A 121,896-nucleotide genomic window follows, 5' to 3' on the forward strand; every position below is an offset into this window, starting at 1 on the left:
AAGTCTAATCAAAAACTGAGCTACCCAATGAAGAAGTGACACCTAAATTATTTCCCTTTCCAACCCAATAACTGACCCCTAAAGACCAGCAATGCGGATTTTCTACCCAATTACATGATACTACTCAAGAAGAAAGAGGAAGGAGAAGAAAGGAACTTAAGACAACACTCCATGTCTTCTATCTTGAACTTATCTATAACATATTAAAAATCTTAAAACTTAAGTTTCTCACCCATGTGACACACTACACCACTCTCTACAATCTCTTTCACACTTTTGTGGTTTCTAGTTTACCTTGAGGCTTTGGAAGTTTTCTCCATGAATGAGGGTCAAAGTCAGTGCTCCCTTGGGGGTCAGGACAGCTCAGAGCAGACAGAGAAATATTCCTGGTGCCCTTGGTTTTCCACAACTGCCAGAGCAGGCTGCAGGAGTGAGGATTCCTAGTCCAGATCCCCAAATGCTTGCCTGGAGAAGGGAGCATCCCCTCCATCCTCCTGCTGAGCCCCAGCTCCCAGGGCTTCGCAGCCAGAGCTGTGGGGCTGCAGGACGGGGAGCGCTGGGACACGCCAGCGCTGCTCCCCCGGCAGCAAAGGCAGGGCCTGTTCCCATCGCTCACCAAGCCTGGGAAGCTCCACAGCCAAAAAACCTCCCCCAGCTGACCTAGGGCTGCTCTCAAGGTGCGGGAGGCAGAGGGGGAATGCAGCCTGCCCGGGCTCAGAGCACACGGATGGAATTTGGTGATGGATTCACACTTTTACACCAGAGGTGCTGCTGCTTTGGTCCCATGCTGTCCAAGTGCTCAGTGCTCGATCAGGGCAGTGTTTTTAAACAAAGCTTTTTGCTTTCCTCAGAAGATCCTTGCTTTTAGCAGTTCCTGCTCACCAATTAGCATCAATTTCTTCTACACAGGGGAAAGTAATTTTTTAAAGCTAGAAAATGGTGGTTTTTTTAATGTTTTAAACACAAATGTCTTCCTTTGTGGTTGTGAAATGTCTTTTTGTTTTTAAGTCTATCTTGACAACTTAGTAACCAAACCCATCCCTGTACAAGCAAAGGTGTCACCTCCTGTTTGACCTTGAGCTGGAATTTGCCTTTTGGTCAGCAAGCTGAAAAGCTCTCACTCCACTTCCTACCCTTCTGCTTCCCAACAAATCCTGGAGAGCCCCCATTGCTGCTGCTGCTGCTGCAGCCAGGCCTCCCTGGAAAAGCCAGGGATAAGTTTGGAATATTTCCTGGGACCTCAGCCTGTTCCAGAGCGGGTTCTCTGCCTGTGCCCGCTCTCCAGGGGCTCTGCTCCCTCTGCAATCCCAGTGCCATCCACGCTCCCCTGCCCTGGGCACGGAACGGGGTGAGAGTGGCTGCGCAGGCACCCTCGGCTTGGGGACAGAGCTGCCACACACCCGCAGCTCTGCAGGGCTGCCACCAGACCCCCTTTCCCAAACCCAGCTCCGATTTCTCCCGTCAGTTCCCAAAGGACCCCAAGCCTCCCGTCCCTCGCCGCCGTGCTCATCCCCGAGCCCCGGAGCCAGGCAGCGCCAAAGCCCCGAGCTCCAGCCCCAGGCTGGAATTCCAGAGGCGCTGGATCGCTGCCGCCGCCTGCACCAGCGCGTCCCGGCCGGGTTTGCTCGGCTGGGACACAGGGACAGCCCCGGGGACAGACACACTGACCTGCTCCCAGCTCCGCTTCCCTCCCGGAGAGCTGCTGCATGGAATTCCAGCCTCTCCAAGCCCCGCGGGAACGCTGCGCTGCCGGGATGGAGCCGCCAGGGCTGCGGACGTGTTTGCGAGCGTGCCCAGCGCTGCCACACCCTCACGCCAGAGAAGGAATTCCTTCCAAGAGCTCCTTATCATCCTGGGAACCTCCGCTTCCCAGCAGAGGTCAATGAGTTACCCAGGGCTGGGCTATAAACACGAGACTGCCGGCTCCCGGAATTCCCAGGCGCCTCCTTCACAGAATCACAGAACCACAGAGTCACAGAACCACAGAGTCACAGAACCACAGAATCACAGAACCACAGAGTCACAGAATCACAGAACCACAGAGTCACAGAATCACAGAACCACAGAATCACAGAACCACAGAATCACAGAACCACAGAATCACAGAATCACAGAGTCACTGAATAATGAGGTTGGAAGACTCCTCTAAGACCATCAAGTCCAACCCGTGCCCTAACACCTCAACTAGACTACAGCACCAAGTGCCATGTCCAGGTTTTAAACACATCCAGAGATGGTGATTCCACCACCTCCCTGGGAAGACAATTCCAGTACTTAATTATTCTTTTGGTGAATTTTTTTTTTCCTAATATCCAACCTGCACCTTCCCTGACGTAGCTTGAGGCTGTGTCCTCTTGTTCTGTCAGTGCTGCCCAGTGGAAGAGACCGACCCCACCTGTCTACAGCCTCCCTTCAGGAAGTTGTAGAGAGCAATAAGGTCACCTCTGAGCCTCCTGTTCTCCAGGCTAAACAACCCCACTTCGCCCAGCTCCGCAGGAAACAATTCCAGGGAGGTTCTCCATGGGCACCGTGTGCCCGTCCCAAGCGCGGGGCTCTCCCGTTCCAGGCAGGACCAGCCTCTCCCAGCCTCACCTGTGTCCTGCTCGCAGTCCTTGGGGCTGGTGGACCTTCCATCCTCACCCTGCGACAGCAGAATCCCGGGAGAGGCATTCCCTCCGGGAATTCCAGCTCCGACCCCCCTTCTTCCCTGGCAAAATGCAAATACAGGCACAGAGAACAAGAGATCTGTGGACCCAGCAGTATTTTTGCATCCTGACTAAAGTCCATGGCAGAGGGAATCACAGGGAGGTTTTTCCTCTTGGAAACGATGAACCAGTTAACATCAAGCTTTCCCGATATTTCTGTTTCCCTCTGAAGTCAGCCATTCCTTGGCAGGTTCAAAAACGAAGCCTCATGGCTTTTCAGCTTGTTATTTCACACTGAACCTGAAAGCAAAGGAAGTCAGCCCAGACTCAGCTTTGCTGGAGGAAAAAGCAAACAAAAAAGATGAAAGGTTTCGTTTGAGGCCAAAAAACCTCTTGGTTCATGGTTTGATCTTCTGGTATGGGTGGGGGCACCCACTTTGGTGTGAGATGGAGCAGAGCTTTCCTTCCCTCCCTCTGAAATCCCAGTGGGGGAGGGCTGGGATGCTGGCAGGAGCACAGGGGACAATTCCTCGGGGACATTTCCTCATTCCAGAGCTCTGCTTTTGCTGTCACCCTGTGCAAATGGGCAAAGAGCAGCGATAAGCACCTGTCCCCTCCAGGTTTTCCAGGAATCCAGGACCCCTCGGGTTGCTCACCTGGAGAACCTGCCTCATGCACCTCCATCCCCAAGGCTGGGTGACCTTGGGACAGCATTTCCCCAGGTTTTTTGGCAGCTGGGGCACTGGGGAAGGGGGGCTTCATGCATGGCTGAGGACACACGGAAATCTCAAGGTTTTCCCAGCCAAACTGGCGTGGCCAGTCTCTAAGTGCAGCCAGGCTGGCTTGGCTTTAAGATCTTTCTCCTCATTGATGGCCGTCCCTCAGGAGTTTTCTTCCACCTCCAAGCCCTTTCCGACTTTTCTCAACACAAGGCAATCCAAAGCTGCTGCTGCTGCACTGGGAATTCTGCTCCATCCCACAGCTAAAGGGTTAAGAGGGCTCTGGGGCTGAACTGAGCTGAACTCAGCGCTTCGTGTTCAGAAATGCTGAGTCCTGCTCCTCTTGCATTGTTTTCAGCCAGGGGAGGAAATGAACCCTCTTGGAAAACTGCAAAACTAGAAAACTGGAAATCTGGAAAACTGGAAAACTGGAAAATTTGAAAACTGCAAAACTAGAAAACTGGAAAACTGGAAATCTGGAAATCTGGAAATTTGGAAATCTGGAAAACTAGAAAACTTGAAAACTGGCAAACTGGCAAACTGGCTCTGTGTGTGTGTTGGATGGATCCGTGTGGGTCTGGAGCCTTTGCCACACCAGGAGCTGTGGCTTGAGGTCTCCTCCCTGGCACTGGGATGTGAATCCCAGGAATCCTCCCTGCTCCTGCCTTTCACCATCACTGCAGGGATGCATCAGTGTCCTCAGCCAGGGCAGCCTCCAGACTGTCCCCAGACAGTGCCAGGGAAGTGAAGCCATGGATAAGGCATGGGAAGGAGGAAGGGAGGAGCAGAGGCAGGGTGCTGGCACTGCCCAGGCTCCCCAGGGAATGGGCCACGGCCCCGAGGCTGCCAGAGCTCCAGGAGGGCTTGGACAACGCTCCAGGGATGGCCAGGGTGGGATTTGGGGGCTGTGCAGGGTGAGGAGTTGCACTGATGATCCTACAGGTCCTGCCAGCTCAGGATATTCCCATATCCGTGCATTTCAAGGTGTGAGGTGCGTTCACCCTGCCCAGGAAGGGCAGAGCTGCTGGCACCAGGAGCATCATCCCCGAGGAGCTTGTCCTGAACTTTGCAATAGGAATATCTGTCCCTGCCCTCCCCCCTGTGCCCAGAGTCCCCTCAGGGACATCGTGCCGTGCTTTGGGCTCGGTGTGGCCTCCTGCAGCCCTCGGGAGAGCCCATGGACTGACCAGCCCAGCAGCGCTCGCTGCAGCCGGGCCCTCCCCGCTGGGTGCTAATTGTCAGAGCCATTAGATGGCAGCAGGAACCGCTCCAGTGCATCCCAACACCGGCAAAACGGGATTGCAGCCCTGCTGTCCCCAGCCCCGCGGTCCCCAGCCCCGAGCACCAGCAGCTCCACGGGCTGGCAAAAAGCGCCAAGCCCTGTGGGGGCTGCGGCATTGGGATCGCCAGGAAAAACGAGGCAAAGCTCTAAAATAGGGGAGCAGCATCCTGAGCAGCAGCAAGGACACAAGAGCTGGGTCTGGAGGACATCTCCAGCAAAAAAAAAAAAAAAAAAAAAAACCAAAAAAAAACCCAAAAAAAAAAAAAAAAAAAAACCACTCTAAAACCCTCTGGAGCCCTTCTCCCCGGGATTTTGGGAGCTCACAGCTGGCTGTGACTCAGTGGTCAGCGAGGCCACACGCGGTTCCAGCTGGGGTTTTATGGTGCCTGAGTTAAAGACACACCAGGCCAGGTAATGCTCTGGCAAATCCTGATGGGAATGTCCAGCTGAGGTTTAATCCAGGTGCTGCTTTGGATGGAGCTGACTGAAAATCAGGAGGAAAAGCTGCTCCAAATATCAAAGCTCTCCTCCTCCGAGAGGCTTCCAAAGGAAATACGTTTCACCTCTAGAAAATGAGACTTCCAAAATATTTAATGTTCAATTTCCCTTCCTGTCTCTCATTTTCTGTATTATCTTCTGCTTTTACCCTGGTGTTATTTTGCCACTGGAACAGAAATAAACAGGACAAGGAGAAGGAAAGATGACGAAATGAATTTAAATTAACCACCCCATATAATTCCCACAGCTCAAGCTCCAGCTTAACCATCCAGTGAGGGGATCATATTTAAAGAAATCTTTGGATAAAATGGAAAAAAATCAATATTTTTAGACTTCCCTCTGGAAGAAAAAGAGAAAATCTAATTAAGAAATTAATTGCTTATGCTGAACTAGGGTTGTTTTTTTTTTTTTTTTTTTGAAGTGCTTAATGATCCAAGCTTCTTGTAAAGGTGTTGGTCTCGATGCCATTTCCTTTTAGAAAGCAACAAAGCAGCTCAGCGAGGCTCAGCACCTTGTTTTGATATTTCCAGGCTGGAACATTTTGATTTTTCAACTTCCAAAGCTTTGCTGCTTTAATTTTTTGTCCATAAAGCCAAGGCTGAAATCAGAATGAAAGCTTTCAGTTTAAGCTAATTAATCCAAACACTTTGAATCAAAGCCTGGGATGTTTGCACAGTGGTGTTCTCTGGGAATTTATTTTCAGGATCTGCATCCCATTTTTAGACTGAGGAACAAAAAAAAAAAAAAAAGAGTGAGATTTCCTAGAAAAGAGATAACCTGCTGCTTACCTGGGGCGAGCCATTCTGCAGCTTAGAAGTGGAGAAAGAAATTAGCTCTCCTTAATTACAGCATTTGGCATCCTCCTGAGCATCTGGAGACCTGGCCTGAGCTCCAGTCCCTGGAGGTGCCCAAATTCCCCCAGAATCACCCTGATTCCTGCTTTTCCCATGGAAAAATTCGAGGAAGAAAAGGAAAATCGCCTTATTGTGACAACCCCACTGCAGCAATAAGAAAGCAGCCACACTTCCCGAGGTGAATCGCTCCTTCTGAGCAGGGGTGCTCCCTGAGGAGCTCTGGGAAGGCGGGAGGAATTCCAGGCAAATTCCAGGAGTGCAGAGATCCCAGAGCTGGGCTTCCCACAGGTGCTTCATGCTGGGCAAGGCTGTCCACGAGCATCTCGTGATCCCAGCCCAAGGGGAGGAATTCCTTCTTCGAGCAGCGAGGGCTGCTCCAGGACAACTTGGAAGAGAAAGCTAAAATGAACCCCGACTTCCCCTGCCCTTCAGTGGGGTGAAATCACTGGGAAAACTTGGCAGGGACCTCAGGCTGCAGCTGGAATTGAGCTCCCTGTGCCAGGCAGGAGCTGCCAGCTGGGCTCAGCAGGGTGGCTGTGCCTAAAAAGGGTCCCTGTGTGTCACATGCAGGGTGTGACACAGAAATGAAGCAGCCTCAGCTCGGGCATTAAGCCCTGACAGAGCCTGGGAGCCCCAGCCCTGCTGTGTGACACCACAACTGCTCCTCGACTTTTCCAGAGGGCTCCAGGGTGAAAGATTTGCAGGTTTTAGGAAAAGCACTGACTTTCAATGCCCTTAAACCTTTTGCCATCACTCCTCCATCAGTCCAGGTCAGGCAGCACCTCTCCTCTCCTGGTGTCCGCGTCTTTTGGGAGGAAATGTGGACATTCCTGGTGTGCAGAGCTTCTGCAGGACTTGCTTTGACTCACCTGCTGTTGGTTTGGGAATGTTTGCTGCATTTGACCCAAAGGCAGCCTTGGTGAGGATAAGAAGGAAGGAGGATGCAGGAGGATGGAGCCAAAGGATGGAGCCATCCCTTCGTGGCTTTGCAGGATGGCTGCAGGTACACAAGGGCTGTGGTGCATCAGCTTTCCCTGGAGCACATCCAGATCCCACCCATCCTCCACTGCCTGGGTGCTCTTTTCACTGCCTCTCTCTGCACAGCGCTAAAATTAATGCCTGAAAATGAGAGTTTGCTTGAAAATAATCTATCATTTGATTATCACTTTAATGCAGGCAGCCCGGGGAACATCTGCCTCTGCCAGGCCGTGTCTCCTCCTGCTGATGTGGGGAATTGCTGGGAAGAGCTGCTGGGGAAACTGGAAGAAAGCCAAACCACTGGCAAATGCCTTGGTGGTGGCTGGGAGGAGGAAGAGGAGGAGGATGAGAGGGGACCTTGGCTGGATGAGGCACCAGGGCCCTACTGCCCAGTTCACTGCCTCTGCTCCCCGTTGCTCTGCGGTCCAGGGACTCACAAATTAAATAATCACATGGAAAATAATTCTGCCATCACTAGGAGTGCCTGGCTTTGCACTGTGAGAGTGGGCAGCAGCAGCTGACCACTCCTGACCAGATCCCACCTCCCAGGGGAACCAGGGACAAGAGAAAAATGGATGGGAACTGCCCAGCGAGGCAGAATTTCCTCCATCCCATGACACAGCCCATGTGCCCTGGTAGAATGGGGTCTCCAGCCCCCTTAGGCTCCTCTGCTGCCTTTTGGGAACATCACAGCCCCGGACTTAGAGGCTTTTTTTGGAAAATGTCACCAGCTTGTGATGAGTCAGCCGTGCCTCTCTGCAGCCTGCCCACTGCTCCGTGCGAGGCGTGGGGCTGTCCCCACGGGCATCTCCCTGCTGCTCTTCGCGCTCGGATCTTCCCTGAGGCAGGAGAGCAGCGCTGGCAGCACTCGGGCAGGAGCTGAGCCGGGGGCTGGGGCTGCCAGGGCCGTGCTTGGCCAGCTGGAGCCGCAGGGACAGACGGACACATTGGTGCTGCAGCTGCCATCCCCGGCCGAGGCATTTCCAGCCCGCCGGGGGTTCTCAGAGCCCGGCAGCAAAGGCTGTGCACCCGAATGACTCCCAGTGGAAGGGAAGCGGCTGGGAAAGCACGGGGAGAGCGCTGGAAGCTGGTCCTGCGAGCACGGATGTGTGGGCGGTGTCCAGGTGTGCTGCGAGGGATGCGCTGGCTCCGAATAAACCACAAACGCCAGAGCCGAGGCTGCTGATGGAGCGTCCCCGCTGTGCCTCGAGGTCAGGGTGTTTCTGTGATCGTTTTACTCTCCTGACTGTCTCTCCCAGCTCTGGGACCTGCTAACCGATATTCCCCAGCAGTGAGGAGGGATCCCCTTCCCTGGGGGCTGCCTCTCCAGCCCTGGGGACCAAAATCCCTTCCCAGGGACAGCAGCCGAGCACAGCCTCACATGGAAACACAGCAGAGACACATGGAGAGGTACTGAGCCTGATTTCTCAGAATTCCTGGTGCAGGTGTGGCACAAGATGTGTTTGAGCCCAGCTGCCGGTGATTCCACGTGCAACCAGAAACTTCCAGCTCTCCAGCTTGGATCAGGCACCAGGGAAAGAAGGAACACAGTGATTGAGCAGGTGGGGAAGTTTGGTTCAGGTGATTCTCAGCATCTTGCAAGGGCATGGAGGAGGGATAAAAATCCCAGTGTCCAGGGAAGGAAAATTAAATTAAATTAGCACCTTTTCCTCCTCTGTCCTCTTATGCCCATCACTCCTGTGTCCCTTCTCACTGGAGGATGCAGGGTTCCCCTTCCTCTATACAGCCTGAGCTCTGTGGGACCCGCAGGTGATGAATGGAGCAGGAGCCTTGTGGGAAAACCACATCCAGTAATTGCTGTGAAAATTCATGTTGCAGCGCACAGACACAAAGGGATGAAAGGAGGCTGCCTTAAGATCCTGACATTTCCTTCTTTCTGACTTCTCGTCTCAGGCATCCCGAACATCCTCTCACGGCAGCTTTCGCAGGCAGTTCCCTCAGACAAAGGAAAGGAAATGGGATTTCCAAAACGTCCTGGGATGGCGTTTGGAGGGGTTGAGGGGGCTCGGAGCAGCGCCCAGGAGCTGCTGGCTGAGCTGGGGAGGTGACGAGGGTCAGAGCTCCTTGCTGTCACCTCCCCAGCATCAAAACTCACAGATCCCCACTGCAGGGGGCACCTGGCACCCTGCCCACCTGGCAGTGCCCATTCCCCTTCCCCACAGAGCACCTCTGGCACTGCCCAGCTGGGGAGGGGATGGAAGGGCACAGGTTCTGCACTGGTGCCCCCTGAGCTCCACTAGAACACCCCATCCTCCTGTGCAGCCCTCTGCAACCCCAGCCTGTCTGAGCTGGAGAGTTCAAGTGGTTCTAAAGGCAGCAAGTTAACAAGATTTGGAAACCAGGTCAGCGGAAGAAGCTCAATTAGCTGCTGAACCATGGGGACCAGCTCACGTCGCGGCTGCTTTATTGACTCCTCAGATGGGTGTCACTGACACCACACACGTCAGTCTGGCTGGGACAGGGACCTTCCCTGAGGAGGGGACACCTGGACACTCATCAGGCACAGGAAACTTTACAGAAGGCCAAACTCAGTGCAGCCTGAGCCATCCCACCGTGCTGCGTCATAGAATCACCACAGAATTATGGAATGGCCTGGGCTGGAAGGGATCTTAAAGATCATCCGTGGGCAGGGACACCTTCCATTAGCTCAGGTGGCTCAGAGCTCCATCCAGCCTAGCCTTGGACACTTCCAGGGATGGGGCAGCCACAGCTTCTCCGGGCAACCTATGCCAGGGCCTCCCCACCTTCACAGGGAGGAATTTCTTCCCAATATCTAATCTAAACCTCCTCTAAAGCCACTCCCTCTTGTCCTGTCACTACATGCTCCTGCAAACAGCATCTCTCAATCCTTCTTTTATCAGCAGCTCTGCACCCCCAGCCCTGCAGGAACCCCCAGGCTCCCACTCCCACTGCTCATCCTGCTCTTCCCTGACACCTCAGGGGAGGGGACAGCCGAAGGGGACAGGCAGCAGGGCTTGCAGAGAGCTGGCAGCACCAGCACGGCTCACGCGACCTGCTACCTGTCTTGTCACGTCACCACCGACATCTGCTGCAAATAAAGCAGCGAGAGCAAGGCAAAGCCAAAGGGCCTCTCCGAGCAGCTCTCCAGCCCCAGCAGCGCGGGAGACGCGGCGCCTGTCACGCTGCATGAGAAACCTCTTTCATTAGTGGCAGGGCTGCAGCTCAGATCCTGGAATCGCAGCAGAATCACAGCCCGGGATCGCAGCTCAGCCTCCTGGGGGCTGCGCAGGCAGGCGGGCACAGCCCCGGCTCTGCGGGCACCGGGGAGCTGCCTGGGCATGGCTTTGTTCTGATAGAGGGCGTTTCAGCCACAAAACAAGGAGCTCAGGGCTTTGAAGCCCTTGCAGGGATCCTGAGGTGCTGCCAGCAGGGAAGGCTGCTCTGATCCCGAGGGAAGCGCCCCTTTTTGTCCCGCGGCCGCGCAGACACCCTCAGCTCCCTTCCCGATCCTGGCATGGGACAGACACCCAGGCTGCCAGGAGAGCCGGGGGAGCCTGCCTGGACAGCTGCAGGAGGCAATCTTGGCACTGGAGGAAATCCAGTTTACTGCATAAACTGCAGCCCTCTGCCCTGGGACAGCATTTCTCGGATGCTCAGCTGGAGAGCAAACAGTGCAGGGCAGGCAGCGGTGGCACCCAGGGCTGGGCAGAAGCCCTGTGGCAAAAAGGGCTCTGAACCAGGGGGTTCAGAGCGGCAGGCAAGGCTGAGGGAGGGCAGTGGGCAGGGCAAGGGGCTGAAAACAGGGCAGCTGGAAGGGCAGGGTGGGGCAGTGGGCAGGGCTGGGCTGTGGGCAGAACTGCAGCCAGGGCAGGGCAGGGCAGGGCAGTGGGCAGAAGAGGGCAGCGGGCAGAGCAGGGCAGGGCAGGGCACTGCCAAGGCTGAGCATCCTTCAGGTGCCGCCGGCTCCGCGCAGGGATCCGTGTCCGCCCCGCCCGGCCCCGCCCGTGTCTCCCGGGCCGGTCGGTGCCCGCGGGCGGTGCCGCCGGGCCGGGGCGGTGCCGGGGCGGTGCCGGGGCGGTGCCGGGGCGGTCCCGGTGCTGCGCGGCCCCGCCGCCGCTCCCAGCCGCTATAAGCGGGCGGCCGCGGCCGCGCTCCGCAGTGCATGGCCGAGCTCCGGCCGGCCCCCGCCGCTCGCCGGGACCCTCCCCCGGGCCGGTCCCGGCCGCCCCCCGCATCCCCTCCCATCCCCTCCCCGCCAGCCGTGACCTTGGCATCCGCCGGCCGCGGGGACAGCCCTGGGGACAGCCGCCGTGGGATGCGTTAGGCGGCGGATCGCACGGGAATATTCTCCTGGGAAAAGGAGAGCGGCAGCCTCCTCCCGCGGCCGGGGAGCGGCAGGAGAAGCGGATTTAAAGAGCATCTTTGCCCCTTTGTTGGATGAGAAGGACGGGGAAGGAGCGGCAGGATGAGCACTAGCAGTGAGTACGGCGTCCTCTCGCCTTGGCTGAGGGAATGGGGCTGATACCGCACCGAGCTGGCTGGGAGGAATTGGAAAGAGAATGTCATAACAGCGCTGACAAGCCTGGTGGGATGAATTTTGGGTTATTCTCCTGCCTGCTTTTTGCTTGCCTGCTTACTGACAGGCTCTGGCTCGGCTGTGTTTGATGTGGGCTGAGCCGTGGTGCTTATCTCCACGGAGTACTTTTCTTGGCTTGGATTTCTGGGGTTTTTGGAGGGCAGAGCATCGACTGAAATGTCGATACGCAACATGGTGAGAGGCAGCCAGGAGCGCTCTGACAGGCACAGCCTCACTTGCTGCTGCCTCTGCCTGGGAAGAAATGGATGTGAGGGGAGGAGGAGAAGGGCGAGGAGAGACCCAGAAACCTGAGCAAAGCACAGGTGCAATCCTGGAAAAAAAAAAAAAAAAAACCCACACCTTCTGCAGCTGGGGATGTGGGTGTTCCTATTGTGCGTGTGAGACAGGGACAGAGGCACTCATGCGCTGTGGATGAATTTCTAAAGAAGCAGAGCTCAGAAATGTGCTGCATAAGATGAGAACTGGCACCAGGCTGCTCACTTTGGATTCTGTGCCCTTGCTGGAAAGTCTGGGAAGATTGATCAGGGTTGAGCAAGTCACAATCAATTTCTCTCTCCTACCTGACGTGCTGTGTGACAGCTGTGCCCATGTCGCTGGCATGGCTTTGATCCCTGTCTTTAGAAGCAGCAAGTCCCTGGTAAAGGAGTTGAATGCCACCTGAAGGGCTTCCTCCTGGGCTGACCTCTCCAGGGAAGCCCCCCTGCCCGTCCCGTGGGTCCTGGAGCTGTGTGAGGAGCGGAGCCCTCCCCCATGCACAAAGCAGCAGGGCAGCAACTTCTCCATTGCACCGGCGTGCTGAGGTTTCTCAATCCGAGGGCTTGGGGTGGTTCCCGAGCAAAACACCGTGAAAAATGCCTTGGCACGCTGCGAGGCAACAGAACAGGTGATTCCAGCTCTGTTGGGCTGTGTCAGAGGCGAGGAAACTTTCCAGGTGCCCTCTGCCCAAGCCACACCTGGGACAGGAGCAAGCCCCCTCCCGGGGCAGCGGGGCTGGCGCTGCCTAGGTAGGAAACAATAGGGACTGATTCTTTCCGAGCCTGCAGGATGCCTGATAACAAAGGGTCCTCCCTCTGCTCCTCTGGGGAGCAGCTCAGGTCTGATGCAGAGCCCTGGTGGGATCAGTGGCCACCGTGGTCAGGTGGGACTGCTAAGCTTCCTCTAAGCCAATTTTGGCAAACGCCTGTTGGTTCCTTTTGGGATTCCTTCCCAGCTCTTAATAGCTGGCTGGGCTGCTGCTGGAGATAAGGGCTGTTTATGGCAGTGGTGTGTTCCAACTATCTGATTGTGCTGCAAAACTCCTTCAGCTGCGGCCTCCCACGCCCAGCGAGGTGCCAGGGAGCCAAGCCCTGCTGCCTGCCCCCTGCTCTGCCCAGCGAGGTGCCAGGGAGCCAAGCCCTGCTGCCTGCCCCCTGCTCTGCCCAGCGAGGTGCCGGGGAGCCAAGCCCTGCTGCCTGCCCCCTGCTCTGCCCAGCGAGGTGCCAGGGAGCCAAGCCCTGCTGCCTGCCCCCTGCTCTGCCCAGCGAGGTGCCAGGGAGCCAAGCCCTGCTGCCTGCCCCCTGCTCTGCCCAGCGAGGTGCCGGGGAGCCAAGCCCTGCTGCCTGCCCCCTGCTCTGCCCAGCGAGGTGCCAGGGAGCCAAGCCCTGCTGCCTGCCCCCTGCTCTGCCCAGCAAGGTGCCAGGGAGCCAAGCCCTGCTGCCTGCCCCCTGCTCTGCCCTGCCTCATGGGGGATGCCACTGGGCACAGCGAGGAGTCCTTGGGAGCTGCCTCTCCTTCTGCCACCACGTGGCCCTGGGCACATCACTCAGCAGTGCCAGCAGCTGCTGAGCCCTTTTGGGGGGCTTTGCAGTCTTTGCCTAAATTGTCATTACCCCATTTTATGTAGCCACGTGTTTTAGTCAAGGCTTGGCAGCTCTGTGACACCTCCTGGTCGCTCAGGGTGCTGGGGGTTGGTGATTTATGAGTCACTGCAGGTCCCTTTGGGACCACCCCAGGGCTGTGCAAACCCTGCTGGGGGCTGGCTCTGCCCTCTTGGGCTCCCAGTTGTTCTCCCAGCAGCTGGAGTGCTCCGAGCAGGGCTTGGATGCCCAAATGGAGCTTCACTTCTGTCCCAGCACAGCTCCGTGAGCCAGGCCAGGCTGCGGGGCCACCTCGGCCAGCAGCACGTTCTGGGACTGCTGTGAGTGCTGCCAAAAGCTGCCTCACCCAGCTCTGGGCACCCCTCCCCAGCCTGTAGCCCTCCAATCCATCCATGAGGCACAAAAAACCAAATCCTGGCAGCCTTGTGCCAGTGCCATCTCTGTTTCACCCTCCATGATGCCCCTGGTACTGACTTACCATGGCTTTTTTACCCCTCTGCTGGTGGCCAGTGGCTCACTGGAGTTTGGTGCCACTTGCCAGAGGCTTCCCAGCAAGGGCAGGTCTGCTGCTTTGATTTTTTTTTTTTTTTTTTTGGGCTGTTTTTCCCTCAGGACAAGGGCTGAAGAAGCCAGATTGTGCACAAATTTATGCTGCCCAGGTGTGCCTGCAGGGCTAAAATTTGGGGGCTGGCAAACCAAGGAGCTGCACAGCTGAGGACAGAATGGCACCATCTGATCTGTGAATTCCCACCACTGCTTCCCATTTCGCTGGGTGCATTTTGTTAACGCTTCTCCCCTGCCTGAAGCTGATGTGAGGCAGGAAACCTGTGGCTGTGGGCCACGGCTGGCCCCGAGCCATGCTGGTGAGCAAATCTGGAGGCCTCCAGGAGCTCTGGGCAGGATTTGCTGGGTTTATCTCTGGAGATGCTCCATGCACAGCACTCAGAGCCTTGCTGAGGGGACAGGGGGCTGCTTTTCACCCTGCATTTGAAGACCCCCATGCCATCATCTGTCCCATGATGGAGGCAAAGCCAGATGGAAATTGTGTATTTGGTGTGAAGAGATAAAACCACTTGATCTCGGGTATAAATTCCTGTCCTGAGGCTGCAGAGCAGCTCAGGTGGCCCTGAGGGTGGAAGAGTGGGACGGTGGCCTCTGCTGCTGGGATTGCAGGCGTGCAGCGAGGGTTTGGAGGGCACGGTGGTGGTGTTTACATTCGTTAGGCTATCAGTGCCTCTCACTAATTGGTTACAAATGGACTCCTACCTTAGCAAATAGGTCTGTGGTGCTGCTTGGCATTTCCGTGGGAGCTGGAGCTTGTAGGAGAAACCCTTGGCCAAGAGAACATCCCTTAAAATCAGCCCCTGGAATCTCCTCTGCCTGCAGCCAGCATCTCCCTGGGAATCTGGGCAGGGAGCTTGACGTGACTGACACTGTGTTTGTGCGGAAAGGGTTAAAGCTGTCACTGCCCCGAGGATTTCAGCCTCTGAAATGAGTGGGAAGAATCCCTTCTGCTGCTCTGGAGGCAGCCAGCAGGTCTGGGTGCTGCAGGTCCACGGAGTGCTGTCTGTGAGTCACCCCGTGGGATTTGCACATCATCCCTTCTGGCCCAGCTGCTCTGGGGTGGGAGAGGGGCTGCTGCCAGTCTGGGCACTGCTCTTGGCACGAGCAAGGTGCCCCTGCTCATTCTGGGTCTCACCAGGGACGCCCCAGCTCGTGGGGAGGTGAAACCCTGGTGAGCTCCTGGGTGGGCAGGATCTGGATCAGCGTGGCACTGGGTGATCGGGGCTGGCTCACAAACCTGGCATCTTCCAGATTCCCTCCTGTCTCCAACGTGCACCTGGGAAAAACGAGGCCAGAATCTGATGGCAAGGCAGCTCAGGGTGGGCTGAGCCATTCATCCCCATCCTCGGAGCAGCTGGGAGCCTGTCGGAGCACGGAGAGCTCCCAAAGTAGGTTTGGTATGCCAAGTGGAAAGTTTCACCCCTATCCCTGCCACCTCTCAAATTCCTGCCCCTGCTCTGAGAAGGAGCTGGGAGGAAAGGCTGGACAGTGAAGCATTTGGGAAGGGAGGCTTCCTGACAGATCCTGATGAATGCAGCATGTTTGCCTGGTTATTTTTGTCTTCCCTAAATCATGCTTGCTCTGAGATCGTGATCCTCTAAGCGTAATTACCCGTAATCTCCAGGCACATGTGGTTACAAGGTGTTTACCAGCAAACTCCATTAAGGCCCTGTGTAATTAAAGAGGAATCCCGTGGTGCTGCACATCACTGGGAGCTCCAGCTCTGCTCCTCGGGCAGGTGATTCACCAGGTGTCCCCACTCCGTGGGGCAGCAGGGAGGGTTCTGCTGCCTTCAGAAATGCAGGGAACCCGGAGGGATCAGCCTGTTGATGTCATGAGCTGCGTGTTTTCCAGAATTTGGGCACCAAGGGGAACTCCCAACCACTCTGCCTGCATTTTAGTCCTCTCAATGCCCTGACAAACAACCAGATACAAATCATTCCCTGTTTTCCTGGGCAGCCTAGCAGAGGGACAATCGCCCATTACATTTGCTTTGCTGCCAGAGAATTCCAGTCCCAGGCAGCAGCTCTGTCCCTGGGCTGGTGGATGGGCTCTGTCCTCTCATCCAGGCTCTTTCAAACCCTCTTTCCTGGCAGCTGGTGCTTGGAAGAGCAGGAGCCACAGAAAGTGGCCCTGCAGGCCCGTGGAGTGCGTGCTGTGAGGTCAATTGAAGCGATTGAGTTCTTCCATGGGCCTAGCGTGCTCTTCTAAAACAAATAGCACATTTTCTAATCATCAGCTGAGGCTGCTTTAGCAGGATAACAGCGTTTGGGATGCCAGCAGGCTGGGCTGATGACAGGAGTCCATGTGCTGCTGCATTTGCTGGGAAGGAGGGAAGAAAAACCCACCCAGTTCCTGCCAGACCCTGCAGTCCTGTCGTGATGGGGCCATCACGAAGTGCTTGGAACACCTCATTCGGTATTTTTAGATCTTAAATACATCAGTGCCTGAGTTGTGAGCACTGCAGAACCTCCAGAAAGCATCTGGGGGTGGAGTGGTCATGGCAGGAACTGGGGTGAGGGATGATGGAGAGTTCTGCAGGATGAAAGCGAGTGTGGAGGGAACGGCCAGGTGCCTCAGGGCCAGGGGTTGTGGTTGTGGGCAAGGCTGGCAGGGGGACTGGAAGCCTGGAGCGGAGATTTGGGCTGTGGGCAAGGCTGGCATGGGAACTGGAAGCCTGGAGCGGGGATTTGGGTTGTGCCAAGTCCTCCTGTGCCCAGCACCCCTGGAGTCAGGGGGCTCAGCACATCCCTGGGGGAAGCAGACCAGCTGGAAGGCACTGCCCCACAGCCCCCATGGGCACTCCTGGCTCTCAGGAAAAGGCTGGTTGAGGTTTACCAGGCCCAAAGAGATCTCTTCCAGGAGCAAACTCGGCTGCACAGGTCCCATTTATTTGCTGGTGGCTCAGGTATTTGATAGGCCCCAGTTTCTGGGTGCATTTTTCAGCTCAGGTGGAGTTTTCTGAATGCTTTATCAGTATCAGCTATAAGCCCTGGCCTGGGAATTGATGAGCTTTCTCCACTGCCTGGGGCGGAGAGCAGAAAGAAAAAGGAGCTGCTGCTGTGGTTTCCTTAGCCAGCCCATCTGACCTTCCTTTCTTCTTACCCTTGCTGGCCTGGCAAGGGCTGCAGAGCCCCAAGGATCATTTGTTTTTCTGTTCATGGACATCTTACCCCACTTCCATTTTGAATCAGCTTCTTTCTGAGCCTTGGAAAAGGCTTGGAACTGGGGAAGTCCTTGTGGGAAGGTTTCTCTGAGGAGCACAGCAGTGCAAGAGGGGTGCAGGTGCTGGAGGTTTGAAGCCATCCTGTTGGCTTCTGTTTTTTCTTGGCAACAAGTGACACATTTGGAGAGCTGGGGGGCAGGAAGAGCTTTGCTGGTGCCAATGCAAGCCTCAAAAACCCTTCCCCAACCCAGCCCGAGTTTGAGTTCCAGGGTTTGACCTGTCCTCAGAGCAGGGAGTTACGTGACTGTTTCCCAGAAGTGCAGCCAGGCTGCAGGATCAGACAAGCCAAATGTAGAGCAGGGCTCGCTGAGAGCTCCCAGATCCACGTGCCTGGCCCTGTGGAACAGCCCCCCTCAGAAACACCTCGCTTGTGAAAGCACCTTGCCTGCCCTTCCCAACATCCCAGCTGTACTGCCAGCCCTGGGGATCATGGAATTTTCATGGAATTCCAGGGCTGAAAGGGACCTCCACGTTCTTGTACCACCCCTGCCACGGCAGGGACACCTTCCACAGAGCAGGGTGCTCCAAGCCCTGCCCAACCTGGCCTTGGACACTTCCAGGGATTGCTCTTGCTGGAGAATGGGAGCTATTTTTGCATCCTCTTGGGGACTGGGTGGGTCTTTGCCTGGCTCAGAGGCGCTTGCTGGGACATGTGGGGATCTCCCAGTGCCAGCTGCTCCCAGCCTGGACTCCAGTGCAGGCACAGAGGGTCCCAGCAGGGTGGATGGCCCAGGGTGGCTTTGCTTCACCCCCTGGCCAAAGGCTTCAAAGCTTTTTGGGAGCAGGGGGATCAAAGCTGAGTGTGAAACCCCTTTCTGAGGCACAGCAGGAGCTGCAGCCCCTCCAGGGCCCAGAGCTGCCAAGAGAAGGGGGTTCCTCACCCAGGCTGGCCTGGCAGCTGCTCTGCCCTGCCCCTCTCCTCTCCACTGAATCCTCCAGGGCTCTTCCTAAAAGAAGGAATGAAATCCCCTTGGGCTGGGCCTGGGGCAGTGAGGGGCTCTCTCCGACCGGTGTGCCCACGCCTGGCTGGCACTGGGGTCCCTGTGCCCACGCCTGGCTGGCACTGGGGTCCCTGTGCCCACGCCTGGCTGGCACTGGGGTCCCTGTGCCCACGCCTGGCTGGCAGTGAGGTCACTGTGCCCACGCCTGGCTGGCACTGGGGTCACTGTGCCCACGCCTGGCTGGCACTGGGGTCCCTGTGCCCACGCCTGGCTGGCACTGGGGTCCCTGTGCCCACGCCTGGCTGGCACTGGGGTCCCTGTGCCCACGCCTGGCTGGCAGTGAGGTCACTGTGCCCACACCTGGCTGGCACTGGGGTCACTGTGCCAACACCTGGCTGGCACTGGGGTCCCTGTGCCAACACCTGGCTGGCACTGTGGCTAGTGAGGTGTGGGCATCCTTCCCCCGTGGCACAGATGTGCCAGCTTGCTTTTGGCTCATGCCAGGCTGTGGGTGGCATGGATGGGGTGTCTTTGGGGTTTGTGGGCAGACTTTGGGGCAGAAGGGGATGGCAGCTATTCCACAGGGAATAAGCAGATTGAGGAGGGCACGGAGGGGCTTGCTGGGTGGATGCAGTGCCTGTGGGCACCAGGGAGACCTTGGTCCTTCTGTGTGTCCAGGCTGTGCCTTTGGAGGCAGTTTGGCTGGAGTTTCCCCCACCTTTTGGCCATGAACCAAGAAGCTGAGCAGCTTCCATGTGTGTGGGCACACAGGGAGAACGCAGCCCTCCTCAGCAAGGAGGCCATCCTTCCTCTGGTGGCAGCTGCTGAGGCACGAAGCTGGATGGTGCCAGCTTGGAGCCTTTGATCAGGGAGCAAAACCATCCCTTCATCCACCCCCAGGTGCCACTTGAGAGAACGTGCACTGGTGTCCCACCAGGAGAGGAGTGGGCTGGATCTGATCCTTCCCCTCTGGAAAAGGAGGTGCCTGGATGAGCTGGCCAGGGAGAGCTGAGGGGTTGAGTGTGGATGTTCTCCCCTCCCCTGCTTTTGGAAAAAAAAAATAAAGAAGTCACTGCCTGTGTGGTGAGTTATGTGGTGATGACTCCTCCTGATGGGCTACATATAAAATCCCTTGCCTCCCTGAGGATGCTCCCCGTTGAAAGCTTTTATGGCATCTTAAAAATAGCCACAGAGGGGGAGAGAATGAGAAGATGGATAGGTAGGTGGATCCCTAATAAGGAGAGAAGAGGAAACAGCTCGAGAGGGGAATGGAAAGACTCTGGTGCACGGCATGTGAGTGGCTGCTGAGGGAGGGGATGGTGTGGCCAGGCTGAGCCGCGTGCCCAGGGCGGGCAGGGAACCTTATAAAAATCTCCCTGCCTGGGAGCTCTGTGCCCTGCACGTGCTGGGGACAGGGCTGGGGTGAGCAGCAGCTCGGGCTGTGTCTCCTGCAGGCTCTCGCCGCATTCTACAAGTAGCTGTTAAAAATAATCCGTGGCTTGGGCAGCTGCAGCTGCTGCTCCTGCGTGATTCCCCAAACTGCTCATCCCTGCTCCTGCCCTGCCTGCAGGCCGGAGCTGAGGGCTGAGGTCGCTCCTGGGTCTCCCTGAGGTGCTGGGCACACCTGGGCTGTGCTGTAGGAAAGGTGCTGGGAGCTGCCTCTGGCCTGGCTTTGTGCTCCTGGCAGTTTGTAGCACCCAGGGTGAGACCTGGGGGTGGTGGCACTGGGAGGGGGCTCAGTGAGGAGGGCACAAGCCCCCCCAGGGGCTGGCAGGAGTGCCCTGCAGGGGGACAGTCCTGCTCAGCACAGCGTCTCCCTGCAGGGGAGGTGGCTCCGGGCCCTTTGCTGAGCTTGTGGCAGCTCTCCCCAGCACTCAGGGAGGATTTTCCAGAGTGTCTCCAAGAAATGCTAATTGCCTTGGCTTCTCTTGGTACAGCACAGCCACTGGGCACAAAGGGCTCTTAGTCAGCTGAGAGATCTGCCAGATCCTTCCTCTGGATCCCCTGGAGAGCTGCTGGAGTCTGCTGTGGCCACTGCTGATCTCCACATCCCATCTTGTCCCCAGGCTGGCCGGACCTGTGGGCCCAAATCCGGTGGCACAAGGCACTGTGAGCTCTCTCTGGGATGTGAAACCCCCCAAACTCAGCCCCCGGCAGGCACAGCGTGGTCAGATGCTCCCCTTGTGCTGTAGGAAGGGTGGCTGGAGGGATGACAAGAGTTTCCCATCCTGGGAATGTGGCAGGAGCCATCAGCTGAACCCCTGGGGTGCCACTGCCCAGCCCAGCTCTGCCCCTGGCAGGAAAGGCCCTGCCTTTGGTGCAAGCAGCTGGGAAACACTCCTTGCTTTGCCCCTGCTCCTACTGCATGGAAAAAATGCTGCTAACAAGGCTCCTCTGTCACACCCGCCAGCCTGTCACATCCAGGCCATCTCCCTCTTGCTTTCTTGGCTTTTTTATCTTTTTTTTTTTTTTTTTCCTCCTTCAGCTAGACACGAAGCCAGGGAAGCAGAGGCTGTGGAGGGTTAGCAGTGCCCAACTCCGGGGAATAGTGAAGCTGGAGAGATCCTGCCTGGTCCTTGTGGGTGGCTCTGAGCCAGCAGCACCATCCTGGCTGGAGAGTGTCCATCCCCTTCCCCTGGAGTGCTGCATCCTGCTCTGGGCTCCCAGCACAGGAAAGCCTGGGAGACCTGGGATTGTCCAGCCAGAAGAGAAGCTTTGGGATCACCCACTTGTGGTCTTCCAGTGCCTGAAGGGAGCCCGCAAGGGATGTGGAGAGAGACAATGTACAGGGGATGGAGTGTCAGGATACAGGGCAGGGCTTCACACTGCCAGGGAGTGAGGTTAGATGGGATATTGGGATGAAATTCCTTCCCTGGGAGGGTGGGCAGGCCCTGGCACAGGGTGCCCAGAGAAGCTGTGGCTGCTCCTGGATCCCTGGAAGTGCCCAAGGCCAGGTTGGACAAGGCTGAGAGCCACCTGGGACAGTGAAAGTTGTCCCTGCCCGTGGCTGGGGGTGGAATGAGATGAGTTTAAAGCTCCCATCCAACCCAAGCCATTCCCTGGTCCCTGCTCCCACCTTGCCTGCCCTTGGCTGGGAGCATCCCGTGGGCATCCAGAGGGAGGGCTGGCCAGGAGGGGACACGACAGCAGCCCCAGCCCTCTCTGCCTGCTTGGCTGCTCAGGTGGCAGCAAGGCTCCAGTTTGGGACTCAATTCTGTTCCCTGGCAGGCAAGTTTTGGCTCACTTAACCAAAAGCACAACAAAGCCCACGCTCATTTTTCCCCGCTGAAAGGGGACTTGTTCCCTGAAAGTGCCAGCTCTGCCGGGCCCATTGATTGCCTGTTAATTGTCGCTAATGAGGAGCTGGGCGAAGTGGCATCCAGAGGCTCCTGGGGACAGACTGTCGCTTCGGCTTGGGAGGGACATCTCAGCGGGGAAGGCAGCCGTGCCCTTGGCGTGGGTGAGCTGAGCTGCATGAATGGGTTTGTTAACGAGGAATGCTCCAGTTCCTGTGCCCGCAGCTCGGAGGGCAGCGCCGTGCCCTGACTCGGGTTAAGAGGATCTCTGGTGCTTCCCTGTCCACAGACGGATTTATTTCCACGTGGAGAGGTGGGATGGAGAGGGCTAAGCCCACCCTGCCAGGATGGAGTGATGCCTGCAGTTTGAGCTTTCACGTTTTCCAGACTCTGTACTGCACTGGTACAGAACTCTGAACTCCATGTAAAGTGTCAGCAGCTCTCCTCACAGCTCGAGCACACAGAACAATCCTTCTCCAGCCCAGAACCAAGGACACCGCTGCAGCTTCACCCCAAAAAGTGCAAACAACAGGGGATGGAGGAGAGCAGCCTGGGAGGATGGGGCTGCATCACCTGGAGCTGGAACTGGACCATGAACCCCAACATGGAAAGGGACCCAAACTCATAAAAGTGTCAAAACTCGTGACCAGGAGTCCATCTGGGGTGGAGCCACGGCTGGGCTCTTGTACCGCCTAAGGTGTATCCTGTGCAGGCCTTGTCATAAATCCCTACTTTATTCCTTTAACAGTCCAGCCTCCATTCTAGGTGGCCTCTGAAGGCATCAGAAGGACTCAATCTGTGGCCCATGAGCAGCAGGAGCCGTGCCAGGGCTTGGCCCCTCGCCTCCAGCCTGCCAGTGGAAGGCTGTTGTTTCCCCAGCCCCGATGAAAGGCACCAAAGGCTTTCAGCAGGAGCCAGCCGTGCCTGCCTGCCCGGAGCTCCCCCTCCTTTGGAATTCTAAACGGGAGAGCCAAGGAGAGCACGAGTATGGGAGGGAGGAGTGGAGGGAGCTGGGGGTGTTCAGCCTGGAGAAAGGAGACTCAGAGGTGACCTCATCACTCTACAACCCCCTGAAAGGTGGCTGTGCTCAGGTGGGGTTGGGCTCTTTCTCCAGGCAGCACTGACAGAACCAGAGGACACAGCCTCAAGCTGCACCAAGGGAAATATAGGTTGGATGTTAGGAGAAAGTTCTTTACAGAAAGAGTGATAAAGTTCTGGAATGGCTGCCCGGGGAGGTGGTGGAGTCACCATCCCTGGATGTGTTTAACAAAGCCTGGATGTGGCACCGGGTGCCGGGGTTGAGTTGAGGTGGTGGGGCTGGGTTGGACTCGATGATCTTGAAGGTCTCTTCCAACTCAGTGACTCTGTGAATTCTGTGATTGTGTGTGATTCTGTGAATTCCATCTGTGCCAAGCCCCTCGTGTGCCCAGGGGGGTTCACTGTTCGAGGTGTGCCTGTCCTGCCACATCCCTGCCATCTCCAGCCAGGTGTGGCCCTGCCCTGGTGGCACCTCTTGCTGGGCAGCCCCAGATTCCCCAGCTGAGGCTCAGGATGGGGCTGGGGGGTGTGAAGCCCCCTTGGGAGTGTCACACTGGTGCAGAGGTGTGGTTTTACTTGTGGAGATTCCTCACCCACTGCAGCAGCTTCCTGGGTGCCTATCCCCTGCTCCAGCAGCTCCTTGGCACCTGTGCCACTCCCCTCAGTGGTTCCTGTTATCTCCTCTCTGCTAAAATGGCTGAGCTGCTTCACCAGTCCCTTTCCTGGGTGTTTTCTCAGTTTTCCTCCCATTCCTGCCAGGCTTTCATGTGCCTGTGACCTCCTCCAGCTCTCTGGGTACCCATTCTTGTCCTCACAGCAAGAGGCTGTGCCTGTGATTCCTGCTCAGCTACAGCCAGGGCTGCTCTGCAGAGGGGCTCTTCCCTCGATTTGTTATTTCATTAGGATAAACAGCCAAGTGGGATGTTATTTTCCATTCCTGCTGAGAGGGGTTGGAGCTGCTGCTTTCTGACCCAAAGCCTGACATCTGGTTTTGGATTCTCTGCCTTTGAAGTGGGGAGGAGAAGCGAGAGTGGAGAGTGTGGATGTGTTCCTGCTGCACAAGGGATTGGTGGTTGCACCTCTGCCCCCTGCTCTGGGGTTCAGGGGAGCCCTAAGCCATGCATGAATTATCCTGTACTTTGTTTTCCCCTGCTTCCAGGCTCCATTCACAACCAGCCACTGCTGTGGATTTGGGACTGGTTATTGTTCATGGTCTGACCCCTAAAATACCTTTTAGGGGGCTCAGGCAGCCCTGCTCCACTTGGGAAGCAGCAGGACAAAGAGCTGGCACAGAAATGTGCCTGGGCCCAAAACTGGGGCAGGGTGGGAGAGCCCTGAGCTGCTGTGATGTGTGTGCTGTGCCCCAAAACCTGAGCCAGCCCATCTGTGCTGGGGAAGGGGAAGGTGCTGAATCACCTGGCCCACCCCTCCCTCCATCCCCCAAGAGTCTCTGAGAGCTGCCTCAGGGCTCCTCTGGGGTCTGGCAGCTGTCACCTCCTGCACCACAGTGGGACGTTCACACTGGCAGGGCCAGGCCATGTCCTGGAGGGATCCTCTGCTGGGACAGTGGAAGGAGGCAGAAAATGTCTCAGTGGTGCACTCAGAGGGTGGCTGTGCTGAAGGTCATCCCAAGGGGAGCAGCCTCCATCCTCTGCCAGAGCTGTTTTCCCTTCCCGTGGATCCCTCCTGCCCCAGCCTTTGCTCCATGGCTGTTTGCCTTTCCTGTTTTTTTTTTTTTTTCCTTCCACCCTTTTCCCACCTTGCTTTTCTCTTCCCTTCTCCTGTTTCTCTCCTGGCAGCTTTGTTCTCCTGGCTGTGTACTGGGGTTGCCATGGTGACTGCCAGAGCATCTCTGCATCCCTCAGCAGTGGTCCTGTGCCTGCCCTGGCCATGGGAGAAGCAGGGCAGTCTCCTGCCCCTTCCAGGGATGGGATTCCCTGGGGACATCCCTGTGGCACATCCTGGCATCGGGGGAGAGGAGGAGACAGCGTGGGGTGGCCCGAGCAGCTCAGGATAGGGCTGGGGTGCAGGGCTGGCTGCATGGCACAGCTTCATTGCTGCCAGAAACATGCCAATAAAACCTTCAATAAACATTTTTTTAATGAGCAAACACTAGCTGAGGAAAATGGGAGCTGCTGCAGCACAGGGAGTCCCTGTGGGTGTGGAGGCAGAGCTGCTTGTGGCCTTCTGGTGGCGATTTGCAGATGACAATATCTCCTTGGAGTGTGTGTCAGAATTGCTGGATACCCCTTTCAGGAGATAATTAGGTTGATGTGTTATTAGCTGATTACTGGGGAAACATACATTTACTGAGGATTTATTCTGCAACCAGCATTAATCTCCTGTATAGCTGCTAAACCTCCATAAATAATCTGATTTTGATAATCAATTGCTACTGCAAGTTCCCCTATAAATCTCAATTAAATGCACATTTAACTCGCATCAAGTTGCCAAATTTGCTTGTGCATGTGTGCCCTGCTGCTTGCCTGGGGCAGATGTCTGGAGATGTGCAAGCTCCAGTGTTCTGGTTTGAAAAGCAAAACCAGTGAGAGACTCCAAGTCAGAAATACAGTTTGTTAGGAAAAGGGAAAAGAAACAAAATCCATGCAATAATAGAAAAGAAAAACCACTGACAGAGTCAGAATACCCTGATACCCTTTTGGTCAGGGTGTTGGTAGCAGTCCAAATTGGAGTGGCTGCAGCCCTGGAGTGGTTCTGGCGGATGTGGTTCTGTCAGAGCAGTGATCCTGTAGAAAGGTGGAGTCTTCCTCTGAAGGTCCAGTGGAAAACCCCAGCTGTTCCTCCTGGGAACCAGTGGAAAGTCTGCCTCTGTTGTCCCCAAAACCCAGATTATGTCCGGGTAGAAATGCTTGGCTCCTCCCTCTGGGCGGAGCATCTCACAATGGGCTGTTCTAGTTCTTATCAGTGACACTCAATGGCCCATTATCAGCAGATGTCTCCCCTGAGAGGAGATTGGTTGTGGAAGAGAGGGGTTTGCCAAGGCAGAGCACCCCAGGAACAGCCCAGCTCCTCCCCCGGGGTCCCACATGGGGAATCCAGCCCATCCCAGCTTCCTGCTGCTGCTCCCGCTCTGCTGGCCCAGCCTTGTCCTGCTGCTGGGCTTGGGGTGAGGGCAGCAGCAGGAGACTCTGCCCCTGGGGCATCCCGGGCAGGGGGACACCATCGCCAAAATCCACGTGGGGGCTTTCAGCAGCACTTGTCTGGGGTGAAACTGAGGTGGGCTCGGGCTGGGTGCAGTCCTGGCCACCCTTGGGCCACTGTGGTGGCTTGTGCAGGTGGAGGGCTCAGAGGGTGGGGACACCCTGCAGGGAGGAGGTGACCAGCAGGACAAGGTACCACCAGCTTTCTTTGCAGGTGGAAGGAGATTCCAGCCATTAACTGGGCTCTGTTTGCTGTTGGGGCAATTTTTTTTTTAATTTTTATTTATTTTATGACTTTTATTTAATTTATTACTTTTATTTATTTCTTTATTTTCTTTTTATTCTATTTACTTTATAACTTTTATTTCATTTTTTATTTAACTTATTACTTTTATTTAATTATTTTATTTATTTTATTATTATTTTATTTATTTTATTATTACTTTATTTATTTTATTACTTTTATTTTATTTATTACTTTTATTTATTTATTTTATTTATTTTATTTTATTCATTTTATTACTTATTTATTTTATCTCCTCGTTTTTGCACCTAGTGACCACTGCAGCCTGCTGTGTCCCTGGCACTGCTGAGTGCATCCTTGCCTGGCATTTCCTCCCTCTGAACCCACCTTCCTTCCACCTCTGCCAGGTGAGGTGGTGGCTCAGAGAGGCCACAGGTGCTGTCACTTGTCACCAGCCTGGCATGGCCTTGCCCAGGTCCTGCTGCACCCTCTGGGTCCCCTCCTGCAGTGCCAGGGGGCCGTGTGGACTCCGCAGAGCTCTGCCCTGTGGGGTTTTACCCCAGCACTTGTCGGAGTCCAGCACATCCCTCTGGCTGCCCTGGCTGTCTCCAGACCTTGGCATGAAGTCAAAAACACCTGTGGCTTCGATTTTAGCCCGTGGAAAAAGCTGCCAACTTCGTGTGAGGAATTACAAGCCACAAGGGTTTGAGTAGTGTGATATTTGAACTAACACAGGGTGGAAAAGTAGAATTTTGGGATTTTTAGAATGGGGTTCAAGGGGGTACAAGATGGAGGGATTTGGGCGTGTCCTAGCCTTCTTTTCCTTCTTGTCCTCCATGTCTTGGTGTGATGGTGACACTTTTCTATTGGTTTAGGATAGGGACACACTGTCCAATATAGATGTTGGATATTGGAGCATTGTTATAAACAGACTGTACGTAACTTTCGATATAAAAGGTAAACACCGCCCGAGAGGGCACGCCACACTGCTGTGGCTTCTGTACTAGGCGGACCTCGGCAGGTCAGAGAGAAAATGTTATAGACAAGGAGAAATAAACAACCTTGAAAGCACAATCGGACGCATTCCAGACCTCTCCTTCGGCTGCTGGGCCAGGGGAACAAGGACTGTCACACGGCTGGGGTCTCACCAGCTGACCCTGGCAAGCACTAAGGATAGGGTCGGAAAGGTGGAACCAGGCAGCGCTGGGCTGGGAATGTGGCGTTTTCCAGGATCCTGAGGGTCAGAGAGCCTCTCCTTGTGCTGGCCTGCCCTGCTCGTGGTGCCTGAAACACCCCAGGAGGAGTGCCCACCCCTGGAGTGCCCGAGGGAGGCCTGGAGGTGGCACTTGGTGTCCTGGGCTGGGCACAAGGTGGCCATCGGGCACAGCTGGGCCTCGATGGCCTTGGAGGGCTTTTCCAACCCAAACGGTTCTCTGTGGCCATGGGGCTGTGCCTGGCACGTCCCTGTGCCCCCACCCACTGCACCCACCTCTGCCACCCCTCTGCGAGGCCAGGTGTCTCACATGAACCCCCTGGGGCATGGGGACAATCTTTTTAGGGCCACTTAGAGGCCTTTAACAGCATTAGGGAGGCGATCAGGGTAGATGAAGAAGCAGTAAACTCCCTCCCTCCATGCAGGGCCCCTGGAGGCTCTGCTCAGCTCCCCTCTGAGGGCTTGGCACTGGTTTTGGGGTTTCTCTGTGTTAGGGGACTGCAGGAATGGATTTCATCTCTTCCCCCATGAGGGCTCTGCACCGCTTTTGGAGTTGCTCTGTGTTAGGGGACTGCAGGAGTGGATTTCATCTCTTCCCACCCCATAATTTGCAGGGAGTTTGGCCCAGGAGGGCTCCAAGGGGATGTGGCAGTGCCCTCCCTGCTGCAGCCCTGGATCTGACAGAGCTCCCAGTTGTTCCAGCAAGCACCTTCCAGGCTCGAAGAGCACTTGGAGGAATTTGGAGCCAGCCAGGGAAGTTCCTGCTGGAGTTTTGCCCCCAGCCCTGAGCTGTAACTCATCCCCTGGAATGGGACTGGCTGGGGGCTGCTGCTCTCATGCTGGTGGCATTGAGAGGGCTCTGTAACAAATATCCCTGCCCTGCAGCCTATTTCTGGGGACATTGTCCCCTCGGTGACGCCAGGGTTTGCTTTGCCAGCTGTCGCCCCCAGCCCAAATTCCCATTTTGTTGCATTAATATCCATACAGTGCCTCTGGATGGGGATTTGATTTCAGCTGGCTCTCAGGAGTAGAAAGAGTTAAAAATAGCAAATCCACCACCCCTCATTCCCTGGCTATGACGCAGTCTCCCAGGTTGGAGTTACAATGCCGACAGGAATAGGGTTTAAAATAAAACAAGGGAGTGCTCTGCACTCCGCAGAACGGGAGAAAGCAGCTCCAGCCTGGAGAAAAGACCTGGAGGAGCCTCTGGTTTTATAAAACAGGCAAGAGTTTTTCTCCCTGGCAGATAAATGATGCTGGGCACACACAGGGAGATTAGTGGGGGAATTCAGGAGGGTCTCATCCCCCCAGGGGAAACCAGGGAGGAACGAGCTCAGTGCACTCTGCTGTGGAGCTGCACCTCGCCAAGGCTCAGCTGGACACGGAACCCAGCCAGCAGGGCAGGGATGTGCTGGATTCAGGCTCCTCGGAAGCTGCGGGGTGCAGGCAGGGACAGAGCAGGCGGATCCTCTCCCAAAAGTGCTCCCAGACTCTGGAAGCAACAGTCTGCTGCAAGGTGGCGAGGTGCCAGCCTGGCTCTGCCTCATCCCACGAGGCTGCTGCTCTGATCTGGCAGAGAAAATCCCAAATCCCCACATTTCTCCCTTTCTCAGACGCTGCCCTAGTTTAAAAATGTCAGCTCCTGGCTTTTCTTTTGTGAGATTTTAAATATAGCACCCTTTATGTCTCTGATGGATGCGCCATATGTTTGGGAAACGGCCCCGAAATCCACCGGGCTGGTGGGTGGAGGTGAAAGGGAAAGAGCATTTCCACACGGGAAGCTGCAAACACAAAACACAGCAGCAGCAAACAGCAAATCCCTGCTGCAGCAGCCAGGAATAATCTCCTTTCTGTCCTGCCTGTCTCCGGGTGTTCATGTGAGCAGCAATGAATGTTTCCATTGTGTCACCTCCTGTCCTGGCCACCCTGGCACTGCCTCCACGGTGCCCAGCAGGAGATGCCACCATCTGACAGCTCCTGTGCCTTTCCCTTCCTCAGAAAGCCCCTTTGCTGCTTTCTCTTTGGGGTTTTTAGGGGGGTTTTCAGCTGGGATGGGTCCCTGGTGCTCCAGCTGGCCCAGACTGCTGCGGGCCTGGCTGGGGGTGGTGTGGGTGGCTTTGGCAGCCAGGGGACAGTCCCCCCGGGCTCCCTGCACTCCCACACAGCAAGGACTGTGTCCCAGCACTAAACACAGCCTCTGTTCAACAGGAAATCTGGCCTCAGCAAAGTGATGAGCTCAGGCTTTTCAGCTTTTGGCCAGGACCTCAAGTTTAGATTCTTGTACTTCGCACATCCCTCAGCTTTAGGACCCAAGTGTAGCCCCTTGCGTGGACCCCCCAAAACCTGTCCAGCCCAGCTGGAGCTGAAAATAGCATCCTGTGGGCTGGGGCTGGGTCCAAGCTTCAAGCAAGGCCACCCCTCCTGCTCTGGCTGGCTGAGCTGGCTGGGGCTGCCCCCCTTGTCACGCCTCAGGAACCAAATCCAGGGGAGGAGATGGACCTTGGCCAGTGCCTGGCTGCCAAGGGGCTGTGTCCCTCGAGACCACCCTGCCAGGGGAGCAGGATGGAGGCTGGGGTGGCCCAAAGCTCCTGCAGGCAGTGACAGCTCAGGTTTGGCCCCACACTTGGAGGGTGGGATGCAGTGGGGGATGTCACAGCATCCCTGCGTGGTTTGGGTTGGAAGGGACGTTAAAAATCACCTTGTTCCACCCCCTGCCATGGACAGGGACACCTTCCCCTAACCCGGGTTGCTCCAAATCCCATCCCCCCCGGCCATGGGATGAGCACAGTGGAGGAGGGGATGTGGGGAAGCCTTTCAGGTGTTCCTGCTCTGCAGCACTCGGGATCTGGGGCTGGGACCGTCCCCTGCAGGTGGCAGCTCCAGCAGGGCACAGGGAAGCTGCTCCCAAGGGCTTGGCTGGACACTGGCTGCGGTGTGGTGTCCTCCAGCGTGGCCACAGCTGGTCCTGCTGCCCCTGGGGTCCACAGAGGGCCACCAAGCACAGCCACGTGTCACCGTGACTGCTCAGATGGGTTTGTGCTCCCCCAGATCCCTGTCCCGGGGTGCTGTGTCCCTGTTCCAGCCCAGCCCTGCTCTGTGCCTGGGCCCGTCACCCCCTCACGCCCCTCACTCCTGCCCTGTCTGTTTGCATCCACAGCAGCTCAGGCCAGAGTTTCTAAGCTGTACCAGATGTGAGGAGGAAATCCCATCTTCAGCCTCCTCAGCTGCCTCCAGTGAACCTTCCTGCAGCCCCAAACGCTGCTGCTGGGGTGAGCTGCACATCTGCCAGGGCTGCAGGAGCTGCTGCAGCACAGCAGGCAGCGGAGCAGGCAGGAGATGTGTGGGAGGTGAGGGGCAGGAAGGTGTTTGTGCTCCTGCCGTGCCCCTGGCCACCTTGGTGCTGGCTTTGTGTGTGACACGGTTGGGTTTGTGCCACACCTGGTGTCACCCGTCCCCACTGGGGCATCACTGGACTCCTCCTTGAGCCTGACCTCGTGTCCGAGCAGGGTTTCAGCTCAGGGCTGGGCCCAGCTGAAGTCCTCACAGGGGTTTCAAGAGGAGGGGATTGCAGAGGTGCAGCGTCCGTGCTCCTGCCCGGGACAGAGGCACAGGGAGCTGCTCACAGCTCTTCGGGGGACCCACCCCAGCACAGGACCTGCCACCAGCCCTGTGGCACCTGGGGACAGCTGTGCTGTCACTCCCAGTTTCAGTTTGGGGGTCCCAGTCACTCCCAGTTTCAGATCCCGGTCAGTCCCAGTTTGAGATCCCGGTCAGTCCCAGTTTGGTATCCCGGTCAGTCCCAGTTTGGGATCCAGGTCAGTCCCAGTTTGGGGTCTCAGTCAGTCGCAGTTTGGGATCCTGGTCAGTCCCAGTTTGGGATCCAGGTCAGTCCCAGTTTGGGGTCTCAGTCAGTCCCAGTTTGGGATCCTGGTCAGTCCCAGTTTGGGGTCTCAGTCAGTCCCAGTTTGAGATCCCGGTCAGTCCCAGTTTGGGATCCCGGTCACTCCCAGTTTGGGTCCCGGTCAATCCCAGTTTGGGTCCCGGTCAGTCCCAGTTTGGGATCCTGGTCACTCCCAGTTTGGGTCCCGGTCAGTCCCAGTTTGGGATCCTGGTCAGTCCCAGTTTGGGTCCCTGGTCACTCCCAGTTTGGGTCTCGGTCAGTCCCAGTTTGGGATCCTGGTCACTCCCAGTTTGGGTCCCGGTCAGTCCCAGTTTGGGATCCTGGTCAGTCCCAGTTTGAGTCCCGGTCAGTCCCAGTTTGGGTCCCAGTCAGTCCCAGTTTGGGATCCTGGTCACTCCCAGTTTGGGTCCCGGTCAGTCCCAGTTTGGGATCCTGGTCAGTCCCAGTTTGGGTCCCGGTCAGTCCCAGTTTAGGTCCCGGTCAGTCCCAGTTTGGGTCCCTGGTCAGTCCCAGTTTGGGATCCTGGTCACTCCCAGTTTGGGATCCTGGTCAGTCCCAGTTTGGGTCCCAGTCAGTCCCAGTTTGGGTCCCGGTTAGTCCCAGTTTGGGGTCCCAGTCAGTCCCAGTTTGGGTTCCTTTCACTCCCAGTTTGGGTCCCGGTCAGTCCCAGTTTGGGTCCCAGTCAGTCCCAGTTTGGGATCCTGGTCACTCCCAGTTTGGGTCCCGGTCAGTCCCAGTTTGGGTCCCAGTCAGTCCCACTTTGGGATCCTGGTCACTCCCAGTTTGGGTCCCGGTCAGTCCCAGTTTGGGATCCTGGTCACTCCCAGTTTGGGTCCCGGTCAGTCCCAGTTTGGGATCCTGGTCACTCCCAGTTTGGGTCCCGGTCAGTCCCAGTTTGGGATCCTGGTCAGTCCCAGTTTGGGATCCTGGTCACTCCCAGTTTGGGGTCACGGTCAATCCCAGTTTGGGATCCTGGTCAGTCCCAGTTTGGGGTCTCAGTCAGTCCCAGTTTGGGTCCCTGGTCAGTCCCAGTTTCGGATCCTGGTCACTCCCAGTTTGGGATCCTGGTCAGTCCCAGTTTGGGTCCCAGTCAGTCCCAGTTAGGGTTCCTTTCACTCCCAGTTTGGGTCTCGGTCAGTCCCAGTTTGGGTCCCTGGTCAGTCCCAGTTTGGGGTCTCAGTCAGTCCCAGTTTGGGTCCCGGTCAGTCCCAGTTTGGGATCCTGGTCAGTCCCAGTTTGGGATCCTGGTCAGTCCCAGTTTGGGTCCCGGTTAGTCCCAGTTTGGGGTCCCAGTCAGTCCCAGTTTGGGTCCCAGTCAGTCCCAGTTTGGGATCCTGGTCAGTCCCATTTTGGGTCCCAGTCACTCCCAGTTTGGGATCCTGGTCACTCCCAGTTTGGGGTCCCGGTCAGTCCCAGTTTGGGTCCCAGTCAGTCCCAGTTTGGGTCCCGGTCAGTCCCAGTTTGGGTCCCAGTCAGTCCCAGTTTGGGATCCTGGTCAGTCCCATTTTGGGTCCCAGTCACTCCCAGTTTGGGATCCTGGTCACTCCCAGTTTGGGGTCCCGGTCAGTCCCAGTTTGGGTCCCAGTCAGTCCCAGTTTGGGTCCCGGTCAGTCCCAGTTTGGGTCCCAGTCAGTCCCAGTTTGGGATCCTGGTCACTCCCAGTTTGGGTCCCGGTCAGTCCCAGTTTGGGATCCTGGTCAGTCCCAGTTTGGGTCCCGGTCAGTCCCAGTTTGGGATCCTGGTCACTCCCAGTTTGGGGTCACGGTCAATCCCAGTTTGGGTCTCAGTCAGTCCCAGTTTGGGTCCCGGTCAGTCCCAGTTTGGGTCCTGGTCAGTCCCAGTTTGGGATCCCGGTCAGTCCCAGTTTGGGGTCTCAGTCAGTCCCAGTTTGGGTCCCTTTCAGTCCCAGTTGGGGCCGTGGAGCGCAGAGCTGTGCTGGGAGGGGCTGTGCCGTGTCTGTGAGCCCGGGCGCAGCTGCGGTGCCGGGATGCTGTTGCCATGACGAGCTCTACCAGCGTTACCCAGGGAAAGGGATCCAGCTGCGGGTGGGAGGCAGGGAGGCTGCCAGCCACGAGGGCACTGGATCCCCTGGCACCACCTGGGCACTGGTGTGGCCGCGAGCAGGGATGCTCAGCTGAACTTCTGATCCTCCAGGCTTACACCCCCAGGGTCTCCTCCCTGCTCCAGCCCCTTCCCCAGCTCTGTGCCCCCCAGATTCCCACACCTGGGGGTGCAGAGCCACGCTCCCGCACCCTCATCCTCCTCCAGCCCCCACACAGCCGTCCTGCCCGGGAAGGGAAGGTGTCACTTCTCCAAAAGAGCGACAGGAGGAGAGGGAACGGCTTCAGGCCGGGTCAGGGCAGGCTCAGGTTGGACATCAGCAGGAATTTCCCCATGGAAAGGGTGCTCAGGCACTGGAACTGCCCAGGGGGTGCTGGGAATGCTGAAGGGGGGACGCTCACCCTCCTCTTCTGCCTGGGGGGTGTCACTGCAGCCCCGTGTGTGGGGATGCCACCACCAAGAGGGTCCCATGGGGCTCCCTGGCCACTGCCAGGGTGGGAATTCCTGGGATACAGAGAAATTCCCTGGATGCAGGAGAATTCCTGGGGTACAGGGGAATTCCTGGGATACAGTGGAATTCCTGGAGTACAGGAGAACTCTTGGGGTACAGGAGAATTCCTGGGTACAGTGGAACTCCTGGAATGCAGGGGAATTCCTGGGATACAGGGGAATTCTTGGGATGCAGTGGAACTCCTGGGATGCAGTGGAATTCCTGGATACAGGAGAACTCTTGGGGTACAGGGGAATTCCTGGGATGCAGTGGAATTCCTGGAATGCAGAGGAATTCCTGGGATACAGGGGAATTCTTGGGATGCAGTGGAACTCCTGGAATGCAGGGGAATTCCTGGGATACAGGGGAATTCTTGGGATGCAGTGGAATTCCTGGATACAGGAGAACTCTTGGGGTACAGGGGAATTCCTGGGATGCAGTGGAACTCCTGGATACAGGAGAACTCTTGGGGTACAGGGGAATTCCTGGGGCACAGGGGAATTCCTGGGATGCAGTGGAACTCTTGGGTTGCAGTGGAACTCCTGGGGTGCAGGGGAACTCCTGGGGTACAGTGGAACTCCTGGGGTGCAGGGGAACTCCTGGGGTGCAGCGTGTTCCCTGGCCCTGCAAGCCCAGCGTGCAGCTCTCAGGCTGGGGAAGCTCACAGCTCTGCTGTGCCTTCCTGTTGTCTGCACTCAGGTCATCAAATCTCCCCGCAGCTCCGAGAACCAGAAAAGCAACTTTTTCCTCTTTTTCTTGGGAATCTGGGAAAATCACAGCAGCAGTCAGTGCTTCCAGCAAACCAGGCTGATCCCGGATCCCTCAGGACACCCGAGGGTGCTGCTGGAGTGGGGCTGGGGGTTCCTGCCGGGAGGAGGTGAAAGCTCTGAGCCCCAGCAGAGTTTTTGGGTTTCCCTGGCACATTCCAGCCCTGCCTGTGTGGGAAGTAAACATCCTGCAGGCAGGCACGGGCAGCTGCCTGCAGCCAGGTCAGCATGGGCGGACAATCACGGCTTCCTCCACACTCATTTGGAGAATAATTTCCACAAACGCAGCCAGGAGCAAATTCTGCTGTGCAGGCAGGGCCCTGGCTTTTTTTTTTTTTTTTTTTTTTTTTTTTTTTGTTGTTGTTGTTTTTTGTTTTCCTTCTATCCCCTTGATTTTTCTCCTTGTCTCCTTCCCTCCTTTGTCTCCTCTGGGTGTTTTTGACCTCCCTCCTGTCTCTTTTTGCAGCGTGTCCCCGTGTGACCCAGCTCCCACCCTGGCACAATGTGCTGCCACGCCCTCACGATGCTTTGGCACCTATTTGGGCACCTGTGACATCCAGCCACACTCACTGCAGTCCTGCCTCTGACTCCCAGCTGAAGGGTGTTCCCTCCCTCCCTCCCTGGTGTGGTGCCAGTGCTGGCCCAGCATCCCCAGCTCCGTGCCCTCTGCCATGGTGGCATGTGCCACTCCAGCTCCCTGGTGCCATCCTCACGGCACCCTCGGCTTGTCTGTGTCCTGTGTCCCACCCAGGGAGTGGCAGCAGTGTGGGGCAAGGGGCCAGTGTGAGCCAGGTGGGGGCAATAATTGGTCCTGATCTAATTAGGGCTGGATTAGGAGCTGTGACAGGGGAGGGCTGTAAGCCACAGATGGCTTTGCCTGGGAGCCAGGAGAGGCTGGCATGGAGTGGAGGGGGTTATAATCCTGCCTGGAATACACTCTGAGCTGGCTGACAGGTTTGGGAACAGCCCAGGGCCTGCTCTGGGTGAGCTGGGTGGTCCCCAGTGCCCCCAGGCCACTGTCCCAACCCAGCCCTCAGGGATGCAGTGCAAAGAGTGGAGGAGCAGCTGGAGCTGCTGCAGGCTCAGACTGTCCCACAGCAGATCCTGGTACCTGTCCTCAGCCCTCCCCCAGCTTAAAAATGTAAATATTAAATAAGGAACCACGTGCCGCTTCTGCATTTTACTGAGGGGAAGGATCAGAAGAGAGTATCTTTTGTCCAAAGGTAAATCTGGCATTTTGTCCTTGATGGAAATGGATTTTATCCGTGGGAGCTCCATGAAGCAGTGGTCTGAGCACCGAGATGACCGTGCAGGGCTCAGATTCACCTCCAGGGCTGAGCACCCCAGCTGCTGGTCCCTTCCTTTATTTCAAGGGTGATTTGGCCGAGCCTTTACCTGGGTCCCTCACCCAGCTCTGTGCTGCTGGCACCCCCAGTGCCCCCTCCTCAGCAGGGACCTGGGGTGGACTCCGTGGTCTCAAAGGTCTTTTCCAACCTGGTTAATTCCGATCCTGTGTCTGGAGCAGGCACGCTCCCACAGGACACAGCCTGAGGCTCTCCCGTGCCTGCCGAAGGACCGGCATCATCCGTCTCCCAGCCCATCCTCCCCTTCCTTCCCAAGGCGTTTTTATGGCTGCAGCCAAAAAGGACAGCAGGCAGGAGCCTTTGGCCCCGCTGCTGATGAGAAACCCACATCCCGTGGCCCTGGAGTTCCCACCCTTCCTCCCCGGCACCCCTGGGACACAGCACAGCTCCTGCTGGAGGGGAAATCCTCCCCTCCCCTCCCCTCCCCCTCGGAGCCAGCCGGGTCCCCGGATCCCTGCTGCAGGGGGGATTTGGGGTGCGGGCTCCTGGAGTGTCCCGTCCTTGTCCCCACATCCCAGCAGAGGTTTTGTTTTTGGACCTCGCTCTGTGCCCCCCAGCCCGGCACGCAGAGTCCCATCCCCGCTGCTTCACCCCGGCCTCTCCCCGAGCCTCCAGAGCTTCCAGAGAAATTCCTTCCCGGCCACTCACTGCCGCCCCTCTGCCTTGACGCCTCCGGGGCTGCCAGGGCTGGGCTTCCTCTTCCTGAGCCTCGCCAGCCCCGCTCCCGACCCTGTGCGAGCCCCAGAGCCGTGGAATCGGCCCTTCCCGGGGTGTGCCAGCCGTGCCCACCGGGAATTCCCACCCGGAATGCCCACCTCTCCTCGCCCTCCCCACCCCGTGCTGCGCTGGTGCCACCACCCCGCAGGGGGGTTCTGAGGAGAGGACTTCCAGCCTCAGAGACCCTGCAGGGGATGGGGTGGGACACTGCTCACTGCCAGGCACTGGGAAGCAGTGGGAAGCAATGGGAGGCACTGGGGGGCACTGGGAAGGGAGTTCAGCCCCACGGAGGTGTGGAGATTCCTGCCAGCATCATCTGTCATCATCCAGCATTCCAGGGGCTGGATCCATCCCATGGTGACAGCCACACCTCCCTCCACATTCCAGGGGCTGGATCCATCCCATGGTGACAGTCACATCTCCCTCCACATTCCAGGGGCTGGATCCATCCCATGGTGACAGTCACATCTCCCTCCACATTCCAGGGGCTGGATCCATCCCATGGTGACAGTCACATCTCCCTCCACATTCCAGGGGCTGGATCCATCCCATGGTGACAGTCACATCTCCCTCCACATTCCAGGGGCTGGTTCCATCCCATGGTGACAGCCACACCTCCCTCCACATTCCAGGGGCTGGATCCATCCCATGGTGACAGTCACATCTCCCTCCACATTCCAGGGGCTGGATCTATCCCATGGTGACAGTCACACCTCCCTCCACATTCCAGGGGCTGGATCCATCCCATGGTGACAGTCACACCTCCCTCCACATTCCAGGGGCTGGATCCATCCCATGGTGACAGCCACATCTCCCTCCACATTCCAGGGGCTGGATCCATCCCATGGTGACAGTCACATCTCCCTCCACATTCCAGGGGCTGGATCCATCCCATGCTGGCACCCCTTTGCTGTAGGTGCCAGCTCTCAGTCCCTGCATCCCCCCTGGCACCCACCAAACTCGGGTTCCCATGGTGGCGCTGCCTCTCATTAATTCCAGGGTGAATGTTTTGCTTTGCCATGCTCCCCTTCACCTGTGGCTCTCCCAGCATTGTGTAAATGATAATTACTGTTAATTAAGCCAGGCATGCCCATCTTCCCGTGGAGATGCTGTGTCACAAACGTGCTGGCAGCAGGGCTGGGTGGGAATTTCCAGTTACCTGTGGATAATGATCCAAAGCCCACCTGGAGCAGCTCCTGATAGACCTCCCTGGAGGGCCAATGGGCTGGAAGAGGGAAATAGGTGGGGAAACAGCAACACCTGCTCTGCTCCGAGTAAGGAAGGAGGGATGGATCTTTAAAAATGCCTCTGGGTGCTCATGGGAAGCTGCCCCTGGTTTGCTGTTGCTCGGGTATGTGGGGCTGTGGGGTTTGGGGCTGCCTGGGGGGAACCCAAGCTGCTGGTGGAGCTCGTTCTGAGCTTGTTGTGCCCTGCTATTTGTGTTGGTGGTGAGCAGCAAACCCTCAGAGGTAGATGGAAATTATCCCCGTTACCTTTCCACCGCTGATGTGCTCAAATGTTCCAGAGGTTCAGCATTTCCCCATCCTGCTGCTGCCTGGTGCAGGGCTGGACACAGGAAGAGCACAGGAAGCCAAACAAGGTCCTTGACCCTCCCGAAACCAAGGAGGGGATTTCACGGGGGAACTGCAGATTGTGAGCTTGGAGCAGCCCTTGGGCAGGGTCCCTGTGCCCTGCTGGGGGGCAGAGCTGCTCTGCAGGGCCCTAGGGGGGTTTGGGGGCTGTCCCCTGCCCGGGTCACACACTGGCTGTGCACGGCCACCGCTGCCTGACCCCGGGGCTGCGCGGAGCAGCAATCCCTGACCGGAGGTGCCACCTTAATCCGGATCACTGGGAAATCTGTCGAGTGCCCACGCAGCCCCGTGGCAGCTCCCTGCCTGGCTGTACCCAGAGCCCATCAGGAACCAGCCAGGACACGGGCACAGCCCCACAAGAGCCTGACCCTGGGCATGTTTTGCACTGAGAGTGGAGCACAAACCCGTGAACTGTTGGCCCAAACCAGCTCTGAGCAAACTGGGGGCAGATTATGGCATTCCTTGGGCAGCTCCCACCCCCTCTCCACGGCTGCTGTATCCCAGCCTGCGAGGCCACTAATGCTACTTAGGTTATTAGGGGATTATTTGGTGTAATGAGCTTTGCCCCGCTCAGCTGGCCCTGTGCTCGGGGCTGTGGGATGTGTAATACTTCCTGCACGGGGCCACGAGGCGGGCAGCTGCTGCCTGGAACACAGGCACACAATGCACCAATGTTCCTGGACAAAATTCCAGCCTGGCCTGGAGGTTAAGCACAAACCAGGGAGCTTTGGGGAGCGCTGAACAGAGCGGGAGGGTGAGGGTGCCCTGAGCCGGGTCCTGACCCGTCCCCACGGGCACAGCCGGCAGTGATGGATCAGATCCAGCTCTGGAGCACGGCTAAAAGCATCTTTCCCTTCCTCAGCTCCTTTTCCTGAGCTTCCCTCCCATCAGACCAAGCAAGGGCTTGGTGATGTGTTGCTATGGACACCAGGAAGTTTTCCCTGGAGACCAGAAGCCCGCACTAAGTGATGCCTGCGTGTTCCGACATAGATTATTATTTTTGTCTCCCCCCCTTTCCTTATTGTGAATGCTTAAGTGTGGATGAATTCCTGGCTTTCCCCCCTGCCTCTGTCCTGCTTTCCTCTCCCAGCTTTGTGGATTTCCATGGCTGTGTCCCAGGGCTTGGCTTCGTTCTGGGCCAGGGTGTGAGCTGTGGGTGCGTGGGAGGAAGGTTCAGCTCTGTAACTCTTGCTCTGCTGGAGACCCCTGCAGAGAAGATCCCTGATTTATTCCAGCCTTGGGAAATCGTCTTGGTCTCCTCAGGCAGCTGCAGAGCTCCTGGGCACCCATTACCACCAGTAACCATCTTCCTGTTCCCAGGGCTGCTGTCTCTTGGGTGGGGGTTCCCTGCTCCCTTCGTTTTATTTGGGACCTCAGAGTGATTTAGGTCTAGACTAATTAGTCTCTGCTGGGCTAGCTCCAGGCCTGACTCCCATTTTGTCGCTCCTCTGCTGGCACTTGGTGTCCTTTAGTGCCTCAGGTACCTCTGAGAGCTCTTGGCTTGCGGGGAAGGGAAGGTCCAGAGCTCCTGGAAGTTCTTGGAAGTCAAGGCTGGAGTCTGAGCTTTGCAGGAGGGCACTGGGAGCTTCCCTCACAGCCCGTTCCCAGCAGCTCCAGGGATGGAGCCATGCTCCAGGAGGTTCAGCCCCTGTGGCTCTGGGCACTTGGCACGGGGAATGGGATTTTACTGTGGCACAGTCTCAATGTCATTTTGACTTCTCTTGCTTGGCTTTTGAAGCTGATAATGGGCTGTTTCTGTTCCCTGTCACTTGATCTGCCCCTCTGTGAGCGAGGAGCCTCTGATGAGTGATCTCCTCTGTCCTGTGCCCCTTCTTCCCTGCTCTGGAGGGACTTCACAGGCTGGCTTTCAATCAGCTGCTTCTCTTGTTCCTGGGAATGCAGTTCAGCACCGGGTCAGAAAAGCTCTGGCCCATTGAAATCCTCCTTTTTGCAGCTTGACTTGCCCAGATTGCGACTCCCTGTCGGAAATCTTACAGCAAATAAACCCTGCAGTGCTTGGCGTGGTGTCAGCCTGGCTGGAGCTCCTGCCCAGCCCCGGCACTCCCGGCTGGGGCAGGGAAAGCAGGAGCTGCTCTGTTGGGAATTGCCTTGAGACAGCAGAAGGATCCGTAGGGAGCAGGAGGGTTTTACCCTGGAGCGTGGGGTGAGGCTGCTGGGCATCACCTGCGTGGTGTTCCCAGAGGGAGTGAGGAGTGGAGGTGAAGCCCAGCACGGTCTGCAGCTGGAGAAATTCGGCTCTTGCCCTGCCCTGCAGCCCCAGCTCCTCCCAGAACCTCCCCGCTCCGGAGGGAGCCGTGGGGCTGGGCTGCTGCTCCTTGCTGAGGAGGTGACAGCCCTACCAGGACCAGGCACTCGATTGCTGTGATGTTTGAAAGCTCCTTGACAAATGTCTCCTTCCTCCAGCTCCTAAGCAAACAAGTGGAAGCTCCAAAAAACCAGCAGTTCCTTCCCGAGCTGCTGCCAGCTCGGAGCTCGCTGAGGGTCAGCAGCTACCAGGGCTGAGCACAGCAGCTGGGGCTGGGCCCTGCAGGGTCCTCCTGCACCTGCTGTGGGGACAGGAGAGCATCCAGGGAGCTCTGGGACGATGCCGTGACCTGGTTGTCCATGCAGGGACAGGGTGCCCTGCACAGAGTTTGGGACTGCAGGCCCGCGAGCCTCTTTTGTGGGGCAGGGAAGTCCCAAATCCAGAGAGGGCTGGGCTCCCATCTCAGAGTCCCTGGGTGCTGTCCCTTGCCCTCAGTGCTGGCCTGGCCATGTCACAGCCAGCGGCCTGAGCTCAGCGCAGTGACACCCGGCCGTGTCCCAGATCCTAACGGACCCTTCCCCTCTGTCCTTTTGCTCTCCCTCCTTTCTGCCAGCAGTTCCCTACCAGCAGAACCCCTACACCCCTGGGAGCAGCTCCTCTGCCATCCAGTGCTACCGCTGCGGGGACACCTGCAAGGGCGAGGTCGTGCGTGTGCAGAGCAACCACTTCCACATCCGCTGCTTCACCTGCCAAGGTAGGATAAGGGTCCCCAAAAAGCTCCTGGCCAGGATGTCCCACGGCCCTGGGGACAGACCCACCTGGCCCACTGAGGTGTGGTCACACAGCTGGGGTGGCAGCTGCAGGGGGGATGTGGTGTGGCACAGGGCAGGCAGAGCCCCTGAGGGATGCCCGAGCCAGTGACACCACTGCGTGTCCAGTGTCACTCCCCTGGGGCAGCCTGCAGGTCCCAAACGTGCCCATCTGTGTCTGGGGGGGGTCACCGTGTCCTTCAGCTGCTCCTAAAGCAGGGGGAGGAGGCACTGCCAGCCTGGCTGAGAGGCAGCGAGGTGGGGAGATGCCCAGAGCAGCTCCTGACAGAGCTGGGCCTGGCTGGCACATCCCTGTGGCATCCCTGCCACCTGCCCATGGCATGCAGCTGGGACTTGGTGCCCCCCAGGGCTGGCAGGAGTGGAGCAGAGAGGTTCTTTGGATCCTCCTGGAGCAGCAGGGGGAGAGCTGCAGGGCTGTAAAGCTCGTGGTGCAGAGCTGCTGCTGCTGCTGAAGGGCTCCTCAGCTCCTTTATGGGAGCAGCTGCTTGCCACCAGCCTCTGCAGGCTGTAAAATTCCCATTCCAGGGCTTTTTAAAGGCCTCTGCTCGTCCAAGCTCCCTGTGCTGAGCATAATCCCCATCCCCCTGGCCACACTTTGCTCCTTGCCAGGGAGCAGAGGGTTTGGCTGCAGGTGGCACTCCCTGGGCTGTCCCCACTCTGCTGCAGCCCTGTGCCCTGTGGGGTGGGCAGCCCCGGATTTTTGGGAAGGGGGATCTGTCCCGGGATGCCCCCAGGGCTGACTTGCACCTGCAGGGCCCCGTGCTGGGCATGCTTCCCTTTCTCAGCTCGGCCTGGAGGATCCAGCAGGAGCTGAGCATCCAGACAAAGAGCTCAGACAGCTTCAGAGGGAGCAGGAGCCAGCAGGGAGAGCCTGGCAGAGCTCACTGCCCGACTTCCAAGTGAAAGGGAATAAATAATGAGAGGAAATCCTCCTGTCTCACCTTCCCTCGCAGCTCTCACCTCCTGCCACCTCTGGCTGGCTCCAGCCCCGCTGCCTATCCCTGGTGTGTCCCCAGGAGCTGGCACAGGAGCGAAGCCGTGGGATGTGCTGTTCCCACAGCAAACCGGGCACGGAGCAGCCTCATTTCATCTTGCATTGGCTGCCCGATGCTGTCCCCGAGCTGCTGGCCTGTCCCTCGTTGCTGACAGGGTGTTTGGGAGACCCAAATTCCCCTGCTGGGTACCCCAGCTCCAGGGATGCTGCACAGGACAGGAGCTGCATCCCTGCAGCAGCGGGCCCAGCTGTCCCCTGCCACCCGGGGCTGCCCCACAGCTGCAGGGACAGGACAGAAGGACAAAGAGAGACCAAGGTGGGCTGTGCCAGCGGGTGCTCTGTCGCCCTGTGGTCCGCTCCTCACCCTGTCACCTTGCAGGACAGCGGATGGGCATCGTGCCCAGGCCCCGGGAGCACCCTGTGCCACTCCACTGCCAGGCTCTGCTGCTCTCCGGGCCCCTCTGGCTGCAGAGGCCGTAGGAGGGAGATGATGCTGAGGGTTAGCCATGTCTGCTTGGATTACTGTGACGGGCTGTGCGCCACCCACACTTCCCACAGCAGGGCTGGGCTGGACACCTATGCAGAAACAAGCAGGGAGAGCTCCGAGCGCAGCGTTCCCGGGAGCTGCTCCCGTCAGGGCACAGCTCCGTGTCCGGGGAGGGCACATGGCTCATCGCAGAGGTGGCAGCCGTGCCCCAGGGCAGGGACAGCACCCCTGCCCAGCTGTCCCTAGGGCACTCCCAGCCCTGTCCTCATCTTCCTCACACCCGAGAGTGCCACACGGAGGGGCTGAGCCGCAGCCGGGCGCAGCAGGGCCGTGCCAAGCCGTTTGCGCGTGGTGCGGGAGCGCTGCAGTGCAGGCTGTGGGATTCCCTGCGGGAGCGGCCCCATCCCACAGCCCAACACTGACATCTTGCGGGAAGCCCCAGAGCTGGGCTGGGAAGGGAAACCCTCGGAGATACCTGCGGGAGGCTGGAGAGGCGGCGGAGGTGGCTCAGGGGTCCCGGACCTGCCGCGATGGCTGCGTGTCCTTTCCCCGCAGTGTGCGGCTGCGACCTGGCCCAGTCGGGTTTCTTCTTCAAGAACCAGGAGTACATCTGCACCCACGACTACCAGCAGCTCTACGGGACCCGCTGTGACAGCTGCGGGGACTTCATCACCGGCGAGGTCATCTCTGCCCTGGGCAGGACCTACCACCCCAAGTGCTTTGTCTGCAGCACCTGCAGGTGAGTGGCACTTGTCACCAGGGGTGGTGGCCCCCTGGAGAAGGCCTTGCCGGAGCTCCCGGGGGCACTGCTGACCCCTTCCGCCTGTCCCTGGCCGCAGGAAGCCGTTCCCCATCGGAGACAAGGTCACGTTCAGCGGGAAGGACTGCGTCTGCCAAAACTGCTCCCACTCCCTCCTCAGCACCAAGCCCATCAAGATCCACGGGCCCAGCCGTAAGTTGGCCACTGTGCTGTGGTGGGTACACAGAGAGGGGCCACGTGTCCCTGGAGGGGGTGACAGGACAGGCTGTGGGGTCACCGTGCAGCCCTGCAGAGCCCTGGGTGTCACCGAGGCTTGGGAGGAAGGACGGGGCTGTCCTGCAGCTCCACCCAGGATTGCAGCTGGTTTTGGAAACTCCCCTGGCCTGTTGGTGACCTGGGCAGGTGCCACCACCCTGGCAGGCGCTGTCTGAGCTCATGAGGAGGTCCTGGAGCTGGGTTTGCTCCGAGTCAGTTGCCTTGTGCCCAAGTGGCTGCCCTGGGAATGCTCCTGGGACTTTCACAGCACTGGTGTCCCTTGCTGGGTCTGCAAGCACTGAAAGGTTTTTTCTGCTCATCCCCTTGCCCTGGTGAACCCCAGGGAACCCCTAAAAGTCAGTTGGAGCGATGGACAAGCTCTTTAGGGTGGGTTTGGCCTTGCTTTTGACCCCACGTTGGGAGGACATTCCCTTCCTGCCATGGAGGTGAGTGCCTGACACAGAGTCCTGCAGCCAGGGCCAGAGCCAGGACTGGGTGTTACCCGTGGTCCTTGTCACCCAGTCACCATGGTGGGGGTGGGGTTGGTGCTGATGCACCCCCTGTGAGCCCCCCAAGCTGCCTCCCTCCCCCCAGCCCTCCATGGAGGGGATGTGGCAGGGTTGGACTGAGCCAAAGGACAGGAATTGCCCCATTTCCCCCTGCGGGCTCCTGGAGCTGCCCAGGGCCAGGCTCTGCCTCCCTCTCACCTTCCTCTCCCTCCCCATCCCCTTCCCAGCGCTCCTCGGCCCTGCAGCAGGGTTACCTGAGGACACCATGCCTTATTCATGGCAGCTGCAGGCACACGGAGCCTGTCCCTCCCCGCCCCGGTGGCCCTGGCAGTGCCACCAGCCGGGTGCCAGGGGAGCTGTGCGGGCTGCTGGCACATTCCATAGGGAAGACATCCCTAGGAGCAGGATGGCGAGCCTCTCCCTGCAGCCCCAGCCCTGCAAACAACCCCAAACCAGCAGAGCTCGAACCAGGGAACAGATCCTGTGTTTTTCCAGGGGTCAGAAATCTTCCAGGCAGGGATTTGGCACGGAGCAGCCTGGGATGGGCTGGCTGCTCCTGCTTCCCCCGTGGCAGGGACGGGGTTAAAGAAAACCCCCTCCAGGCAGACCTGCTGCCCGGGGGAGGAGAGGACAAGGGGGAGTCAAGGTCAGGGGTCCGAGGCCCATGTGCTTCCTGCTGGCAGCCTTTGGAGCCAGGGGAGGAAGGGAGGCCGGAGAACGGCGCAGCGGGGCCGGACGCGGCTGCCGGACAGCACAGCCCTTCCTCTGCCGGACACTTCCCACCCTTGGGCACCTGCCAGGCCAGCGGGGCCCTCCCACAGCTCATCACAGAACGAACCAGGCTGGAAAAGAGCTTTGAGGTCATCGAGTCCAACCTATGACCCCCCAGCTCCTCATCAGCTAAACCCTGGCACTGGGTGCCACGTCCAGGCTTTTTTAAACCCAGCCAGGGACGGTGACTCCAGCCCCTCCCTGGGCACACCATTCCACTGCCCAGTCACTCTTTCAGATAAGAATTTTTTTCCTGATGTCCAGCTGGCCTGGCTCAGACTCGTCACCCCGAGGGAAGCCCAGCTCAGGGCTGTGGCTGGGTGCCAGCGGTACCTCAGAGGTCCCAGCTTTCCTGTGCTGGGGACAAGCAGAGGTGACAGATTTCCATAATGAAATGATCGCCACGAAGCTGCCTCAGGAACAGGGTGTTTGTAACAGCGTCATCCCTGGATCATCCTCCGGGGCAGGGCTTTCCCCTGGGTGTGAGGGGAGTGCCCGGGCTGTCACCCAGCCGGGGTGGCCCAGCAGCTGTGGGTGTCCCTGCTGTGCCCACATCCCCTCCTGTCCCCCCAGACTGCGCCGGCTGCAAGGAGGAGATCAAGCAGGGCCAGTCCCTGCTGGCCCTGGAGAAGCAGTGGCACGTCAGCTGCTTCAAGTGCCAAACGTGTGGGATCATCCTCACCGGCGAGTACATCAGCAAGTGAGTGCCACCGTGCTGCGACATTCCGGGCTGGCCGCGGGGCTGGGGGCGCGGCGAGGGGCTCGGCTGGCACTCACCCTTCTGTGCCCCTCCCAAGGGATGGCATCCCGTACTGTGAGTCCGACTACCACGCCCAGTTCGGCATCAAGTGCGAGACCTGTGACCGCTACATCAGTGGCCGCGTCCTGGAGGTGAGTGCCGGGGCTGCAGTTGCCCCACGCCGGCTCTGTGCCAGGGACATGCCCTGGGGAGGCATGGCAGGGTGGCACCCTCCATCCCTGGGGGCCGTGGCTCGTCCTGCAGCAGCTCTGTCACAGCCTGAGCACCTCCTGGGGAGGGTGGGAGAGGGGGAAGCCACACCAGCCCTTGGACACTGGAGCTTGGGACACGACCGGAGTCACGGTGGCCTGGGCTGCCGGGACCTGTCTGGGGGGGTGGGGGATCAGCCCCGAGCAGCTGCTGCCATGCCGGGCTCTGGGCATCCCCAGTCCTCCCCTGAGCACATCCCTGTGCCGCCAGCCTGCCTGTTGCCTTGGAAACGCATCCCACACTGCTGCCCACTGCCGAGCCCGCCTTCGGGGCTGCAGCACCCTCCCGTGGGCAGCGATCCCGTGGCACAGCCCCTGGCAGGGCTGAAAGCGGAGCAGGGGGTCCCCTTCACCGGGAGAGGCTTTGCTGGGCAGCAGGAGCTGCTCTGGCAGAGCCAGGGAGGGATGGAGGAATTCCCCAGGGATGTCACCATGGCATGGGGGGATGCAGGGATTCCCCAGGGATGTCACCATGGCACGGGGGATGCAGGGATTCCCAGGGATGCCCCATGGCACAGGAGGGTGCAGGGATTCCCAGGGATGCCACCATGGCACAGGAAGGTGCAGGGATTCCCAGGGATGCCACCATGGCACAGGGGATGCAGGGATTCCCCAGGGATGCCACCATGGCACAAGGGGAGGCAGGGATTCCCAGGGATGCCATCATGGCACGGGGGATGCAGGGATTCCCAGGGATGCCATCGTGGCTGCAGGTGCCTGTGGCTTTGTTTTGGGCAGTCGTGGGGCTGCACAGCTGGTGAGGGGAGTGAGGGATGGTGTTGGTGAAGGACAGAGAGGTCCATCAGGGCTGGTCCTTCCCATCTCCTGGGAGCGATGTCTCCTCGCATGTTTTCTGTTCTGTCCCAGTGCTGGCAAGGGAAAAAAAAAAAAAAACAACCCAGAAAATCCAGTCTGAGGGTAATTTAAGGGCTCAGGAGGCACAGAGAAGGAAGCCCGGTGTGATTTTTAGACCCTGTGATGGCACAGGGAGGCCGCAGTGCTGGAGTTGTGCTGTCACTCCTGAGACCTCCTTTGCACGGGGCTGAGCAGGAGGGAAGGGCTCCCACAGCTCTGCCAGCCCGGGCGTCGCAGCGACAGGAAGCTGCACCCCAAAACCAGAGGTGCCATGGCTCTGCAGGTGCTGTGGGCTGGGGTGGCCGTGGCTCTGTGAGTCTCCAGCCTGCTGAGAGGTGTCCCCCCAAGAAGGGATCCCCCTCCCTGTTCCTGCCAGCCAGGCTGGGAGCTCCAGCCTGCCCAAGGAACCTCTCCTGAGGCTGGAACAAATTGCTAGGAGCCTCCCAGCACCTCGGCCCAGCCTGGGGGGCTGCGTGTGCCTGGGAAAGCTTTCTGCTGACTCCAGGCTGGGGCAGCAGAGCCAGCCCTGCTGGGAGCGTGAGCTCAGCACTGCAGCAGCTGCCCAGCACGAGCTCACGGCTCAGCAAACCTGAACGGAGCAGGACAAAGCCCTGCTGCTGCTCCTCCCCTGGGCACTGCCAGCCCCCAGGAGCCCTCTGCCAGGGTGGAGCACCCTCGGGCACCCAGGGGTGTCAGCAGGGTGGTGTCACCACCTGGGAGCAGGGGGAGAGGAGCCAGAGGGGGCCTGGGATTCCTGACATCAAATCATGGAACGGGTGGGGTTGGAAGGGACCTTAAAGATCATCTCATTCCAACCCCCCTGGCCACCTTCCACTGTCCCAGGCTGCTCCAAGCCCCATCCAGCCTGGCCTTGGACTCCTCCAGGGATGGAAACCTGGGCTCCTCACGGTCCCTGGGGTGTGGCTGCTCCCAGGTTGAACCATCTGTGAATGCGGGGGCTTTAATTGTCCTCTCTGTCAGAGTGTGAAATGGAAAGGGTGCCTTTAAAGAACTTTAGGCATTAAGGGGCCTCCTGGTGCTATCCTGGCAGCCTTCAGGCTGTTCCCAACTGCTCCAGGCTGCCCAGCCTGACGAATGAGTCTGGGATGATTAATGAGTCTTTAAGGGACCCAAGTGCTAATGAGCAGGTCCCTTCCCTGCTCCACCAGCCTTGCTCCAGCTGCAACAATAACCAGAATAATGGGAACAAGGTTTGTGCATGGTTTGGAGGAGTTCTGGGTGCTGAGGTTTGGGTGGCTTCTGGAGAAGGTATGTGATGAAATGAAGGTTGGGAATGGGCTGGGACATTCCTGGGGGAGCAGCCAGCCTCCCTCCACATGCAATGCTTTGGGTTGGCACAGGGCTGGCCCCTCCCTGCACTGTAAGGAGAGGAAGAGAGGTCCAAACTCTCCAAACTCACCCTCCTGCCTGTCCTAAAACCTTCCACTCAGTTTTGGCATAAACTGGAGGGACCAACTGCCATCTGCACCCCAAGGACACTGAATTCCAGGTTGATTTTATGGAGAAAATTTCCCTTGCAGCAAATTTCCCTGTTGATCCTCCTGTTTCCATCCCCCTCTATCATAACCCTCTTCTTTATAGGCAAAACCCTCATCTTCCCTCCGCCACCTTCAATTATTCTCCCTCTTCTCCTGGTTTATTATGGGAGTTAAAAGTTTTTTTAGGGTTGAGCTGTACCAGCCCAGGTTCCTCCTGCCCTGAGCTGGCTCCCAGCCCATAACTGAAATGCTGACAGACACTTGGAGGGGGAGCAGGCTCCCAGTTCCAGCTGTTAGCCCTGTCAGGAGAGCCGAAGGAGCAGCCCAGCTTCCTGTCAGCTGGGGAAGAGCCTGTGCCCAGCACTGAAATGGGAGCAGAGGAGGGAAGATCCTTTAGGGACAGGAGCTGGCAGTGATGGCATGGGGGTCTTTGGAGTCCTTCTCCCTTTGCTGCTTCCCTGCTGTGACACCTGGGGCCAAATTTGCTGGTTTTCTTCAAATGTGTGGAGGAAGAGCTGGCGCAAAGCCTGGCTGCAGAGGGTCTTGGCCATTCCCGGAGTGCCAGCTTTGCAGGGACACTGTCCCTGGTGGTCTGGGACCCCCTGGCTCTGCTTGAAGGTTTTGAGGAGAGCAGAAGGTTCCTGGTCTGACTCGCAGCCCAGCAGGTTGCAAACGGGGATGAAGCATTCTCTGGTTTTCTCCATGGGATGTGGAGGCCTCCAAGGCCACCCCAGACAGTTTGTTCACCTCGTCACTGTTGGCAGCAGCAGCGAGGGCTGGCAGGGTCACTGAGGGGCAGGTCACCGTGTCCTGCCTCGCTCAGGGGCTCCTCTCTGCTCGCCCGTGCAGGCAGGAGGGAAGCACTACCACCCCACCTGTGCCAGATGTGTGCGCTGCCACCAGATGTTCACAGAGGGAGAGGAGATGTACCTGACAGGTAGGGCTGTGGCCAGCATGGCTGGGGGGCTTTGGGGTTCGGGTCCTCACGGTGCTCGGAAGGGTCTCTTTGAGCAGCAGTGCCAGGGATCTCCCTCTCCACTGCTCTCCAGCTGCTGTGCCAAAATCATCGCTCTCCATGAACCCTGCCCTGGCCCTGAGCTGGGAACTTTTCATCTCCCACACACCTGGGCAAAGCCCAACCTCTGCTCCCTCCAGCCCAAAGGATGGAGGGGTTGTGCTGCCCCAAGCTCGGTGTCACCCCGGTTTAACCAGCAGCAACTGACTGGGCCACCCCAAATCCACCCGAGTTTGGTGTCCCAGCTGAGGTCTGGCCCCTGCCCTGTTCCATTCCTTATCACAGACACTCAGTCCCCATTGCCCTGCACGCTCCCGTGGCACTGCTGGAGGTGGCAGGGACATGGCAGGGGACCTGGCTGACCCTGACAGGGGGTGACAGTGTGTGGGGCTGAACTGTCCCTTTTTGCTGCCTTGCAGGCTCTGAAGTGTGGCACCCCATCTGCAAGCAGGCAGCCAGAGCAGAGAAGAAGCTGAAGGTAGGCAGCGGGGTGAGGTGGCACACCCCAGGTGCCACTGTCCTCGAGTCCCTGCTGGAACTGAACTGTTTTGGCAGTGCCCAAACCTGGAGTGGCTTCCTGAGGCTGCTCAGAGGATGATGGGTGGCCGTGGCTGAGGCTGTGACAGTGAAATTCAGCCCCAAACCAACAATCTGCCTGCTCAGGGGCCCCTCCTTGCCCTGCTCTCACCTGCCCTCCCCCTTTGTGCCTCCACAGCACAGAAGGACGTCAGAAACCTCCATCTCCCCCCCTGGCTCCAGCATCGGCTCCCCAAACCGTGTCATCTGCGTAAGTCCAGCCTGCCCCTCCCCCAGGGATGGAGCAGCAGCTGCCAGAGCTGCTCTTCAGTGGGACAAGCCCGGAATTTGGGGACAGCACTCACAAGTCCCCTTGTCCCAGCAGCATGCTGTGCCACCGGTGCCATGGCACAGCCCAGGAGCACTCAGGGGGCACAGTCCTGCCCTCCCAGCTCCTCTGCCCTCCCACTGCTGCCTCTCAGGCCTCTCCTCTTACCTGTCCCTGCTGCTGTGGTGACAATGGGCTCTGTCTGCCCTGTACTGGCTCCACACCGTGCGCTCCAGCCTCCCTTCCCTTCTCTCCTCCTCTTCCTTTCCATCTCTCTGTCTCCGTCTCTCCCTCTCCCTAGGCTAAAGTGGATAATGAGATCCTTAATTACAAAGACCTGGCAGCTCTTCCCAAGATTAAAGCCATCTATGAAGTGCAGCGTCCTGACCTCATTTCCTACGAGCCCTATCACAGATACACGTCGGATGAGACGCTGGAGAGATATAGCTATGGGGAGGTACTGAGGCTGCAGAAACCCTGCTGGCATGTGCAGGAACGGGCCCCAGTCTGGGGAGAGCTGTGGGGGACTTCTTGGTGCCAGTGGGAACAGTGCAGGGGGGCAGGAGTGGGGCAGGGGCTCTCCCAGAGGCTCGGGGAGGGTCTGTGATGGAGGTAAAGGTGACGCTGCTGTAGAGTCAGAGAGATCCCAGTGACCTCGGGGCATGTGCAGGGACAGACAGGGCTGTGTGAGTGGAGAGATGGGCAGGGGACCCACCCCTCACAGCCCTGAGCCTGGCCCCTGGCAGACAATCCAGAACAGCACCTCTGGAGCAGGGCTGCCCTGTTGGGTGCTGGCCCTGCAGCCAGGGCAGGGGCTGGGGCAGTGCATTTCTGCAGGGCTGTGAGGAGGGCATGCTCAGGCACAGGACTGTCCTGCCTGCCCCACTGAGGCTGCTGGGTGAGCTCATGGAAGGAGAGGGTCTGAGGGGCACCTGAAGCGGTGCTGGAAGAGGATTTGGCAGCAGCAACTCTCACATCCCCGTCCCAAGGTCCTGTCACAAGCCTGGTGTCCTGCAGCCCACCCAAGATGGTGCAGGCAGCGTGGCCATGGCCCTCTGTGCCTCCCCCTCTCCACAGATGTCTCTGAGAGGTGACAGCTGCTGATTCCTCCTGCCAGTTCCTCTCCTGGCCGGGGCTCCCTGCCCAGTCCTGCCCCAGTTCAGTCTGGCTGTACCCCCAGTGTAACACGGGGAAACACGCTGCTGTGGGACCCCAGTCTGTCTCTGCTCCTCTTAACCGTGTGCTGTCTCTCCCTCTCTCTCTCTTTTTTCCTCCTCACTTTGCCTCCTGCTGCCTCCAGTCCCTGGGGACCCTCTCCCCATACTCACAGGTAATGCCCCAGTGGGCACTGGGGGTCTGTCACCTGCTGCTGCCTCAGGATGTCCCTCTGCCCAGAGCCTCTGCTGCTCGTCCCCCGAGGCTGGTGGCTGCCCCAGGGTGTGGGGAGATGGGGAGGGGGACTGTCGTGTCCTTCAGGCCCCAAAGAGAGCAGGGTGAAAGCCCTCCCTGGCAGAATGGCCCCAGGGTGCAGCTTCTGCCCCGTGGAGGGAGCCACCTGTAACTGGGAACAAGGGAAGGGGACAATCTCCAGGAACAAAACCTCTGGCTGGACACTGTCACCTGGTCCCAAACGCTGGGCTTTGCTGCCTGTGCCTTGGCAGGGGGGAGGCAGGGCAGGCTGGGGACCCCTCCAGCCTCAGAGGACACAGTGTCACACACAGAGCACCCCCTGGGCTGCCCCAGGCAGGGACCCCCACCCGTGGGACACCTCCAGCCAGCTCTAACCCCACTCTCCACACCTTCCCCACCCCAGGACATCTACGAGAGCTTTGACACGCGGCAGAGGCGAGCCTCCAGCCCTGGCTACATCGACTCCCCCACCTACAGCCGCCAGGGCATGTCCCCCACCATCCCCAGGTCCCCCCACCATTTCTACCGCTCAGGTGAGGATTTGGGCTGCAAACCCAACCACCAGGTGGAGAGAGGATGGCAAAAATATCTCTGGGATTTCTGTGGTTTCTCATCTGGCGAGCAGCAGGAGGCCTGGGGTGGCCCGCGGTGGGAGCAGTGCCCCGCTCTGCACATCCTCTGGCTCTCCAGACTCTTGCGAGCAGCAAGGAGAGGCCAAGGGGAATTTGGGGCTCAGGCAGGATGGGGTGGGAGGCAGGTGAGCTCCAGCTCTGGTGAAGACACCTCAGCTGCGTTGGTGGCTCTGGCAGGGGTGTGCAGGGCAGTGCTTGTGCCCAGGGAGCTCCTTGCACACGCGCATGCACGCACACCCCGGAGCACGGCGGGGAGCAGAGCGTGTCTTGGCTCCTCTGGAGCTGCGGAGGAAGGACTGGAACACTCTGAAGTCACTGAGAGCCCCGCTGCACCGCCAAGGGCTCATCGCTGCCTCTGCAGCACGCTCGGCTTGCCTGGCAGCGCTGGGGCAGCGGCCAGCCCCGCACCGCGCTCTCCTCCGCACCCGGAGATGCGGGAAATCTCCCCCCGCTCCGTCACTGCCACCGCTGCACCGCAGCCCGGAGCACGTCCCCGTCACCCCCCTCTCACACGGGTGGCCCCCGCTGCTCTAACACCGCTGCATTTAACGCCCATTTTCTTCTGCCTCTTGTTCTCTCTCTCGGTCACTCACGGCTGCTTCTGCTCGGCCCCGCGTAGGCACCGAGAGCGGGCGCAGCTCCCCCTACTATAGCCAGTTAGATGTGAGGTCCTCCACTCCAACCTCATACCAAGCTCCCAAGCATTTCCACATCCCAGGTAGGCTCCGGAGCGCCCCGCTGCCCGGGGAGCGCCGTGTCCGTGGCATGCCCGCATGTGCCGTGCCCGCTGTGTCGCATGCGTAGCTCTGCCGCCTGCCTAGAGCCAGCTGGCAGCAGGATCTACCCCTGGTAGAGGCCATCCATAAACAGGACCTGCGGCTTGAACCCTCCTCCTTCTCCCTCCCGTCACCACCCGGAGGTCCCAGAGCCGCCCGGAGTCTGCTTGGTCCTTGCAACATCCCTCTTCCTCCTCCTCCCCGCCCTCCCTGCACTCCCCACACGAGGATGAGTGCCCCGGTGAGAGCCTGCCCCCTGCCCTGCCTTCCCCCCAGGATCACCAGCCGGAGCGCGTCTGCCAGAGGCGTTTCCACACCCATCCGCTACAGATGACTATTTTATACTCCCCCTAGGGCCCGCCGCTCCCTCCCCCCAGACTCTTCTGGGCTTGCCAGATGCCTGCTCCCCTTCTGCAGGGATTGCAGGGGGCCACCAGGTAAGGGCCACCACCCGCTCCCGGCCACGCAGAGCCCACGGGGACGGGGACGGAGCGGGCAGGAAGGGAGAGTGGGTTGGGAAGCAGGCAGAGCTGCCCATCACCCCTCAGCGGGGGCAGAACCCCGCACCAGCTGTTGTCAGACCCCAACTCAGCTGTTGGCATCTCCCCATGCCCCAAAAGCGTGGCACCCTCCCCAAGGCACCGCTGATGCCCTGAGGACACCCAGAGGCTCCCCCAGCTCCGCTCCCATCCCTGCCCTGCCCATCCCTGCCCTCCCTCTGCCGCTCGGTGGTTTATGGATGGCCCCTTCCCTGCTCCAGCTCGCTTTCCCTCCCGACTCGCTCTTTTCTCTCTCTGCTGCGGAAAGAGGCTTTGGCTGATGTTGGCTCGCCCCAGGTAGCTCGCAGGCGGTTCTTGCCGGTGCTGGCACCCCGAGAACGCGCCGCGGGTGCCCGGCTGGCAGGCTGTGCCCGCCGCCGCGGTGCATGTGCTGTCGCTGGGCGCTCCCTGCATGTCCTGCCACGCCGGGACCGTGCTCCCCTGCCCTCCCGGGGCACTCGGGGGCGCGGAGGCGGCTGTGTGATGGAAGCGTGGCGTGGGGGTGGCGGCTCCTGCAGGACCCGTGTCCTGTGCGCTCTCAGCACGCCCGCACTCACCTCCCTCTTTCCCTTGTTTCTTCCCTTTCTCTCTCTCTTCTCCCACCAGCTGCTGGCGAAAGTAACATCTACAGGAAGCCGCCCATCTACAAGCGGCACGGTAGGTCTGGCTGCCGTGTCCCTGTCCCCATGTCACCCCGGGGAGGGGACCGGCGTGCTCAGGGACTGGGTGGGAGATGGGGCAGGCATCAGGGTTTGGGTGCTGGGCTTTGCTGGGCTTTGCTCTGGGCAGCAGAGAGGGGGACAGGTGGGGGACAGGTGTGACTTTGGACCACGTCCCTGTTGTGAGGGATGGAAGCAAAGGTTGGCACCAGGGATGGCTGTGGGAGAGGGAGCAGGGCTTTGGTGGGATAAGGGAGTCAGAGCAGCCTCAGAAACGGGGTGAAAAAAGCAATTTGCAGTTTCGCATGCAGCCCTGGAGGAAAAATCACAGCCTATCCTGGGTGGCTGTTCCAGCATGAAACAGGCCTGGGGGTGCTGGAGGTTGGGGAGGGTGTTTGGGTGGCCCTCAGTGCTTGGTGGCTCTCGGTGGGGCTGGCTTGCTCTGTCCCTGCTTGCTCCTGCTCCCGGAGGGACAGCAGCTCTCCCTGAGCAGTAACTGTGTCTCCTCTCTCTCCCCCGCTCTCCCCTCCCTCCTGCCCAATTCCCACCGCCCGCTGCTGCCTGCTCCTGCTGCTGTAAGTACCTGCTGGGTCCCCTGTGCCTGCCGGAGGTGTGGGATGGCTCTGCCACCTCCTGTCCCTGGTGCTCCTTCCCGTCACTCTCCTGGCCTCTGGTGCAGCAGAACTCACCCCGGGCTCCCCCGTGTGCTGTCGAGGCTCTGTCCCCAGCCTGAGCACCCTGTGTGTCCCTGCCATGAGGACCAAGCCCTGCCAGAACCCCTCTGCTGCCACCTTTCCCTGGCAGAACCCAGAGAGCCCTGTTCCTGCTGGGTCTGAACCTTCCTCCATCCCCTCTGTCACCTCCTGGGGACAGGATAGCACAGGCAGCTCGGTGGCACTGGTGGGACTGGGGTGAGCACGCTGCAGGAGCCAGCACTTGTGGTGCCATGGGCTTTCAGCCATTTGGGTCCTTTCCCAGCCACGTCAGTGACATCCCCTGCTTGTCACTGTCCCCAGTGTCTGCCTCAGCACCCTTGAGGAGGTGTCAGCAGTTGGAAAACTGATTATTCCCAGCTCTGCTCCGTGCTGGCCCAGACACAAATCCCTGGCAGTCCTGGGGAGGGAAGAGGATGTGCCGTGGTTTGGGGAGGATCTCTGCAGATCCTCACCTTGGCTCTGCCTGCTCCTTTTGCAGACAACCCCCCTGCAGCCACGAAAAGCAAAACCAGCGAGGACATCGCGCAGTCATCCAAGTACAGCCCTGCCTACTCCCCAGATCCCTACTACCACTCCGAGTCGGAATACTGGTCCTTCCAGGGCTCACCCAAAGGTAACAAATTCTCCTTGGCCTGGGAGAAAGGGAAACCCATTCCTGCCCCACGTTTTCTGGGAGGAAACCATGTTTTCAGTTGGGTCTGGACACAAAAGTGGGGTTGGGCCGAGATACCTTCCAAGGTGACTCCAAAACCCAAGGAGTGTCTGGGAGCCAACTGTCCCCATGCAGTTGGGGACTGCCCCCACTTTTGTCCCCATCTGACCCCTGACGTGTCTCCTTGCAGCTCCCCGGGCCCGGAGGTTCTCGTCAGGTGGCGAGGAGGATGGCTATGACCGGGGCATGCACAAGGTGAGTGCCAGCCCTGCTGGACACAGCCAGCACCAAACTGTCCCCACTTGGCTCTGGGGAGAAGCTCAGCCCAGCTCTGCCACCCGAGAAGGTGCCACCACCATCTCTGCTGCCCTCGGCCATCTGTCCCCTCCTTGCTGCCCCCAGCAGGGGCTCTGAAGGAGGGGGAGAGCATCCCCCTCCAAGGCACTCCCACCCCAGCACCTCGTCCTCAGGAGATGCCCAGCCCGTGCCAGGGGATGCTGTGCCCTTCTGTGGTGTGCGAGAGAGGGCTGGGCAGGGACAGGAAGAGTGCAAGGTGGCTTTTCCCCCCTGCCAGATCCAGAGTGGCATCGGGAGGCTGATCCTGAGGGAGGAGATGAAGGCTCGCTCCAACTCCTACGCAGACCCCTGGACACCCCCTCGCAGCTCGGCCAGCAGCAGGGAGGCCCTGCACACAGTGGGCTACGAGGGCTCCCTCAATGGCTGTAAGGCTGTCCCTCTGTCCCTCTGTCCCACCCGGCACAGCCCCAGCCCTCGGGAGGTCTGCAGGGTGGAGAGGGCGGAATGGGATGAGGAAAAGGCTGATGAGAGGTGCTGGGCACGGAGCTGGGCTTGGGAGGGTCTTTTCCTCTCTGGAGGGCTCCATCCATCCCCTGTGCCCCAGCTGGGAGGGGGCATTGCCCACTGGGGCAGCCTGGAATGGCTGAAGGATCCCTCGGGGATCTGGCAGCACAGCCATGCCCAGGTGCTGTCACCTGTTTTGGGTCGGTGCCTCTGGGACCTCCTGGCCCCCCAGAGCTGCCTTGCTTGCCCTGCTCTTCTCACAGAGCCCCCGGGGCACCCAGCCCTGCCCTGGGGGCCTGGGGGGCACTTCAGAGCCTGGCAGCACAGATGGCCCTGTCCATTCCATGCTCTCCTTCCTCACGGAGCTGGCTGGGGACACTCAGGGAGCCCCTCAGCCCTGTTGGGCCCTGAAAGCCCCAAGGAGGATCCGTGGGGCTGGGGATGGGCAGGTCTGCGTGGCTTGGGGTGCTTGGCCCTCCCTGACAGCCGGCTCTGCTCTCCTTGCAGCTCCCCGGACCCATTACCTGGCCGACAGCGGTGAGTGCCCGGGGGGCAGAGCCCGAGCTGGAGGAGCTGCTGGGACCAGGGAGGGGAGGAGGGAAGCCACGAAGGAGCCCTTGAAAGCCTGGGTTAGGATAGAGCTGAAGCAGGGCACAGAGGATGAGTCGGGGGAACTGGGAGAGGAGAATGTGTTGCTCCTCTAGGGTGAGGTGGGAGGGCTGCCACGGGCAAGGGATTTTGGGGAGAGGAATATCAGCACGGGAGGAAGGCAGGCTGGAAATGAGCTGGAGCTGGAAGGAGACAGAGCTGGGAGCACAGAGGCAGAGGGTGGCCCAGTGGGGGCTGTCCTGGCATGTGAGGCTCATTCCTGCTTTTTCCCTGACGGCCCTTGGTGGCTTCTTTGCAGATCCCCTCATTTCTAAGTCGGCTTCCCTTCCTGCCTACAGGAGGAACGGGCTGCACAGGGTGAGTGCCTCCTGCTGCTGCCAGGCGTTCCCCATTGTCCCAGGCTCCTCCAAGCCCCCAGTGCTCCCTTTCCGTCATGGGATGTCCTGTTTCCCCCTCCTCTGCATCCCTGCTGTCACTGCTGCCCTGTGCCAATCCAAAAATGATTATTATCATTAATAATCATTATTTATTGGGGTCCAAAGTGCCCTGTGCAGGCAGTGTCTGCCCTGAAACTCCCACGGGGCAATTTCCAGAGGGATGCTCGTGCTGCTTCCCAGCAGAAGAGCTTTGCTTTATATCCTGGGGATTGTTTGGGATCGGGAGTTCTGCTCCTGCCTCCGTGTGACCTGCGCTTGTCACTTCACCTCCTCGTGTCTCGCTTTCCCTGCTGGCGGGTGGGGACCTCGGTGTCCTCCCCTGGGGACGTGGGAGGTGCCACTCTGGGTGTCTGGAGGAGCCTCCCTCTCACTGCCGCTGTCTCCATCCCTCCCGCAGCCTCCCAGCGCAGAGCTGTTCCACTACGACAGCACCAACGCCGTCAACTGGGGGATGCGAGGTGAGGGGCAGGGCTGGGACCCTGCGGGGTCCCCGCGGCCTCGGGGGAGGGTGGTGACAGCAGAGGGCTCCTGTGGCTCACGTGTCTCCTTCTGCTCTCCCCACAGAGTACAAGGTAAGACCCTTCTGCTGCAAGGAGTGGCCACCAGCCAGAGCCGGGAGTCCCCGGGATGTGTCCGTGTGTCCCCAGGCTCTTCGGAGGGAAGCTTTGCCCTCTGCCTCTGTTCTCCTCCATCCTCGACCTGACAGCCCCATCCCAGGACTGTGGGGTTCACACCAGAGTCCCTCCCCTCCTGCCAGGTCCCAAGTGCTGCTGAGCAGAATTGTCCCCTGGGTGAGGAGCAGAGCAGGGGGGTTGTGCTGGTGGCTTCCTGCTCACGCTCGTGCCTGGGTCATTCCTGCTTTTGCAGAGTGAGCAGGTTGTTCCAGAGCCACCATGGAGATTCAGGGTGGATCAGAGTCACCCTGAGAGCAGTTCCCACCTCTCCTTGTCCCACCCAAGCCCTGGAGTCAGCTGTGCCACCCAAACCCTGTTGAATACAGCAGAAGGCCTGGCCCTCATTGCCAAGTGTGCCCCAAGTGTCTCGTGGCTGCCCCACGGTGTCCCTGTCCCTGTGCAGATTTACCCCTACGAGCTGCTCCTGGTGAAGACGAGGGGGAGGAACCAGCTGCCCAAAGATGTGGACAGGACTCGGTTAGAGGTGAGAAGAGCCTTTTTCACTGGGGACAATCAGGGAACAGAGGGACCTGATCCCACAGGGTGCCCCTGGCACGCTGTGTGTGGGGCTCGTGGCCGTGTGAGGAGCATCTCCACATCTGCTCAGGGGCACACGAGTGTCAGGGCACTGTCACAGGGGCACTGTCACCTGTGCCTCTGGCAGGGGCAGGAGGGAGGCAGGTCCTCCCCCTTTCCTGAGGGAGCAGTGCTGGGGCTCGTGTCACCCCATTGTCCCAGCGGGCAGGGGGTGCCCTCACACCTCCTGGAAGGTGCCCAGCTCTGGCCCAGCCTCCCATTTCTCCCCAGAGGCACCTGTCCCAGGAGGAATTCTACCAGATCTTCGGGATGACCATGGCCGAGTTCGACCGCCTGGCGCTGTGGAAGAGGAACGAGCTGAAGAAGCAGGCCCGGCTGTTTTAAACGCAGTGCACTATAAATATATACATACCTATAAATATATACATAGAGAGATCTCTATATTGCAGCTCTGTATGATTCTCCAGGCTGTACGGGCCACGGGGGCCCTCTCTGCACCCCTGAGAGTGAATTGGAGTCTTGCAGATCGTTTGGTGTTCTGTGTTTCCTTTCCTTTTCCAGCCTGATTCCTCTGTGGATCCCTGGGTTCTGCCCAGACTTGGTGTCTGTCACTGCTGCCCTTCAGGGACACCAGGGGAGGGGGAGGATTTTCCTGCTGCGGCCACGGTGCCTGGGGCTGGCAGAGAGCAGGGGTTTGGGATAGGGGCTGCATTGGGCTGTCCCATCCCCTTCTGCTCAGCTGGGCTGTGGAGTACGGGTGGAAAAGGCCCTGGGCACAATGGCAGGAAAGTGGGATTTCACTCCAGGCCCCTTAAATCCATCCCTGCCTTGATATGGCCAGGACTAGGGGCACTTTAGGGTCTGAAATGCAGAGCTTGGGGCAGGGGATAGAAGTGGTAGGGACCCTCAGTCCCAATCCCTCCTGGGCTGGTGGCTTTCCCTGCAAAGCTTGGGTTGCCCCAGAGCCAGTTTATCCTCCCAAGGTGCCAGAATAGCCACTTCCCATCCCCAAACCCAGCCCTTCTTAAGTGGAACAGCCAAAGCCACCTCCTGCCTTGTGCAGTTTCTTGCTGCTCTTCAGGTTTGTCCAGGGCTGAGTATTCCAGGATATTCCAGCTGGGAGCTGGGGGAAGGCCAGAGGAGAGGAGTGGGAAATGCAGGTCCCACTACCTGCTGGACCTCTCCTGGGTTTTCCTGAATTCCCCATCACAGCTGCCTGAGTCCCTGGTGAATCCCTCTGGGGATGAAGGCAATTCCCTCCACTGTAAACTCTACCTGTTTGTATCCCAAACTCTATGGGATAACTTTTTTTTGCTTGCCTTATTTTTTTTCATAAAACGAATAAGGTTGTTTCCACACAAACATCTTCCCTGCTGTCTGTGGTGCTCTGCTTTCCTGTTTGCTCGTCCTGCAGGGTTTTCAGGCATACAGCAGGGTTGAACAGTCCCAAAACCAGGCCAGGGACCTGTGGTGTACCACCAGGAGCTGGGTCAGCTGTGACGGGACAGCACAGCTTTTATCTCCACTGTGCCATGGGCCACATCCTGGTCCCCTCTGAAACCCTCCTGTCCTGGTGTCCCCATGGAGTGGATTCAGTTCCCTCCCTGCCATCCAAAGCTGCCCAGTTTGTTGCCCACAAATCCATCAGCAGGTTCCCCTTGCAGGGGTTTGCCAGAGTTCAGGGGGCTCGCTCAGGGCAGGAGTTTTCCCATCAGCAGCAGCTCCAGCTCTGGAGCTTTGTGCCAGCAAGGAGAGGGCTGGGGATTGAGGTGAAGGTGGCAACATTGCCCTGGGATCTGCTCATCTGCTCTAGCGCAGATGAGCAGAGTTTATTTGTAATTATTTCAACTCATACAAAAAAGGGCTCCCTAAATCAAACTCAACTGTTTGTGGCTGTAGGAATCTTCCCCTCCAGCAGCAGTTCCAGCGAGGAAGCCTGGGGGATGTTATAAATAACAGTGATAACACAACAGCAGGATCTTTTAATTTCCAAAGTATTTTTTGGACAGTAACACAAGGACCTGCATGGCAAAGGTGGGGAAACTGAGGCAGGGCTTGGTTTTTTTTCTCTCAAAGCCAGGGCAACCTCTCCAGCTCCATTCTGGGGCAGCAGACACTCCAAGGGCCCCTGCTGGTGTGCCATTGCCCTGGTGAGGTGCAGGGACACCCCAGGTGTCACCAGCTGCCCTGGAAGCTGTCCCTGGCTGCTCTGCAATTCCCAAAGCAGCCTGGCAGTGTCGGCAGCCCTGGACTGAGATTCCTGCCCCAACCACAGCTCCATAGGTGATCCCAAGTTGTGGAAGAACACTGGGGCTCAATCCAGAATGGAGAGACCATCAAACACCATCCCTGCAGGATCCGGTTCCCAGCTGGGCGTGGGGAGGTGAGAAGGGCAAGTTTCCTGGACTGAAATTACCCCAAAAAGGGGAATTTCTCCAGGCCAGTTGCTAATTCACAGCTGATATTTCAATTATTGCTTTCCCAAGTGATAATAATTGGGCACGTGTGAAAGCTCATCACGTTTCTGTCTCAACCTGCTGTCCCCACAGGGCTCAGCTGCAGCCCGGATTGTCCCGGCAGTGCCAGCAGCCTCTGTCCTTGCCTGGGACACTGTCACACGTCCCACAGCTCTCCCAAGCCCAGGTCTCCCTGGAATTCTGTGCTGGGCAGGGACAGCGGCATGGCCAGGGACACGCTGGGCACAGGAGGGAGCAGACAGGGAAGGGATTTTGGGGAGGGGGAAACGAGGAGTGAGGGCTCAGGGAGAGCAGTCCTTGCTACGGGCTGTGGGAATTCGGGGTTTTCCCCCTAAACCGAAGTTGCCCAACCCGGGCAGGTGGAGGTGGCCCACTCAAGACCCCCACCCGTCCCGGGGGGGGTCTCTGCGTGCCCATGGGGATGCAGGCTGCCAGCAGACCCCAGCCCGGGGCTGTCCCCGCGGGCTGTCCCCGGTGCCGTGCCGGGCCGGGCCGGGCCGGAGCTCGGCGCTGCCGTGCTCCGAGCGGGGGAGGGAGGGGCGGATGAAGGGATTGGCCGCCCCGAGCGAGAGCCGGCCCCGCCGGGCGGCCGCTGCCCGCGACATTCGCCCGCCCGCAGCTCCCGGAGCGGCCGCGGCTGCCGCGGCTCCGGACCATGGACCGGCTCAGCGGTAAGGGGACGGGACGGGACGGGATGGGACAGGACGGGACGGGACGGGACAGGACGGGACGGGACGGGACGGGACGGGACGGGACGCGCATCCCCTCCCCGGAGCACAGCGCGGAGGGCACCGGGGATGCCCGTGCCAGGCGAAGGGAATCGCAGGTCGCGCATCCCGTCCCAGCCGAGCGGGTGCGTCCCCCCGGCTCCATGTGGGACCCTGCTCCCCACCAGTCCTCCAGCAGCGCCGGCTGGGCACCAACTGGAGCTAGTTTCTCTTTGCTGGTAGGATGGGTAAAACACTAGAGGCATGCAAGGGAGGCTGTGGGGTGTAAGCACTTGTTAGGGGAAATTGTGGTCGTGGGAAGGGAGGTGGCGTTCCCCGATGGGGCTGCTGGGGTTCAGAGGGTTTCCCTGTCGGGGAGTCTCCCAAAGCCGCGGAGGGCCCGATCCCCACCCTGCTGGGGAGCAGCTCCTTCCCACACGTGTGCGATTGCTGCCTGCAGCCTGTGGCACCGGGCTCGCGGAGCTCCCGGGCTTTGATCTAGGATCTGTATAAACCTGCCAGGGCTTTGGGCCAGCTCTGCAGAGAAGGTCCTAGCTTTCTGCTGGGGCTGCCAGGTCCCTGGAGGGAGCACAGGGAGGTTTGCAGGGGGATTGCTCCTTGCTGCTGCTGCAGCTGATTGCAGCCGGGGGCTGCACGGGAGGAGCAGGTGGTGACACGATGGAGCACGGGCGTCCTGGCCCTTGACCTGTCCTTGGAGGTGCTACAGAAACACTGGCCAAAAACGATAAGAGAGTGGCCAGGGGTGTCTCTGGCTGCCGGGGCTGGACCGCAGCCCCAGTCCCAGGAGCGCTGGCTCAGGAGTGCTGTGTCTGCAGCCCCGGGTCAGCACCACAAAGACCCAGGGATCAAGAGTTCCCCTTGCCGATGTAAAAGGATGGGGTGGCGTTTCCGCAGTGGAAACAGCTCTGAGGAGTTTGGGACTGCTGCAAACACAGGCGCGGTGTCAGTGGCCCGCAGCCCGGGAGGGGACGGGGACGGTGACAGGGACAGCCGTCCCTCGTGGCTGTGTCCAGCCAGGGTGGCTTTGCCCGCTCTGAAGGAGGGGGAGTGTTGTCAAGTGACACTTGATGCCAGAGCTGGCCTCCAGGGTCCCAGAGGACACCACTGCTGGGGACAGGGGGGGCAGAGGGTCTCGGCTTCCCCATTCTCCTGCGTGAGCTGATGGGAAATTCCCTGTTTGCACCTCAGCCCACCCCAAAAACCAAACCTAGGACCTCGTGGCAGGGAAGGAGCAGATGCCCAGCTGGGGGAGCCGTGTCTGGGCATGGTTTGGCCTCTCCACAGGTTGACCCTGCCAGGGAAGAGCCGTTTTATCCCCCTCGATGGTGCCAGCGACAGCAGCGCCTGCCTGCTTTGTTTTGAGTGCTCATGATGAATTGCTGTTGGCACCTGGATGGCTTTGCTAATGGAAACCTCCCCCAGCCCCTCCTGCTCATCAGCCAGAGCTGCTGGATCCCTCTGGGGGCTGTGGTTCGTGGAGGGAAGGTTCCCTTCCCCAGTGAAAGGGGGGGTCTGGCGTTAGGCAGGAGCTCTGTGCTCATTCCCAGTCTCTGGCTGCTCTCTGGCAGCCCCTTCCTTCACCTGGAGCTCTGCTCAGGCCCTGCTCTATCCCGATTTTATCATCTGCTAGTTTTTTCTCGTGGCCCACCTCTGTATCAGTGGCTGACTGGGGGGATTGGAGCTGTGGGCTGTTGGCAGAGTTGTTTCAGGTTGTGCTGATGGAGAACCCAGCTCCCAAAGTGTGATTTGGGAGGTGATCCTTTGCTCAAACACGCCTGTGCTCACACATGGCTTCTCCACCGTCATTAGTGTCTCTTCCCTGACCTTTTGAGCCACCAGAATTTAGGTCCTGCCCCAAACTTATCTGGGCTCTAAATCCAGCCAAGCCGGCAGAGATGTGTCGGGGATAAACTTGGCTCCAGCTCGCCCACAGGAATGGGGAGGCTGCAGGACGGGTGGGAGGGAGCCGGGATCATTCCTGCCGGGCCGCCTGCGAGCTGGCAGCAGGAATCCTGCCGGTGGAAGGAAGGGCTCTGGGTGCTGAGGAGCTCAGCCCGGGCCAGCTGTTAGCGCCGGGCAAGTGCCGAGCTCTCCTCCGCATTGCAGCCATTCCTTCCGCTGGAAACTCAACCACCGCCTGTTCCTAGCCCGGGGGTGGTGGGGAAGGGGCTGAGCCCCCCTGGGCTGGGTAGACCAGGGTGGGAGGTGGGATGCTGGTGCTGATGAAGCGCTGGAGTTGTTTGCCCCTCTGGATTTTCCAGTCTCCTGCCGTGTGCAGCGCTGGCCGCAGCGGGGAAAGCCTGGATCCGTGTGAAGCCTCCTGGCAGCTCTGGAGGGGCACAGAGGGGCTGCTGGAGAGGGGAAGGACATTGTGGGATAGTGTCCCCCAGCCAGGAGCCCTGGGGACTGTCCTGTCTGCCTGCACTGCCTGGAAAACCTGCCTCTTTCCCACTCTTGACCTGGAAATGCTCTTTTCCTGTGCAAACGTGCCGAGCTGCGAGGCTGCCCTGCGCTGTGGAGCGGTGCCTGAGCTCCCACGGGCCTGCCGGAGGTTCCTATCCCTGCCCAGGAAAACTTTGTTTAAGGTTTTGAAGAAGCTGTCTCATCCCAAGCAGTGGGAAGCCTTTACAGAGGAGAACACTGGGCTCGACCCAAGCTCTGCCTGTTGTTCAGTGGCCAAATCACTTGCTGGGGACAGGAGATAACAGTGGAGCAGAGTGGAGGCTTGAAGTGGTTCCTGGCTTCCCAGACTTGTGTCCTAACCCCTCAGCCCTTCCCTGTTATCTAGTCTGGCACAGCTCACACTCCCTCCTGAGGAGCACATCTCCTCCTGCATATGAGGAACCTCAAAATTAATGGCACAACGCTCTGTCCTGTAAAATACCGATTAAATGTCACTGTCCCAGGCCAGCGACAAGACAATGGGGCTGGAAACCTTTCACTGCCAGCCCTGCACAAACAAGGGGCTGGCACCCCAGCCAGGGCACCCACGAGGTGACAGAGCAGGGAGGGCACCCTGGCAGGCAGCAGCCGCCTGTCATCACCCCGAGGCGCCGAAAGCAGCGGCATTTGGGGAGCTCAGGTCCCTGGGTGGATTCTGGGCTGACAATCTGCAGTGGGGAAGGATAAAATAACCTCTCAGAGCCTTTCCTGCTCCTGATAAAGCCTCCCATGGCATCAAAGCCGGCTCTTTGGCAGGCGAGGGAAAACACTGACATTTCGTAACCGTTTGGAACAAAAACAGCTTTGCTGCAAGGGGTTTCCATGCTCAAATTTTTTTTTTCTTTTTTTGAAGTGGTTTTCGTGTGCATTTGATCCTGGAAGTGATAAGAGGGAGCTCGGGGAGACGCTGGTATGCTCTGATTGCTGGCAATTAGCAGGAGATGTGCAAGGAGCACTTTGAAGAATGGCTTTGGCTTTCTCCGGGGTTTTTTTGAACATTGAACCCACCCAGGTTTGTGATGGAGGAACAGCTGCTCATTTTAAGTGGTCCAAAATTTTGGGAAGCCGTGGTTGTGAAGGGCAGAACAAGGAATAGAACTTCAGTAGCAACAGGTTTGAGAGCTGGTTTTGGTGTCCCGGAGTTAAAAGCAGGAGAACCAGTCCCAGCACTGGTGGAGCCGCCAGAGCAGTCGGTCACACCTTGTCACCTTTCCCGCTGGGACATCCCGGTTTTCCTGCCCCTGCAGCCCTGCCCTGCAGGGGTTAAACGGGTAGGAAATGCTGTCGGATGGTGGCCTCGCCGCTGCACCTGATGCTCCCGGCGGAGCTTGGCAAGGGAAGGAAAGGGAAGGGCTGAGAAAATAACGCTCATCCTGCTCGCTGAGGGTCCTCCGGGGCAGCGCGGCCCCAGCCCCCGCACACGGACACCCTCTGCTGTGCCCCAGCCTGGGGACTTGGGGACAGGGCTGAGGTGGCCACTGAGAGGGTCCCAACCCCTCCAGCGGGCAGGGGGACTCGTGTCCAGCGCCGCTCTGAACTCCTGGGCATTGTCGGGGTCAGGGCGGGGATGCCAAGGTGGGGCTGGGTGCTGGGCACATCTCCCTGCCCCAGGGCCACAGGGACATTTCCCCCACTGGCATCTGTGGGTTCTCCTCCCACCAGCTCTGTAAGGAAGGATCCACATCCTGCTGTTGAAGGCATTTGGGAGAGAGCAGTGGGATTTGGGAAAGCTGATCCTGCAAATCCCTGCCCATCCCCTGCTCGGTGAGGGCTTGGATCCTCCTCTCCTGCTCAGGATCCTGTCACAAACTGCCCGGGTGACTTTTCCTCCCAAGAAGATGTGCCAGCGCTGGTGGCCTCCCCACGAGTCACTCCTGCAGGTTGGGAATTGCATCCAAGGCATTTTGGAAGTTGGCTTTGGGGAATGGGGATGTACAGGACGTGGAGAAGTGTCTCTTGGGGTGCAGAGAGCTTTCCACCCCCCACCAGAGGAGATTCTGGGGATGTGGGGGCTGGATCCAGCCCTGGGTGGTGGTGTGGACTGGTGGGAATTGGGGTTTCTCACTAGAATTCCTGCAGTTAGCTGCAATTCCTGCAGTTAGCTGGAAATCCTGCAGTTAACTGGAATTCCAACTCTCCTGGAGGCTGAGGTTTGGAGGAGACCAAGGGCTGCAGAGAGGTGACAGCTCCAGGTCCCCACAGGCAGGAAGGTGTGACCCAGGGAGGCTTCCCACTGCTCTGCCCACCACGGAGGGTGGGCACAGGCATGGGCAAAGGCTTGGGGCACCATCCCAGGGCCTCTTCCACTTCTGGAGAGGAGCCCAGGCCAACCTGTTGCTGGAGTTTGTTTGGAAAAGGCCGACACCAAAATTTTGGTTGGAGGAAACACAGTTTATTCTGGGTCCTGAGTAATCCTAACATCTCTCCTCTGCCTGAAGTTTGTTTTTTATACATTACTCAGCAGGTCTCGCCCCTGCCTGACTATTCCTTTAAAGGGCATCTCAAAGCTCTCCTTTTCATTCATTATTTAAATGTGTTTTCCAGCCAGCAGCCTCCAAGCCCAGCTCCCAGGCTGGAGCATCCTGCCGTGGGCCTGCTGAGCCTGGCACCGAGTCCTGAAATGTGGTCTGGGCCTGGCACTGAGCTCTGAAATGTAGTGTAGGAGTAGTAAACCTGCTACCTGTGATTTTCCAGAGCTGATTGTGTTGGAAACCCCCCGTAGCTGGGGTTAGGAGCAGAGTTTGGAGGCTGCCCGTGGCCTCTCTGGGGACACAGCAGGGTCACTCAGATCTCTCACCTGGGTGGTTTTGTTTGCTCAGCATCTCGCTGTGCTCAGTTGTGAGAAGGGCGACTCAGAAACCACCCCCTGCTCCTCTGGGGTGGGGGTGGCTGCAGCCTCCAGGCCAGGGGGATGAAGTTTGCTTTGGGTGAGCTAAAGCAAACAGCCACAAACTTCTCCAGGAGGCAGAGAAAGGGGGGACAGCCCCTGGAGAAGGGGTCCTGCCGCAGCACGGGGCACTGGGGGGGTCACTGGCGGCCTGGGTCACAAGGAGGTGCTTGTTGGTGATTTAATCAGCCTGGTAATAATTACCTGCAGCGCTGTGAAGCTGCTGTGAGGACGGACGTGCCCTGCAGGCCAGCAGGGGCTGTCCCTGCAGGGAGCCTCTGCCCCTCTGATGCCCCACGGCTGTGCTGGGGAGGCACTGCCCAAGCGCTGGGGTGCCCAGGGCAGTGTGCAGGGTGAGGGGCTGGGACTGAGGGGACATTTCCCACCCACAGCCCACCCTGCTCTGGGTGTGGCAGCAGCAGGAGAGCCCGGACCCCGCCTGGGGGTGAGCCTCAGGCAGCACCACTCCCTTGGGTTGTCCTCCTGGCACCGGCCCGGGTGGGATCCCATTTCATCCTTGTTCCCATTTCATTTAATTACACGGGGAAGAGGCTTCTCTGCCCCCCCGGAGCGAGTGATGCTTCCTGCAGTGTGTGAGCTGCCAGGGGCACGAATGCAGGTGATAATCTTTGCCCCCCAGCACGCTCCATCAGCTGTAATTACACTTCCCTCTATTCAGGACTCATGTTTCCTCGCTCAGGAGCGGCAGGAGGATGTGAGGAGCTGTCTCCTCCGGGAAGGAATGTGCTCAGAGGGGGCTGTTTGGAGTCCTGCTTGTGTCCAATTCCCTCCTGCAGGGCAGAGCTGTGGCTCCAGCCGTGTCCCACAGCTCCCTTTGCTCTTCTCCCCTGTCTGGGAGGTGCTGAGGACTCAGAACTGCTCTGTGCAGAGGGCCAGGGGGTTGGGGGAGCAGCTCTGGGCTGGGCTTGACTGGTCTGTGCTGGGCAAGGCCATGAGATAAGGCTCTGTGCAGGGCTGCTTATCCTGGGCAGAGGAGTCTGTGCTGGCAGAGGCACTGGGACAGGCCCGGGACCCTCTGTGCCACTGCCTGAGTGAACTGGTGCCACTGGAGCCAAACTGGGAAAGGATGCCCAGAGCTGCTGCCAGCGCTGGGTGTCTGCAGCAGATGGGGCACTGATGGAGGAGGCTCAGCAGGCACAGCCAGGCACCCTTTGTGGCTTTTAACCCCTTCTGGTGGCACAGCCAGGCACCCTTTGTGGCTTTTAACCCCTTCTGGTGGCACAGCCAGGCACCCTTTGTGGCTTTTAACCCTTCTGGTGGCACAGCCAGGCACCCTTTGTGGCTTTTAACCCTTCTGGTGGCACAGCCAGGCACCCTTTGTGGCTTTTAACCCTTCTGGTGGCACAGCCAGGCACCCTTTGTGCTTTTTAACCCTTCTGGTGGCACAGGCCAGGCACCCTTTGTGCTTTTTAACCCTTCTGGTGGCACAGCCAGGCACCCTTTGTGGCTTTTAACCCTTCTGGTGGCACAGCCAGGCACCCTTTGTGCTTTTAACCCCTTCTGATGGCACAGCCAGGCACCCTTTGTGCTTTTTAACCCTTCTGGTGGCACAGCCAGGCACCCTTTGTGCTTTTTAACCCTTCTGGTGGCACAGCCAGGCACCCTTTGTGCTTTTTAACCCTTCTGGTGGCACAGCCAGGCACCCTTTGTGCTTTTTAACCCTTCTGGTGGCTCAGCCAGGCACCCTTTGTGGCTTTTAACCCTTCTGGTGGCACAGCCAGGCACCCTTTGTGCTTTTTAACCCTTCTGGTGGCTCATCTGCCCCTCTCCCGGGCTGGAGCAGGATGGAGGAGCCCTCCAAGCCCTTGTGTAAGGGGAGCAGCCACTGCTCTGGGGGGCAGAACCGGGGCCTTGTGCCCCCTCAAGCAATCAGGTTCCACCTTCATCTCCCAGGATTGATTTTCCGAGGCTATCAGCTAAGGATATCAATTACTGCAAGGCCACGGTGCTGAGGGCCCCGGGGGCTGTGCAGGGCTGCTCTGCCTACGTGGTGGGAGTGCTGAGAGTTGAGATTTGAGCTTGCCTTGTGCTCCCCAGCACCCAGGGATGCTGCAGCACCCAAACTGGGAGCAGGATCACGGAGTTACCCCAGTGAGGGGCAGCTGGAGGGCCAGGGAGGGTGGCAGGGTGCCAGGCAGGCAGGAGCCAGCCCCGAGTGCTCAGTCCTGCTGGAATTGTTGGATGCAGAGTCAGAGGCTCCCCCCATCCGCACCACTCAAGGGGCCCTTGTTTGCAGGGAGGAGATGATTCATGTGCACCGAGTGGCCCCTCAGCAAATCTTCCACTGTTAGGGGATGTTGCCAGGGCTCGAGTGTGATCATTGATGGTTGGTTTTTCCCTGGAACCCCTCCGGCCTGGAGCAGGAAACGCTGGGAGGAGGAGGAGGAGGTGTTTTCCAGGTTGCTGTTCCTGGCCCTACCAGCCCATCCCAGTTTGCCCCGCACCCAGCAGGTGCTGAGTGATGGGAGAAGAGCCTGGCTGGCTCCTGCCACCTCTGGGGCCCCGTGCTGCCCCTCTCCTGCCCACTTGGCAGGGCAGTGCCACAGCAGTGGCCGCGGGCAGGGCACAGGCAGCTCTGTCCTGCTGTCCCCTGCACAAAGGAACAATTCTGGGAGCGCCAAGCCAGCCCCACCGAGGCACTTCCTCCCCCCCCCGGCGGGAAGAAACCTCCTTGGGAATGGGAATGGGAGCAGGAACTGCCCTGGGAGCTCAGCAAAGTGCCCAGGAGGCCGTGGGCTTCCTCAGAGAGCAGCAGGAGGGGGCTGCCAGCATCTCACCCCTCTGGTGATGCCCGTGCTGGGGCACCCAGCAGGGCACGGGGACACATCCCAGCACTGCAGGTGGCTCCGCATCGACCTGTGGACAGGTGAGCACGGTTTGTGTGCTGCAGAGAACAGCTCCGGGTCTGTTTGCCCCACAGACACCTCCCTGCAGGGCTCCCCCAGGGGCTGGGGTGTCCCTGGCTGCTGTCCCCATCTATTTGGGGCATCCCAGGAGCTCTCAAGGTTTGTTTGCTGCGGGTGGCAGCTGCGAGGAGCGCTGTGCCGGCAGGCAGAGCGGCCGAGGGCCCTGCCCGTGCCAACAGGAAGGATTTATTTGTGCTTGGGTTTTATTTTAGCTACAAACAATGGCTGTTACTCCCAGCATCCGATTTCCCCCGGCCCCCCTCGGGCCCAGGCATCACCTGGCGCAGGAGGAAGCGTGGCCGGAGGCAGGAGAGCTGTGGCCACAGGATGGGGGTCCCTGTGCACCTCCCACTGCATTTCAGAGCTGTGATTCAGCATCTCCCCTCCCCGGGGTTCCCTCAAGCTGCAGGCTGGGCTTTTCTTGGAGTGAGAACTTCATGGGGTTGTCTTATCTCTCCCTTTGCAAAAGCCCGGTCTCTACAGCAGGAAGCTCCTGCTTTGGCCAGAGACTCTTCCTCCTCCTCTTCCTCTTCCTCCTCTCTGCAGGTCACTGGAGCAGGACCTGACTTTTGCTGCTGTGCTGGAGCAGAGTCGGAGAGGGGCAGGGAGGCTCTGCAGCTGCAGGCTGTGTCCAGCCCTTATCTCTGTGCTGGGAAAAGGGTCCCTGAGCAGGGGAGCACTTGTGGGGTCTAAAAATAGAGCTGGCCTGGTGCAGGGTGGCGAGGGGGGCTGGAGGGGATGCAGCTCCTTTGCAGCACCCTGCTTGGTGCTGCTGCCAGGGCAGGATTTGGCAGCACTGCCCCAGAGTCCTGCATGGCAGCAGGGTCCTGCTGCTGTCCCCTGGGTCACCCCGTCCCAGCAGAGCCGCCCTGGGTCCCCCCAGCCCATCCAGGCCTGTTAGTTAATGCTAAAGCCATCTGCTGCCACGGGTCCTGGCCTTCCCAGGCTCAGAGAGCTCGTGGACATCTCCCGTCCTGCCTCGGGCAGGCTGCACACGTGGAGAGCAGGGCGTTTCTGGTGTCCCTGTCTGTCCTGGGGTGTCTGTTCAAAGCCTGAATGCAGGGCACTGGGGTGGTCCCACGGAGTTTGGGTGCAGGAGAAGCCCCAGCAGAAAGCAGCAGGTGGGAGCCGTTTGCCAGCACCATCTGGAGGTGTCCCAGAGCAGGGGACACAGGGTCCATGTGTCACCTGTGGTCACTGTGACACCCCACCCCTCCTCCCCAGGAGCCCTTTGCTGTCCTGCTGCCTCTGTCCCTGGGCTCAGAGCCCCCAGGAGCACTGACAGCAATGCCCACCCCAGAACAGGAGATGTGTCCCTGTCCCCTGGGCCAGCTCTGTGCTCACTCCCACCAGCTCTTGTCTGTGCTGGTCCTTGCCTGCCAGGTGACCTTGGGTGTCCCACCATCCCCTGCTGCCCCCCTGGAGCAATCTCCCCTCACTTCCTGCAGCCCCCCCATTAATTTCCTTCAGGCTGGAAGCCTAACGAGCATAGGAAATTAATTCCTTGCCTCCCTGCGCTCCCCCGGGCTCTGCTCAGCGTGCCCTCCTGGGATCACAGGCCTCTTTGACTGCCCCCTCCCTCCCCCCTCGTATTTTGGAGGATGTTTAACAAGGGAGATGGAGGGGACAGCTCAGCTGGGGGGAAACAAAGGCGCCTTCAGAGCTCTCTGTCCGTGCTGAGTGTGCCCGGCTCGGGGCATTGCTCTGAGCTCAGCCCCTGCCAGCAGCCCTGGCTTATCAGGCACCTTGGCTCTGGTGCCCAGCGGGGTCCCCGTGCCCCCTCCCTGCCTGCTGTGGCACTGTTAACAGAAACCAGGCTGCCCCTTGGCCCCTGGCTGGCCCAGAGCCCTGACACCCAGCTGGTGCCTGTGATGGGACATGTCCTACTCGTGGCAGGGGATGGGGATGCTGCTGGCCCCACAGCCTGGGGTTTGGGGTGTCCTGGGAGTGGGGGGATGCTGCTGGCCCCATGGCCTGAGGTTTGGGGTGTCCTGGGAGTGGGGGGATGCTGCTGGCACCACATCCTGGGGTTTGGGGTGTCCTGGGAGTGGGGGGATGCTGCTGGCCCCATGGCCTGAGGTTTGGTGAGCTGTGGAAAGCCAGTGCAGGGAGGAACCTGCACAGTCCCCATCCCCTTTGTGGGAGCTGCTGGCTGAGCTGGGGCAGCAGGAGGGTGAGTGACTCCTGAGATGTTTGCAGGTGCTGCCCGGACAGGGGAAATCAGGCTTTTTGTCCCAGCTGCTTCCTTGCAGTCCCCTGCCCTGCCAAGCCCTGCAGGGAGGATGTCTCACCTTCCTGCAGATCACCAGCAGGAGCCTGATCCTGTCCCGCCTGTGCAGCACTCTGCAACATCCCAGGGAGGTTTTTCCTCTCTTCCCTCCCTCCCTGCCTCTGCAGAGGGGCCCTGGGAGCTGGGTGCTTACCCCAGCCACGAGGCAGAGCAGGTCCCCACCATGGGAGGTGTGTGCTGACAGGGGCCAGCGAGCTGAGAGTGGGCAGGACCTGTCCCGTGGCTGCCTGTTGGCTGTGGGATGTCATTCCAGCTCAAGGAGCAGGAATCTCATTCCCTGTGGCTGCCTTCTCCTTCCCCAAGGCCTGAGGGGTGCTTGTCTGCCTGTCCTGCCTTGGCCTGCCCATGGGAGATGGGCACTGCCCAGTGCTGTGGCCAGAAGGGCCGAGCCTGCTCTTCAGCTTGGCACTGGGGAGGGAGGAGGAAGCAGGAGGTCTGTGGAGGTAGAGTGCAGGGAGGCAGGAAGAGCCTCGTGAGCCGCATCCTGCCCTGTGTGCTGGGACAGTGGCAGTTCGGGCTGGCACGTTGTCTCTGTGCCCAGGGGCTCGTCTGGGCTGGCACTGCTGCACATCATCCCCCTCCTGCTGGGCTCCCCTTCACCCTTCGAAACACCAGTTGCTTTTATTGTGCTGCTTTTGGCTCCACGTTCCTTACATGAGGAAGGAGGATCCCATCAGTGGCTCAGAATCCTTCCCTTCCTCTGGGAAATACCCTGTGCCAGCCCCTTGCTGCTGCCCAGCTTTGCTGTGCCAAGGAGCAGTGTGGGGACAGCTACAGCCCAGCCAAGGTGTCCCCACGCTCTGGGGCACACGCTGTCCCCTCCTTGGAGCCATCCCCATGAGTCAGCACGTCCGAGCTGCCTCTGGTGACCCTTGGCCTCTGTTTTTGTCCCTGGGGACCCAAAGGCAGCTGTGTGCCACCCCAGCTGTGCTGTGAGGATGTGTGCTGGCTGCCAAGAGGAGGGATCCTGCTCTGGGAGGAACTGCAGCTCTTTCTTTCTGCCCCATCCAGAGCTCCAAGTTTGCTGGAGTTCCGGCCCATTTTGCCTTGTCTCAACCCCAGCATCCCAACACCCCCTGGCTGACGGGATTTTTCCTGCTCCCCTCAGTGCTGGACCAGCTCCTGCCAGAGCTCAGCGTTCTGCTCAAGCTGCTGGACCACGAGTACCTGAGTGCCACCACGCAGGAGAAGAAACTAGCCGTTTCCACCATCCTGCAGAAGCTGCAGCCACCTGCAGGTCTGTGTCCCTCTCTGGTGGTGGCCAGTGGCTGTTCCCAAAGGCAATGGGTGTCCCCAGCAGTGCAAGGAAAAGCTTCTGCAGGGCAGGGATGAGCCCAGCACCTGCTCAGCCCCCTCGGGGCACTTTGCTCCCTGCTTTCCCTTCTGAGCTCCTCCCTGCCCTGGAGGGAGCAGGGCTGGCGTCAGCCGTGCCCCGGATCCAGGAGGGCTGCTCCCTGCGGAAACGCTGCTTCCAGAGCTCTTCCTGCCTGGGTTTGTGCTGAGCGCAGGGGTTTCCGTGGGAAGGCCGGCCCTGTGCACCTGGGGCTTCACAGAGCCCCCGTTCCTGCTCTCCTGGGGGAGCTGCAGCATCCCCGGGGGTTCCTCCATCCCCAGTGCCTGCTCTGTGTCCCTGGGATTGTGGGGAAGAGGGGTGCCAGTGCCTGCCCCAGGCTCAGAGCATCCCCCCTCAATTCCAGGGAAGGATGTGGACTACATGTACGTCAACACAGCGTCCCTGGGCAATGGCACCAGCTTCGTGGAGTCCCTCTTTGAGGAGTTTGGTACGTGTGGCTGAGCTGGAGGGGTGCCCTGGGGGTCATGCTGCGTGCATGCTGGTCCTGGGGTCCTTTGGAAGAAGGGTGACAGCGACATCCTTGTGTCCAGAGCGGGCATCATCGCTCTGGGTGCTTGTTCCTGCTCCCTTGGAGTGGGCTGGGGGCTGGCCATGAGGGAACCCACGCTCCAGCTGTGTTTAGCAGCGACTCCCATCTCCCAGCACCTTCCCAGGGAAGGGCCACGGAGGGAAATCCCTGGGATGTCCAGCTCTGCTTTCCTGCTCCCCTCACCCTTTGCTTACCCCGTGCAGACTGTGACCTGCGGGACCTGCAGGACATGCAGGAGGAGGAGGGGGACACCAGCGACGCCGTTGGCTTGGAGCGGGCAGGGAGCCAGACAGCCAAACCTGTAAGTGCCTGGCTGTCCCCGAGCCAGGTCTGCGTGGGGAGGTGACAGCGGCCAGGGTGGGACCCTTCCAGTGCCCTGCTAGGGCTCCTGCCCCTGCTGCTGCCTGCCTCATGCTGGAGGTGTTTCTGCTCTAGGTTCCTGTGGATCCTGCTCCTCCTCTGCCCACCACTCCCCCTCCTGAGGATTACTACGAGGAAGCGCTGCCCCTGGGCCCTGGCAAGGCCCCCGAGTACATCACCTCCCGCAGTGAGTCCTGCTCCAGCCAGGCCAGCAGGAGGGTGGGGGGAGCCCCACGAGCTGCCCACTGCATCCCTCACCTGCCTGACAAACCAGGCAGCTCTCAGTGGCTCATCCTGGGGAAGGAATTGTCGCTGCTCCCACCAGCAGCGCTCCTGTCCCACTCCCTTCCATCCCACTTGGTATTGCAAGGAGTTGTTTGCTCCAGCCAGACTGGGAATGAGGTGATGGGGAGACAGCAGAGCTATGGGAGGACCAATGCTGGGATGCCCTGAGGCTGTGCCCCACTGAGCATCCATGAGGGAAAACCGGGTGTACCAGCCCCAGCCCGCTCTGCTTCCCCTGCAGACAGCTCCAGCCCCCCCAACTCCATCGAGGACGGCTATTACGAGGATGCAGACAGCAGCTACCCCGTCACCAGGATAAATGGGGAGCAAAAAAGTTCCTGTAGGTATCTGGGTGTCCTCGACAGGGAGGGGAGAGCTTTGGCAAAGTCCATCCCAAGGTGGGGCTTGAGCAATGGGCTGGGGGCTGCTGGGGTTGAGGCTGGAGAACCAGGATTTCCAATGTGAGCCTTGCAAAGAAATCAACCAGCCCAGGGCTCTGGATAGATGAACCTGGGGCTCGGCCCACGAGCATCCTGCTGGGATTCCAAGGGAAGTGGAGGGGCCGCTGCCAAACGCTGCTGTTTCCAGAGGATGACACGGAATCCACCTGTCCCAGCACCCAGCCCAGCTCTGACTGGAGCCTGCTGGGCATGGGGAGCCCTGGCAAGGTTTGTGGCACCTTTTAGGGTGACTCCCCCGCTTCCTTCCAGACAATGACTCGGATGCCATGAGCAGCTCTTACGAGTCCTATGATGAGGAGGAGGAGGAGGGCAAGGGCCAGCAGCTGACACACCAGTGGCCCTCGGAGGAGGCCTCCATGAACCTGGTGAAGGATTGCCGGATCTGCGCGTTCCTCTTGCGCAAGAAGCGCTTCGGACAGTGGGCCAAGCAGCTCACCATCATCAGGGATGGCAAACTGCTGGTGAGCCTGGCCTGGGGGTACAGACATCTCCTGGGGGGTCGGGAGGGTGGCTGAGCCCAAGCTGAAGGAGCAAAAGCACCATCCAAATAAAGCCCCTGCCCCAAGGCTGCCACCCAAGGAGCAGCTGCCCTCACTTACCTTGCAAGGAAACAGAGGGTTGCCCTATTTTTGGGACGCTGTGGAGTGAGAGGGCACCTTCAGGCTGTGCACAGCCTGAGCCACCTCCAACTGTGCCACCAGCGAGGGACCCTGAGATTCTGTGCCACCTGTGGGACCCCCCAGCACAGCAGCCAGCCAGGCAGGTTTGGCTGAGCCCTGAGCAGTTCTTTCCGCTTCCCTCAGTGCTACAAAAGCTCCAAGGACCGGCAGCCACACGTGGAGGTGCCCCTGACCACCTGCAACGTCATTTACGTCCCCAAGGACGGGCGGCGCAAGAAGCATGAGTTGCGGTTCTCGCTGCCGGGGGCCGAGGCGCTGGTGCTGGCAGTGCAGAGCAAGGAGCAGGCTGAGGAGTGGCTCAAGGTACCCCTGCTCCTGCCAGGGGCATCCACAGACCCCCCTTGGCATCCTCCCTGCCCAAGCTGGGGAGGGGGCTGCCCTGGGAACGGCCTTGCCCCGCTGGAAGGGGAAGGGGGCTTTGCTCCTGGCTCTTATCGGCCGCTTCCCAGGGCCTGGGTGGCTCCGGTGCTGATAGCCTGGGCTGGGGGATGTTTGCTCTCCCCTTCCTCTTCCACAGGGCTCTTTCCTGCCTTTGTTTGGGGCCGGGAAGCGGGGGCTGCGGGGAAGGGGCAGCGGGTGGGAAAGGAGTGTCTGAGCACACCACCGACGCAGCTGTCACCCCAAATGCGGGAGAACGGGGTGGTTTTACACACCCAGGACACGCCACGCCTTAAAACAGGGGGGTCACGAGGTGTCCTGTGCTGGCAGGGTGATGCTGGCTTGGCACCTAAGTCTCTCCCGTCTAAGATTTCCAAAATCCCTGACAAAATCCACAAAACTGGTTGAAGTTTTGAAGGGGCCAAGGTGTGAGCAGTCCTGATCTGGGTTTGCGGCCCTGAGCTGTGGGGACCAGGACCTGTCCCCCTGGTTCAGTCTGGCCCTGGTATGAAGAAGCTGAGCCAGGGAGGGCAGCCCTGGCCCTCGGGTCATTTTGAAGTGACAGCTGGGGCTGTCTGTGCAGGTGATAAAGGAAGCCAGCAGTCCAGCAGCAAGTGGGATGGAAGCTCCCACCTCCCCAGTGATGCCGTGCAAGATGGAGCTGGACAAGGTGATGATTTCTAAGGGCCCTGTCCAGGGGCTCTGTGGGGCTCCAGTGGACAAACCTGGGGAACATGGGTTTGTCCAACTCCCAAATTAGTGGGGCTGCACGAGGAGCCCTTCCCATTCTCACAGCAGCTCTGTAGGGCTGGGAAGGGGAACCGGAGCTGGAAATCCCAGCCCTGTGCAGGGGGATGAAGGGCTGGGGGTGGTGCTGATGGGATTCTGCTCTCCCACAGCGGCTGTCCCAGGAGAAGCACACCTCGGACTCGGACAGTGTGGCCATGGGTGACACCGGGTCCCCGGCTGCCCGCAGAGAGCACGGCGAGCACGGTACAGTCCCTGTCCCCACTGCCCACCCAGCCAGGGCCAGCTGTGTGCCCCCAGCTGGGCAGCATCCTCTGTAGCCAGGTGGGATGCCAGGACACGCACCAGCGTCACACAGCTACCCTGTCCTTCCAGGGAAAGGCAAAAAGAGCGGCCTGGCTGACCTGAAGGGCTCGATGAGCCGGGCAGCGGGGAAGAAAATCACCAGGATCATCAGCTTCTCCAAGAAGAAGCCATGCCCCGAGGACACCCAGACCTCCTCCACCGAGGAGGACATCCCCTGCTGCGGTTCGTGCGGGCTGGGGGCAAAGATGGGGCTGGGAATGGGGTGGGATCAGTGGGCAGGGACATCCTTCCCCCAACATGGCTGCAGGGTCAGGGGTGGGGACAAGCTCACTAGGGAGGCTGTGACACTGCCCAGGCCTGGCTCTGCAAATTCCAGTGATGAGTAGGCAAGGGGGTCACCCATGTCCCCAAAAACAGGCTTGGGGGGACTTTGTGATACCGAGCTGGCAGCTCCCCTGGGCACCCAGCTGGTTGTCTGGGGAGAAACTGAGGCACAGAAGGGCTGGATGAGCAGGAAGCCATGCTGTAAGCTCTGTCTTGTCAAAGCCTGCCTGTTGTTATTGGACACAAAGTAAGTACACAAACGCTTGGTAAGTTTAAAGGTTAAAAAAAAGAGTGTTTTATTTGAGCATCTGATATTTATGGAATTCTAGAGGTGACTGTGGATTGGAGGAGGGAATTACTACTTCTCTAACTACACTGGTCAAGCTAACAGTCTATCAATTATCTCTTTTTATAAAGAAGAATGTAAAACAATTATTATTTACATGAAGAGTGTGTGAGAACTCCAGTAGAAATATGTAAATAGATCAGAAGGTTGAAGAAGTTTTATGAGAACTGTAAAACTTTCAAAAGAACTACAAAAGAAAACTTAACACTTTTAAAAGTCAGGGCAACACCTGCCGAGGCACAGCCAAGCAGGTGCCGATGCCCTTCCCTCCCCTGCCACCCCCAGGCTACCTCAGCGTGCTGGTGAACCAGTGCTGGAAGGAGCGCTGGTGTCGCCTCAAGGGCAACACCCTGTACTTCCACAAGGACCGCACGGACCTGCGCACGCACGTGAACGCCATCGTCCTGCGGGGCTGCGAGGTGGTGCCCGGGCTTGGCCCCAAGCACCCCTTCGCCTTCCGCATCCTGCGCCACGGACACGAGGTGACGGCGCTGGAGGTGAGCAGGGTGGGACAGGGTTCTGAGCACGGGGTTGTCAGGCTGGGGGAGCAGCCCTTGGGATGATCAACATCCCATGCAAGCGGTGCCTTGTTTTGCCCTCCCCTAGAAAGCTCAGGGCACCTTTTGGGTGAGCTGGGGCAGCTGCACGGGAACTTGGTGCACAGAGGGGGATTGTGCACGGCAGGGATTTGCGTCAGCAAAGATGAGGGCTGGGAGCTGGGCATGCACCCCAGCTCTTCCTCTGTCCTCCAGGCAAGCTGCTCTGAAGACCTGGGCCGCTGGCTGGGTCTGCTCTTGGTGGAAACAGGCTCCCAGACAGCCCCAGAGGCCTTGCACTACGACTACGTGGATGTGGAGACCATTGCCAACATCGTGACGGCCGTGAGACACTCCTACCTGTAAGGCTGTGCTCCTGCAGTGCCAGGGGCTGGGTGCTGGGCTGGGCACAGTGATCCTTGGCCCTGTGGAGTCCCTAGAACGGGCACAGGCTGGGCTGTGATCTCAGGGATGGTCAGTGCCCCAGGGGTTGTTCCCTAGGGCAGGATGGGAAGCTGAAAGGGTTTCATCAGTGCTGATGGAGGGTGTGGTAGGGTAGGGTCATGAGATGCAGGAATGTCTCTGAGCTGGAAGGGTTCCCTGAGGGGCTGGCAACGATGTTCTGGAAAGGAAGACCCCACCCCTCCTCCTGCAGGTGGGCCAGCTCCTCCCAGGATCAGCGAGCGGACTCCTCTCGGGTGGTGTACGATGATGTACCCTATGAGAAGGTTCAGGTGAGCACCACTTCGTGGCTCATCCTCTCCCACCACAGTGGTCCAGGGAGCCGTGGCCGGGCTGGGATGGCCCTCAGGTGTCTCAGCTCACTCTCTCTCCTCCCAGCAGGCACAGGAGGAGCCGGGGCGGCCGGGGGCCGCTCAGGTGAAGCGCCACGCCTCGTCCTGCAGCGAAAAGTCGCGGCGGGTGGACCCGCAAGTCAAAGTGAAGAGACACGCGTCCAGTGAGTCCCCGGGCCACAAACGTCCCCAGGGCTCCTGGCCAGTGCAGGAGCGGGGGCCGTTCCCTGAGGGATGTGGGTGTGCTCAGCTGGACCACGGGTGCCATCGGCGCAGCCCTACATGGACCCTCCCCATGCCTGCAGGTGCCAACCAGTACAGGTACGGCAAGAACCGGGCCGAGGAGGACGCCAGGCGATTCCTGACGGAGAAGGAGAAGCTGGAGAAGGAGAAGGCGTCGATCCGCAGCGAGCTGATGTTGCTGCGGAAGGAGAAGCGGGAGCTGCGGGAAGCCATGAAGGGCAGCACGGGTAGGTCGGGGCCATCCGAGCGCTGCCAGGCACTCGGGTACAGAGCACAGGGACACCGGGCTGGCCGCAGGGACAGCGTGGCCGGGAGCTGGGCTGGCTGCAGCGCTCTGCCGGGCTGGCAGCCCCATCTAGTGTCCCCGTGCAGGAGGATGGGTGGATTCTCCCAGCGCTGAGCTGGGTGATTGTGCAAGCAGGGCCGCGGCTGCAGGAGCTGGAGCAGCGGGTGGCGGTGCTGGAGGAGCGCTGCCGGCAGAAGGAGGAGTCTCGGGTCGATCTGGAGCTCAAGCTGACCGAAGTGAAGGAGCAGCTGAAGCAGTCGCTGGCAGGAGGGCCGGCCCTGGGGCTGGCCGTGACCAGCAAGACTGAGAATGGGGTATGCATCCCTTTTTCCTCGCTCAGAGCTTCAACTTCGGCAAGAAACAGTGGTTGGGGTATTGTGGGGAGCAGCACAGGGGAGAGGAGACATCCCTGCGGCTTTGTCCCATTGTGGACAGAGGTGTGTGAGTTGAATTTGGTCACCTTAACTTTTATCTCATTACAGTTCATGTTTTTTGGTTTTTTAAATCTGGTTGTCAATGCTTCCTGGGTTTCCTGAGCTTTTCTTGCTCCCCCTTTTCCACAGGAAACTACAAACAAGCCAAACGGGAGCCCCCCTGAGCACTTGGTCCCTGTGAACTGTGCGGCAGAGCTGAGGAAGAGAAGCCCCTCCATCATCCCTGCCAACACGGGGAGCGTGCTGCGGAAAGCCAAGGTCCTGCTCAGCTCTCCCTCTCCTCCCTGGCCCCACGGGAAATCTCAGTCTTTGCCCCTTTGTTTAACCATGAAATCATGGAACTGCAAGGCTGGGTAGGAGAGGAAAATGCTTGGAAGATGCTGGGTCCTAAGCCCCCAGCAGGGAGGGATGCCTTGAAGTGTTGTTTTTCCAGTGATGTCTCCTCATCCCTTTTTTTGTTTCTTCCTTTCTCTGCAGGAATGGGAAAAGAAGCAGACTTAAGTCAGCCTTCCAAGCCCTGAACACGCAGTGGGGATCACAGAGGAGCTACCAGCCCCCTTTCTCTGAGACACTGGGAGGGTGCTGGGAAGGCACGGTGGAAGAGACGTTCTGCCAGCCCCACCAGTGCGGCACCACCACCACTATAAACCAGGGGAAGGGGGCAGGAGGGGACTGGGGAGGCGGGTGGGGAAAGGGAGTTCCTTGTGGATCAGGGTCACAAACTACTGGGAAACCCAGCTCTGGGGGAGCCTGCCCCGGAGCCAGGAGTCCGACACAAACTCTGGGTGCAGAAGGAAGGAGGGGAGAGCCCGGGGCTGGGAGTTGGCACTGCCCAGCAGGTGCTCCAGTTTTGGGGATCAGCGTTTGTCCAGGCTAACATTTGCCAAAGCAACCATGGACTCGTTGGTGTTTTTGGCCCCCTCAGTTTTGGGATTCAGGAGCTGCTCAGGACCAGCCACTTGGAGATGCCAGTTGTTCACCCTGCTCACTGCTCCCAGCTCTGCAGGGTCTCATCTCAGGGTTCCTCATGGCTCGAGCTTGCTGTGCCTCAACCAAGTGCCTTTGTCCAGTATTTCCTTCTTGTTCTCCAGGCAGTAAGGGTGAGGGCATGCTGCCTTACCTTGGAATGAAGCAAGCTCAAGTGTCAGCACTGGAAAACAAATAGTGGGCACCTTTTACCTTTGCTAAACAGCTCAGAAGTGCTGCAGAGGGCTGGGGGTGAAGGCAGGCCAGCATCCTGCACCGGTCCCATGCTGGTTTTGGGGGGAGAAGGGAAGGGGACAGGGCTGTCTTCTGGGCAACAGCATATTCACATTCAGGCTGCTGCACTCAGACACAGGTTGGTGAGGCATGTGATCAAAATGGAGTGAAGGGAAGTCTAAAAATTAAAAAAAACAAAAAAAACCAAACCAAAAACAGCAGGGCTATTGGAGCAGAAAAGTGAAATAGAGTAAGGTCATTCAGCACAGGCAGAAACAAAGGACAGGAATGGAAAGGCCCCAGCTTTTGTGCTGGGAACAAGGGAGTCGCCATCGCCCTCTCATGCTATGGACTGCCACAGTTAACCTCTTGAGCTTGCTCTTCCACAGCCCTGTGTTAGTTCCTAGGTAAGCAGCTTTTAATAAAAATGCTGGCACTGGCCTGCCCGGTCCTGTGGCTGAGGGAACAGGGTGGGAATGCTACTCCTGCTCCCAGGGAAAGGGGCTGGGCTGGGCTGGGCTGTGGCAGCAGCTGCTGGGACAAGCAGCACCCTGGAAGCACATCAGAGAATCCCAGACTGGTTTGGGTTGGAAGGGACCTTAAAGCTCATCTCGTTCCAAGGGACAGGGACACCTTCCACTATCCCAGGTCCCTATCAGCTCCATCCAGCCTGGCCTTGGACACTTCCAGGATGGGACAGCCACAGCGTCTCTGGGCACCCTGTGCCAGGGCCTCAGCATCCTCACAGGGAACAATTCTTTCCCAGTATCCCATCTAGCCCTACCCTCTGGCAGTTTGAAGCTATTCCCCCTCATCCTTCACGCTGGCTCCCCATGGGTAGCCCGTAGCTGTCAGCAGCTTTGGGCTTTGGTTAATGTTTATTCACCGCGGGCAAGGAACGCTCGCAGTCTCTTCCAGTCCTTTCCTGAACTCGAGGTGACACCTGCCCTGTTACCACCCTTTAACCTGCTGTGTGTCTCGGGGCGAGCCGAGCTGTGTCCAGCTGAGCCCTGTGGGGAGCAGCTCCGAGCCCCGGGGACCGGAGCTGTGTACCCGCTGTCCAGGTCCCAGCTCCGCCAGGGCAGGAGCCGGCGCTGGGTCAGAATCAGAGTCCCGGGGGATGGAGCGGTGACCGGGGCCGAGCTGCAGGGAACCGGCGCTGCGTGCCCAGGTCTGGTCCTTGGCACACCGCAGCTCTGTCCGGGTGCCAGATCCCAGTCTCGGGGCACGGCAGCCGCGCCCAGAGCCAAACCCCGGCCCCTTGTGCCGGGAGCCGCGTGTGCGGCGGCGGGCGGAGCACGCCCCACACGCCCTCCGTCCCCCGTGCCCGCCTTGCCCTCGGGCCGGCCGCAGCCCCTCGGGCCGGCCGCAGCCCCTCGGGCCGGCCGCAGCCCCTCGGGCCGGCCGCAGCCCCTCGGGCCGGCCCCGCCCGCCGCTCGCGGGGCCGTGTGGGAGCTGTAGTTCCGCGGTGACGCGGGCATCGCCGCCGCCTGCTCCGCCGCTCCGTGCGGGGCCATGGCCGCCCGCTCCCTGCGGCGCCTCGGGGCCCTGCTGCCCGCGGCCGGCAGGGCCGGCACAGGCAGGTACGTGGGGCGGGCCGGGCCGGGCCGGGCCGGGCCGGGCCGGGCCGGGGGGACAGGGGTGGCCCGCAGCCGCGGGGTGTCGGGGACAGACGTGGCAGCGCCGCGGGGCCGGGCCCGAGCGGGAGCCGCGCCGGGGGCGGGAACGGGAGCGGATCCACACCCGGACCCAGACCCCAGCCACGACCCTGGCCCGGATCTGGAGCCCGACCCGAACCCAAACCCACAGCCGGACCCCGCCGGTCTCCATCACCCCCCGCCGCTCCCCATCTCACCCCCGAATCCCCACGCTGCCGTTCTGCGCTCCTCAAAATACCCAGAAGCAGAAATAACCCCCCCATAACCAAGCTCTTTTCCCGGAACAGTGATTTTTTTTTTTTGGAGGTTAATGTTCATTTTTAAGGCAAAGCGTTTCCGCGCTCGGTAAGTCACGTTGGGAGATGGTTTTCTGCCTCTGTGTCTCGCCCGGCTGAACCATTTATTCATTAATTTATTCATTAATTATTCAGGTTTAATGTGCTCCTCAGGTTTTGTTTCTGGTGGTGAGGCAGCACATGTGCTATCAATGTGTTTTGGGTGGTCGCGGGAAGAGAATCCATTTAATTGTGTCAATATTTAGACAGAGGAACTGTGTCCACTGATTTTTTTTTTTTTTTTTTTTTTTTTTTTTACATCATGGAATATGGCTTTGAAAAGAGAAATCCATAAAGGTGCTTTGGTTATTTGAGTGAAGTGTGGGCAGATGAAAAGAAAAAAAGCCAAAATGCCTCTTACTTTTTTTTTTTTTTTTTTTTTTTGTCTAGAAGAGAAACACCACTAAAAGACTGTCTAAATGTAATATAACAAATCTGCAGCACATAGTGGATGCAGCTGTGTTTGGGACTAAATGTAGATGCATGTCAGGAAATTCTCCCTCTTACGTGGGTGAAAACTGCTTTGTCCCCCTGCAAAATGTGCAGTGAGTCTTTCCCCGTCTTCGTGTCCCTCCTTTGGACACTCTCTAAGAGCTTTAGGTCTTTTTTACATCCTGGCACCCAAAAGTGCCCCAGTTCTCGAGGTGAGGCCACCCCAGAGCGGGACGGTCCCCTCCTTGCGCTGCATTATCTCCGGAGTCACTCCCTGGTGAAACAGCGCGAAGGAATTGGGGGTAATTAGATTTCCCTCCAAAGGAGGCTCATCAGAGCTGAAACCAGTGCAGATGTTTGTGTGTGTCTCAGCACTCGAGAGCTTTGTCATGCTGATTTGGAGGAGGAGGGACTGTTCCGGGAGGGTGGGGAAGGACCCTTGCGTTAGAGAGCGCTGATTGTCACCTTGGACTGGTCGGGTGCTCCGGAAAGGGGCGATGCCATTGTAGCTCTGACCAGAAACCCTCTCTCATCACTGAAATATTAATCTTGAAGGACAATTGGCTTAAGCCATATGGCTGCAATCAACTTCTCTGCTTTTTCTTATCTCTTTGGCTTTCTGTGACATCGCTTTGTAAATCTTTCTGTAACACCAACTTGTGTAACCTCCTTCACACGCCCCGCGACTTCCACGTGTCTGTCACTTCAGGATGTGTCAGCTTCCTCCCGTGGGATCCATGCCTATTTTTAGGGTAGCTGTGATCAAACCAGCCTTGAGAAGATGGAGCTTGGTCAGTGGACAGCCTGTAAATAGCTCCTGCCACTTGCTGGGGAGAATTCCTTTCATCCTGCAGCAAGGAGTAAATTGAGCGGCATTTTCAACCCCACATAACAGACCTGAAGAATTCCCTTTGGAGGCAGGCTGGGATTTCTTGGCCATAACTTTTCCAGGCAGCATGTGGCTGCCAGGGCATGTCCCTGCAGCGGGGAGTACTCTGGGATTTGGGATTTGGATTCAGAGGCTGCAGAGAGGAGTCCATGCAGGCAGCTCCCTGCTCCACGTAGGCAGCTGGGACCGGCTCCTCCATGCCCCTCTCCCACGCAAAACACACCCATCCCTGCCAGTAACCACGGGCAGAGACAAAAACCTCTCCAGCTTTGGCATCTTGGGTGCCGAGGAGTTAACTGAGCTGCACTACCACCGGCAGAGACAAAAACCTCTCCAGCTTTGGCATCTTGCGTGCCGAGGAGTTAACTGAGCTGCACAGCCTATTTTTAAAACACAGGAGTTTCACCTCTGAGGGGCCCAGAGAGATTTCTCAGCTGCGTTTCAGGTTCTTTGGTTCATCTGTAGCATGGCTGATTTCCATCCCTGCAGCTCTTTGAAATGAAATGTGAGATGATGAAGGATAAAGCTTGTAGCTGGTGCTTCCCATGGACGTTTCTATGTGCAGAGAAAGCCTCAGACTGATTTTTAAAGGCTTGGTGAAGGAGTCCTGCTCTCTCCTCCCCTCTAGTTTAATCTACTTTCTCTAACTTTGATAAAGTGCTGTTAATCAGTCAATAAAATGAACATAACAGGAATCTTAAAAATCATTCAAGAGGAGGTCTTGTGCCCCAAACAGCAGCCAGGGATGAATTGTGGGGTTTTTTTCCTGTATTGGCATTCCTGGAACCCAGACAGTTCTTTAAAGATTAGTCTGAGGAACATCCTACTCTAGAGCAAGTGTAAGTAGAGAAAGCACTTTGAGGTTTGTATTTGGCACATAATTTGTTGAAAAGTAATGGTTTGACATACAGAGCATGTTTTAAATGCCCACTTAATAAAAACTGCACATGCAAATGTCCTCAGGTGGGGAGAGGAAGTTTGTCATTAGTGCTGTGGGACATTTAGCACCCTGCTATTAAGGATTTAAATGAGTAAACATCTGGGCTGTTAAAAAGGAGTGGGAGGAGATGCCTGGTGGTCTTTGGGCAGATACAGATCTCTTGAGCTGGGCTTTGAGGATTGAGCCAGTCTAAACCCTCAGGGACACCTCCTCCCTGCCCCACATCTCACATGTTCGGCTTCCTTTTGGTACTGGCACTTGCACGGATCTGATCTGTCAGCAGACCTATTCAGGGACACTGAGAGAAAAGTCCTCTTGTTTTATAGGGTTATTTTTCAGCTGGTTTAACTCCTTGAGATTGAATTCTGCTCAGCTCCAGTACTGGAATAAAGGGGGCAAAACGGCTGAACAACACTGAGGCTTCATGACAGACCCCAGAACAAATTCTGTGCACTTGTGTGACATTGAACCTGAGCAATGCAGCCTTGCTAAAGAGGAAGAATGCTTAATGGTGCAGGCCTGGTAATGTGAACTCAGCTGAATCGATTCTGGGGTCTAAATTAGCATCTCTGTGCAGAGTGGAATTGTTCTGTAAAAGCACCGGGAGTGGAGCTGGTGCCAGCACAGGGATTTCTGGGCTGTGCTGCCTTTCGTGGGCTAGATGTGCACTTAATGTATGGAAAACATTGCATAGAGGGGATATAAAATATTGCATGATGGGGGTGTTGAAAGCTTTGCTCAGAGGAAGAGCCCAGGTATTCCCAAAAAAGGAGAATACACCCTTCCTTGTTAGGTGTGTACTGGAACGTTTCCTGGATGGAGCTGGTTTGGGAGTAAATTCTGTTTTGTTCTGCAAATTCTTCCTGGTGTGAGGTGTGAGAGGGAGGTGAAGCTGAGGCTCATACTGGCAGGAATGAGCCCTGTCTAGGTTGGTTTGTAAAAGCAAGTGTAGTAGGAGGGAGAGTGCAACACAATCAGGGAATCACAGAATTATTTATGTTGGAAAAGACCAGAGAGGTGGTGGAAGTGTCCAAGGAATGACTGGATGTGGCACTCAGGGCTCTGAGCTGGTGACAAGGTGGGGACTGGATACAGGTTGGACTTGATTGTCTTGAAGGTGTTTTCCAACCTCATTTATTCTGTGTGTCTGTGAAAATTTGACTCTTTCCAAGGTATGCCAAAGAAGTGGTGTAAAGCCTCTGTGTGCCATGCTAGTCTAAAATAAAAGAATCTAACAACACCTCTTTGTGTTTCTTTGCTGATTGTCTGTGTTTTCTGAAAAGGAATAAAATTGTGTCTAGAATCCTGTGTACCTATTTTAAGAGAGTCTGCTTTTAATACTGACACTAACCTTGAATTCTCGTTGACCCTAAAGTTACTCAATTTGTTTCTTTGTCCTTAGTTTGTATTTCAGAGGGTGCCCCTGTGCTTTCAGCACTGCAGCTCAGCAGAGAAGTACAGGGGACGAGTGTGGCCCAGAGGACCCCAGTGAGCAGCCCAAGCACCGGCTCTCTGACTGTGCCTTGGAGCACAAAGCCATCAAATTGGAAGAGCAAGTCCGAGATTTAACTGTGAGTGCGCTGGATGCCTTTGCGTCGGTCGCCTTGGCTTGGTCTGGTTTTCAACTCTGGATTTTTCCCTAAATGCTGTGACACACTCACAGCAGCTGTGCCCTGAGTGTGAGAGGGTGAAATTCCACCCTGCCTACCCCAAAACACCATCTGTCCGCAGTGCCAGCAGCAGGGCACTGATGGTGTGATCCTGGCAGGAGAAGCTGTGTGCTGGAGCTGGTCACTTCTTTCACAGCCTTGTGGCAGTAGCTTCGTGCTGATTAGCGTCACATGTCGGCACAGAATCGTGGAATATCCTGAATTCCCACAGGATCATCCAGGCCAGATCCTGGCCCTGCACAGACTCCCCAAAATGCCACCCTGGGCATCCCTGGAGAACTGTCCAAACCCTCCTGGAGCTCTGGCTCTGGAGCTCGGGGCTGTGCCCATTCCCTGGGGAGCCTGGGCCGTGCCCAGCACCTCAGGGGGAAGAACCTTTCCCTGAGCTCCATCCCAAATTCCCCTGGCACAGCTCCAGCCCTCCCTGGCTCCTGTCCCAGGAGCAGAGATTGGAGCTGCCCCTCGGGAGGAGCTGCAGACACCAAGGAATCTCCCCTCAGCCTCCTCCAGCTACATAATCCCAGTGCCCTCAGCTGCTCCTCTGTGGCCTCTCCAGACCCTTCCCCATCCTCATGCCCCTCCTTTGGACACTCCTTAACAGCTCTGTGTCACAGATTATCCAAGAAGGGAAGCCCTTTTAAGTGCCTGTGTGTGATGGAAATCAGGTTCTATATTGAAGAATACACGTGACTGAGGGGGGGATTAAATACCACAGCACTGGGCTGTCCTGGAGATAATCACCCTGAGAATCCTGCACTGAGTGAGAAATCAGCTGTCACAGAGCTGCCTGCTGGAGAGAGGAGGATCTCAGCAGCAGCCTGACAGTGGCTGTTCAGCTGAATTCAGCCATTCTGTGCTCAGAGTATTTTTGGCCTTCCTTGGGTCTTCTTGAGGGAGTTTCAGATTTTGGTTAATCAGTAGAAGGACTTGTCTTTGTATGAAAATGCAGGAGCCCAGCACAGCCTTCTCTTTTTTAAAGCATTTCTGAGGGGTTTGCAGTGTCAGGAGAGGGGTTTTTCCTGCTGGTTTGATGTGTCCCCTCTGTGGTTACAGGAGCGATACCGGAAAGCTTTGGCAGATTCCGAGAACGTCCGGAGGAGAACGCAGAAGTTTGTGGAAGATGCCAAACTCTTTGGTAAGCAGAAGAGCTGTGTTTACTGCACTGGCCTGCCTGCCTGAGCAGAAATTGCTGATCAGCAGCTTTTCTGTCCCCCTGTCCTGCCCTCCCTCATTTATTTCAAAGCCTGCTGTGATGTTTGGCCTGGACTCCTGATGTCTGGGCTTAATCACTATTTATTCTCTGTGTCCAGCTGTGTCCTGTCCTATCAGGTTTACCCACAGAATCACAGAATTGTGACTATTTTTTTTTTTAATTAGTCCCAGTGCAGCTGAGTTTAGTTCTGCTGACTTGGTTGAGAATGCAGGCTCTGCTGTGTGCTGAGGATGGGCTCTGGCAGGGTGTATTTTATACTCAGCTGTGTCATCAGGTTGTGATCTCCTTTACTATATTAACAGCCTCCTTGCTTCAGTCGACTGGAGGTAGATGCAGCCTGGGGCGGTACTTGTCAATTTCTAGATTAGATGTTTAAAACTTCTAAAAGAAATATTTTAGCATCAGGGAAACAAGCTGGATTTGTAGCTTTGGCAGCAGAAGCAGGTGAAGGGGGAAGAAAGTGATGTTCAGGCATTGCACTGTGCCAGAACCATCTCTGAGAATGAAAAACTGTTTTTCTCTATAATGCATGGATCTCAAGAGGTTTATTGTCAGTTAATTCTAGCAGCCTTGAAATTAGAGCTGCTGTATTTTCTTACTTTCCACCCATGGTGCTATAAAATGGCTGCTGAGTTTGGAGATAATCAACAACAGGATGATTGATTTTGAGAGGGTTTCTTTGAGCTCTTGGGATTTGATATGTAGCAAGAAGTAAAAACAAGTTCTTCATTAGAAATTGCTCACAGAGTGAGACTTGGAGATCTGTAGATAAGAGGAGAATCTGAAAGGAGATCATAGCAGGGTGGGGTTAGTCTCTTTTCCCAATTGATGAGAGGTAAGACAAGAGGAAGCAGCCTCAAGTTGTGCCAGGGGAGGTTTAGGAGAAATTTCTTCACTGAGAGTGTTGCCAAGCACTGGCACAGTCTGCCCAGGGAAGAGGTGGGGACACCATCCCTGGAAGGTGTTGCCACCAAACTGTGGCACGGTTTGGTGGTGACCTTGGCAGTGCTGACTTGATCTTAAAGGTCTTGAGTAGCCTAAATGACTCTGATTCCATGAACTGAGTGGTAATTGCTGGGCTTCTGTCTGCTCCGTTGCTGCATCTCCTTCCTCTCCCTTTGTTCACATGTACAGCTGCAGACAGCACCTGACTATTGCCTTGTTTTCTCTGTTTCCCTAATGTGTCATTCCAGTCAGGGAGTTATGACATTTATGTAACTGAGGGAGGCTGCTTTTCCTGGAATTTCTGCACTGTGCAAGAAACCACTGCTGGAAATGCAGCCAGTCTAACCCTTTTGTCATTATTTTCTAATGACAAAACCTGCCTGGCTTTGCATGACCAACCCAAGGACCATTTTGGTCCAGTCCTTCCACAATGGTTTTAAGCTATGAATAAATTGGGGATTTTGTACTTCTGAATAGCCATGCATTGTTTTTGCTTCCCCCCATTGTGTTTGTTCCCTGTGGAATGGGCACTTGTGTGACAAAATTATGTCAGTGGGACTGGAGCAGGGGGTGTGGAGCAGAGTCTTAAATGACAAATCTGAGTTGCAAAAAAACTGTTTGGAGTGAGACGTTAATGCTCTGCTTTGTCAGGAATACCAAATATATTTATGGTCATGGTATGGATGTGCATTTCCTGCATATACCTTGGTTTGGCGAGTCTTTAGATTACTCTTAATGCTGAAGCTTTGGGTCCAGCAATCAGAAGACACTTCCTGCTCTTGCTAAATTAACTTCAAATCAATGAGCAGTTTTAAAGGTGCCTTCAAACCACTGTGACTTTGTCTGTGTCCTTGCTACTGGAGCTCTGGATGCTCTGTAAGCTGTCCTTCATTTCCTTCCTGCAGGGATCCAGAGTTTCTGCAGGGACCTGGTGGAGGTGGCAGACATCCTGGAGAAGACAGCCGAGAGCGCCGCGGGCCACGCGGAGGAGCCCAGCGATCCCAGCCCCACCCTGAAGAAGATCTACGAGGGCCTCTCTCTCATCGAGGCCAAGCTGCAGAGCGTCTTTGCCAAGCACGGCCTGCAGAAGATGAACCCTGTCGGCGGCAGGTACGACCCCTACGACCACGAGATCGTCTGCCACGTGCCGGCCGAGGGCGTGCAGCCGGGCACGGTGGCGCTGGTCACGCAGGACGGCTACAAGCTGCACGGCCGCACCATCAGGCACGCGCTGGTCGGCGTGGCTGTGGAGGCACAGGAGTGACGTGGCTTCAGCTACTCCACCTGGGCCCTTGCTGAGCTGGGGACAGTCACGGCTGCGTTATTTACTTATTTATTGAGCTGGCTTTGTATCGTGTGATGGCTTCGGGGTCGCGTGCGCGGCGGCGGCGCCGTTCGTTCTGAGGTACTCGTGTGTTTCATGATCCTCCCTGGAGTCCCTGGAGTCCTGCTGTTTGTCAGACATCTGGGGCACTGTAGCCTCTTTCTCTGCTTATTTCTCCATGGTTTGTAGGGGGAAGAGGGGAGGTATGGAGAGAAAGGGAAATTCTCTTCTTGTCTCCCTGCTCCATCTTGGAGGGGGACTCCTGCAGTGGCCTCCAGGAAAGGAACTTCTCTGCCTCACTTTCCACAGCTGTATTAAGGGACTGTAATGATACTGACCTACCTCACAGGGATGTGGCGAGGCTTTTCATGTGCAGAGCACTGGGAGAAGTCCAGAGGGATGAATATTATTATCACCTGGATTTGATGTCTTCCCTTGTCCCCAGAACCCTCAGATGGGGTGAAGATGGTCACTTGAAATAACATTTAGGGGCAGCTTTTTCTTGTTGCTTCAGGAAAACAATCTGGAATTCATGGAATCTCTGTCATACTGGAGTTGAATAGAGATGAGGGTTTAAAAAGAATTCATTTGTTAGGTCAGACTAATGTTAATATTCCTTCTCCAGGTAAAATTCCAGCTTGAATCTGTTCCCAAAGGTAAAACGGGGAACGGTGATTTGTGGTGGAGCCAGAAAACTGTCCTCGCATCTCCTAATCTCCAACCCAAATGTATGTTTTAGAGGAGAGTAATTTCTCTTCCCTGGTGGGTATTTGTGCAGCTTTCAAGCATGATAAACTATGTGCTCTTTGTTGCAGCTGCTGGCAAAATGGAGCTGTGCCCTTAAGCAGGAAATCTGGACTGTTCTATTTTCTCAGCTCTCCGGCAGAGATCCTCAGATTACACCAACTTCCAGTCCACATTCTGATTCTACTTTCAATGATCCTAGTAAATATGAAACCTTTTGGGTTTTGACACAAGGAGAAAAATTTTCTCTGCTCCAAAGTCTCAATGCCCTTGAACCTATTCTAGCAGCAGCGACAAGAAAGCAAGAGAAGCAGAAGGCTGAGGAAGTGAAAGCTGACCTCGAGCTGTCCTCCTGGTTGGAGGCATGTTGTTGTCACAGCACATATGTATTTCCCACTGGCCCTATTGCCTGGCAGTTCATTTATCTCAGCTGAAAGGATTCAGTCACTGAGGAAGATCAGAATTTAACCCTTTGCAGAGTAGCAAGCAGTCAAATGACAGAAGAACAGTTAAGCCACAAAACCAGGAATGGCTGGTTTTCAGCTTGTTTCTTACTAATTTGTTCATTCCTTCTTTGTTACTTTCTGGAATTCGTTCCATAACCTGACAAATGCACTTCCAAAAATGCTTTACTTAGAGTGGATGCCATCCCTGGTTTGGAAGAAAATTTATTCTTCTCCCATTCCTTTGGAGGCTTCAGCTGAAAAACCCTTTTGTGGTGGACTTCAAGATTGTCACAGCCTTTAATACTGACAGTCTTTCACCTGGGGAGACTGTGTGCTCTTAGTGGGTTGGCATCCCAGAAATTTAAGGAATCTGCACATTTCTAACCTGCTCCATGCAACCTTTTAGTGGCAGCTGTGGTGTGAGTCTGTAGTGGATCCTTTTTGGAGTGTGGGTTTCTGCCTCTGTGCAGTAGGTTCTGAGTGAGGTACTGGAGATTTCAGCCCTGAAATCCCTGATTTCAGCCCTGGAGCTGGAGATTTCAGCCCTGGCAGCTTTAGCTCATGGGCAAACTTGTTGTTCAGTGTATTATTACCATGGTTTTGGACGTTTCAGAGATAAACAGGACTTCCTATTCATTGTTGTGCTGAGCAGGTCACCAGGGTATGCTGTTTCTCCAGAGAAAAATAGGTAAAATATGAAATGTGGCACTACAAATCTGCCTGTTCTTCCTGAAAAGTGAGGAACCCACGTCCTCAGCTGGAGGGAACAGTGGGGTCTCTGCTGCCTCTTCAGCCCCTGCTGTATCAGCTGAGTCTTGCAGTATGAGGGGAGAGCTGGAAGCCAACTTTGAAAGTGAGACTTTAGTTGTAAGGAGCCAAACAGAAGCACTGACATTTTACTCTACAGACAGTTTTCTGTCACAGAGAGGCTGCAGCTGGGTGTGACCAGGAGTGGTGGGATCCAAATCCTCTTTAAAATCACCCGTGGAGCCACTGGACTGTGAAAGAAAAGTTACAGTCATTCAGTCCAACTTGGGTTTGCCAACTCTGCCTGTCTCCTCAGCCAGTATTCACCCACTTCTGCCTTAAGGAAATACCCTAAAATGCACTCAGACCTGCTGTCTGTACTGAGAGATGATCTATCAGCTTGTCTGTCTGGGGTCTGCTCTCACTGAGGCACTGCAGTGTGGCTGCAGCAGGACTCTGAGGGATCCAGCTCCTGTGCAGTCTTTCCCACCCTCACAGAGGCCCTGTTTAATCTGGGGCAAGTTCTTTTCCCAGTGAAACCTACAAAACTTCTACAGGATCCTGTCAGGTTTTATGATTTCTGTGAAATGGAGGCAGTGCTGAGAGACTTTCACAGATGTTACCAAAGAGATAAATCCTGTAGCTGTTGTTTGTCCCAGTTTCTGCTTCCTTTGAAAGGTGAAGTGAAAATGAAATAACCAAACCTGGATTCCATCACAGAATCCAGATTTCCCAGGTAAAATTTGATTATCTTGCCTTTCAAGCACACTTAATGATCTTCTTTTGTCCTGGATGAGATTGTGGAAGGGTGGGTTGAATTTCTGCTTGGTTCTTGCTGCCTTTTCTGCCCTGTGTGTAACTCCTGCAGGGAGGGGACTGACCCATGAGCTGCTCCTCTGCAGTCACTTTATCCAGTGACTGTTCAGTAAAGCACAGAAATACATGAGCAGGGCAGGAATAGCAGAGGAGAGGAAGTGTCGTGTACCTTTTAGTCATTTCCACAGCTGGACAAGTCTCCAGTGGCACTGTCACGAGCATGGCAAGATCTGAACTCTGACCAGGAGCAGTGCAGAATGAAATGGATGTTGCTTTGTGAACCTTAACTCCCCAGTACTTCAGCAGCAGAGCTTCTGTTGGAAGAGCTGTGATCACTCAATAGCTCCTAGCAGTCCCTTAATTAAAAAAAAAAAAAAAGTATTTAAAGTTTTATAATGTGAATATTGTAGTATTTTTTTATTTTAAAACTCGAGGTGTTTTGTTATTATTTGCAGAGTCAAACGAACAAAGCGTTGCTAATCTCCAAAAATCTAAGGCCATTTAGGTGGAGGGAAAACATGTATATATTGTAATTTCTGTGTGTTTCTGTGCTCTTTGTTTATCCAAAGGTTCTGGCTGTATGACAGACAGAGATGTGTGGGAGCAGTGCAAGAAATTGACAACAACATTTGAGTTGATGTTGGAAAGGTCTGATTTCCTTTAGATGTTGGGATACTGTCCATTTGCTAATAAAACAGAAGAATTGCAATGACTTCTCTTGCCTTTTTCCCTGCCTCAAACTGCTGCTCATTCCAACTCCAGCCAGCTGGGACTGCACATTGGAAGGTTCTTTGCTGTTCCTGATCCCATTGTCTGTGAAAGTGGCACAGCAGCATTTGGCTGAACATTTTATTAAAGATACCTCAGGAGGGCTCCCAGAAACGCACACACACGGAGTTGGTGTCAGTGATTCCTGCACTCATAACCTGCCCAGGCGTTTCCACACCTTCTGCTGTGTCTGTTCCTGCATGACTCTGGAGAGAAATGTTTTCTGCCAGCTTCTGGTGGTGGTTGGTTCAACAGAGCTCTGCCAACAGCCGGAATCTGGATCTCCGGGTTTACCTTTGCTCGGCTCTGCTGCCTGTTTGCCCCCGTGTGTGCTGTGCTGCAGCACTCCAGGGGATTGTGCAGCACTGCAGTTAAGGGTGGGTTAATTTACAGAGTGCCTTCACACCGTGGTACCCACAGGCAGGCTGATTTCAGGGATTTGAGGGAGAAAAGACGAGGCTTTCTCTGTGAGGGCGTGTTTGTAACAGATTTCATTCTCTGCAAAAATAGCTGGGCCTCCATTCCTGCTTTGCACCCGTGTGCGTGGGCCTTGTTCTCCCAGAGCTCTGGATGCCCCCGGGCACTTCTCCCTGCAATAAAAAGCATTCGCAAATGACCATTTACAAATAGCCTTTATGGGGGTGAGATGAATATTTCCGTGCTAAAGACCTGTCAGCAGAGCCAGCCGTGCTGCAGAGCTGATGGCCCATTATAGGGGCTTTTCCTCATCCTGCTAAAATGCACCTCAGCCCAGGAAATCCTGCTGCTGCCATTGGGCAATTTCTAGCTCTGCTGGTTTTTCTCTGCAGCAACAGTGAGAGTTGGGAGTTCTCAAACCACCACGTGCAGAAAAGCCTCAGAGCTTGGGGCAGAGCATTTCGCTTATGGCATGATAAAATATCCAGAACTCCTGCAAGCAGGGCGGGGACTGGGAGCAGTGCTGACCTGCCTGGGAGCCCTGCTGCGTGCACAGCAGATTTCTTGTCGCCCACAGCCCTGGGGAAATCAGGCTGGTTAAGTAAGAGCTTGTTAAAACCCGACACATGCTGCAAAGGTATTTGTGTGTTGTGTTTTGAGCTGTTTGGGATCCTCATCTCCCTCTCCCGGTGGGATCCTTCCCATTGTGAGGGGGAGCTGAGCACGGGTAATTTTTGTCTGTGCCCACCCAAATACCCTTGAGGTTCAGGGTTGTACGTGCTCCCCATGCAGGAAGTCTGAAGTGGCTCCTGGCTGGGGAAAGGAAGGGGCCTGGGCTTGGGTTGTGTTTCTCCGAGACAAAGTGATGGATTCTCAAACAAAATTCTGTCCCTTGGTAAGGAGCCAGCCCTGGGCTGGAGCGAGCTCTGGGTCTGTAATTACATGTCCAACCTGTTCGAGAGTTTTTGCTCAGCCTTTGCCATCCTTTGTAATCCGAGTAGCAGCGGGCTCCCGCGGGATGCCCTTGGCACAAACCGCTCGCTGTCAGGCACCTTGTTTTGCCCAGGGCAGAAAAGTCCGAGCGAAAGCTCGAAACGCCCTAGCTGCTGCATGAGGCAGGCAGGACCCAGCCTGTTCCCCTCCGCCGGGGCCCGAGCTGTGCGAGCATCACCCGGAGCTCACGGAAAACGAGCTCTGGCAGCACCGCGGCCCCGGCACGGCGGCGGCAGGAGCGCGGTGCTGCCGGGGCGGCTCCGGGCCGGGCCCGGGCTGTGGGACGCGTGTGAGGAGCGGAGGGCAGGGGGATGCCGGCAGGGGCTGTCGGCAGGGTGCCAGTGTCCCCCGTGTCCCCTCAGCGCCACTCTCCGCCCTGCGGTGCCCGCGGCCGGTGCCGCCTCCCCCGGCCGCGCCGGGCTCGGGGCGGGGCGGGCGCGGGGGGCGCGGGGGCCGAGCCTGCGGGAGGGGCGGGCCGGGGCGGGCGCTGCCGGCCCCGCTCTCCGCGCCATGGCCCCGCCGCCCGCCGCGCTGCCGCTGCCGCTGCCGCTGCTGCCGGCCCTGGCCGCGCTCCTGGCCGCGCTCCCGGCCGCGCCCGCCGCCCGCGCCGCGCCGCGCTCCATCGGTACGCGGGGATGCCGTGGGCTGGGGTGGGCATCCGGGAGCCCGCGGCGGGGCCGGCGGCACCGGGCCGCCTCTCCGCCTCGCCGGGGCCGGCACGGAGCGTTCCGCTCCGCTCCGCGCCCTGCATCCCCATCCCCGCGCATCGCCGACCCTGCTGGCGCTTCCCCGCCGCGGCCTTCGGGGGAGCGGCGGGACCCCCGCGCCCCCGGGGCGCTGCTGACCCGGCCTCTCGCCGCTCTCGCCCGCAGCCGTGGTGGGCGCCGGGCTGGGGGGCTCGGCCGCCGCGTACTTCCTGCAGCAGCACTTCGGGCCGCAGGTGCAGCTGGACGTGTACGAGGCGGCGGGCGTGGGCGGGCGCCTGGCCACCGTCACCGTCAACAAGCAGCAGTATGAGAGCCGGGGAGCCTCCATCCACGCCCTCAGCCTCCACATGCAGGACTTCGTCAAGATCCTGGGTGAGACTGGGCGTCCCAGCGCTTGCATGGCCTCCCTCGCTAAGCTGGGGGGTTTGGGTACCCCCGGGCTCTGTGCTTGGCGTAGTGGGGAGGGTTTCTGCCAGTCGCCCTTGGCACCCCAGGCATGTGGTGATCCCCTTGCTGTCTCTTCTGTTGTACTCTGGAGAGAGAAGGGGATGAGGTGGTCACCCTCAGTGAGTCCTGGTGGGATTAGTGTTCGACGGTTGTTCCCAGACTCCTCCCAGTCTGTCCCAGTAGGCAGCAGCAGCTCCATGAGACGCCCCAACATGATGTGGCTGGGAACCCGTGCCTTGGGGTCTCTCATTCCTGGTGTCCCTCCAAGAGCATCCTTGCCCGTATCCCTGCTGGGCAAGGATGCTCTTGTCCAGTGCTGGCCTTTCCCAGGAGCCAGCCAGCCCCAGGGAGGGGCAGCCACGTGCTCCCTCTGCTCCCGCAGGCCTCAAGCACCGGCGCGAGGTGGCCGGGAAAAGCGCCATCTTCAGCGGGGAGCACTTCGTCCTGGAGGAGACCGACTGGTACCTGCTCAACCTCTTCCGCCTCTGGTGGCACTATGGCATCAGCTTCCTGCGCCTGCAGATGTGGGTGGAGGAGGTGATGGAGAAGTTCATGAGGTAGGAGAGCCCGTGGGCTTGGGGGGATTTCCCTGGTAGCGGGGCATCACCGGGTGCCCCCTGCTCCCGTCCCCTCCAGGATCTACAAGTACCAGGCACACGGCTACGCCTTCTCCAGCCTGGAGGAGCTGCTGCACTCGCTAGGAGGGGAGGCCTTCGTGAACATGACCCAGCGCTCGGTGGCCGAGTCCCTGCTGGAGGTGGGTGTCACCCAGCGCTTCGTGGACGACGTCATCGCCGCCGTCCTGCGCTCCAGCTACGGCCAGTCCGTGCTGGTGCCCGCCTTCGCAGGTGAAGCCACCTCCTCTTGCTGTGTGACGCTCCTCAGTGTCCCCTCTGCGTCCAGGCTGTGGGGCCAGGCTGTGGAGCCACCCTCATCTTCCTCTCTGCAGGGGCCATGTCGCTGGCGGGAGCCCAGGGCAGCACCTGGGCGGTGGAAGGAGGGAATAAGCTGGTGTGTTCTGGTCTGCTGAAGCTGACCAAAGCCAATGTCATCTCAGCCAGGGTGACAGGAATCTCCCTGCACAGCTCGGGTGAGCCTGGGCACGGGTGTGGCTCTGCGCGCACCAGGGTTGGAGGTTGGTGGTGGCAGCATGGGAATGCTGTGGCTGGAGGGCATCCTGGTCCTGGTGAGGCATTTGGGAGAGGGCCTGAGGGTCTGTCCTTCTCCCTTTGTCTGATCCAGTGGGGACCCTGCGGCACCAAGCTCAGCCCTGAGGTTGCCCTCCCTCCCTCCTGAGGTCCGTCAGGTTCTCCTGTAGCACCATCCTTGTTGCAGGCTCGCTCCCACCACAGCAGAAAAATATCTGGGGCCTGGGATGTGGGCTGTGTTCCCCCAGTCCTCTTTGCCCCCACTAGGCTGGGTCTCTCTGGAAACATTTTCACAGAGTCTTAATGAAGCCTTTCTGCCACTCTAAGGCATCAGAAACTCATCCATAACCATCAGGTGCTGTGGTCCAGCACTGGTGTGTGCTGGAAAACCAGGGGATGGAGGTCAGGCTGGAAAAAAGAGGGACAGGGCAGCACCACCTGGGCCTCAGGGCTGCTCCTGACTGTCCCCTGTCTCTTCAGAGGGGAGAGCCCTGTACCAGGTCCACTACGAGAGCGCCGAAGGCCAGGGCTCAGCTTTCTACGACCTGGTGGTGGTGACGACGCCGCTGCATCCCAGCAGGAGCAACTTCACCTTCGACAACTTTGACCCCCCCATCGCCGACTTCCCGGGAGCCTTCCAGCCCTCCGTCACCTCCGTGGTGCACGGCTACCTCAACTCCTCCTACTTTGGCTTCCCCGACCCCAAGCTGTTCCCTTTCACCAGCATCCTCACCACCGACACCCCCGACCTCTTCTTCCACGCCATGGACAACATCTGCCCCGTCAACATCTCGGCGGCGTTCCGGCGCAAGCAGCCCCAGGAGGCCGCAGTGTGGCGCGTCCTGTCCCAGCAGCCACTGGACAAGCACCAGCTGAAGACCCTCTTCAGGTCCTACTACTCGGTGCAGGTGACGGAGTGGCAGACGTACCCCCGCTACGACGCCGCCAAGGCCCTGCCGCCCATCGTGCTCCACGAGAACCTCTTCTACCTCAGCGGCGTGGAGTGGGTGGCCAGCTCCATGGAGATGACAGCGGTGGCGGCCAAAAACGTGGCCCTGCTGGCCTACAACCGCTGGCACCAGGACCTGGAGAAGATCGACCAGAAGGACTTGATGCACAAGGTGAAGACGGAGCTGTGACGCCCGTGAGGGGTGGTGGGCCAGGAGCTTTGGTGTGTGGTAGTCTGGGGAGTATTTATTGCCTTGGGGAGGCCGGGGGGGCTGGGGGACAAGGGACAGGCTGTGTCCCGGTGACTTGAAGGCCTTCAGGAATACAGATCCTGCCCAGTGTTACTGTGTCTGTGCCGTGTGCCTCAGTTTCCCTGTTACCTCACCCCAGGCTCTGCTGGAAGGGAGCCTGCGCCTTCTCCTGAAAAAGGGTCGCTGTGTTTGGGAGGGATCTTGGGGGGCTTCCAGGGGTGAGGCTGGCTGGCAATGGCAGCAGACGGGTCCCCCTGAGCTTCCCAGCTCCCACCCGTCTCTCCTGCCTTCCTGGCTTTGCCCGTGGGAGCCTCACAGGGCTGGAGATCCCACGGCCTCTCCCATGCCTGGAGCCCAACCCTGCTCCCGTGCCCCAGGGATGCAGGGAGGGCTCTCACAGCTCCTGCTAGGTGCTCTGTGTTTCTGGAGGCGTCCAGGCTTGTGTTGGTGGGCAGAAGAGCCCCGGTGGGAGAAGCTGGGCAGGGCAGAGGGGCAGTGTGAGGGGCCAAGGCAGGGGCAGCTCAGACCAGGGCCAGCAATGCGCTTTATTGAGACCTCAGAAGCTGCCCAAAGCACCAGCAGCTCGCCCCGCTCCTTGGACTGCCCAGCCTGGCACGGAGGAACTTGTGGGAGGACTGGGGAGGACTGGGAAGGTCTGGGAAGAACAGGAGGGCTGGGTGTTGCTGGAGCTGTTGCAGCGATGGAAGGAACAAAGGGAAGTGGGGACTTTGGGAAAGGAGGAGGCCTGATCCTGATCCTGATCCTGATCCTGATGCTGATCCTGCCCAGCCAGAGGGACCATGGGCAGGCAGCTGGCTCCCTCTCTCCCCCAGCCCACAGCTGAGCTCCTCCCTGGAGGCTGGGGCAGTCGGTGTGTGGGACTGGGTGGCTCCCAGGGGCTGCCTCTGCACTGGGTGTCCCCAGAGCGGCTGCTGGGGCTGAGGCTGACAGAGTCTGCAGGGGAATTTGAGGAGCTCTTGCACAGGGACCTCCCCTCACCCTGATGCCTCTCCCAAAGGACTGGGCAAGCTGGGGAAGCAAGAGCAAGCTGGTTAGATGCCCAGCACTGGGGGAGCTGCAGGGCGTAGCTTTGCAGCCTCAGAAGATGCAGGTGCAGCCCACAGCGATGGTCTCCATCACCATCTGGTACTTCTTGTGGCACTTCTTCTTGCCCGAGGGCCTGTGCCCCGCGTGGGCCGGGCCCGGGCAGAGCAGGCGGCGCACGGGCAGCCGGCTGTAGATGGGAATGCTGGCCATGGTGCGGTCCTCCTGCATGGTGAAGGGGTTGATGCAGCCAGTGCACAGGCACCGGGCCTCGGGGATGTCTGCTGGGATCCGTGTGGCATCGTGGTTTATCCTGGAGGAGAGGGGAAGCAGGACAAGGCTGGAGAGGTGGTGGTGGGGGCAGCGGGTGGGTGGCCGGGGTGAAATGGGTTCTGCATCACATCCTGCCACAGCCTCCAGCAGCCACCAGAGCCCCTGTGCTGGCACACAGCCACCTGGCCTGTCGCCAAGGTCCCTGCCCCACGCTCACCTGTAGGCCCAGGGGGACAGGCTCCTGCGGTTGGACCTCCAGAGCCTCAGGTTCACCTGGCACTTGGTGTCCCCCGGCTCGGAGCCGTTCCTCAGCTGGCGCACCATGTCCTGGATGCTGTGCTCGTACTCTGCCATGCTGGTGTAGGGGTCGTCGGGGGCCCAGGCCAGGGCAGGGGGGGCTGTTGGTGGCCGTGCCAGGCCCCTTCTCCTGCCCTTGGCTGCCTTGCTCTGGTCCTTGGCTTCAGGAACCAGGACCATGGCGAAGGTGAAGATGCAGAGGAGAAGCTGAGGAAGAAGGAGGATGGTGAGAGGCTGCTTGGGCTGCAGGACTGGCATGGAAGGGGAGCTGTCCCTCCTCCCAGGGGTCGCCAGGTGATGGCAGGACCACACTGACTTTGAGGTGCACATTCAGTGCCCAAAGACAGTGCTGGCCGGCAGGTGAGAAACACCTGAGGGCAGTTTGCAGGGATGGTGGGCACACGGTCATGATGAGCCGATGTGTGTGGCTGCCCCTCACCCTGCTTGCAGCTGGCAATTTGTGTTGCCCAAAGTGCCCCTGCCTGTGCTGCCCGAGCAGTGCCCGGTCCCCTCCCTGCCCACCCTGAGGCAGCTGCGTGCGGGGAGGGACCCAGCTCAGGCTGTACCTGGGCAGCCTCTGGCTCAAAAGGAGCCTTACAGAGATGAGACAGTCAAGAATGAGATCTTTATCCAAACCCTCCTCTCCCTCCCTCTGTGCTCTGAGGACGGTGAGAGAGAAAAGATGCTTTTTTCCTTCCATACTCCCTCTGGCCTCGCCGGGCCGAGCAGCCGTGTGCTGCCACCCGGCAGGCTGCCCAGCAGGGAACAAAGTTGCTTTCTGTAGTCCTGCTCGCTGCTATTCGTGTCCCTGCAGTGGCCCAGGCAGCCCCACACCCCGCCCGTGGGTGTGCAGTGCCCCGGGGCAGGGAGGCTCGGCCACGGCTGTTCTCCCCGGCCGGTGCCGGACTGTCCGGCCGGACTGGCGTGGCTCTGCTCTCCCGGGCTCTGCATCCTCACCCTGCTGGGCATGGGGGCGATGGCCCTGGCAGGCCACAGAGGGCACCTCCAAAGCAAACAACCCCAGGTAAACAAGCATGCAAATAATTCTGTTAGAGAAGGAAAACGAGGAGCAAGCCCTGAGCTGCCGGGGAGGCACCTACCAGGTTTGGAGCCCGCTCCATGGCCGCGGAGGGGTGCCGCCCGCTGTCCTGCAGTGTGGCCGGTCCCTGCAAGCTGGGCAGCTAAAAAGGGAAAGCCCCAGCCCCCAGCTGTGCCCTGCCAGAGGTGTGTCCGGTCCCCAAGGTGCCAGGGAGCCTCAGAGCAGACAGGGCAGGGGGCCAGCGTGGTCTGGGACTCGGCCACCCGTCACCGCCCCAGGCGCTGGCTCCGCTGGCGGTGGCGACTGTGGTCAGTGGCAGGTCCCCTCTGGACCAGGCAGCCCTGAGGGTCTCTCTTGGCAATAACATGCTCTGGGGAGGGGGTTTGGGCTCTGTTGGTGTCACAGGGGCTGTCAGGACACGGCTGCTGGGCTGGCGGAGCAGGGGCTCGCAGGAGGAGCAGGGTGGCTGTGTGCCGAGCTGGCAGCAAGGTGAGCAGGTAACCTGGGGCTGAGGGCCCGCTGTGTCCTGCCATGGGGACACAGCAGCTGTGCCCACAGCTGGCCGTGGGTCTGCAGGGTGCTGGGTGTGGTGGGTGATGCCCTGGCTTCCCGGAGCTAAGCACCGCGATGCAGCGTGCTGCTGTGGGGGAAACTGAGGCACGGGGGTGCTGGCTGTAATTCCCCGTCCAGGGGACAAGGGCTGGCATTGCAGCCCTGCTCTGTTTCTGTCCGTGCGGTCAAGTGCCACGCGATGGTGCTGTCCGCCACCCAACCGCTCCCAGTCCTTCCCGTCTGCATCCCTCCTCCTTCCATCCCTCCCTGCATCCCTCCTCCTTCCATCCCTCCCTGCATCCCTCCGCCCCTCCATCCCTCCGTGCATCCCTCCGCCCCTCCATCCCGCCCTGCATCCCTCCTCCTTCCATCCCTCCCTGCATCCCTCCGCCCCTCCATCCCTCCTTGCATCCCTCCTCCTTCCATCCCTCCCTGCATCCCTCCGCCCCTCCATCCCTCCGTGCATCCCTCCGCCCCTCCATCCCTCCCTGCATCCCTCCGCCCCTCCATCCCTCCCTGCATCCCTCCGCCCCTCCATCCCGCCCTGCATCCCTCCGCCCCTCCATCCCGCCCTGCATCCCTCCGCCCCTCCATCCCGCCCTGCATCCCTCCTCCTTCCATCCCTCCCTGCATCCCTCCTCCTTCCATCCCTCCCTGCATCCCTCCGCCCCTCCATCCCTCCCTGCATCCCTCCGCCCCTCCATCCCGCCCTGCATCCCTCCTCCTTCCATCCCTCCCTGCATCCCTCCGCCCCTCCATCCCTCCCTGCATCCCTCCGCCCCTCCATCCCTCCCTGCATCCCTCCGCCCCTCCGCGCATCCCTCTCTCCTCCCCTCCAGCCCCAGCCGCAGGCGGATGCCCGGCGCTGTTCCCCACGCTCCGGGGCAGCCGGCTCTGCCCTCCTCCTTTGGATGTTTCCCTCCTCCTCCCGCCTCACTCTGCATCCCCAGGGATCTGAAGGCCCTTGAGCTTCGTAGGGCAGAGGGAAATTTCCGCCTCCTTTTTCCAGTCCATGAACTGTGCCTCTAGAAAACCCCACAAATAGGGTCAAGGTCTCTGCACCCCCAACTCACGCTGTCTCCCTCCTGCTGCCTGCCCTGGGATGCAGCCGGGAACAGCCGGGCTGCTCCCCTGCCCCAGCCCACGTTAACACCCCCAAGGACAGCCCCAGCACGGCGCTTCAGAGGCTTTGCTGTCCCCTTGGCTGAGATCTGAGCACAAAGTGTCCCGTTTGTCACCTCAGGACCTGCCAGAGGAGCCCTGCAACCACCTGCCTGTGCTTCAGGTGCACAGCAGCACCCGGCCTTTGGCCACCAGCATTTTTTGGGGTGCTGAGCCAACCTCTGCCTGCACCAGCAACTTCATCCCCTGTTCTGGCAGCCCGGCAGGGCCGGTGGCAGCCCCGGGGCGCCTGCGTGTGCCGCGGCCGCTGCGTTGTGTCAGCGCTCGGCAATGCTGTTTACACATGAGAGAGGCGCAGAGGCATCTGTGCCGGCAGCCAATTACCCAGTTTTGATCTTTTTTGGTGAAAAGGAAACCAGGCCTTTTCAGACATGGCCAAATTTGATAAGCTGGGGGAGGCGGGGGCGGGCGCGGGAGGCTTTTCCCCACCGGCCTCGCCCCAGGGAAGGGGCTGGGATGGGGAGGCTGGGTCACGGCCAGCGCTGCCTCCAGGCTGGGACGGGAGGGCTGGGGGGCTCCATGTGCCCATCCTGGCTGCAGTGCCATCCCCGAGGGAGCAGGGTGTGCTGAGGTTGGAGTGCTGGAAACCCCCCCAGGGCTCTCCTGGGCAGGGGTTACCCGGAGAGGAGAGGAGAGCTGCTCTCAGGCTTTGTACGTGCTCATTTCTGCTGCTGTCACCACTTTGCCACACTGCCATAGGAAATTTAGGTGGAGAGCGAGGCCTGGAGATGGGGAACAGAGATCCAAATGGGGCAGGAGAGGCTGTGAAGATAAGCTCCACCTGCCCTGAGTAAACCCAGGTGTTTATTTGCCAGATAAGCCTCATGGAACCCACCCCAGCCCAAGAGATGCAGGGCATCCATGTCATGCCACGCTCGTGCTTGGCAGCGGGGATGTGCTGGGCAGGGATCATGTGGCAGAGTCCACGGGGACTGCAGGTAAGGGAATGGGGGGAAGTCAGGCCACAGCTCCACGCTGGCAGAAAATAGCTTTGTGCAGTTTCCCACAAGCAGAAATGTCCCTGTAGGAGTGGGAGCTGCTGGGGTGGGGGCTCAAGTCCCCTCCATCTGCACCGGGCAATGAGCAGCAACACTGCTGATGCCGCTCTGCAGGGCATGGTCACTTCTCGGGGCACCAGGCTGCTCCAGAACGCTGCTCCTGATGGGGTTTGTGAGGCACACCTGAGCACACACCCACCCCAGCCAGACAGGCGGCTCTGGCAGGAGGCTCCAGCACGGCCTCATCCCTATCTCTGTGTGAGCAACATTTTCCACTCATCAAAGGAAAGCTCCAGCCAGCTGTCCTGGCCAGAGCCAGCCCTGCGCCGCGGTGGGAGGAGGGTCAGGCCCGGGGGCCTCCCATGTCCCCCCAAAACCCCCCTGGCAGGTAGTGCTGGCCCAGCCAGAGCACGGAGCTCACATCCTTATTTGCACAACAGCTCCGGAGCCGCCCGAGCCAAAAAGGCTTATTTTAAGCTTGCTGGAAAAAGAACATTGTTTGGTGGGAATTACAGCTCCCCATTCTCAAAAAAGGGAAAAACAAAAAGTGCCTCATTCTGCCGGCTCCTGCCATTGCATAAATGCAGAGACAGGCACGGCTGGACAGGCCGACCAGGAATTTGTTGCTGGCATCGAGCAGGATGGGTGCTCTTCCCCCAGCAGCTCTTGTGGGACAAGGACCCCTCCTCTTCTGTGCCTCCTCTGTCCCAAAAGCCCTCATCCTGGCAGGAGGCGTTTTCTGAGGGAGGGAAGGGGCATTGCCCCACCGTGGTGCCAGGGTGCCACGGGCAGGAGGGGTGACCACGCTGGCAGCCCGAGGTCTCGCTGGCCCTGCATCACTGCACAATATTATTTATACAGCCCTAATCCAGCTCCCCCGGCGGCCCTTCTGCCTCCCCGGGCGGGGAGCTGGGCGATGCTCGGGGCTGGCTGTAAATCACGCCCTTTGGATCCCGTAAGAGCCAGATTTGGGCGTCGGGAGGCAGAGCTGAGCCGGGCTCTCCTCTGGGGCTGGGGGGACAGCAGCACCCCGGACAGGAGGCTCCGGGGGGACCGGAGGCGTCGGGCCAGCGGCTGCCGGCAGCGCCGGGCGGGCGGGGCCGGGCAGATGCGCGTCCGGCACATCCTGCGCGGCCCCTCCGGCACATCCATCACCCGGCCGGCGTTTACAGCACGTCGCTGCTTACACGATCCAGACGTGCAGGTTCCTCCTGTCCCGCTCCTCTCGTGCCTTTTGTTTTCTTTTGCCTCCTGCTGCTGGAGACAGAGCACCTGATGGAAAAAGCCTGTTCTGCCGCGCTGGAAACAGCCGCTTCCTTCCGTCCCTGCCCGGCACCGCGCCCGCTGCGGGGCCGGTGCTGCCCCGGTGCCTCCCTGCCCGTGTCTGGTCCCCGATGGTGGCACTGGGGAGGGCTGGAGGGACCGCTGTGAGCAGGGCACGGACAGACGCTGGTCCCGGCGAGCCCCTCCGGGGGCTCTGTGCGGGGCAGTCTCAGGTCCCCATAGGACAGAGGGGGACGGAACCACGGTCCCCTCCAGGCTGGGAGGCTGCAGGGGCCACTGAGGCACTACCTGGCCATGGGTCCTCTCATCCTGCCTGGCCCCATGCCCTGCTCCCTCCGTGCCCCCTGTGCTTGCCCTCTGACCTTTTCCAGCCCTTTGGGCTCCTGGCCTCAGCCTGTCCTGGCTGTGCCCCCCTGCCCACCAGCACAGAGCATGGGGTGGGCAGTGCTGGCTTTCCAAATAATTCAGTTTTCCTTCGCCCTGCAGCCTAAGGCAGTCAGACACCAACCCCCGAGTGCTTGGGAGGGGTGGCTTCATTTTGTGCTGGATTGCAAAGGTGAGACAGTCCTGCCAGGGTGCCCTCCGCGTCCCAGCTCCTGGCTGCGGGAGGGGCTGGTCCTTCGGCCTCATGTGGGACACATGGAGCAGCCTGGAGCCATCCCCTCCACCTTCCCTGCAAGGCCAGGGGGCTGGAGGATGCTCCCAGGGACGTGCTGCCAGGGCAGCAGTGCCCTCTGGGTCTATGAGGAGAAAGCCTCTTATTTGAAGGGCTTTGGAGGCTTTTTCTCGTGGGCAGGAGTCCAAGCTCCCAGTTCCCAGGGCGGAGGTAAATGCAAAGCTCTGCAGTGGCACTGATGTCTATCCTGGAGGGCTGTGATCAAGCCAAATTTCTCTCTGTGTCCCTGGGCAAGGAATTCCATGCAGGCACCCCCAAACTGCTGGGGAATCATCACCAGGTGGGAACTGGTGGCTTGAAGTCAGAGCAGACAGTCTCCTGCCCTGCTCCCCATTCCCTGCTCCTGTGTGCTGCAGTTCAGGGGGGAAGGATTTACAGGGCACCACTGGCCAGTCCTGAAGGTCACCTTCAGAGCTGCTCCAGCCCAGCTCGCCATTCATCACTGTCCTGCCCCTGCAAGGGGGTGAGGGAGCAGGGGCTGTAATAATATATGGGCTGAGAAATGCCCTCCTGCCCTCCAGCAGCCCCCTCTGACGTCGGGCAGCAGATGAAAAGGTTCTAAATTTGGTGTGTTTGGATGCTAACAGGGCTGGTAGGAGAAGGGTTTCTCTTACCACGTCCCAGGCTCTTGAGAAGGTGGGAGCAGCCCAGGGGCTCCCTTTCCATCACTGCCCTGTGGCACCACCCCGTGGGCAGGCAGTGGTCCCCTCCCCACCTGCCTGGGACAGAGCTGTCCCTGCCACTTGACCCCTGCCCTTCCAACCCAGCCAGAGAGGCTGGAGGTCAGCGAGAGGTGGGAAAAAATGTCACTTTAGTGGAGATACTGAAACTGAATCTGTGGTGAGGAAGGATGGCTGGGCAGCATCTTAGTGAAGGAGTAACAAAAACAAACCCGCGCCAAGGAATCCTGCTTTGCCCCAAATGTTTTTCTTATGGAGTTGTAATAAGACAAGAGCTGTAAAGATAGTAACCTCCTAAACATTACCTTATTAAGGCTTCTCAGAAACCGCAGGGCACGACCCCTCTGGGTCATGGAACAAGAGCTCAGCATCCAGCGAACAAACAGAGGCTAACGTTACATTTTTCACTTCATTTAGGGAACCTGGTTTCTAATTATAGCGTTTGTTTAATGGCAGCCCTTGGTTGTGCCTCACTCAAAGCCAGCCCTCCGAGAGCAGAGGGAGAGGGGAGTGGGAGGGCTGGGAGATCTCCCTGCTGGCTCCCAGGGCATGGCATGGGCATTAGACTGGGTGCAGAGAGGGGTTTGGGGGTTGGAAGCAGTGAGGGAGGGTCTGTGCCCAGGGAGAGCCCCAGCGTGCCCTGGGGACATCCCGCAGGTGCCGTCCCAGCTCAGTGCCGTGCACCAAGGTCGTCTGCAGCAGGGGCAGGGTGCTGCTGCTGTGGGCTGTGCTCTGTGCCATTCCCATTGCAGCTCAGTCAGCCTGGGCTCATCTCTGCCCTGCTGACAGCAGGCAGACCTGCTGGGAGCTGCTCCTGGGCCCTGGCAAAACCAAGGCTCGTGCTGCCAGGGGCCACTGCATCTCTGTGTGTGCAGCAATTCACAAAAGGGCTGGGTTTTTTTTTTTCCCAAGCAGCCCCTGGGAAGTGCTTCATATTCCAGGTACCTTGCAGGTGGCTCTGGCTCCTCAAAGGCCACCAGGTGCCTCTCCCTGCCAGGTGTGGGCATGCTGCTGGCAGATCCAGGCACTGCTGCTCCCATCCCTGCTCTCCTGGCAGGTGCTGGGCATTTTCCTGGTGCCTCGTCCAGTGCAGGCTGGTTCCCTTCTTCTCCTTTCCTGCAGCTGGCAGGGCAGATCCCTCCGGGATGAGGGATATCCCAGAAGTGCTGAGGGGATGTTCAGCTGCTGCACTGGCTCTGCTGCTGAGGTGGTGCCTAAGTCCAGGGAGAGCCTCAGGGATGCCAAGCACTCCACACCATCCTGGTACAAAGCCTGGCATGACTGCAAAGGGGCCTTGGCCCTGGCTTTGGGGCTGTCCCAGCCAGCTCAGGGGTCTGAGGATGGTAGGAGCCCTCTCTGGGATGTGTTTCTGGTGGAAGTCCTGCCCTGCCAGACTCCTATTCCACATTTGTCCCCAGCGAGGTTATAGCAACCACTGTGCCTGTGCATAGCCCAGCATCAGCCTCCTTCCCAGAAACCAGGACACTGATGGACATGAGAGCCCAGAACCCAGCTCTGTGCTCCCCCCAGGGAACGTCACCACCTTGGGAAACCAGAGTTGAAGCTGGCAGTGTCTTCCTGGCTCTGCCTCAGTAATTTCAGGCAGCAGAGGCTGTTCCTGCTGCTCCAGAGCTGAGCTCTGTGCTGGATTCACACACTGCCAGTGTCACCCAGCAGAGCAGCAGTGCCTGGAGCAGGACAAACCCCGTCCTGCCGTGCCGGGGGCTGATGGAGCAGGGCATGAAGGCGCTCGGTGCCGGCTGTTCCCCGCCCCAGCTGCCAACCAGTGCTCATCGTGGGGCCCCAGTGCCGGCTGGAGGCCATACATGGACTCACTGCGGTCCACACGGGGCCGGGAGGGGCCGGGCCCCGTGATGGAGCTCCCACACAGGCTCCCCGCGCCCCTGGAACCGGGAAAGGCCCACATGCAGCCAGCCCCAGAGCCCCAGCCTCGCCACCAGCACCCCACGGGGGTCCCAGTCCTGGGGACACTCAGGGACCTCACCCTGCACTGCCAGCAGAGCCCCAGGGCTGCTGCAAGGCCATTTCCCCCAGGCCAGATGGAGCTTTCCAAAGTCACGGCAGCCACGGGACCCTCCAGCCAGGCCGGGGAGCATCTCCGCTTCCTCCGTGGCCACCCAGCCCCGCTGCACCCCCTCCCCACGGGCCGTGGGATGCGCGTCCCCCCCGTGCACGGCGCCGGGAGGAAGTGAGTTATTCCAAACAACTTTCTCCGGCCGGGATGGCCCCGGTTCCCAGGCACGGCCCTGGCCGCTCTCCTCCCCCTCGCTTCCCCCAGCCCTCCTTCCCTCCGCTCCCCCTCTCCGCCCTAATGACTTCCACATGGGCCTCTGGCAGCCCGAGCCAAGCCTCCCAGCATTGTCTGAAATCTCCAAATTTAGAAGAAATATGAAAATTGTCAAGCGGCCCTTCCTTAGGGGGTAAAAGCAACACTGGGCCTCGCGGCGGCGGTGGCGGCGCGGCGCCCACGTGACGGCCCCCCAGCCAATGGATCCCCAGGGCGCCGCTGACAGCGCTGCCCGCCGCGGCCTGGCCTCCCCCGCCAGCTCATATAAGGTAAAAAGAAAAAGCATTTTCCAGCTTCTCGGGAGCCTGCGAGGAGTTTTGCACCCAGGGCTCCCGTGCCGGCCGCTTCAAAAGGGTGGCGGGTTTGCAGCGTGCCGCGAGGAGGTGGCGGGCACGTGGCCGTGTCCCCGCGGTGCCCCGGGGCAGCTGTGGGGTCGCAGGTAGGTGGCCGCGGATGGAGGCAGCGGGAAGGGGCACGGCCGGGTGTGTGGGGCGCTGGGGATGGGGAGGTTGGTGCGGGGCTGCCTGGCGGTGTGGGAGCTCCGCTGTCTGAAAACACAACTCCTCCGGCATCCCCCCTGGCAGCCCAGCCCGGGATGCTCAGCCCAGCGGCTCCGGGGAGCTGGGCTGCACCTGGGCGGCGAGTGGAGCACAGCCACGAGCAGGGAAAGCTGCCGGGCATTGAGCTGGCAAGGGGTGGCCAAAGCCTCCTCAGGGTTAGGGGATCCTGGGCAAAGGGGTTCCCCAAAATCTGTGCCTGTAGCTCCGTCCTGGTGCTGGGCTTGGTGGGGCTCGCCCAGCTTTTCAGATGTGGGGACGGACCCTCCCGGGGCTGGGGGAGGAATTGCTGTCTGCTCTGCGGATGTCTGGGATGGAAAATCTGGGAAGGCGGAGGTGAGTCCGGGCGGGTGGGCTCCTCACACTGCAGGGACATGGAACCCCTGCTTGGCTCCGTGCTGCTGCTCCCGCTTTTGGGAAAACGAGCTGGGGAGGGAGTGGGGCTGGGGCCCAGAGCCCGAAGCTTGCAGGGTGTTGGAGCCGCCGTTCCAAGTGCACTCACACCGACTGGGAGCATCCTGCTGCCCGCGGCTTTTGGGACCCCCGGGCCACCCAGCCCGTGCCCTGCCTCTCTCTATTCCTCTCCGGGAATGGCCCCAACCGCATTATCCCAGCCGGGGGCACTTCCCCGGCTCCATCACTCCCCTGGGGAGTGGTGGCTGCATCCTCAAACCCCCGGGGCTGCAGTGGTGGCTGCACAGTGGTGGCTGCTGTGGGGGTCAGCAGCTGAGCCCTGTCCTGATGCAGGGGAGGGCACAGGGAGGGCAGCAGGTGATGGCCAGCAGGGCTGATGGCCCCGCAAAGCTCCCGGGGTGGTGCCTCCTCCCTCAGAGCTGCCTTTGTGGGCTTTAGGGCTGGCTCTGTGCTCTCGCACTGCTCGCAAAGCACTGGCAGTGGCTGTCCCCTCCCTGTGGGTCACCTGGGGACACTGTGCCCGGTGGCTGCAAGGTGCCATGTCCTCCTGCCTCCTTCCTCTGCAGGGACAACTGCCAGGTGTTATTTGGGTCCAGCACAAGGACAGCGGCTCCAGCCAGGGCACAGTGCCATCCCTGGGGGTACAGGTTCTGTATGGGCTCTGTGTCCCTCTGCAATGGGACAGGGACAGTGACCAGGGCACTGCAGCCTCTCAGGGCAGCCGTGGCCACCACGGTCCCAGTCTGTCCCCACTCTGCTGTTCCTCAAGGGTTTCCTGCTGTTGCTGGCTGCCCCTGGGGAAGTTGCAGCATCCTGGCACTGGCGTGCTGCACATGGAGCTGGGGAGCCACTGGTGGGACACGAGCTGTGTCCCCATCCCTGTGGCAATGTCCGTGGCACGGGGCTATCCTGCCTGTGCCCAGCCTGGCTCCCCAGACCCCGTGCACCACCCAGGGAGCTCTCCAAAGGACAACGGAATTGCCTCCCCACTGCCAGCCGGTGGGAGAGAAGTCAACTTCCAACAAACACAGGCAGACGCCTCCGCCAAAGATTTCCCAAGCAGTTATCAGCAGGAATTTGGGAAAGGCTGTGTCTAGACAGGCTGCAGCTCTGGATAGAGTGGCACATTGTGGGAAATGGATTTGTAGAGAACAGCATTTCCCTCCACACTTGTCAAGAGACAGTCTGCAGATAATTAAGATCCCTTTTTTCCTCCTTGGTCTCCTTTTCTGTCCAAGAACTACCCTCGTCCCTGATCACGCTTTTCTGAGGCTTGTTTCTCCACAGCACCTGGGTAACCTGCCTTTGCTCTTCCCTGGCATCCTCCTCCTCTCCTGGGGCTGAGTGGGAAGAGCCAGTTCTCGGTGCCTGGTGGGTCATCCTGCAGTGGCTCCTGGAGAGCAGGGCTGGGATGAGCTTCTCCCTCAGCCCATGGCACTGCTGTCTCCTGGTCAGTGACAGCTCTGGGTATGGCACTGCTGTCCCCTGGTCAGTGACAGCTCTGGGTATGGCACCGCTGTCCCCTGGTCAGTGACAGCTCTGGGTATGGCACCGCTGTCCCCTGGTCAGTGACAGCTCTGGGTATGGCACTGCTGTCTCCTGGTCAGTGACAGCTCTGGGTATGGCACTGCTGTCCCCTGGTCAGTGACAGCTCTGGGTATGGCACTGCTGTCCCCTGGTCAGTGACAGCTCTGGGTATGGCACTGCTGTCTCCTGGTCAGTGACAGCTCTGGGTATGGCACTGCTGTCTCCTGGTCAGTGACAGCTCTGGGTATGGCACTGCTGTCTCCTGGTCAGTGACAGCTCTGGTGGCCATGGCACCGCTGTCCCCTGGTCAGTGACAGCTCTGGGTATGGCACTGCTGTCTCCTGGTCAGTGACAGCTCTGGGTATGGCACCGCTGTCTCCTGGTCAGTGACAGCTCTGGGTATGGCACTGCTGTCCCCTGGTCAGTGACAGCTCTGGGTATGGCACTGCTGTCCCCTGGTCAGTGACAGCTCTGGTGGCAGGCGTTGTGCCACGCCATGGCAGGGTGCTGGGCAGTGGCGTGGCACACACAGCAGCATGGGCAGCACAGGGGCTGTGCCAGGCTGGGGACCTGGCTGTCCCCAGGGCAGCCCCAGCACCTGAGCCTGTGCAGGGCAGAGGCAGCAGCAGCTCAGCCATGAGGCAAGAGGCTGAAATCTGAGCTCTGGGGCTGTTTCACCATGCCCTGACCTTGGCTGGGAGCACAGAGGAGGCGATGGGAGCAGATCCTGCCCCAGGAGGGCTCCAGCCGGGGTGGGTGAAGCCCAAGTCACGTCCTGTGGCTGAAGGCTGGTGGTGCTGGGGGTGCTCGCTGCTCCTGAACCCCAAACCCCTCTGCCTGCCCAGGACTGTGTGTGCTCACAGGGCTCATCCCAGCCCTGTTTCCATGCCTGGGTGGTGGGAATGTGCTGCGTGCCCACTCTGGGGGTGCTGGGGGAACTGGGGCAGTGTGTGCCCAGCAGCACCCGCCAGCCAGGCACTGGGAGGGCACAGGGGAGTAGGGTCTCTTCCTCCCATAGTAGCCCCCAAAGGGGTCACTGGCTGGGGGATGCTGGTGCTCCCCCAGCCCTTGGGGTGCCCCATCTCTCAGGCTTAGGGCAGGGACAGCAGGGACAGACGCTGGCATGGTCATGGAGACAGACCCCATGCAGAGGCAGTGCCTGGGGTCAGGGCTGAAGCTGCTTTGTGGACAAGCTGGGGATGGTCATGCTGTCCATGGGGAGGAGGGCTCTGGAGGGCTGGCAGGCCCATGGGAGAGCCCTGTGCCCCCACTGTGTGCTGCCAGCTGGGGAGGTGCCAGACGTGTGTGGTCACACTGCCCAGGCTCTGCTTGAGGTGACACATCCAGGCAGGAGCTCCTGAGCAGCAGCATCTTCCCTGTCCTACCGTCACTGAAACCCGGTGTGTGCACTGCTGGAGCTGCAGGGGATGGCCAAGGTGCAGGAGGTCCTGGGGGGCTGCCCGGGGCTCTGCCAGCCCTGCAGGGTGGCACCAGTGCCACCTGCCCCAGTGGATCTCAGCGAACTCCGCTGTGTTGGGATGGGCTGTGACAGTGGCAGGGTGTGGTGGCAGGGACTGGCATGTGCTGGCAGTGCTGGAAGCTTCCCAGCCTGGGCCAGCAGGATCCCTGGGGGCTGGCTGGTGCTGTTGTCTTTGCCCTGAGCAGGTGTCCCCTCTCTGCAGGGACACCCCTGCCTTGGTGGCAGCACTGTCTCTCCCTGGGCTGAGCTCTGTTGGGATGAGCAGCTCCTCTTGCACAAGGGATGGCAGCAGCCAGGGCCTGGGCATGGGGCTGTGTGGTCTGGTGTGCCACATGTGGGGCAGATGCTCCATGATGACCAGAAGGTCACCCTGGTCTCGCTGTGGGACCAGCTCAGTGGCCACAGGTACTTAGAACAGTGTCTCTCTGCCAGCTGGGCCTTTTTCACTGGGATCCCTCACTGCAGATTTCTCTTTTGTTTTTTCCCCTCTCCCTTTTCAACCTTATTTTTTAAATTTCATTTTGATTCTTCCCCACCTCTAGCCCCACAATTCCTGCCAGAGGCTCTGAAGGGGAGCAATGCCTGTTACACCAGTCCTGGTGCAACTTTTGTGCTCCCTGTTTTTCCACACCTCATCTCCCGAGTGCTGGGAACTGGAGCCATTTAGGGCGTTTTATTTTCGTGTCTTTTATTGCTTGGATGGCTGGGCAGCAAGCAGGGCTGGGCAAGCTGGGAGCCTGTGGGAGGGATGTGAGTGACAACCTGCAGAGATAAGGTGATGGAACTCGTAGAAGCAGCCGAAGTTGTGGCAGCTTAAGGAGCACACCATGGCTGTGCCTCTTCCCCAGGAGGCAGCTCCAACTTCTGGGAAGCTCCTGCATGCCCACCATGCCAGCCGTCCCATCAGGAGCCCTGGGGTGAGGAGCAGAGCCCGGGGGCCAGGAGGATGCTGGAGCAGCCTCCCCGCACTGCTTGGGAACAGCGTCCATGGGGAGCTCTCCCCGCGGCGCTCTGGGTTCCCACCGGCCCTTCCCAGAGCGGGCTGGAGGCCGGTGACGTGCTGGCCTGTCCCCTCTGGGACTTCACCCCTGCACCACTTCCTGCAGGCCGGAATGTGACGTGTAAACAAAGTGGGGAGGCTGGTGCCGGGCTGGGCTCCCACGCTCCGTGCGCCCCAGGGCCATCCCTGTGCCCTAAAACACCTTCCAGGGCTGGGCTGGGGACGGGGAGCAGCTCCGGGGGAGGAAAGCAGCCAGGGATGATGGGGAGATGATGATCCCAGGGCTGGCAGCAGCGGGGAAAGCTGAGGCCGTGGGAATGGCAGTGACCAGGCTCCTGTGTGCCTTGGCTCTTCTGTAGCTTCCATGGCTTCTTCCAGCCACGAGTCCCTGTTCTGCTGCTCCTCCCCTTCTGGGGGCTCCTCACCCCCAGGCCAGGATCTGTAGCTGGAGGGTTTCAGCCCCTCACCACAGCACTGGCGCCGGTGGGTTCTGCATGGCAGAACTGGGCACGGTGGTGGCCAGGCAGGGACAGTGGGGTCAGCGCCCTTCCCTGGGGTGACAAAACAGAAAGGTGGCAGAGGCCTCGTTTGTCCCTGGGCTCCCTCCAGCCATCCATGCCATGCCGTGCCGTGCCATGCCACCACCAGCAGAGCAGCGTGTGCAGGATCCCAGTTCTGCAGAGACACCAAATTAGGTGATTTCTCCCCCGCTCTGGCCCCACAAACCAGATGCGCTCTCCCCTCTGCACCCATCCTCTGCTCGCAGCCCCCCAAACCTGCTCCTTTGTTCTTGGCATTATAATTCATCCCAGCAAAACCCAGTGAGCGAGAGCAGCATCCCCCTGGGCCCCCTTGGCTCGTCCCCAGCGAGGGAGATGGGGGGAGATGGGGGCCGCTCGGGCTCCAAATCTGCCTTTTTGACCATAAAAGGGCAGGCACGCAGCCCCGGCAGGAGGATGGGAAAGGGAAGGCAGAGCTATTTATAGCTGAGCATCAGGACCTCAGCCTGAACTCGGGGTTAATCAGCCTGTGACCAGATTAGGATCTCCCCTGGCCCCTCCATTTTCTCATAAACCTTTGATTTAATACCAGTGCTGGCGAGGGAGGGAGGGAGGAAGGGAGAGAGGAGGCACCTCTCCTCCACAGGGGCCACCGTGGTCTGTGGGGGACGGGATGGAGATGCTGGCAGAGCTGGAATCCCCAGAGGGAAGGAGCATTGGGGCTGTCCTGGCACCAGCTCATACTGCAGGGTGCCAGGGAGCAGCATCCCCGTGTGATCACTGCCTGCAGGCACCCAACAGGCAGCAGGAGCTGCCCTGGGGTCAGCTCCTTAAATTTGTGGAGTTGAGTGAGACCTTCTAGCATGTTCTCCTACACGATCCCAGTGCCCAACACCCAGGAGGGGCATCAGAGGGGGCTCTTGGGCAGGATTTACCTTGCCTGGTGCTACCTTGATGGTGGCATCAGGGCTGTTTGGGAAGTTGGTGGATTAAAGCTTGTCTGGGGCAGGGATGGGGTTCTGATGGCTGGTGGAGATCAGGATTTTGGGGGCCAGGAGGAGGGGAAAGGTCACTTGAATGGGGTTGAGCATCACCCAGTGCCTTCCACCCTCCTGAGAGCAGGGAGCTGCTCACAGCAGAACCCTCCTGGCCAGGGGGCTCAGGCGTCCCTGAGGAGCCCCAGCTTGGCCTCGCAGGGCTGGGGAATTTCAAGCAGGAACAAATCCCAAGTGCTATTAAAAAAGGACATTTCCTGCAGCAGAGGCCTGTCTGGAGAGGGGAAAGGGCGCTGTGTTGTAACCACGGGGAGGGCCGAGCTCTGACTCAGCCCAGCGCTGCCGGGAGCAGCTTGGGGTGGCCACGGAGCTCTCGGAACACTCGCCCACTCCTCCTCCTCTGGCATCACCAGCAGCAGCAGGGGACACCCAGGGACACGGCCTGGGACAGGCGAGGCTGGAGGTGAGCGATGGGTCGGGGCATGGGCAGTGCCAGCAGAGCTGCTGTGGCCATGGAAGGTGCCAGGGGACGGTCCTGGCCGTGCACGTCATGCCCTGGGCGCCCTCTGGCCGCCCTGACCACGGGGATGTGGCAGTGGCTGGTGGATCCCCAGTGTTGGCAGGACCACGATCCGGCATTTGTCATTCCGGATCCTTCCGAACCCGTGTGGCGCGCTCGCACCCGCACGAGTGAGATGAGCAGCCTGGGCTGTGGCTCTCCTGGCTCAGGGGACACTGGTGTCCCCCACACGGAGGTGCCCCAGCAGCAGTGTGAGCGTGGGGACCAGTGGCACGCTGGTGGCACTCGTCTTTCCTTGGGAATTTGGGAGAAAACCGCAAGTGGAATCAAGGGGGACAGGGCAGGCCCCGCAGTGCTGCCCCATTTTGGGGACACCGAAGGGAGGACCGGGGTGTCTGTCTGCCCTGACACCCTCTCTCGGGCAGGGCTGGGCGAGCTGTGCAGATGTTTTGCCTCCATCCCGGCGGGATGCGCAGCCCGGCGCATTCCTCCAGACTTTCTCGGAGTTTCTTCCCCCCCAGCGCCTCCCCGGGGACGGCAGCTGAGCTCTCCCAGCCCTGCACCACGGGGCAGGCAAGGCTCTGCCCTGTCTATTCCCACCAGGAGATGGTGGCAGGGGGAGGACAGGGCCATCCCCAGGCCCAGTGCAGGGCTTCATGCACACCTGGGGGACCTGGAAGTCACTCCCAGGAGAGGAGACGTGTCCCACACCTGTGGGCTTTGGACAAATATGGCTTTGAGCAACAAAGGGAGGATTTTGAGTGACTGTTGTAGGGTTTGTTGTGTGCACAGAGCTGTTGGCACTGCTGTTCTCGGGCCCAGGGGTGCTGAGCACCCAAAGGAGCCCCACAGCAGCTGCCCAGGACAGGACCCAAGAGCTTGTGGCTCCACACTCAGCTCTTCACTCTGCTGACTCCCATGCTCTGTGTTTTACAGGCTCAGCTGAGGCTGTCCCTGGGGTTTTGAAGCTGCTGAACACACGACAGGATGGTACAGCCCCCGAGATGGCCACCACGAGAGATGGCAGAGCTGATGTGCCACCACGAGAGATGGCAGAGCTGATGTGCCACCACGAGAGATGGCAGAGCTGATGTGCCACCACGCTGCCACACGGCGACCACCATGGTTCCTTTCCTGGGCACAGGCAGGGACCTGTGGGCTTGTGTTCCCCTGCCAGTCATGAAAGGGGGGCTGGATCCCCGAGGATGGATCCCAGGGATGGATCCCAGGGGCTGGGTCCCAGAGGATGGATCCCAGGGGCTGGATCCCAGGGGATGGATCCCAGGGGCTGGATCCCAGAGGATGGATCCCAGGGGCTGGATCCCAGAGGATGGATCCCAGAGGATGGATCCCAGGGGCTGGGTCCCAGAGGATGGATCCCAGGGCACACTGCAGTGCCACACATCCCTCCTGCAGAACGCACTGCAGCCCTTTCCTGGGGACGTGCAGGGGCCAGGCAGAGGCTCTGCAAAGGCAGGAGGGTCCCTGCAGCACCTCCCCTACTTCGGGTCCCTGTGGCTGTTGTCACACTTGGCCAGCGCTCAGGGCTGGCCTGGCCATGGCTGGTGCTGAGACAACCCTGTGCTGGCCAAGTCTGCTCCAAACCCTCGTTCCTGTGCAATGGCTGCTGCAATCTTGGGGCTCCACAGGGCTCTTTTCCCCACTCTTTCCCCCCAAAGAAGAAGGGGCAGCAGCGGGGGGAGCCCAGCCCAGTGACGGGGTGGTTCCTGTCCCAGCTGGGTGCGCGTGGCCTGGGGGCCGGGCCGGATGCAGGGGCTCATGGCAGAGATGCAGCATCTGCTTCTCATCAGGCTGCTGGGGCTGTGATAGATGGTCTGTTTATCAGGTTCAGCCCTGCTCAGGATGTTAGTGTTCGCCTGGGAAAGATATTTTTGGGCTCGGCCGCTCCCTCCATCCTCCCTTGCCTGCTGCTTCCCGCCGGATCTTCGCTCTCCAGGCCAGGTGGGCTGAAGCCTGTGAGACCCAAGGGAGGAGCTCCACGGAGCTTCTGTCGCACAGCCCCTGGCTCTTGCCCATGGGAAGGACTGGGCTCGGCTCTGCCAGCCTGGGAATGGATCAGGCCAAGGTTTGAGCTTGGGAAGATGAGGTGCTGGCCAGCTGCAGGCTCTCCTGGGGACAGGGACGGGGACAAGGACAAGGGTGGGAGGGACAGCAGGAGCTTTCACACACTCCTCATCCCCAGGGTGGGGAAGGGGCAGGGAGGGGATGTGCTGTGTGGCACCCACAGCCCCACACCGTCCTGTTCACCCCCCATCAGCCTCACCCTCTTGCCCAGCTCTGCACCAGCTCCTGGGGAGATACATTTGGGATTCAGAGGCAGCCCCACCACTTCCCCATCCCGTCCCTATCCCAGTCTGTCCCTGCAGAGCTGGGGCCAGGCTAAGCTACGCAGCCCAGGCCTGCCGTGCCACCACGCTGGGGACATGGGCTCACAGCTCTGGAGGCTGGGGACACCTCTTTGCCTGCAGCCAGGCACAGGCTGGCCGTGTCCCCACCCACGGCCACGCAGCGAGGGGACCACGGACACGTCCATGTCTCCCAGCCCAAGGTGCAGTGCTGCATCTCTGGTCAATTGGGAGTCTGAGATGAAGCACTGTAGCTCGGGAAGGGAGGAACTGCGCACCCTGGGCACCCCCACCCGCGGGGACAAGTGACACAAGGAGAGCTGGGCCCTGGCTGCAGTTAAAGGGCTCATCCCAAAGCTCCTGGCAGAGAGCAAGGAGGGACAGGAGATGAGGAGGCTTTCCTTGCAGCAGAGGACCCCTGTGTCTTCTCAGGACCCCCAGCCCGGCGCTGGCAGGGGTCCCACAGAGATGGGAGGGGTGGGGGCACAGCAGGGACACGGTGGTGGCTCCCCCCATCAGCCACACACGGAGCCTGGACAGCGGCGAGGACGCAGGGCTGGCACGGAGCCTGGGTTGCCGTGTCCTCAGGGTCCAGTTTTCCCAGGAATCCCTTAGGCACTAGGATGGGGATTCCTGGAAATACTGTTCTTGGGGCCACGGCTCGGCGGCCCTTCCCGAGGGAGCCCCAGCCTGCGGAAGAGCCGGGAATGGAGGTACAGGGGAGGGCTGGGAGGGTGAGGGGAGCCCCTGGAGATCCCACACGGGGAGTGATGGATGTCCCTGCGGGTCACCACCCACTGCCAGGGGATGTGGCTCACGGGCAGGTGGCCTCCCAGCGCTCCTGCCCTGCCCGGGCCACCCAGGGTCAATAAAGGTCTCCACTCCCGAGTGACTGTCCCGGCCGGTCCTTTAGGGTGGGAGCGGGGTGGGAACCGAGGGGGTGGTGCCAGCACAGTGTGGGGCAGACAGGAGGGACAGGAACCAGCTGTGGAGCACAGCCCTGGGGGCTGTCCCCCCATTCCCAGCCCTGCCGAGCTCCTGCAGAGGGGACACCGATTGTGGTCCTCTGGGGCACTGAGGGCACCGCAGGCAGCAGCTGCCTGGGGATGAGCTGGGGGCTCTCCCTGCAGCCCCCCGGGCACCCTGCGTTGATCCCTGTTGGCACCCAGCCCTGCCTGCACCAGGTGCTGGATGGAGACAGAAGAATCCCAGAACCATTTCGCTTGGAAAAGCCCTCCCAGCCCATTGAGTCCAACCTCTGCCCCATCCCCACCCCGAGCATCGAGTGCCATCTCCAGCCTTTCCCTGGACACTCCAGGGATGGGGATCCAAACCTCCCTGGGCAGTTCCAAGGCCTGAGCGCTCTTTCCATGGAGAAATTCCTGCTGATGTCCACCCTGAGCCTGCCCTGGCCCAGCAGGCAGGTGCAGGTACAGGCTGGGCAGGCCGGCAGGTGGCACTGGTGGCTCGATGGGAGCAGCCCTGCCCATCCCATCCCATCCCATCCCATCCCATCCCATCCCATCCCATCCCATCCCATCCCATCCCATCCCATCCCATCCCATCCCATCCCACACTCCCCGGTTCCCAGCATGGAGCCCCCCAGGCCGCCCCACAGAGGTTCCCCACCCCTGGCAGCAGCAGAGCTGTCCGGGGGTGACAGTGACATGGGGCCAGGACCCCCCACACGCCCCATGCAAGACCTGGAAACTCATCTGGGGAGATGGAATGGGCACACAGTGAGGTTTGGGGTGCCTGGCATGGGCAAGGAGAACCCCAGGAGAACACCCCACCTCCAGCCAAGGGAAGGCAGCGATGGGGAAAGCCCTTCCTGCCCCACACGAGGAAAAAAAAGTGGAAATCACAAAAGCTCTCTGGAAATGGAAAGCTGAAATCCAGCCCCCCTCCTCCTCGTGACAGCACTGTGGGTTTGCCATGGCTCCAACCGCTGTGTTTCAACACTTTCCAAGCATTTGTTTGGATTTTGGTTGTTAGGGGCTTGCAGGACATGCCGGGGCAGGAGGGAAAGCCGTGGCTCTCACAGGCCCAAATTAAAAAAATGTGGCACTTACTTCAGGAAATGCCAGCTCAGAGAGCTCCTTTCTTTCTTTCTCTCTTTCTTTCTCTCTTTCTTTCTTTCTTGCTTTCTTGCTTTCTTTCTCTCTCTCTTTCTCTCTGATTTTCTCTCTTTCTCTCTCTCTTTTTCTCTCTTTCTCTCTCTCTTTCTCTCTTTCTTTTTCTCTCCCCCCCTCCTTATTTTTCAGCCAGAAAATTCGTCAAGGTTTACCCTGACCCTGAGAGAGATTTAGGTTTGGGCAGTATCAGTAATTTTTGACCAGAAAAAGCTCTTTAATTGGAGAATTCCTGATTGCCAGAGCTTGCCTGTGAGCCCAGCCTCTGCAGGGATATTCCAGCCTGGTTCCAGTCACCCAAGCAGGGCTGGGCTTCAGCTCCCAGCCGAGGTTCCCATGGAATTTTCCAGGTGCATCCCCAGCTCCAAGCACCGGGATAATCCACAGCTCCAGGAGTGCTGACCCAGCCACCTGCCAGGGAAACTGAGGCACACACAGCTGTCCTGCCTCCAGAACAACCCAGCCAGGGCTCTGCTCCACCCCAGGATGCTGTGGGTGAGGATACCTTGGGGATGATGCCACCCTGGCACCCTCCACAGGCGCCGCACGCCGCCTGCCTCAGTTTCCCCGCTGCTGGTACAGAATCCTTGGGGAATGCTGAGCCTCCCAGCACAGCTCACCTCCCTAGCTGGCCCGGGAGCTGGGAAGGGAAGGGAGTTGTCTTCACTCAGCCGGCAAAACCGGCAGCACCTGGGAGCA

General features: G+C 59.0%; 5 protein-coding genes and 1 long non-coding RNA gene across 10 annotated transcripts; 5 read left to right on the forward strand and 1 right to left on the reverse strand.

Annotated features, from left to right (window-relative positions):
- The first annotated feature begins 11,204 nt into the window (after positions 1-11,204).
- On the forward strand, positions 11,205-59,051 carry ABLIM3 (actin binding LIM protein family member 3). The gene is made up of 23 exons (XM_068206245.1): positions 11,205-11,436; positions 40,866-41,006; positions 43,119-43,302; positions 43,403-43,515; positions 45,432-45,558; positions 45,656-45,749; positions 49,070-49,157; positions 49,655-49,713; positions 49,951-50,022; positions 50,381-50,536; positions 51,380-51,409; positions 51,893-52,022; positions 52,741-52,839; positions 54,043-54,093; positions 55,290-55,424; positions 55,654-55,718; positions 56,038-56,185; positions 56,772-56,801; positions 57,172-57,230; positions 57,708-57,768; positions 57,875-57,882; positions 58,388-58,468; positions 58,792-59,051. The coding sequence occupies exons 1-23, from the start codon at positions 11,424-11,426 to the stop codon at positions 58,903-58,905; spliced, it is 2,058 nt and encodes a 685-aa protein (XP_068062346.1). The 5' UTR covers positions 11,205-11,423; the 3' UTR covers positions 58,906-59,051.
- Positions 59,052-61,576: 2,525 nt separating this feature from the next.
- On the forward strand, positions 61,577-81,976 carry AFAP1L1 (actin filament associated protein 1 like 1). 2 transcript variants are annotated; one of them, XM_068206219.1, is made up of 19 exons: positions 61,577-61,669; positions 73,381-73,509; positions 73,970-74,053; positions 74,359-74,456; positions 74,591-74,702; positions 75,042-75,140; positions 75,511-75,722; positions 76,065-76,244; positions 76,903-76,989; positions 77,219-77,312; positions 77,442-77,594; positions 78,328-78,539; positions 78,795-78,940; positions 79,234-79,312; positions 79,419-79,536; positions 79,678-79,842; positions 80,037-80,215; positions 80,465-80,593; positions 80,813-81,976. In XM_068206219.1, exons 1-19 carry the CDS (start codon positions 61,654-61,656, stop codon positions 80,834-80,836), a joined length of 2,316 nt encoding a protein of 771 aa, XP_068062320.1. In that variant the 5' UTR covers positions 61,577-61,653; the 3' UTR covers positions 80,837-81,976. The 2 variants fall into 2 exon arrangements, with proteins under 2 accessions (XP_068062320.1, XP_068062321.1); XM_068206220.1 differs by having other exon boundaries at positions 79,422-79,536.
- A 983-nt stretch (positions 81,977-82,959) lies between these two features.
- GRPEL2 (GrpE like 2, mitochondrial) lies at positions 82,960-92,180 on the forward strand. 2 transcript variants are annotated; one of them, XM_068206194.1, is made up of 4 exons: positions 82,960-83,118; positions 87,192-87,360; positions 88,513-88,594; positions 90,523-92,180. In XM_068206194.1, exons 1-4 carry the CDS (start codon positions 83,051-83,053, stop codon positions 90,879-90,881), a joined length of 678 nt encoding a protein of 225 aa, XP_068062295.1. In that variant the 5' UTR covers positions 82,960-83,050; the 3' UTR covers positions 90,882-92,180. The 2 variants fall into 2 exon arrangements, with proteins under 2 accessions (XP_068062295.1, XP_068062296.1); XM_068206195.1 differs by lacking the exon at positions 82,960-83,118 and adding an exon at positions 83,489-83,538.
- On the forward strand, positions 84,444-85,439 carry LOC137483253 (uncharacterized). The gene is made up of 2 exons (XR_011004411.1): positions 84,444-84,766; positions 85,247-85,439. It is a non-coding gene; the product is annotated as an uncharacterized lncRNA (long non-coding RNA).
- A 4,150-nt stretch (positions 92,181-96,330) lies between the features above and the next one.
- Positions 96,331-99,463, forward strand: PCYOX1L (prenylcysteine oxidase 1 like). Its single transcript, XM_068206193.1, has 6 exons — positions 96,331-96,497; positions 96,745-96,951; positions 97,409-97,583; positions 97,663-97,874; positions 97,976-98,116; positions 98,655-99,463. The coding sequence occupies exons 1-6, from the start codon at positions 96,383-96,385 to the stop codon at positions 99,311-99,313; spliced, it is 1,509 nt and encodes a 502-aa protein (XP_068062294.1). The 5' UTR covers positions 96,331-96,382; the 3' UTR covers positions 99,314-99,463.
- Positions 99,464-99,704: 241 nt separating this feature from the next.
- Positions 99,705-106,114, reverse strand: IL17B (interleukin 17B). 3 transcript variants are annotated; one of them, XM_068205408.1, is made up of 3 exons: positions 105,946-106,114; positions 100,908-101,194; positions 99,705-100,730 (listed from the first exon to the last, which is right to left on the reverse strand). In XM_068205408.1, exons 2-3 carry the CDS (start codon positions 101,165-101,167, stop codon positions 100,472-100,474), a joined length of 519 nt encoding a protein of 172 aa, XP_068061509.1. In that variant the 5' UTR covers positions 101,168-101,194; positions 105,946-106,114; the 3' UTR covers positions 99,705-100,471. The 3 variants fall into 3 exon arrangements, with proteins under 3 accessions (XP_068061509.1, XP_068061508.1, XP_068061507.1); XM_068205407.1 differs by lacking the exon at positions 105,946-106,114 and adding an exon at positions 102,088-102,434; XM_068205406.1 differs by lacking the exon at positions 105,946-106,114 and having other exon boundaries at positions 99,706-100,730; positions 100,908-101,393.
- Positions 106,115-121,896: the final 15,782 nt, after the last annotated feature.

This window comes from Anomalospiza imberbis, chromosome 15 (genome assembly GCF_031753505.1).
Source record: "Anomalospiza imberbis isolate Cuckoo-Finch-1a 21T00152 chromosome 15, ASM3175350v1, whole genome shotgun sequence".
Taxonomy (NCBI): domain Eukaryota; kingdom Metazoa; phylum Chordata; class Aves; order Passeriformes; family Viduidae; genus Anomalospiza; species Anomalospiza imberbis.

Coding starts and splice junctions, on each gene's coding strand:
- ABLIM3 (XM_068206245.1), top strand. Junction 43,303..43,402: donor TTTGTCTGCAGCACCTGCAG/GTGAGTGGCACT, acceptor CCCTGGCCGCAG/GAAGCCGTTCCCCATCGGAG. Junction 52,840..54,042: donor CAAGCATTTCCACATCCCAG/GTAGGCTCCGGA, acceptor TTCTCCCACCAG/CTGCTGGCGAAAGTAACATC.
- GRPEL2 (XM_068206194.1), top strand. CDS start 83,051: ATGGCCGCCCGCTCCCTGCGGCGCCTCGGGGCCCTGCTGCCCGCGGCC. Junction 83,119..87,191: donor GGCAGGGCCGGCACAGGCAG/GTACGTGGGGCG, acceptor CTTTGTCCTTAG/TTTGTATTTCAGAGGGTGCC. Junction 88,595..90,522: donor GGAAGATGCCAAACTCTTTG/GTAAGCAGAAGA, acceptor TCCTTCCTGCAG/GGATCCAGAGTTTCTGCAGG.
- AFAP1L1 (XM_068206219.1), top strand. Junction 79,537..79,677: donor AGTGAAGAGACACGCGTCCA/GTGAGTCCCCGG, acceptor CCATGCCTGCAG/GTGCCAACCAGTACAGGTAC. Junction 80,216..80,464: donor CCAGCAAGACTGAGAATGGG/GTATGCATCCCT, acceptor CCTTTTCCACAG/GAAACTACAAACAAGCCAAA.
- PCYOX1L (XM_068206193.1), top strand. CDS start 96,383: ATGGCCCCGCCGCCCGCCGCGCTGCCGCTGCCGCTGCCGCTGCTGCCG. Junction 96,952..97,408: donor GGACTTCGTCAAGATCCTGG/GTGAGACTGGGC, acceptor CTGCTCCCGCAG/GCCTCAAGCACCGGCGCGAG. Junction 97,584..97,662: donor GTGATGGAGAAGTTCATGAG/GTAGGAGAGCCC, acceptor CGTCCCCTCCAG/GATCTACAAGTACCAGGCAC.
- IL17B (XM_068205406.1), bottom strand. CDS start 101,317: ATGTGCACCTCAAAGTCAGTGTGGTCCTGCCATCACCTGGCGACCCCT. Junction 100,731..100,907: donor CTGTCCCCCTGGGCCTACAG/GTGAGCGTGGGG, acceptor CCTCTCCTCCAG/GATAAACCACGATGCCACAC.